General features: G+C 37.1%; 10 protein-coding genes across 17 annotated transcripts in view; 3 read left to right on the top strand and 7 right to left on the bottom strand.

Moving 5' to 3' along the window:
* The window catches only part of LOC132121430 (trinucleotide repeat-containing gene 6B protein-like), a 17,637-nt gene extending 16,325 nt beyond the window's left edge, over positions 1 to 1,312 (bottom strand). The window contains exon 1 of the mRNA XM_059530790.1: positions 1,026 to 1,312. The gene's annotated coding sequence lies outside the window, so the exon portion shown is untranslated. The remainder of the gene's footprint in view (positions 1 to 1,025) is intronic.
* A 15,236-nt stretch (positions 1,313 to 16,548) lies between these two features.
* Positions 16,549 to 23,597, top strand: LOC132121433 (cdc42 effector protein 1-like). Of its 2 annotated transcripts, none has more exons than XM_059530794.1 (3): positions 16,549 to 16,744; positions 20,156 to 20,941; positions 22,814 to 23,597. In XM_059530794.1, the coding sequence occupies exons 2-3, from the start codon at positions 20,491 to 20,493 to the stop codon at positions 23,422 to 23,424; spliced, it is 1,062 nt and encodes a 353-aa protein (XP_059386777.1). In that variant the 5' UTR covers positions 16,549 to 16,744; positions 20,156 to 20,490; the 3' UTR covers positions 23,425 to 23,597. The 2 variants fall into 2 exon arrangements, with proteins under 2 accessions (XP_059386777.1, XP_059386776.1); XM_059530793.1 differs by lacking the exon at positions 16,549 to 16,744 and adding an exon at positions 19,113 to 19,284.
* Positions 23,598 to 24,599: 1,002 nt separating this feature from the next.
* LOC132121432 (SH3 domain-binding protein 1-like) lies at positions 24,600 to 34,292 on the bottom strand. The gene is made up of 18 exons (XM_059530792.1): positions 34,034 to 34,292; positions 31,701 to 31,743; positions 31,487 to 31,591; positions 30,764 to 30,840; positions 30,509 to 30,620; positions 30,345 to 30,421; positions 30,130 to 30,217; positions 29,493 to 29,561; positions 29,013 to 29,103; positions 28,765 to 28,901; positions 28,482 to 28,593; positions 27,971 to 28,052; positions 27,780 to 27,860; positions 27,550 to 27,663; positions 27,370 to 27,467; positions 26,455 to 26,584; positions 26,073 to 26,341; positions 24,600 to 25,997 (listed from the first exon to the last, which is right to left on the bottom strand). Exons 1-18 carry the CDS (start codon positions 34,078 to 34,080, stop codon positions 25,711 to 25,713), a joined length of 2,019 nt encoding a protein of 672 aa, XP_059386775.1. The 5' UTR covers positions 34,081 to 34,292; the 3' UTR covers positions 24,600 to 25,710.
* Positions 34,293 to 35,768: 1,476 nt separating this feature from the next.
* LOC132121434 (28 kDa heat- and acid-stable phosphoprotein-like) lies at positions 35,769 to 42,157 on the bottom strand. The gene is made up of 6 exons (XM_059530795.1): positions 41,917 to 42,157; positions 41,465 to 41,547; positions 41,273 to 41,341; positions 40,360 to 40,484; positions 39,477 to 39,628; positions 35,769 to 36,900 (listed from the first exon to the last, which is right to left on the bottom strand). The coding sequence occupies exons 1-6, from the start codon at positions 41,927 to 41,929 to the stop codon at positions 36,866 to 36,868; spliced, it is 477 nt and encodes a 158-aa protein (XP_059386778.1). The 5' UTR covers positions 41,930 to 42,157; the 3' UTR covers positions 35,769 to 36,865.
* Positions 42,158 to 46,618: 4,461 nt separating this feature from the next.
* Positions 46,619 to 49,228, bottom strand: LOC132121436 (monocarboxylate transporter 3-like). Its single transcript, XM_059530803.1, has 4 exons — positions 49,007 to 49,228; positions 48,774 to 48,917; positions 47,086 to 47,916; positions 46,619 to 46,992 (listed from the first exon to the last, which is right to left on the bottom strand). The coding sequence occupies exons 1-4, from the start codon at positions 49,221 to 49,223 to the stop codon at positions 46,817 to 46,819; spliced, it is 1,368 nt and encodes a 455-aa protein (XP_059386786.1). The 5' UTR covers positions 49,224 to 49,228; the 3' UTR covers positions 46,619 to 46,816.
* On the top strand, positions 47,547 to 73,326 carry LOC132121435 (zinc finger CCCH domain-containing protein 7B-like). 6 transcript variants are annotated; one of them, XM_059530798.1, is made up of 22 exons: positions 47,547 to 47,556; positions 57,076 to 57,138; positions 57,255 to 57,291; positions 57,406 to 57,603; positions 57,770 to 57,928; positions 58,518 to 58,598; positions 58,681 to 58,740; positions 58,871 to 58,913; positions 59,021 to 59,271; positions 59,373 to 59,673; positions 60,294 to 60,352; positions 60,488 to 60,590; positions 60,696 to 60,857; positions 64,507 to 64,712; positions 64,818 to 64,918; positions 65,045 to 65,226; positions 65,911 to 65,987; positions 66,134 to 66,399; positions 66,585 to 66,690; positions 69,913 to 70,021; positions 70,151 to 70,284; positions 70,376 to 73,326. In XM_059530798.1, the coding sequence occupies exons 2-22, from the start codon at positions 57,080 to 57,082 to the stop codon at positions 70,412 to 70,414; spliced, it is 2,733 nt and encodes a 910-aa protein (XP_059386781.1). In that variant the 5' UTR covers positions 47,547 to 47,556; positions 57,076 to 57,079; the 3' UTR covers positions 70,415 to 73,326. The 6 variants fall into 6 exon arrangements, with proteins under 6 accessions (XP_059386781.1, XP_059386780.1, XP_059386785.1 ...); XM_059530797.1 differs by lacking the exon at positions 47,547 to 47,556 and adding an exon at positions 55,786 to 56,038 and having other exon boundaries at positions 57,078 to 57,138; XM_059530799.1 differs by lacking the exon at positions 47,547 to 47,556 and adding an exon at positions 55,787 to 56,038 and having other exon boundaries at positions 57,078 to 57,138; positions 60,491 to 60,590.
* Positions 52,568 to 53,238, bottom strand: LOC132121048 (protein chibby homolog 1-like). The gene is made up of 4 exons (XM_059530234.1): positions 53,161 to 53,238; positions 52,972 to 53,077; positions 52,772 to 52,884; positions 52,568 to 52,651 (listed from the first exon to the last, which is right to left on the bottom strand). Exons 1-4 carry the CDS (start codon positions 53,236 to 53,238, stop codon positions 52,568 to 52,570), a joined length of 381 nt encoding a protein of 126 aa, XP_059386217.1.
* A 1,192-nt stretch (positions 73,327 to 74,518) lies between the features above and the next one.
* Positions 74,519 to 77,895, top strand: LOC132121437 (thyrotroph embryonic factor-like). Its single transcript, XM_059530804.1, has 5 exons — positions 74,519 to 74,926; positions 75,601 to 75,969; positions 76,194 to 76,402; positions 77,029 to 77,240; positions 77,386 to 77,895. The coding sequence occupies exons 1-5, from the start codon at positions 74,806 to 74,808 to the stop codon at positions 77,405 to 77,407; spliced, it is 933 nt and encodes a 310-aa protein (XP_059386787.1). The 5' UTR covers positions 74,519 to 74,805; the 3' UTR covers positions 77,408 to 77,895.
* An 11,673-nt stretch (positions 77,896 to 89,568) lies between these two features.
* On the bottom strand, positions 89,569 to 90,899 carry LOC132121439 (PHD finger-like domain-containing protein 5A). The gene is made up of 4 exons (XM_059530808.1): positions 90,764 to 90,899; positions 90,416 to 90,439; positions 89,920 to 90,086; positions 89,569 to 89,759 (listed from the first exon to the last, which is right to left on the bottom strand). The coding sequence occupies exons 1-4, from the start codon at positions 90,813 to 90,815 to the stop codon at positions 89,670 to 89,672; spliced, it is 333 nt and encodes a 110-aa protein (XP_059386791.1). The 5' UTR covers positions 90,816 to 90,899; the 3' UTR covers positions 89,569 to 89,669.
* Positions 90,900 to 96,881: 5,982 nt separating this feature from the next.
* LOC132121438 (PHD finger-like domain-containing protein 5A) lies at positions 96,882 to 105,232 on the bottom strand. 2 transcript variants are annotated; one of them, XM_059530807.1, is made up of 6 exons: positions 105,075 to 105,232; positions 104,693 to 104,716; positions 103,127 to 103,293; positions 102,881 to 102,966; positions 102,671 to 102,752; positions 96,882 to 97,072 (listed from the first exon to the last, which is right to left on the bottom strand). In XM_059530807.1, exons 1-5 carry the CDS (start codon positions 105,124 to 105,126, stop codon positions 102,749 to 102,751), a joined length of 333 nt encoding a protein of 110 aa, XP_059386790.1. In that variant the 5' UTR covers positions 105,127 to 105,232; the 3' UTR covers positions 96,882 to 97,072; positions 102,671 to 102,748. The 2 variants fall into 2 exon arrangements, with proteins under 2 accessions (XP_059386790.1, XP_059386789.1); XM_059530806.1 differs by lacking the exons at positions 96,882 to 97,072; positions 102,671 to 102,752 and having other exon boundaries at positions 102,775 to 102,966; positions 105,075 to 105,231.
* Between the last annotated feature and the right edge of the window lie 4,194 nt (positions 105,233 to 109,426).

Raw genomic sequence — 109,426 nt, forward strand, 5'->3', positions numbered from 1 at the left:
ACATTACTAAATATATGGGGAAAATACATTTTCGTTGAGTTTCACCTTCATCCAGTTCAGGTAAGAGGTGCTGCCTTGTTACCAAACAAAACGCATAACGGACTGAGGCACAACAGCGGCACCAAACACATGATCATGATATCACAAATCACTGTATATGTAACATCATCGGTATGCACCCGAGTTTGCATATGTAATGCTTTAAAAGGGGTGCCGATTAAAATCATTAATGATCTTCGTTATGGGAGAATCTGTCTGTGAGCCTGCAGTTGGCAGAGCAGCATCGTCGGACAGGGGCTCCGTTCACCCTCCCATTTCCTCCGGTGCAATATATGATATTACATATATTCCAAACGTCTATTCGAACGATTCGTGCAAAATCACATATTCAAACGAGTGTTTTAACGGCAGTAACGTTAACTGAAAAAGTGAGTTAAATCATACGCTTCTGTGGTCCTGCCAAACTCGGATGCATGTTACCGAATCAGCTTGTTTGTTAGCAAGAGAAACTGACACATATGCAACGTAAATCTCAGGTTAGTTCTGTTAGATTCCCCGTGAAGCCGCCGATTATTTGCATATGGATCACGAGAAAAATCAAAAGGGTAACTTAATGTAAGCAACTGTCAACACCAGACATGCACAAATATGTATTTGGTCAAATACTGAAAGCAATAGTGACCCAGGACTATGAGTTGGGATACACTGCACACCAAAACCACAAAGCCGCCACATATTTGATTTAATTTAATGCAAACATTGTCCAGATTAAGTAGCAAGGTATTAAATAAGCACAAGTATGTTTTACGACCAGCGGAAAGCTAAAGTTGCAGCCAGACGGATGCTAACTAGCTGGCTGGCTAATTTAACTAGCAAAACCAAGCTAGTGGCTAGCAGATGTCGACGAGGAAAAACTGAACAACACGTAAATGCTTTCACTCTACTTCGGGTTTTTAAAAGCATGGTATTGTCATTAGTAATAAACAACATTATAAATGATTCGCTCTTTAAAACAAAGCACTTACCTCAGGAATTAATACATACACCGCAGCTAGTCTTCTAGCTACAGCTAAAGTGCTTAAGTGCGAATTTCTGGGTTTTGAGGCAACGTGAAATACAATACTCCATCAAAATCTAATAGCTAGTCGTAGAACCACTCTTTCTATAGTTTTTAAATATGAAATACGATAATGTAAACGAAAGAGGCGGAATCTGTGTTTAAAGCGCTGTGAAGTCAGTCGGTTGACGGTCGACCATTTTACTGCTCGGTGTGTGTGAATGTGTGTGTCTGGACAAATCTGACGGAAGGGGGGCAGCCGAGGGAGATTTTTGACCTTCAATATTAAAAGTCCAATAACTTCTAAATTGGCCGTTTCTATAATAGTAAAAAAATAAATGTTTATTTTGAGGTCTTGTACTTTTTGTGTGGTTGTTCAGATGCGCATACAGTACAACGCTACCTCGGTCTGCAGGATGAAGACTAACGTTACCTCTATCATTTCAAATCTCACGTTATTTTAATATAGATAATGGTTACGTGCAGTGCTTTTTTATTTATTTATTTTTTAAGTACGTTTGCACATTTAAATAATTGTTTTTTATGCTGACATTGTTATAAAGCTATTAAAGACAAAAATGTTATTTGGAAAAAAATACTTATTTAATCTTTCGTCTTACCACTGTATAAAATTGATCGATTAATCAGTTATGTTTTAGAACACAGAATGAAATAATAAGAATGTCATGTATTTTTATTTATTTATTTAATTATTCTATTTTTATTTTTTTTATTCTTTTGGTCCCTTGGGGGTCCCCGGATCCAAGTTCGAAGTCTGTAAACTTGTCTTAGTATCATTTTAAGTATCACATGTTGTTTGAAATATGTGCTTTATGTCAGATCACAAATGTCCTGCCCTTAAATTTAAAGTATTATTAGTGTGTTAGAAAAAAAAAAAAACATTTGCTCACCAGTTTTTGCTTCATCATTAGTAATGTTTTCATAAATACAGATGATCATTAGTGGTGTTTTCATGAGTATAGTTTATTTTTCACGGTGTTGAACAAGAATGTCTAACCACGTGTTTATTCTTGACTCAGAAAAATATGGCCGCACGAAAATAAAAAAAAAGTTTAAAAAAAAGGCGAGAAGAAAAGAAAGACAGATGAGGTAACTGAAACAAAGGAGTTAGAACATTCTGATGCAGAACCATCAGATGGCAGCAACAGAGAAGAAAAAATGGCATGGCGAAGGAAGGAAGATAAAGCCAAAGAAAAAATACATAGGCGCTCATGTCTCAATATCAGGTGATCAAAGATGTTTTATTCTGAATACAGTGTTTGTGCTGAACACATATCAATTTTACAATAATATGTTTAAGGAAGAATATGGAATGCAGTTAAATCAAGTGTGGCCATAGGAGGTCATGCTTTTGCCCTTTTCTTGGGCTCCCAGCACTCCTGGGCGAGACCAGCTCTTGATACAGCAGCTGCAGTTAAATTTCAAGAAGCCTGTGCTCAACATGGCTTTGATCCGATACACATCGTGCCACATGGATCTTATTTGATGAACTGCGGTTCCCCCTGTGGTTCTGTGCATCCACCAAATCCTGCTTATTTAAAGATGAAGCCACAATGTTGGCATATTTAAAAACAGTTCTGTTGATTTCATCGATGCCCAGTCAACAATTAATACTCTGTTTTTTTATATTGTAATCTATTAATCCAGATGTGTTCAGTAAGAGCCAGGCCATGCTTGTGGATGAACTGAGTCGCCTGCAGTGCACTGGGCCTCAGCCAGTTTAACTTTCACCCTGGAGCTTCTATAGACTCCATCCCAGAGAAATGCATGGAGAAAATTGCCCAAGCTATATAACCACGCACACCAGCAAACCCACGCTACGCTTGATTCCTCCTAGATGCTCCACTAATGTTTTAGTGATAGTCCCTTGTTTGTCCTGAACCGTTAAACTGTCCAATGTTCTTCAGAAAAATCATCCAGATCCTGCAAATTCTTTGGTTTTCCAGCATATTTTGCAAATTTGAACCCTTTTCAGCAGTGACTATATGATTTTGAGATCCATTTTCCACAACTGAGGGACTCATACGTAACTATTACAAAAGGTACACACGTTCACCGATGCTCCGGAAGGAAAAAAGATGCATTAAGGGCCAGGGGTGAAAATTTTTGAACATTATGCAGATGTGTAAATTTTCATTATTTTGTTGGAATTATACTTACGTGTTTCCCAAGAAATACAAATTAAGTTTAACCTGATCTTCAAATTCAAAAAGTTTTCACCCCCTCATTAATGCATAATGTTTCCTACTTGAGCATATTTGAATTAGTCCCTCAGTTTTCATCAACGTGACCTAATTAACATTTTGCAGTTTCTCCAAGATATGTATTTGACATTATTCTCTTCAGGGTAGGTTGCGACATTTCACCGTCCAGAGGTGTGAAGAACATGCTTGATGAATTTGACCATGTGGTAGGGCTGCATTATTTGAGAGCCGTTAATTTAAATGGCTCCAAAGGCATGCAACATTAATTTGAACTTATCAATATAGAGTGCTGCAGGAATTTGGAGGCCAAAACCCAGAAACATGTTAGTATTTAGCAGGTCCTCTTCCATTATTTTTAATGCTATTGTTTTTTTGGGGGGTTAAATGCCTGAAATAAGGCTGTGGGTAACCAACCCAGTGCAAGCTCAATACCTTTTGACGTTTCTCCATCTTGAAATACATCACTTATGTGCCCCTATGATTTAAAAAAAAAAAAATCCAATGGAAAAATCCTATTGGTGAAGCTGAATTTTTGGCTGGCCTACAAAAATATGTCATCACTACAGCACTTTATAATTGCTGTAATTGTTTGTGCAATGACTTAATTTATATGCAAAACGCTGACAGTGTGACAGGTTTAGCTTAAATATCACATATTATGTAGCATTGTTACTTCTTTTGAGATTGTGTAATTTTTTTAAATTAGGCTGCCATCTGGAGCGGCATGAAGACATTGGACGTGGCCAAATAGGAATTACTGCTTTCCGAGAAATTGTTAATGAGCCTCGACTGGATAATATCCCTCTGATTCTAGAAACACCTGGTCGGTAAGTTTCAGGTTGGATAAACAACATTTTTTTTGTGAATTAAATGAACAGGCACCACTGACATGCATTTAATCTGAATCCTCTCTCTGTCTAGCCCAGGTTTTGAGTATACTGAACAGATAGAGCTCCTTTGCTTCCTTTGTGAAAAAAGGCAAACAATTAAACATCTGCTTGATGCCAGTTATTATTGATGAAGCATAATAAATATTTCCCTGATTATGACAGCCTGCATCCTGTTAATTGAACATTTAATGAGGTCTTTATTTAATGAGGTCATCTTTATTGCTGTTCTTATTGTTTACAAATACTGTTTGTATTCGTTTTTTGTCACATTATGACAAATTTCCATTTTTTTCCCTTTTAATTAAAAATCGATGCATTTAGTCTTCACACAGATTAAATAGATCAACATTTCATAAGACTCTGCCGATCCTGGTGTTATAAATAGGTATAATGTATTCGACGAAATGTTTGTAAATTGCTGTTTTTGAGTATATTTGCGGATTCTCTGTAATTTTACTGAGTATCAAAGATATTAGCAACTTTTATTCTCTACTTCACTAAATTTTTTTGTAAGTATCTGTACTTTTTACTGTACTGCATTTGTAATGAGTGCTTCAGTTACACATTACATTTTGCATGGCGTCTAGTTTTGACTTTTTAATTTACTTAACATTATTTTATTTATCCATTATACTGAAGATAACTTTTGAATGATATTGTTTTTTGTTTAGTTTTTTTGTGCAATTTTGAGTTGTTCAGTTATATTCTGGGTTAAGAAAATAAACGTGATTGCCCTTCTCAGAAATCAACTCTTTCTTGTTTTTCACTGGCATGTCTCTTTGACTAGTGCATCTTTGAGCCTATATTAAGCATAAGTAAAATACTTAAATACTGTTAAATCAGTTACTCCAAAACATTTACTCAAGTTGTTTTGGAATTGGTGGCTTGTAACTTTTAATGGAGTTATTTTCCCTGTAAGGTATCTGTACTTTTACTGAAGTGTCTTTACACCTCTGGTTATAAACAATATATTGACCATAAGAGGGAATCAGGAACCAGAATATGGACACATATGTCAGAAAAAGCAGCTGTAACCTTGTTCATTGTGTGTCATGTCTTTTCAATGTTGTAAACATGCAGTCTTGCAAAAACACATTTTTAGTATGGCTGCCGTCTGTAAGCATGAAGAGGACATTTACGTGATGAAATTGGAATTTGGGAAGTTTAGCATGTTTTGCCGAGACTCTTAAAGTAACAGTAGGAAGAATGTTTTAAAGTGTGAATTTCATACAGGAAGACCGAAGTGCCTTATACTGGAATCCGCTACTCTTTGCCAGCCAACAGGAAATATAATTCAGGGAGTTAATAAACTAAAGGCCAAACCAGGGATTTTGAAACAATCATAAGAAGTATTTGAATGAATATGTATTCATATCTATTATTTTGCCCCTGATCTGTGTGTTGTTTTGGTTTCTCTTTGTGTCATGCAGGGAATAAAACATTTGGTACACATATGGCCCGAAAATGTTTCCAAGTCTCATTATGATTTACTTGAACTTTACTTGAAATGAAACAACAAAACTTATTTAATAGACCCTGAGGTTTAAAACTCTGAGAGTCTGATATACTTTGTGTAAAATACTCAATTCTAGATAAAAAGGGCTATAATATTGTGTAATCATTTATTTTCAGACATGCACAATTCAGCTTACCTTAAAAACAGCTCAAGGCAAAGAAGAACAAACTCCTGCTAATGCTTGGTTGGGCCTTCACATAATCAGACGTTACTGTTTGACCAGTAGTTTACCCCATGTCGCACATTTGTTGGGATCCATCAGAACAACCTTTTCGGGTTAAAAAAATATTTTAAATCCTTTGAGGTTTTCGTTGGCCAAAAAAAAACGCACAGTTGCTGAGTGTCCTTAAGAACTGCAAATGCCAATGTTTTGGTAAGCGCATGTAACATTAGGCTTAGCAAAGCCTTACATCAACAGACTGAGAACCTTATGAGCCAGATGAGCAAAATCAATGGACCACACAGACTTTTCTACTGCAATTCTCACATATCCCAAACCAACTGTAATAACTCTAATTTAGTTCTAGTGTAATGTTTGTCAGCAAGAAAAGAGCAATGTATTATTTATTTAAAATGTGGAACCACATGAATGTGCATCTTTTTGACTTGCATTCTTCAGCAAACACATTTCACCATTTAACGGTAGTTAGTGAAAAGGCTGTATATGGCTTTGACTGTATCTCCTCTGCTGACCCTTACCGAGGAATTTTCCGGAGTGGTGGCTGGGCAAAGATCCACAGAGTGACATGCCTTCACACACAGCAGCCCAGCGGCCGCAAGCTCCAGCCTGGTCCTCCAAGAGTCCTGTTGCTATGGTAACCATATAACAACCAGATAGTCTTTGCCTGCCAGTGAATATGTACATCCCTGAATTTTAGCTGAAGGATGCAGATGGAAATTTTTGATGGAGTGCTAATGAGACGACAGATCTGAAACTCATGAAAGCATGTCCAGGTCACTTTTTACTCTTTTGTAAAGCACCCAACTAATTGTTATTCCAATAATGCTTCTCCAGTGACCCTCAACCTTCTAGATTCAAATATCTTATATCAATATATATTTCCTCTGGTATTTCTCCTGTACTTATGACAATTATAATTATAAATTATAAAAAAAAAATATTTTTTTTTATTTGATATGTCAAATTCATTAAACGGCTTATTTTGTGATTCTGTAATTCTGGATTTATCAGCATAAATTAAAGGCAGTAACAAATGTTACTATGATGTAAAAAATTCTACTAATTAACACATGCATTTTCCCAATAATGGACATAATGTATTCATATTGATAAATTATATGTAATCCATGCGCTATTCTTAATTCAATAAACCCCTAACTTTCATAAGACGTTTTTTGGGTGTAAATTGGATTAAAATGATTTGAACAGTAAGAAATTATAAAATGACAAAAACATCTATAATATATATCTGTGTATGTGTGTGTGATTTTCATTTATCCACTATAAAATGCTGCTACTGTACGAGAACACAGATTACTTAGAGTGCCATGCATTATGCCCTCAAATTCAAATTTTTATTGTCATATGCACAGGAAACTGTCGTCACACAGTACAATGAAATTCTTATTCTGCGCCTCCTCCTAGCAACATTAAACATCAATTATCAATTAAATTAAAATTAAATCAAACACCCTAAATAGCAAGTGACACCAAAAAAGACAACATCATATATGCCATGTAAACATGCAGAATCAGTGCAAAGTATGCAGAGGTAAGTTGACAGTAATTGTTCGCTTTTATGTCCCTGTATATATGTGCGCACGCGTGTGTGTGTGTGTGTGTGTGTGTGTGTGTGTGTGTGTGTGTGGTAAGGACATGATGGATCATTCATTGCACCTCCCAGGATTAAAGGGCAATCTGCAGTGTTGGGGGGAGGGGCAGAGGGTAAGAACCATTCACAAGCCTGATGGCCTGTGGGTAAAAACTGTCTTTTAGTCTTGTCGTCCTCGCTTTCACACTTCTGTAGCGTCTTCCAGATGGTAGAAGTGTGAATAGGTTATGCTGTGGGTGACTACTGTCCTTAATGATGTTAACTGCCCTCCTGTTGACCCTGATCTGGTAGATCTTCTCCAGCGTTGTTAAAGTTGTTCCAGTGATGGTTTTGGCTGCTCTCACCACCTGTTGCAGAGCCTTACGGTCCCGTGCTGTACAACTGCCGAACCAGACTGTGATAGAGCTTGTGAGGATGCTCTCTATTGTACATCTGTAGAAGCTGTTGAGGATTTTGCCTGGCATGCCAAATTTCCTGAGCCTTCTCAGGAAATACAGCCGCTGTCGTGATTTCCTCACCAGATGTGTGATGTTAAGAGTCCAGGAGAGATCCTCAGATATGTGAACACCGAGAAATTTAAATGCGCTCACTTTCTCCACTACAGTCCCTCCGATATGCAGTGATGGATGCTGCTTCCTCTTCCTCCGTGGATCAACGATCATCTCTTTTGTTTTACTAACATTTAAGGTGAGATTATTATCCTCACACCACTTCACAAGGCCAGCCACCTCCCTTCTGTATGCTGACTCATCACCCCCAGATATCAGTCCAATGACTGTGGTGTCGTCAGCAAATTTGATAATACTGGTGTTAGTCTGTGAGGTCACACAGTCATGGGTATATAGCGTATAAAGCATGGGACTCAAGACACAACCCTGTTTGACACCACAAGGGTAATTACACTGAGATATGTGCACAGACTTCAAATGCACAGGCAAAAGGATCCAAGAGAAACAGACTAGAAACCCCAAGTTTGCTCAGACAGACACAAGCATTTATTTGCAATATACACACGATGCTAACTCTGTAAGAATGACAGGTACGTGAGGATACAATGGTTCATTTGTTTGTTTTAGGAAGTGTACACTTTCATGTGCTTAACTTTGACTATGTGTAAGTCCTTGTCAATGGCCAGCGGGAAAGATTTCAGATCTTTTTAAGCGTGTGTGTGCATGAGTGGACTCACAAACACATAGAAGGGTCAGAGGTCAGACTAGAACATTACTCACAGCTCTGACACACACACACTGTTGACCTGTGTTTTTGTCCTTGGACACGCTCTAAAGACAGGCTAAACAATGTAAACAAACACACAGTTATGTAAGCTGTCCTCCCAAGTGTTATCACACCATGCAACTAGATTCAGGATTAGGGAATGGTACAATATTTTCCATGCGATCCACAGTAGACCCTTCATATCTCATTGGCCACTTTGACTTCAAGGAACTGTTTTAAGTCACAAAAGTTGATTCTGAATTGTGGGCATTTGTGTGTGTGTTGAGTTTCCTGCTAGCTCAGGTCCAGCCTCACAATTGCCTATTGTCTGGGCTGAGTCACACTTCCTGACAGGGCAGAATTCACGGAAGCAGGGACATAGTCCAAACAAATTCTTTCATCGCACCCGCCACTCCAAGGAGCCTTGTGCCAAGAAAAGACATGTTCCCAACAGGAAGTTAATTAGCGTCTGGCTCCTCAGGAAAGCAGGGTGAAGCAGGTGGAGTCGGGAATATGACAGGCTCATCATGTAACCTACTTAGTGAAAAAAATATGGATGTGTTTATCTTAATTATGTGTTCATTTAGTCTGTAAGGTCATAAAAATGCTCTATCTTTAGATTTTAGGTTGATTTTAAATGCTAAAAATTCTCTAATAGCCCGACCCACACATTAAACACCCTATCCTCCATTCAGACCCACACACACAGAGACAAGAAAAAACACTTTCCTTTTCAGACGGCAACATCTGGCTTTCATAACTCAAGTCAATGCTCCTTCCCAGCTACTAATGGACTTTAAATTGGAGATCTGGCCACTGGGCTCTGTGTCTGTGCCTTGGCGCAACAATTAGACAAATATTTGCTTTTAGGGGAAAATTGGAAGGAGCAATATGAGAAAAAATATGTTAGAGTTTGCGAGCATGACACGTATTGGCAGATGCTTGTATAATTGACAGTCTCTGAAACTCTCCATTGTTCTTGTCAGTCACTTAACACACACAAATCCCACAAAGAGTATTCTTCAGAAATGTAAATGATGGAGTAGATCAGGAAATTTACCATTAAAACAAGACAGACGGGATTCTCTGATAGTTGAGTAATGTTTGGCAAGTAAATAATTCACTGAATGATTTACTGCATGAACTCCAAAATCCTAAATTTAAAGTTTCAAAATAGCAAAAAGAAAATGGACACGTTGTTAACTGCTTGAGTACTTAAGAGGTGGAAACTTCTGATCAAGAAAAAATATTTCCACAAGCTCAGTCAACACAAACCTTCCTATGTGGTTTATAGTCAGATTTAAATCTGATTTTTAATCATGCTTTTAAGTCTGGAAGTTAATTTATGTCACATAAAGGGAAAAAAACGAACAAATTATGACATACTAAGTCGTAATTAAGAGATAAAAAGTCAAACTTATGATATACTGAGTTTTACCTATGAGATAAGAAAAACCCTGAACTCATGAGGAAAAAGCCAAAATTATTATCATAATACAACATTGCAATTTTATTATAATTAATGAAGTGACATTCAGCCAAGTATGGTGACCCATACTCAGAATTCATGCTGTGCATTTAACCCATCCAAAGTGCACACACACAGCAGTGAACACACACACACACAAACTCGGAGTGTGTGTCAGCCATTTCTCTCTAACCACTAGGCCACGACTTCCCCTTATGACTTTTCATATCATAATTATGACTTAATATCTCATAATTCTGGAATTTTTTGTGTCAAAAATGGGTTTCCATAGTATGGTAAGGTCAGTTTTTTTTTGTCATTTGTTTTGTGGGTGGTCATTAAGAGGGTTTACTTTTATGAATATATTAAACGTTTTCACATGCAGTCCTTTTCCCATTTTTTCTTTGAATTTGTACTGATTTCAGACTGCCCTTATGAAAAACATAAACAACGGTGAAACATCCATTGCTTAAGTTTCTAAGTTTGTGTTGTTACTATAATAAACAATGACATGCTAGCAAAAACGAATGCTCTGGGCATATATATATATATATAGGCAGTTTAAACAGCTGATCTACATTACAGAACAAAGATTTGTGAACAAAATTATTTGAGGCTTGACACGGACCCAAATTGGAGACTTCTGAAAAGATGAAATGGATCACTCTTTGAAAAGGTTTATATAACTAACCTGCACTGTCAAAAAAAATAGGTAAAAGCTATTACTGGTGTGTAAACCCCTTCAAGCGGTACATTTTTTTACTTTGTCTTCCCCAAAGGGGTGCATATTAGTACTATAAAGGTACATGTTTGTTCTTTTTGAAACGTTATGGGAGTAGTTCCATTGGTTTTCTAAGAGTGCATAGAGTATAGAAAATATTACCAAAAATGATATGATACTTGAGTTGGACTTGTCCTTGAAAGACTTGAACTGGACACTTTAAACATATAAACATGCCTGTTATTGCCTATAACAGCACAGAGAAGAGAAAGAGCATGACTGTGTTGCTTTGTGAATTTAATTCCACACCCAGACAAGAGAAGCCTAACTAAATAGGTCACAATTTTTTTGTTACGTCAAGATGTTACTACATCAAGTTTACTACATGGATTAAACAGTTTAAGCATAAAAAAACATGAAATGCTGACAGAGTTTAAATCCTTGGCAGGCTTTTTAACCTATGCAAAAGTAATTTCCTGAGGAGAAGTCCTTTTTCACCAGGAACATTTTTTATCCTGTTTTACTGTTGCCCTTTCTCCAGCCTCCAGCTCCCTTCCTTAACCCCCACTACTTTAAAGTGCTCTTGATCCTTATCCTTAAACTGCACAATCCACCTGTTTCTTGAAACCTGATAGTGATATCACTGCCTGTCTTGTCTTTCAAATGCATATTTACATGTAGGATTTAACCAAAGCCCTGTCACACTGATCCAGCAAGATATCATTGATATTGACATCTGATGGTATTTTGCTGTAAGCAAGAAACACAGTCCCAGTCACACGGACAAAACACTGGGCAAAAAGATCCATCCAGTGAGAACACAAATATTTTACCCAAAATGTACTCACCCCCTGGCCATCCAAGATGTAGATAGTTTTGTTTCTTCATCGGAATAGATATAGCATTACATTATTACTCACCAATGGATCCTCTGCAGTGAATGGGTGCCGTCCAAATGAGAGTCCAAATATCTGCTAAGAACATTACAGTGACATTACAGCATGACAGAGGATGGACTTTTTTTACTGGATGAAGGGTTTTTATGGATTGGGGATTATAGACACATATTTTGGTCAGAAGCAATGGTTTAAAGTTAAAATATATTAATGATGGATTTGTTTATAACAAACATGCAGATTTCATTTCACAAGATGGTAACTGATTGACTGGAGACATGTTGTGTATCATTGTAATACCAGCTGTTGGGACTCTCATTATGACGGTACCCATTCACTGCAGAGAATCCATTGGTGAGTAAGCAATGTAATGCTAAATTTGTCCAAATCTGTGAAGTAACTAAATCATCTTGAATGGCCTGGGGGCAAGAACATTTTCAGCAAATTTAAATTTGGGGGTAAACTATTCCCTTAAAGACATGCCCTGCAGTTTCTCTGTGGATTGGGGTAATTAGTCTCTCGTCAAGCTATCCTCACGGAAAATACAGGATGATCAGTATCTCTACAAAGAGATGATGGCCTAGACTAAACACAGAGAAGAGTGATATTGGTAAGAGGAGCGGATGCAAGAAGAAACACTTTTAAATCAGTGCAACTCAAGAACAGGATGAGACTGAAGTGAGTTTTGAATACAAAATATGTCTACAGTCAAAAAGGAAATAAACAAAAAGGCCAAAGTACAAAATAAAACTTAAAGCACATGAGGGAGGAAACTGATAAAATTAGACTTGTAGCAATGTGTACTGTACATACACTCAGTTACAAGCTTATCTTGCTTTTTTTAATAATCACCTAACTATCAATAATAAGCATCGAGTGTATAAAAAAAAAGAATCACATTGTTTTCTCAAAGGCATTTGTCATCATCAGATCATGTGTGAACATAGCTTTAAATGTTTAAATGAATTTGTGGCCTGTTTAAAGCTATCAAGCAAAACATGATATTACAAACTTCAACACTTGCTATTTGTTAACCCATAGTTCATTATGAGGAAGCATAGAGGAAAACCAACCCCAGGACATCGCTCAAATCTGAGCTCTGTATACATTGCCATAATCAGCTAAAAATAGTCAGCTGGATCCGTTCCCTTTTTGGCACTGATCTCAAGACAGGAATCACAGTTAATGGGCCTGAACACCAGCAGTTTCTACATCATCATGGGAGACTGTAGGAAGAAAGCAGGAAGACAAAACACATGGATGTGGTAGACACATAGGGTAGCAACTTACAGCTATTTATTTAATTAAGGCCCAAGCCATGGGCGCAAGGCACTATTGTTCTTCTAAAAAAAATATATATTTTTTTTTGGGGTGAATTAATGCATACTCCTTCTAGGAGAATGATGCAATTCACAACAAACTTTGTCAACATGATGCCAAGATACTGAAGATGCTGCATTGTGAACGGATTTTGGATATGTTGAAAGGTGTCACCATGGGTTTTTATAAAATAACAGTAAATAAGATAAGTTATTTTCTTATAACTTTAAAGTGCATTATCCAAACTCTTTAAAAAAATTACATATGGAGAACAAGTAATTCTGAGGAAACATGCTTAGTTTTGTAAATTGTAAATCCTCAGGGGCCAGCTGAAAATTAAAAACTATCAGACATTTCAGCTGACAGATGAAGGCTTTAATACTAAGGATGTCCACTAGATGAAGCCATATGATTAGAAATATTTTAAGCCTAATTTTGTTCAGCTCAATCTCCATCTATTAGTATGACAAATAAATGCATAGTGTAATGATAAAACTCCATAATCATCGGGAAGAAGGAGGCGGGAACCGGCGGACAATCAAAATGAAACTTTAATAATCAAAATAAACACAAAACAGCGCAACAGCCCCTCACGGACGACTGATGCACACATAACACAAATAAAAACCAAAACATAAAATAAAGCCCAGGCCTGGTTCTCTCTCGTCCTTCACTGTCGTCGCTCCTGTTTTATATCCTTCCATCTCCTCCGTGGGACTCAAGGCCGGTGGGTCGAACAAGTGTCGTTCATCTCCAATCACTCCACCGGCCTCGCTCGTTCCCACGTCCCTCGGTCCTGCCCCACTCGTCACACATAGGATCAGTTGATATGTACTGTACTGTCAGTATACTTTTACATAGTTATTTTAGAAATCCTTATAGAGCATTAACTTTTTTTTTTTATCTTTTAGATCAGGGGTAACCAACCCTGCTCCTGGTGATTGACTGTCCTGCAAAGGTCAGCTCCAACCCTAATCAAACACACCTGCCTTTAATTTTTAAGTGATCCTGAAGACCTTAATTAGTTGCTTCAGGTGTGTTTGATTAGGATTGGAGCTGAACTTTGCAGGACAGTCGATCGCCAGGAGCAGGGTTGGTTACCCCTGTTATAGATCATTAAAAGTTTGATATATCCTACCCTCTCTCACACAAAGGATAATACATCTTTAAGCCTGATCGTTTACTTCACAGTTAAATTAGTAAGATAGAAAAATAAATACATAAAATAAGTTAATGTGTACTCGAATGGTAATGTGGTATCATATAATTACTTTACAAATGCTTATAGGTCATTAAAGGGGTCATATGACTTAGCTAAAAATAACATTATTTTGTGTATTTGGTGTAATGCAATGTGTTTATGTGGTTTAAGGTTACAAAACACATTATTTTCCACATAGTGTGCATGATTTGGTTCTCTATGCCCCGCCTTTCTGAAGTGCGTTGATTTTTACAAAGCTCATCGTTCTGAAAAGTGAGGTGTATGCTGATTGGCCAGCTATCCAGTGTTTTGTGATTGGTTAATGCCTCAAGCATATGACGGAAAATTTATGCCCCTTACCATACTGTGATGCGTGACAAGACAAAAACAATTAAACCCATTACAAATGAGGCATTTGTTGCATCCAGTGGGGACATAATTACTGATTATAATGACTTATACTGTCTTTTTATGCGTTGTGTTGTGTATCACACTGCGTAAACATAAAACCATGTCTGGAGAAATGACAAACAACAAGTGCTACTATACAGTACACTGATCAGAACTCATGTTTAAATCATCAGTGGCAAATTCTTTAAATATGAAAACGTACTTACAAACTGTGAGTCAGAAGCTAATATAGTTAATGTTCACAACTGAAACGTATTGTTAAGTGTTACCACAGTTTTATATATTGTTCTGTGTGTGTGTGTGTGTGTGTGTTTAACACTCTTTATGATACAGTGTAACCCTTTCATTTAATTAACCCTTTAAACCAGACTGCCAGAGGGTTACTGTAAATGCATGTCCCTGTTGTGTAGCATTTTCCTGATGCCACTGGGGTGGCGGTTGCACTGGTGGCTTGCGGCCATCATGGGTTTTTGTTTCCTTATTGCATTTGTATTAATATAAAACAATAATAATTAAAAAGACTATAGGCACTGGACTTATGTGAAAGGAAAAGGAGGAAATGGGGGGGAAACAGACTGAGAGAGACAGACTTGGGTGTACAAAGGAAATGATAGACTGTTGTGAAGTCAAAAAGGGGAGAGAAAAATCTAAAATTATATCCCTGCCTCCCTGTTGGAGCCAGCATCTGAAAACTATCCAAAGCTACATGTTATTCACAGCAAATAGTTGGCATGCTTGAGCAGAGGGGATTGTTTACTCTAGGAAGAACAAGATAGAGCAGCTGATGGGACAATAAAGGAGCAGAGAGAAAAACAGAGAATAAAGATGAAAAGATATATGACAGAAAAGATCAGACAAACAGAATGAAATTCTTGTAGCTGTTGATATTAACTGCATTCGATGCAGTTACATCTCTGAAGTCGCTATTTTATAATTCATTTACATTTTACATTTAGCTGACGCTTTTATCCAAAGCGACTTACAATTGCTATATATGTCAGAGGTCGCACGCCTCTGGAGCAACTAGGGGTTAAGTGTCTTGCTCAGGGACACACTGGCAGTTCACAGTGGATTCGAACCCGGGTCTCCCACACCACAGGCATGCGTCTTATCCACTGCGCTAACACCACCCAATAATCCATGATGAAGAAACTTTAGCTCCGCAAATGGCTTTTTTATTATTATTATTATTATTTTTTTACCAATCCATCTCTTATTTCTAACAGCAGCAGTGGTTTTGAATGGATCAGCATGTTCCGGGCTATTTTCCCTCTCAATACATGAGAGGACTGTTCTGCATCACAATCAATGCATCACTTATGCTCAAGCATTGCCCTTGGATACACACTGCAGGGCTTCCATTGATCTACTGATCTGCTTACATCAAAAACACTGCTCTGGGTTATGAATTTTTTTGACCCAGTGGTGACTCCAACACTATAAAGCCATCTAGACTTTGATCACAGGCCTTTTTGCAGTTTATGCAATCCCTGCTGAAAGCAAACATCCTCAAACAGTGATGCATTATCTACATTTGAAAACTGAAGACTTTATAATTACAGTTCCCTGAGCACAGCACATGCTTCGATTAAAATAAATAAATAAAATAAAAACACATGAGGATACTTAAAATTGAATCTTATTGCTGAGATGAGCAATAAACCTTTAAACTGCATAACTATTTAATGTTTTATTATTAAATTAATAATGTATTATTATGATTATAATGTATTAGAAGTTTGAAAAGACATATGACAGGACTGGCGATGGGATTTCAACTCGAGAGATATACAGTCGTAGCACTGAACACACTGGGAACATGGAACTTGTCCAAAGTGTTCGAAACGCCCGCCCCGCGATTCTCGCCTGACCAAACGCGACACGGAGCTCCACACTGACCGTTGCCTCTCAAACTGAAGACTGTACTAAAGAGAAAAGATTTGTGGTGGACTGCAGGATCTTGCTATGTGGAGATACATCTCATTCATCGCTTTTTGAGGCATGATACACTTGTATTCATCAACACACGAGGTGAGTTGTACTGGTTTACTCAATTGTAACATTGATGCCTCAACATTTTGAATTGTGTCGACTTATTTAAGTGCATATTCAGTTTCCTAAATTCGCTTTTTGTTTAGTAGCTTATCCTATGTTAATTTAGTCAACAAGTAGTCTACCCTATGGCATAAATTCAGACTAGTCGTGTGTTATTGAGTGCATGACGGAGGAAACCTAATATATGCTGCTGTAAAATTAGTATGCGCGCTCCACGGCATACTTACAGTTCATGCCCGTTATGAACGGTGGTCATTAATCACTTCATTCTTTATGATAAATTAATTTAATTAGATGTTGGAATTTAAGGTTTACGTACTTGTCCATAAGCTTTATTCAAGATTTGGTTATGGTTACCGATGAGAAAAACATGCACTGTCTTGCAAGTCTACTTTTATGTTAAACTTTTAGGGTACATTTGAAAAGTGAATAAACTAGGATGGCATTTCTGTGTAGCAATGAAATCCAAAGTTCACAAATGACTAGATCAATGGACTGTTACAGCAACATCGATCTGTCCTTGTCCCATATAGCCTATTCATAGAATAATGACATGAGTAAAACAGACAGGGCATGTTACAGTATATTTTCACACAGAACCATTGAGATTTGCATCGGTGCTATTTTCCATAATGGACTCACTCCGCCAGACGGTCATGCTGAGTGCTTTGTAAAAATAGGATATGATCAAATGATGAAATGAGAATATTTGTAATCATGCTTTATGCCTTTGCAGCCTTTTTTCTTCTTCTTCTTCTTTAGACCACACGAGATGAGAGAAAAAATGGGGTGAAAAGGAAAAATGAGGCCTTATCTTGAATGTTTGTTCACCTAGTTAGCTAAGTTATACAGTAATTTAGCCTAGCTGATCAAGAAGTAGTTTCAGGGGAATGGGAGAAATATGTTAGGTACTGTATATTGAACTCCTTTTGAACCCTTTTTCAATGCAAAAGATCAAATGTTCAATGTGACTGATGTTAAATTGTTTACTTAATTATATTATATAAATCTGTATTGGACGGCTGCAAAGAGCAAGTGCTATTAAGATCGGACAGATCAACATTTAAGCCCACATGAAGGAAGTCCGACATGTTTCTAATCTTGAATGTGGGTACTGTACTGGATGTCTGACAGAGATGTATCCCCCAGGAATGCATGCACACACACTGGATCTATTAGACTGGTGTTTAGGGGTTGACATGCACATCTACTTCTCTCAAACAATGCCCAGACATAATTGTATTGTTTGCATTCACTAAAAACAGCTGCAATAATGATGTGTTTTAGTTTACTGCCATTTGTCATGTCAAGAGGCAACAGCAGCTCTGCTGAATGTCAGTGTATTAGTTTGTTAAGTTATGTTTAGCACATTACACAACGACATACCCCACCACCCATTCCTTCTCAGAAGATGTTGGAAAAAAATTGTTAGGACAACGTTCCCAAAATACATTTTTGACCATAAATCTAAATATGGACATTCATGTTTGACCAATACTTATTAAATCCACTTAATGTCAAGACTTATGAACAGAATTTTTGTTATGTAATATTATATACAATATCAGTCAAAAGTTTGGCATAATTAAGATTTATTTAATGTTTTTGCTCGCCAAAGCTGAATTTATTTGATTAAAAATACAGTAAAATTTGTGATACAGTAATAAAATAATAATATTCCACAATAATACTGTATTTCTGATCGAACAAACCCAGCCTCGGTGAGAAAACATGATTATTATTATTATTTTTTTAATTATTCCAAACATTTGACTCGCATTGTAATATTATTTAATATTATATACTATGTAAAACAAAGACATATATAAATAATAACATACTTTAGAAATAAACAATACATAATATTAATAAAAAATAATAAAAGTGAGATTCTATACACTATTTCTAGGTCACTAATAAACAAACTGTACCAAATGCTAAGACATTCTGAAATTCGTGTTATTTTTTAAATTCAACTTTTCACTCAAATTTTTATGCTGATAATATCATTTGTATTGGACTTTTGGTCTGCTTTAATCATGGTCTGTGTTACACATCCACCTGTTTCACTCTCTCATACAGGACTTTGTTGATTTTTACAAGAACCCCTACATACTGGGACGACTGATTGGAATAAGACAGCAGGATTCGGAGTAAAGGAAGGGAAGAGGGATTAGGGGTTTATCCTGAACATGGCCAGTCTTTAAGGAGCCTCCGTCAAGCTGTAGGCTACTATTGCCTAGATTATTACATTTAATTTATTGCCTTTTAAAGACCTTTTATCTCCCCCTGGAGATTCCTGGCAAGTAAGCCATTGGATTTGAGCATCTTTAAAAACAAAGGATCAGGAGCAGAGGCCAGTGGGAGTGGAGGAGCATGAGGAGAGTATACATGCAGGGATAAAGCAACAAGCCTCCCTGCCACCTTACACTTCAGCAGGGTGCAGGTCAAAGGTTACTGAATGAACTTGTATTGGAAAAGCATGTGATCACATTGATTACTCAAGTTGGATTAAGGTATGTGGCCTGTGTAATTTTTAGCAGTATATTTAAACGATATATATTGTAGTGTTTCTCCTAGGTCCAGCAGAATCGATAAGATTTATGACCTAACATTTATCAGGTAACAAGTTTGGCTAAATGACTTGTGCTTATCACAGATGGTGAGTCTTTACTGGTAATTTAGCATGAAATGTGGAACACAGCCAAAGCAAAGCTTGTCGTGGTTTGATGGAATTGCTCCTTTTAAAATGTTTCTCATGACTTTAACTAGTCAAGGACAATTTAAAAGTCTGAGCTGACCCAATGCTAAAAAAAATATAATAATAGTTATTAATAGTAAACAAAATGTTTTATCTATTAAATGTTTTTTATACTGAATTTTTTTTTTGAGAAAATTGTCAAACTTCATGTCATTGTGAAATGTAACCTTAGCGTCTCTTTACAAATTCTCTGGTAAATATGCATACTTTGGTAAAAGGATACCCTTAAAGTGAACGACTGAAATACTGTACAGTGCAAGTGAGTTAAAGCAGAATTTAGGTTTTTAAAGGGCACTGCACTCAATAATTCAACTCAAATTTACTCAAATTTACTCAGTTTTACAAAACATGCAATTTTAAAAATATATACATTTGTACATTAAAATGTGATAATTAGTGTAGCATGTCTGTGCCTATGTCTCATACCATATTATATCACTTTTTTTTAGCAACTGAATTGTTTACAGATATTTTGTTAATATTTGCATCTTCCAGAGCATGTAGCAGCAGACTCTCTGGACCTTACTAAAGAAGGAGCACATGGTTTCAGTCCTAAACCACACATCTTCAGTCTGAGCTAAATTTATTTCTGAACTGATTTTATTTTTCTTCTTTTTTTTCAAAAGCAAAAACCCAGAACAACTGTGAAGCCCAGAATCTTTTACCACATATGCAGCCGAGGTTTTCAGGAATTGGAGTCATGCATATTTTCAGCTCACATTTATCTTCACAGAATCTTTTTGGATATGAACAAAGACCGATGGCCAAAACGGGACATAGCTGAATGCGTCTGCCTTTTGAGAAACTGTGCAAAAAAACTTTCCACTCAACTGCGGTTTTTATTCTAAAGGGGGATACGTGTATAATTTGCTTTCTTACGGTGTTCTCGCCATTTTTTTAAACAAAATTTGTGGATTTTTTTTCTGATTCTGGAAACGTGCTTATTGTACCCGGAGAAGCCATGAACTTGGGCAAGCTCACCGGCCTGAAGGGCCTGGTTTCTCACTCCTCAGGAAAGCGTCGATTTAAAGGTGAACTCACCCCAGACATGATCAGCCCCCCTTTGGGCGACTTCCGCCACACCATGCATGTGGGCCGTGGAGGGGATGTGTTCGGGGACACCTCGTTCCTCAGCAACCATGGTGGAGCAGGAAATAACACAGACGGAGACTCTTGCACTTCAGAGAAGAATGAGGGATTCTTCTCCCGCACGCTTCGCCGTGTCCGCAAGACCCCCGAAAGGCCCCGCGGCAGCTCCAAGGACCTTTCACCCCCACCTCCACCCATTTCTCCAATCATAAAGAATGCCATATCCCTCCCCCGGCTGGACGTGGACTCACCCAACGGCTTTCCTGTCAAAGTGCTTTTCCCTAGTCCACCCAAAACATCAGAGACCTCCACATACTTGTACGGTGAGTTTGTAAGTGTTGTTCACCTTTGACAGACTCAGATTCAAATGCAGAAGTGAAGCCCATAAGTTATGGGCCTTCTGTGTGTGTACATATGTCCCTCCTGATATGATTGAAACCGCATGGCTGATGGAAGGTATGATGGTACAAAATCATGGAATTTTAAATGTGAGATAACTAGGCTTTAGAAGGTCATGAAAATAAACGAAATCCTTATAAAGCTGGATAAAATCATGAACATTACCTTGATGAATATAATCTTGCACATTTTTGTAGCACCACATCTGCATTAACAAAAACATTCAGTTCAGTTCCATACACATTACGTGGATTTAATATACAGTAAATGTGTTGTAGAAAGCACTAAAATGAAATGAAATGTAAAATAAAATAAAACAGAAAAAAAAAATATGAATAACTGAAATGTGTGTACCGAACAGGATTAAGCAATATAAAAATATTTGTATTCAGCACGGACACATTCAATTGATTAAAATTGACTATAACTATTGACTTTAAAAATTGACTATAAAGACATTTACGATGTTACAAAAGATATTCTATTCATCAAAGAATCCTGAAAAAAAGTATTAGCTGTTTTCACAAAAATATTAATCATTGTTAGTATATCAGCATAAATATTAATCATTAACAATGGTAATAAATAAGGAAATTTTACTTGAGCAGCAAATTAGCATATTAGAATGATGTCAGAAAAATCATGTGACTCTGAAGACTGGAGTAGCTGAAAATGGAGCTTTGGCATAACAAAAATAAATCATATTTTTAAATAGAAATGTTGTTATATTTTATAATTTTACTGTTTTATTGTATTTTGGTCAAATAAATGCAACCTTCTTGAGCATAAGAGACCAAATTGTTTGAATGGCAGTGTACGTAGCCACTGTGTCACGTGTATGTTTTGTCTGAATTAAACATGTTTGTTTACTAGCTTTGTGTCCTTGAGGGAAACATGTGTCAGATTAAACAGAAATTGTTTGATAAACCATCTAAACACCTGCGGCAATCCCAGACTCCTTAGACCCAGACATTACAGTTCAGTGATCAGCGTCTGCCTCACCCATTCAAATACCTCAAACATGCCTCACCGGCTGCTCTACAGGAGAGCCTGTTCATAAACAACCCCTTGCATACCAAAAAAAAAAAAAAAAAACATGCACCAAACGCACACCCAAACAGTCTGATGAGTTTAATTATCACTATATGGAAAGTTTTAGTAAGCAAACTAAGTGTTTAATTCAGCTGACTGAATGACTCCCCATCAGACTGTTGTTTTGACCGGGAGCTATGAATGAGATGTTTTAGTGCTGAGCACACATCCCGTCTTAGAGCCCTGTTTTCAATCATGTGAAGAGTTTCTGTATCCAAGATTTTCCTGTAAATTGTAATTGCTGCCCTTTCTGTGCCAAGTGTGCAGTGTTACAGAGTTCAATATGGTCAGAATCACAGATCTTAAAAGGACAGTTCACCTAAAAAGAAAATATTGTTATCATTTACTTACTTCATGTTGTTCCAAACCTGTATGACTTACTTTCTTATAACACATAAGAAGATATTTTGACTGCATTTGTCCATATAATGAAAGTCATTAGGGGCCATAATTGTATGGACCCCATTGACTTTCATTGTATGGACAAAAACACTGAGACATGAGGGTGAGTAAATGATGACAAAATTGTACATTTGGGCTGAACTATCACTTTAAGGCCATTCAACCATATGGCAGAAATTATTTGCTACTCCTGCTGCTTAGGCTGCAGTCTGAAAGTTCTAAATGCAATGTGTTGGTTCTCACTGCCCTCTGTTGGCCGAACTCATAAGAAAGATTAATTTTGTTCTTTCTTTGTTTTGAAGGTTTGGAGTCTGGCTTTGTAACCTTGCCGAGACTGTCCCGCACTGAGCATCCAGCCCAGGGCAGTTCTCCATCAGCCTGCCAGCCTGAAATCCACAGAGGCTCGCTCACAGACACGGGTATCCCGTCCTTCCCCTGTTCAGACTCCATCAGTCCTTCTGACTCCATGAACTCCTTCACTCTTGACCTGGGCCCTTCCCTAATGTCTGAAGTCTTTGCCGTGATTGACAGCCCTGTGTGTGAGAAGACTGATCCCATCAGCGAAAAAACACAGTCCACCAATGAGAACTCTGAGGTGGACTCGGACCCAACCACATCTTTGGTGGACTCTCTCCTGAGAGAAGACTATGACGGTAGGACACGGTTGTATGGAGGAGAGTGGAAGAATTCAGACTTTGTAAATGGTGAGTCACCCAAAAAATCCATGCTGGGGGATCAGATGCGCCCAGTCTTCATTGAGGATCACGGCATGAAGCCGGAGAGTTTCCAGAGGGCTGCTGATGTGCTGGCACGTCATTATGGGAGTGGAGGACTCAGGAATACAAACAACAACAACTCTCATAGGAGAGGACCATACAGCTATCCTGATGAAGAGGAAGAAATCAAAGTCTAACACTACCAGATGCCTAACATCCAAATCGTACAGCAATTTTAAAGGGATACTTTAAAAGTCAAAAATGAACATTCTGTCATAATTGACTCGTGAACCAAATCAATTCTGGTTCAGTTTTCAACGAATCATCCAGACTGGTTTTCTGTATATGATAAACTGATTCATTTAAAAGATTCAATTCAATGTTGTTTGGTTCCCAACATTCTTTAAAATATTTTGAAAGAAATGCTTGGAAGGTTTGGAATGAGATCAGGTCAGATTTTTCTTTTTGGGTGGGTGGGTGGTGGGGGATAACCTTTAATAACAATTAAATAATAAATTGTAAATGTAACAATAATGAAATTTGTTCTGTTCCTCACAGACAGCTATGGTGGGACTCAAGAAAACTACTTACAACCCACAAGTGAACGGGATTACTTTTGTTAAAGTTTTGGTGCTTTTTTTGTCATTTTGGAGTGTACAGTTCTCATTCAGACTCATTATATGGAAAAGAGCACCAAAGATATTCACCTAAAATTTTGGTTCCTCAAAAGGAAGGTCTTACAAGTTCATAATGATATTTTTTTTTGGATGCACTATTCCTTACAATTTTGGGGAAAATGAAAGCGGATTATTTGTTATTTACCCCTTTACATACATAAGAGTAAATCTTTCAGTTTTCTAATATTGGACAAGAACATACATTTTGGCATCTCAAATGTTCACCTATACTTGATCCTACCTTCTCATTCCTAAAATATTAGATTTGATCCAGGTAAATAAAACCTGCCACAGTAGCTTTGTAATGCACAATAAACACAGCTAGCTATACAGTGGTAACAATATACCATTAAAATATGCACAATTTGAGTTTACAGTATTTAGATTTCAAGTAAACCTCAATCGTATGTAATGTAGTGATACCATGTAGAAGTACAGACATATACTTGCTAGCTATCTTGAATCTAATACAAGTGTATCTAACACTTAGCATTTTGCATTCATGTAGTTTTAATAGCTCATATTCCCATTGTGAAGACTGTGTGGCAGTTTAATTTTTAAAAACATTATTTCCTTGGAAACCAGCAATCTTTAAAAGATAAGACGAAGACCCACTGGTCAATGTGATGCACAAAGCTGTGATGTGCTTTAGGTTTTCACATTAGCACATACAAAACAGATAAAACAACCAACCATGACTTTCATTTTTCTCTCATTTATTACATGATAAATATCTTAAGAGCAACACAGTATATAGTAATATTATATGATGCCCAAAAACTTTTATCAATGTATTATGAAATTATGATTAAATATCAATATGAATTTTGTTTGAATTTAAGTTTTATTTTGACAGTTAACCTCTCAATTCCCTTTATCACAATATAATATCTACATACTGTACGTACGAGCGGCTTTGCACAAGAAATTTACAAAACAGCAATGTATGTTACCCTTCAATGACAGCAATAAAGTTTCATTAAAAGAAGCTATGAACAACATCAGCCTTAAAATGCTTTAACAAGTGTGTAGATGATTGTACTGTTATGGCGTTTATAAATGTCATGCTTCTATATTAATATCTAACCTGAAGCTTGTCAGTACGCCTTAAACTAAAACCAAAGGATGTCAGATTGTACTGTGGTATATTTGTTTGACAGTTCTTAAAACCCGTATCTATAAAGCTGATCTAATATACCAAAAGGAAAACCAAAACGACATATACTTTTGTTCAAAGGCTTGGGGTCAAAGCTTTTTTTTGTTTTTTTTTTGAAGGAATGTATTCTTTTATTCAGATTGCATTAAACTGATCAAAACTGAAAGTGAAAGATATTTATAAATTTAGAGGAGTGCGCTGTTCTCTTGAACTTCCGCCCATCAAAGAAACAAATGCATCACGGATTTCAGAATTGATAATAAAAAATGTTTCTTGAGCACCAAATCAAACATATTGAAATGATTTCTGAAGGATCATGTGACACTGAAGACTGGAGTAATGATGAGTAATAGAGTAATGGAAATTCAGCTGTGCCTTCACATGAATAAATTACATTTTGAATATTAAAATAGAAAACAGTTCTTTTAAATTGTAACAATATTTTACAGTATTACGGGTTTTTTTTTTTACTGCATTTTTGGCAAAAACTTTTTTTTTTATCTTACAGACCTCAAACTTTTGAACACTAGTGTATTAAAAAACACTGCAGTTAAAAGCTTAACCAGAAGATACTGCACATGAGAAAGTACAAACTGTTAGATGTCATAGCAAACCAGTGCTTTTTCCCAGTCGACTTTCTTTTCCAAGACTCACTGAGCTGGAGAGGAGAGCTGCTTGATCAGTGCTTGGGGGGGTTGTGGAGGAGGAACTTTAGGTCTTCTGCCTTGGGGTTTCTTTTGTGGTCCTCCTTCAGGCAACGTGGCCAATGAAGCTTGGGTGTTTTCGGGCTTGGGTGAAGGTGGTGGTTTTATTTCAGAGCTTCTCGGCAGAGGAACAGGAAACACTTTCGTCTGGGCTGCTGGGAAAGCACCTGCCTGGTTAATAGGAGGGCCTTTGGCAATGTTTGGTGCCTTGTGCTGAATGAAAGACCTCCTTGCTGCAGAAATCAATTGGAAATTTAGGTTCTACCACAATGAGACAACACAAAAAGCATCTATGATCACCAACATACGTTTAAAAGGAGCAGCGATCTTCAGGGTAGGCTCCTGGGATTGGGAGGGCAGCTCCTGAGTCGGCTCTAATTGGCTGGAGCACGGTGTCTTAGCCTGTGATTGGCTGTGGGCGTGTACCGGAGTGTAACGAGGAAGTGCTGAAGGCATGTGATTGAGTGCAGGTGGCTGAGCAGTTGAATAAGAATCGTTGTTGTCCCACACAACAGCATCACGGTTCACCTGAGATTTCACAACTACTGTCACCCCAAGGTCCTCAGATGATGCCGAGCTGAAATTAGAAGCACACAAAGCCAAAACAAAATAAGACTTTTGTAACTTTATTAAAAACTTTTTGTAACTTTATAAGTTTTGAGCATAAAAATGACAACGTTGGTTGACTACCTGTCAGTTTTCGATAGTGACGATCGAGCAGAGGAGAAAGGGGGAGATGGTAAGATGCTGTCAGAAAGTGGTCTCCGGGATATTTTCGGGATCGGGCTTTCAGGGAGTTCTGGGACCTCAAATTCAACCTCTAAAAAGAATTATATTGAATTTCACAAAATTAAATTCTTTGCACTTCAGTGTTTTAATTATATTTTATATCTGATACATAATATAAAGTATCAGATATATAAATAAAAAGGTAAAACTTCCTAATAACATTAGCAATTCAGCAGTATTCCACCATAATAAGAGCTTGAGCATTTGACATTTTTAAAGCTCGATGGTTTAGACATTTGAAATTTAAAACAATAATAAATATTTATATTGTAACTGAAATTAAAATAAAATTATAATTATTAGCAAATATTAATTTGTATTGTACAGTATAATTGTAAGTTACAAAATAAATATAATTTACAAAAGATAATAAAGTTACAAAAGATATTCAATTTTGTAATTACTCAATTTAATTGGGTCCCTAAAACAGCAGTGTGAATGTAATGTGGACTGAGACCGTATCACAGCTAAAAAGAGATTTGTGTCTACTTTAAAGACAAAATAAGCTCAAAATAAAACGCTTACTAAAAAAAAAAGTAAATTCTTTTATCTTGTTTGTATTGCCATGTGACCTTTAAGCAACATCAGAGAATTATAAACATGCAAAAGTTTGGTAAAATGACTGAAATATTAACTTAAAATACCACGGGGTACTTCAAGTAGATATTTTAATTATATAATTATAATTTAAAATAAGTTTGGCAACCTCTGCATTAAAGAATGAACAGAAATGAAATTCTGGAAGTAATACGATATAAAAGATATTTAATGCTGTTTTTACAACAGTGAACCATGACTTATGTAACATTCCATTACCTTCGGGGAAGAGGCTCTTGGAATACTGTATAAGCGGCTCTATGACAGCCACAACTTGTACTGAAGAGGCAGATGCCATGTCCAGCAATGCTGTCTCACTGAAAAAGAGAAAGCAGAGTGACATTTTAGGAGATTGCATTTTAGATGCATACTTTAGTCTAGACTTGGTGCTATACTGACTCTTCACTGCGAGGCCGCAGAAGATTAGGTCCAAGCACTATGGCTATATTACTGGGTGTCATCTTATTCACCGCTTGCTGTTCTGACAAGTATGACAGGAACTGGACAAGGTATCTGATGGAGAGGGAGAGAAGTCAAAGAAAGATAGACAGAGTGAATGTGAAGTGTGAAAATGTGCATTAATGGTCTGACGTGGAAAGGAGACATTCAGAGTTGAAACTCTGACGTACTTCAGGTTGTCATAGTTTTCTTTAGGAAGTTTTTGCAACACTGTGCGCAACTGCTTTAATTTTTCATCTGTTTCTTTTTCTCTAAAAAAAAAAAAAAAAACACGACAAGACAATTAAAATGCATTCAAACTCAGTATCTAAGGAGTTTTATCACTGATACAGAAATAAACAAGCTGCATGTACAGACTTACGCTGCAGCTTTGAACCATTCATTATATAACTCAAATGTCATGAGCGGTTCAGGCAACTCTCTCAAGTAACACTTGAGAGCCCCTGAAAAGACAGTACAAACAAAATAACATTAAACACCAGTATAGGAATATAGCACACAGAGGTTAAAGCTTCATTTGAGTCATTTTTAGACACCATCAGTCCCTGTTTACTATTAGCATATAAAAAAGAGCAGCATGAACATTTTGCTAAATTTCTCCTATAGTTTTCCACGTAAGAAAATCATACGAGTTTGAAACAACATGAATAAATGATGGTTGAAATGTTACAGTAAGGATCCTAACAACACATCTGTTTGTTTTTTTATATATGCTGCAGTTTGTTACTTTAACCACATATTGTAACCACGTTCGGCGTATCACAAAGCACTTTCCCCATTCTTATCAGTTAAGGCATCAGCTAATACCAAACTCATACAAACAAAGTCAAGCTCACACAAATCACACAAAAAAAGTTACTATGGCCTTTCACCTGCCACAGCATGTGGGTCATAGCTGAACTCTTTCTGGTCGACAGTCCCTGAATCCAGACAGCTTTTCAGTTTTTTTACAACAGATGCAGCAGCTGCTAGCCTGAACAAACCCTAGATGACAGTTGTAAAGATAGATAGTGAGAGATTGTTAAGATGAGAGTGGAGAAGTGAAACACTATGCTCATGATACTGGGCATGCAGTTATGTGGGTGTGCAGTCATCTGTGTGTAGGTGCATTTGTGGCTTTTAAATATGCATGTGTGCGCGTGTGTGTGTGCTAACCTCTTCCCTCAGCCCTGTACATAGCAGCATGCCGACACACTCCTCAATAGGGACAGCAATCTTTCTTCCACAGCTTTGAAGGTGAGACAGCAGAGGCTCTCCGAAAACCTTTTCTTCTGATGAACTCATCTGGGGCTCTTCAATCAGACAGATATACTTTTCAAATAAGTTGTGCTAATGCTGCGGTTTGAACGATTTGAATGTTTAGATGTTTTAATCACTGATAATCAACCTTTTCCTCTGCTCACCTGTGTTGCTGTGACTCTCTTTGAGCTCGGTTATGTTTTTCTCCAGGAATTCGTATGAGGCCTTGTGATATTCAGCTTGCAAATCTAGAAGCTATCAGAAAAGGAGCACAAACAATCTCAAGTATGTTTTTTAACCCCTTGACTGACTGAAAACATTCCAAGGAGTCATCCCAGGACAACTGAATGGCAATGATAAGATAATTATTTATATACAAGCCACAAGTAAATAAATCATTTTATACATATAATACAAATAACGCAAAATGTCAGACAAACACATTTGCTTTTTCCAACTCACTGTATTGACTATTTGTTGATCTGATATCTGTTAATTAACATTTTCATTAGATCAATGATAACTAGTGCAATAAGAGTTCAAAGGAACACAATTCTGACATGGTATCGGTGAAAAAGGGCACTTGAGCATTAATGATGGGTCTGTGGGGAAGTTTGAGAAACACTTAGGACATAGGTACTCACACGGATGAAGTAGCTGGCATACTCATCCTCTTTAGTGGCAAAATGATAGAGGTCTGCAGAGTACTGATCCTGAGAGAAAGAAAATGTGTTGTGTTATTGATTTCCTTGCTGTGGATTCCTTGAAAATACTACAACCTCTTCTGATGAAGCCACACGTTTCATGTCGACTTTGTAAACCTAAAAATATTTGTTTAGCTAACCTTTTTCACAGTTTAAGTAACATGCTTTTCTTGGCCTTCTGACAGTATGAACAGTAGAGGAAGGAAATTAGATAATCAAGTGGTGTAAGTTAGATTTGAACAAGCTGTAAAGTTTCAGTTGGTAGCCAAATTGTATTTTATCAGATCAGATCTAGAGACGCGGGTGTCCAAACTCAGTCCTGAAGGGCTGGTGTCCTGTAGAGCTTAGCTTCAACCCTAATCAAAAAAAAAAAACACATGAACCAGCTAATCGAGCTCTTACTAGGCATACTAGAAAGTACAGACCTTCCAGGCAGGTGTGTTAAAGAAAGTTGGAGCTAAACTCTGCAGGACTGAGATGGGACATCCCTGATCATTACTGAACTAGATATTGAATTGGCCATAATAGCATAATAAATCTGTGATTAGTGAAGAAACCAACTATATCCAAGTTTAACCTTAATAGACTCCAGTCTCTTCCAGGCCTCCTCTACATCCTCTCTTAGTCCATCTTGCTTGGCCTGTGGGCCTGTGCTGGTCTGAGATCTAAAAGTGAGACACATAAAAGTTCATGTCTTCATAAAAGAGGATCGCAGAGTTTTGAAGGTGTGACTTGTGTTTAAAGAGAAGTATTGAGACATATTCTGGTCATAATGTTGAAAATAAAAATCACCTGACGCGAGCATTATTCCAGTCTGTTGTAAGTTTAGCAAACTGTTTCTTGTTTTTCAAGATCTCCGGCAGATCATCCTGCATAGATAACAAGGTTCATGAATGGGTCAAGAATACGGCCTGTTTTGGCTCATATAGTTTGGTAGTAAGAAAGAAAGAAGCTACCTCACTGAGCTTATTCAGAGGCACAAGAACTTCTTTCTCCAGCTTCATCTCAAAGTCAGCCAGAGTCCGTGCCAGGAAATTTTGCATAAAGCAGCACATTTCCAAAACTTTTCTGCAGGAAAGTTCAGGTATGCTTAGAAGCAGACTGTAAAGGGTGCATTTCCAAGGTAACTTTGCAATATTTGCTATAATTTACTCTTACCTCTGCCTGAGGTAAATGAACATTACACAACATTAAAACATTGAAATATTTACCTTATGGAGGAATCGCCATCAAAATCCTTAAAGCTCTCAGCCATACTGACAGACAGCATCATGAGGGGTAACTTTTTCTGTAAACAATGAAAAATTTGAATGAGCGAAGTGATTGAAGAAATCAGGAAGTATTGCGTAGCAAGTTTTTTGATAGTTCTGCTTTAGAACTAGCTACTTATATTAGTTTACATGGGTATCACAGCTAGGGGACAATATAAAATAACAGTGTAAATCCATGACCCAAGGCAATACACAAAAGGAAGAAAAAGAGGGCAAAACTGAACAAAAACCAGAGAAACTGAGCAGATTTTCCACACTAAATCCTGTTTTACAACATTTTTGAGGAAAAAGAAAATAAAGGCCTGTATTTAGCACTTATGAGCAGCTCCCACATGTTCAAAGCATATCCAAAACTTTTTCTCCAGACATAATCATCCACATTTAAAGACAAAACGAAAACCTCAGAAGTGAGATTCAAGGACTCTCCATCAGCAATTAGGGATTAGCTTTTTTTAACAAAATGATAGGCCAAGATATACTATTGAACTATTTCACTGTGATGGTGGTCCATGTAGATGATTTTCACAGCCACGGCATTTCATCATATGACCATTTCATTTGTCTTTTTGAACGCTACTCATTTGTCATATACAGCAACTGCTTAATCTGTGTCAAAATTTCATCCAACACACTTACAAACCACATGATTGAATAGGGGCTTACCATCCGTCTCTCAGAGTCCAGTCCCTGCTGACTCTGCAGGCAGCCTACCAACTTCTTGTAGATGATCTGGGCAGCTTTCTTTGCTGGCTCCACACGTTGTTCCACCTTAAATGAACCAGATGGAGGATTCATTTACAGGGCCCTGTATTCATATTCTGGTAACACAGCTTGTGTGTATATAGGCCTCTCAAGAACTGTGGTGGAAATGCCTCACCATAACAAGATCCTCTGAGAGAAGGTCAGTTGCATCTTGTGACCTACAGTAAAGAAACAAGTGCACTGAACATTACTTTAACACAGATGGTAACCTCCATGATGCTGGACCTATGTTGATTTTCTGACCATCAGCATGCCTGCAAATGTAAAACTGCTTAATAAGCAATAAGTTCAATAAACAAGTAGTTTACTGAGTAAATTTTGAATGGACTTGAATGGAAAGATTCAGTGATGCACTCGTGATGACCTTTTTGTTCCTCAATGAATCAGTGGTTTTTGAACAAATTGGATGGATGAATGATTTAATGACTCACTCATAAAGACAGTGGCTGCGTCTGAATATGTATAGTTCTCTACTATTTAGTAGGTAAAAACAGTATGTAGTATATCCGAATATACAATAATCTACAAATTTTTTCAAATGGTCACAAATTATTTACTTGTGGTTTTTGATGCAGCTAGTGTTCCTGAATGATCAGTGTGTGTATAAACAAATCCACTGAATGAATGATTCAGTGACTAACTTCCCAGAGAGACAATTTTCGCCAGATACTGCTAAAACACAGATGCAAAATTAAAAAAATAAAAAATAAATCCCAGTTTTGTTGGACTATGTACCTATACTCCTGAAACGCTGCTTGGTGATTAAATTTAAGGGCCAAAACTAACTGCTGTATATACTAAACTCATAAAGAGAGTGTTAATGTATTAGTAGCTAATTTTGAAACCTAGTTAGTATTTAAACAGCTGAAAACTCATACGGATTAAGAACTGCATCCTCTACACTTTCACTTTTCCTTATTTCCTCCTTGTTCTAGCTTGTACTTTTCTGAACGATGGCCGAAACATTGTATTACTACTAGTTTTTACATTTACGTTCATTAATTTAGCAGATGCAATATACACGAGAAGTGCTAGTAATTTACTAGCACTTCTCGTGTATATTGCATCTGCACTTCTCGTGTATATTGCATCTGCTAAATTAATGAACGTAAATGTAAAAACTTAAATCAAAAGAAATTCTAAACTTTTACCTAGAAAAAGTTGCCACCCACTGTGACTCAAAGCATCTAAAACTAAGATTAGAGAGCCGAGGCCGCTGTAGAAAACAGGCCAAACAAAGTGGGTAGAGGGGAAGTGGACTGCAAACTGAAGCACAAACCATTTTACTCTCTCGTTTTCAACCACAGTCTGTTGTGTAGCACGTATGATACGAGGAGATACACAGAACATAATTTCAAGCCTGAAATATCATCACAGAGACAGATGAACGGTGTCATTTCTCACTTTTGAAATGTTTCTAAAAGCATCCAAGAACACAAAAATCATGAGAAGCCATTTTTGTGTCGCTTAAGTGGTGATCAGCTTACACTGTGATTGCATCAGATATTCTTATGTGATTTTAAATCTTATCAGTCACTGAAAATGAGATGTTAGTCATCTTTTTTACACTTCAACATTATTAATTTACTATCACGTTTGATCAATTTCAATACATCATTGCTGAATAAAATAATGAATCTTATTGACCCCAAACTTTTGAACACTTCTGTACATTCAATATATTACAAAATAATTGTTTTTTTTTTCGTTTTTTTCCTGGCTTTATTCATTGTCTTGCGGATTGTAAAGACTGTTCCATAGGACCAAAACAAGCACATGCAGTACGTGGTATACATTTTCCGCTTCAAAGGTCACACAAACAATTTTATCAGCGTGGTATTGTCTCTGTTATGAGTCTGGGGTTAAGAAGTTTATTAATATCCTGTTAACGTCATATCAGTGCAGGCTGCAAAACTAGCATCTTTGCAACCTGCAGATGTGCTCTCCACCCTCACAAACTAAAAATTGACACCTTTTATGATGGCCTCTTTCAAGACAATCACCTAATCACCGTCAAGTTATTTAGACTACATGATTACATGTAGAATGAAATCATATTTTACGTACGCACAGAGAGAGGAAATGTCAATTAAAATCCAAAATCTAATGTTGGTACACAATGTTGGTATGACATTTCATTTTCAGGCTTAAACGAGACTTAAACCAAAATGAATTTACCAATCAATGTAAGAAATAAGTGCTAAAGTTCTAGACATATCAATTTTCACAGAATATGAAACAAATCGCCTTCTTCATTTCAAAGCACCTTACACCACAAATGACTCATGCTAGGATAAATAAAACAGCCATCAATAATATTAATATTTTGTTTTTTGATACAAAAGATAGGCTAAAACAGTCACTTGGTCACATGTAGTGACATTCCTGTAACAGAGTCACGTTAAACACCACAAACATAGTCTGAAAGCAACAAATGAAAGTACTTACTTCCCCCCATTTCCAAACTGTTTTAAGATGTTAAACTGCTTTAGCATGATTGTGAAGAATCTGTCGCCTTTAGGTCCTTGTTTCGTACATGCAGGTTAAGAGTATATTAGTTTCATTTGAAGGAGAATATTGCTCTCTGAAGTCAGTAAACAGGCATGTCATTCAGACTCGTGTCAGCAACAGTTTCGACTTGACTGTTTCACATTTGTGCACACACCTCATCGACACGGAGAAAGAGGAAGTTACCAAATGCATAAGAGGAAAGACATTTTCGTATCATGCTGTGAAAGTCATACAGTCCTCTCTGGCCACAGAGAACACTGAAGTAGATTTGGACAACACAGAGCATTCATTTGTCATTCATCTGCCAGGAGTGAGGTCGATGGAGTAAGGGGCTTTATATACTAGAAAGAAAATGAATTAATAATTTAAATATTTACTTATATATACATCAGCGTTAATTGTAAACTGGGAGTTGCTTCACCATAGTTAATTTTGTAGCATTAATAAAGGTTTTCTTACTTTTATTGCTTTTGGCAATCAATTGTCCGTCCCATTACAACCATTAAAAATGCACTGTTTGTGTGTGCAAACAGCAGGATGTGAAAGATAGGTGAAAGGGGAAATCATTTTTTATGTCATATATATATTGTGGTGTCATCAAAAATAATCCTCTTGGGAACACTGTGGTTATGACAATGAACTGAAACCAGTCCCAAGTAAACATGCAATGAGGGGGAGATGGAGCCTCCTACAGGGAGCCCACTGAAACACAGACAAATACAATATCAGTTCTAATGTGAATAAATAAATAATGAATCGTAGATAAATCATGCCATACTGGCGCACGCAAACTATGGTTAGCTATGGTTTTTGTAAGTGACCAGATGAATCCGCATTGGACGTTTTTTTATTTGCCAGTCAGAAACATTGGATAAGAAACGTGTGTTTTAAATATTTACTACTAAGACTACGTCTTGTATAAAAACATTTCTGGAAAATCCTGTCATATGCACACAAACTGACAGTCACCACTTATAAGCTACTACTAAATATTGTAGAAAGTTAATTTTATGTAAAGTTGCTTTGTAATGATTTGTATTGTAAAAGCGCTAAACAAATAAACTTGAATTGTAATATTTTAAATTACACGGATTGATCTATGATATTTACATGAAAAAAAACTAGTGATTAACTTTAGAATAAGAATCTATTCATCAATTATTAAACACTGTATTGAATACTGGAAAACATCTATTTGTGTAACACACAAGCACACAGCCACAGGCCACAAGCCACAAGCACATATAATTGGTCCTTTCACAACAGCGTTGAGAAAAGTAACTGGAACACGTGACACTCGCTGCTCGGCTTCAGGACACGAGGCAGCTTACAGTATTATGCTTCACCGAACAATCAGAGTATTTTATTAATAGCTAAGAATACCTAAATAATCGATTAAAAATGTTATTCGCATGCAGGTCTCATCCTTTTAACCATTTTTCCACCTTCTAGATCCTCAACGTCAAGATTTATCACATCCTTAGATTAAATAAGCTACGAAAAATGAACTTTTCAATGAATCTTAAAAAAATAAATAAATGTAAAAGAAATTAATATTCGATTAGCTTTTATTAAATTAAAGTATTTTTATTGCAAATTTCTACATCAATAATATGAACTAAATATCCCTGTGTTGAAATGCAAAAGTACTGACTGACAAAAGAGAAAACACTTATTCTTTTACCAATTTATTTATTTGCATACAACAAAGTTTCAAATAAGGAATACTACTGATCACTGATTTCATATAAATACCCCAAGTAATTACTTACATCACTACAGGTGAGTGCTTTACAAATGTTAAAATACTTTGTAAATAATTGAGTTTAAGAACTGGAAAAAAAAAGTTGCACCATCATCATCATCGGTAATATTGCTTTCCTTTAACGGTCAAGGCAAGTCAGGTCCCAGCAGTGGGCTAAAGCATAAAACTCTTCAAAATACTATGAGGATACACCAGTGAGTCTAGTAGTGACAAAAAAAAAAAATAGCAATGGTCCCACCTCAAGAGAAATGCAAACCCCTGAGTAAAGGGGCATTATAGAAGATGATGTGGTGAATGTGGAGACAAGCAACAGCTCAATAGGCTGTGACGAAGCAGCTACTTTAATACTGTCCTAGTGATGCCTTTTATTGATATTGCATTATATTGTGTTTAAGCACTTAAAAACAATAACATTTTAAATGAGGATGTTATCTGCAGCATCCTGAATTCACCAGGTAACAACCAAAATACCCTTCTATTAAACTTTAAATGACTACAGATGCATTTTGTACTTAAACAGAATGAGGCCACACAGACAGTACAGTAGAAGGGCTGATGTCGTTCTTTACATAAAATGACAAAATGTCTAGTTAGTGTTTGTTTGTTCCACACAAAAACCTGCTTCATTCTTTCCTATCAGCTCACGTGAGCACACCTGCAACCCTACCTCACTCTTCCATAACATCCCAAACTTAAGTAATGGTGATAGCATCATAGAAATATAGAAACAGAGTAAACTCCAGCAGCTTTAGAGTCTGAGCACAGTGAAGGTGTCAGGGGAGGGATATGGTGAGTGAAGATTGGTGGTATTGAAAATCAAAAACCCAACAAACTCCAACGCCATACACTACCTCCCATTTGACTTCCTACAAATCTCCAAATCCTCCAAACTTGGATGGATGGAAGGATGACATGTATGGATTCCCCTGAGCTGTTTCCTCTAAATAACTTGTCCCCTTCCCTCCCTCCCCAGAAAAGCCCTGTCCTGTGTGATGATGCTTGGACTAGCGTTTCGACTTGGCCTCTTCTGCTTCTTTTTCTGAAAGACATTTTAAAAAGCAGACAATATCAGTGTCAGAATAAGGAGTTTTTTGATGAACTATCCCTTTAACTAGTTCATCAGTATTATCTCAAGGAGACAAACCAAACATACTACTATGAAAATCCATAAGTCAAACTGAAGGACTTTGCCCAAAAGTAAAAGCATTGTCTTCAATTTTATTATATTAAAGTGTACAAAAAAAAAAACAAAAAAAACACAACAACACAAATTCACTTACATTTACAATGTAACAATGAGGTATGCTTCAATGCCTTTTTTTTGTATTGCAGGTCATATCAAAGGTTATAATGGCAAACTTTGGCCCACTGGGCTTGGTTTGGGCATCTCTCAACATGTGCACACCACAAAACAGGAAGATTTGTCCATTACATAGGTGGTCATTAGCGATGTTTCCATTCACGTATTATTATGCACATTTTAGGATATAGCATTCAAAAAAATAAATGCTGAATGGAATGGAAAGATGCGCATAAATTTCTAAAAATGTGCATAAATGCGTTTAAAGGATTTGCAAATTCACGGACTTACATAATCACATTGGAAAGGTCATGCAGACATCATGTAAGTGATTTATTTGAGCACTAGAAAAATACAATAAGAATAATTTGAGTTAGAAAATTAAGAATAATAAGAAAAATAAAAAAAGATTTAACTTTGTTTGCCAATTACAGAAAATCCTGAGACTGCTAGAAATGCAGTATTTACAATGAATTACGATGCAAATAAGTGCTGATGTGCTGATGGCCACTTATACAGATGGTAATAACACAAATGTGCCATAAAGTAAATAATCCACTCTATTCAATTAGACGCGTTCTCTTTGATAGCCGTGATCATACAGTAATAGCGAGCTGATTTGGGCTGATTTGCACTCAAACAGATGGTAATCATGCAGATACATTTACATTCAACATAAAAACACACTCAAATATATAAAAACTGTTGAAAAATAAAACGAAGAAAAAGGCGTTCGCTATAAGTTCCGCCTCCATCAGCTGACAGGTGCGTCAGAGCGCGTCACGAGGGAGCGCCAAAATTTTCAGATGGATCGTCTCATTCTGTTTGTGACACTGTACGCTGCAAAACCATGCCTTTTTTTACTACCAAGATGCAGTTTCTTGGCGTGAGTTATTCCATAACGGAAACAAACAGTTCTGTCACTGAAGAACTGAAACGTAAACAAAGGAATTTGATCCATATTATGTTATTGCTTCGTTGGACTAAACTTGCTTCCCTTACCTTCCTAACTAAACCGGGATTTACAGCTGTGGATATGTTTATGACTCGTTATTACGATGAATCTGGTATGTACAGCCTTTCCATTGTTCATGTTTTATGTGTACTGCTTACACAAATGTAGCACATACAGTCTTTATAAGCTTTCCATTGAAAAACAGGGAACTGTCGTCAATGCTTGAGGCTTAGATCTTTATAATGATACATAGTTTGTCAAGATTAAATTTTTCCTGTTTCATTTAATCTATTCGTAAACACTGACACGTGCGAGTTGAGGGGCGCTGAGTATGCCCGCGTCGGGGTGCTGGCTAACAGGTTAAATAAGTATATCCTTTTTTTTTCTTAGAAAATTACCTATCATTTCACTAGATAAGACCCTTCCTTATTCCTCGGCTGGGATCGTGAAGAGCCCTTTGAAGCTGCATCGAAACTGCAATTTTCACCTTCAGCCCATTGGCCACCATTTAAATCCATTATATGGAGAAAAAAATCCTGAGACGTTTTCATCAAAAAACTTAATTTCTTTGCGACTGAAGAAAGACAGACATGAACATCTTGGATGACATGGGGGTGAGTAAATTATCAGGATATTTTTATTCTGGAAGTGAACCAATCCTTTAACTTAGTCTGACAAGTTTTTTTAACCAATAAAGAAAACGTGCATGAACTATGATGAAAAACAATTACTAAATAAATTCCTCAATGCCCATCAAAAAACATGTGACTTTGCACGATGGGATGGGATGACTAACCAGCAGACCAATCTTGTTAAACAGTTTCTGAAATGTTTGTTATGGCCATTCTAAAATGCCTGAGCCAAAGTTGTTAAGGTGATTTGGTATAATAACATCCCAGAATGCGATTACATGACTGCGCTCCCAAACAACAGGCATCTGCCTCCAAAAGTAAAATAAAACATGACCACATTTAATCTGTGCATTATGATCCACAAGTAATTTATTAAAATACAAAAAAAGAACCAGAGTGGCACCTCCTACTGCAGCAAATTACGTATTTTTCGGACTATAAGTCGCACCAGTCCAAAATTACGTCATGATGAGGAAAAAAACATATATAAGTCACACTGAACTAGAAGTCGCATTTATTTAGAATCAAGCACCAAGAGAAAACCTTTTTCTTAATGATATTTAGTGCCAGTTTTTAAAGAACAACTTTTGTTGGATGGAAACGGTGCTGTATTCATAAATGTTTTATGCGATATTCCAATTTTTGTGCTCAAGTTAAATTTGCAACGCTGGATGGAACCATAGCTATTGATTGATCTCTCATTAGAAGACTTTATGCGATCATCTCACCTTTCCTTAGATCTTCTCTCTTCTTTGCTGCGTCCTCCCTCTGCTTTTTTATAATGGCCAGCCTGGCAAGGTCTGCCCTGGCCTGGTCGGTCTTCCCTTCTAGATGCAGCTTCATGTACCGCTCCTTAGCCTTCTGCTTTTCAATCTCTTCCCTACACAGGGAAGCATATATATATATATATATATATATTAGGGCTGCACGATATTGGGAAAAAATGACATTGCGATATTTTATTTTTCTCCGATATATATTGCAATATTTTTTCTTACAAACAAAAATGGGGTGAGCACACTAACACTCTCATTTTAAATGATTTAAACATCGACACCATCGTGTCAATTGATTAATATGCGCGAGGGAGAGAGAGCAAGACAGCGCTCGTGTTGTTTGAAAATGGCCCGCTCTCGCGCGCTCTCTCTCTCTCTCTCTCTCTCTGTCTGTCTGTCTGTCTGTCTCTCTCGCGTGCTCTCTCTCTGTCACTCTCGCACGCTCTCTCTCTCTCTCACGCGCTCTCTCTCTCTCGGTCTCTCTCGCGCGCGCTCTTTCTCTGCCCTGTTAAACTTGCATATGGTTTTCAGTCCTGTCAATTATAAACTTTCACTCTATGACGGTTAAGCTGTGCAATTAATCCGCAAATCACATTCGTCAAGGGCCGGGGAGCAGCTGGCCCGTACAGTTAATGAAAAACGGATCAACTACGACAGCCTACATCGCACATCCTGCGATGTGACTATCGTGGATTCGTACATCGCGATATCGATGCTTAAACGACACATCGTGCAGCCCTAATATATATATATAAATAATAATAATAATATTGATAAAAAGAAAAAAAAAGTTTATTTTACCCTATGGTTCTCAAGTATATGTTGTCCCCCATACCTTTCGCGACGTGAGAGCTCTTTAGGTGCATCGACATCGACTTCCACAACCTTCTTGCTCTTCTGGGAGACCCTATTCGGATTCTCGATTTCAATTAGTCCTTCTACACCTTTCCTTTTAGGTTGCTTCAAGAGAAAAGAAATCAACATAAAAAATAAATAAAACCCTTCATAAACCATAAAAAGCCTTTGCAGCACCTTCCCCATCTTATATAAAATGGTTTATGTATTAATACAAATAATCATTATATTGTAGGGTTAGTTCACTCAAAAATTTAAATTCTCTCATCAGTTACCCACCTTCATGCCATTCCAAACCACATGACTTATACTCATCTTCAGAACACAAATTAAGATACTTCTAATATTTTTCTCATCATTTTTGTCCATCCACTGAAAGTTCACGCAACCAAATAGCATTTAAATGTAGAAAAGGTTTTCTGACATGATCGCTTAGTATGATGAACAGATATAATTTAGATCTTTATTCATAAATAAACATGCAAAGGCTCAACTGTTCTTGCTGGATTTGCTGGAACAAACCTCTTCAGTTTTCACATCAAGCCTTTTTTGAGTTTATGTTTACCATATTTGTTGTGCTGTATATGTATGTGCGTTGATCAATGTTTATAGGTAAATCAAATTTAAATTGAATCTGTTATTCTTGGAAATAAATTTCAGAACAGCTAGGTTAAACCTAGCTATAAATATAAAGGTATAAATATTTTGAAACATCAAAATGTTGGTTGCGTGGAATTTTAGTGGAGGGACAGAAATGTATTTCTCATGTTTTTCTATACAAAATATCTTCATTTGCATTTCAAAGATTAACTTAATTGTTTCAGGTTTGAAACGAGGGTGAATTAAAAAGACATTGCATTTCTGGATGAACTGTTTAATTTCAAATCTCATACTTCATCATCACTGCTGCTCTCCTCTTCAGATTCTGATGAACTTCCACGTTCAGCCCCTTCATTCGCTTCCTACACCCAAAATAATCACAGTTTCCATTATACAAACTAATGTGGGGCAATCATCACCTCCACTGTGTCAATTTCAGGAGTGTGTAGGTGAAAGAAGATGAACGCTAGTAATGTTACACTCACCATTTCCCTCTGAGCTTTCATCTGCCGATCAATCTCCTCAGGGTTGCTGAACTGCTTCCCACGGCCCTTATGGTTCTTTTTGCCTAAGGTGGTGGGCAAGACAAGATAAAATAAATAATGAACAAATACATACACACAAAACACTAAGAGGCAATGGCAATACATGCAGCTATGTAATACTACAATTAAGCTGAGCATTAATAAGAATCGTCGATGAAACTGTACACTTATCGGTCAGACAATACATGTGGCTGCACTGGTCCAGCATGGCCTGAGTTTGTACTAGAGTAACGTTACATGCACCGTGATTTACCCATTAAAGAAAAGCTCCAACCATTAACAGTACCCTATAAGGCCATACATTTAACTTGAATATATATATATATTATTACACTGCTGTCTCTATCTGTATGTTAAATAGCTCTCAAGCAAGCACACGGTACGTTACTCGCCTCCTCTCGGCATTGTTGAAACACTCTTTTGACGATGAAATACCTTCGGAAAGAAAAATATTATTTCTGATCCTTAAATTAAATATACCCGATAGGAATGAATAACGTTATTGTGTTCTGTGAACCTTTTAAAACGGTCTATTTTAAAGTTTAATACGACGCAACTTGGCCGACTCAAATTGACACCGATGAAAGCACTATTTTGCCGCTTCCTGAGAGTGACGTCAGGCGAACGTACTGTTGATGATTGACTGCTGGGTTGGCCAATAAGAATTCAAAAGAGTTTGTACGACGGAGACAGTTAGCCAATAGAGACAGAGCGTGTTTAGGCCACGCCCACGCCTGGGGTGGGAGAATCCAACACTCTCCATTTACTTTCTATCGCGCTAAACTGCTTCCTTGTCATTTCTGACTCATAACAAAAAAAACAGAGCAATGCCTAAAAGTTGCTATGTGACAAGGTGTACAGCAATCAAGGTGTACAGCAAACAAGCTAAAAAAAAAAAAAAACAGAACTACGTTTTCATAAGCTGTCGACCCAAAAAACGAGCGTTTAGGACACAAAAGTGGTACTGCGCCCACGTACTAGAGGGAAACGTAATCGGCGACAGGAAACATTTATTATTTTTAATCATTTCAAAGGATTATTTCACCACTCTGTGTGAATCTGAGCGGAGGAAATATATTAAGAAACTACATTTTATTGGTTTATATCAGTGTGCCTTTTCCTAACCTTCCTTTTGAAATTTATTACACTATTTGTGACCTTAATGCTCGTGTTTTTGGGGTCGACAGCTTATAAAAACGTAAACCTTTACTGTAAACCTTGTCACATAGCAGCTTTAAGGCATTGCTCTGTATTTTGTTATAAGCCAGAAATGACAAGGAGACATAGAAGGAGAGCGTTGGATTGTTTCCCCCCGGTGGGCGTGGTCTTCAGATTATGACGCTTAGCGCTCAGTCTCTATGCAAAGTCATGCAATTTTCGTATAATTGATCACATTTCTTATTACATTTAGATTTACATTTATTCATTGAGCAGACGCTTTTATACAAATAAAGATTACAAGCAATTCATCATTAAGAGGAAATAAACACAAGAAGCACTATTAATACACCGTTTACATTGTTTAGAATAGTACAAGATAGAACAATGAGGGATTAAAGAATAGTGAAAGGGATGTGCTGACAGAAGAGATGAGTTTTCAGTTGGGTCTTTGATACAGTTATGATTTCTCTATAATTCTGACCTTAGACTTTCCCCCTGGTGAAGAGAACCCAGAGGAGAGAGATCACCAGCACCACATCACTGTGCCCAAACAGCAAAAGGGTCCAGAGTGGTCCACATAGTGTCAACCCAAAGAACACAGCTCATGACAGCATGAGGTATATATGGGTCAATATCACCATAGAGTGCCTTTCAACCCTCACAATACTCACACATTTTGATTATTTTTACCATTCACTTTATGTCATGTCATAATAGTAGACACTCAAATACTATAATAAATATATTGTCTGAGCTCCCACAATGTTTTTTTTTTTAATTATAGGCCATTTTTTAGAGCATAAAGCATAGATATGTCCACCCTGTCGTGGACATATAAATTACAGTTAAATATGTTTTCATTGCACTATTAAGATACAAATGATACTTTCCGGAAGGTATGATGTCCCTTTCCTAAACAGGGTTATTTGTTTGCTTTCAAATTATAAATACATAAAAGATTTTATGTAAACAATGTTTTTTTTAAAGAATCTCATACAATTCGCACATGCATTTTTTCTTATTTGGAGAAATATTTGAATATTTGGATGCAGTTTTTTGTTTGCATGTTATTGCCCCCACACCTAGCACAATGGATTATATAGGTATGATTACATTATTATTTTAAATATGATTTAAAAATACCAAGATGACAGGGTGGACGAGCCCACGACGGAGTGGACACATAAAGCAGAACACAAAAAGCATGACAAAATATGACAATGAAACATTTATTCAACTTAAAAAAATAAATATATAATTACATTCTCAATCACATTGATATTTTTTTTATTACAACTATTATCTACAGCAGATGTTTCTATAAAATGTAATATAACATTTCTATAAATTGCAATATTAACTACAAATGAATGCTATGTCCACCCTGTCATGTGTATGTCCACCCCATTGAGTCTAAGTAGCCGACAGGGTGGACATTTTTTAACAACGACAGGGTGGACATTTTGAGCTTCAATTAGCATATTAGCTTACAAAAAACTGTGACTAGCTAAATAGTTAGTCTGGTTGTTGAAGAGAATTTGGTATATTTAAACTTACATATTTTGAAAATATTGTATTTTAATCACTTCCTGTATATTTTATGGCGACAGGGTGGACATGTTAAGCTTTGGCAAAACAAGTAAGCAAACTTATATGAAGAAAATTTGTCAGTGGAAAAGTCAACTGCTAATCACCTCAGCAGTTGAAATTCTCGCCACTGAAGATATAATAAAAATCTGTTGTAATGATGTCACTAATGGTTTTTTTGTCACTAATGGTAATAATTTTTTTTTTTTTTTTGATTTGACTATTTTACTCTCATTCAAATTTAATGAGCAGTGCCTGGGACATAGCAATGTATGGATTTTCACATCTAGACATGTATCTAGAGAGCCAAGTAATGCTTCTGTTATGAATAAAAAAAACTTAGCCTAATTTAACACACCTTTCATTTAAAGTTATGCATTTAGCAGATGCTTTTATCCAAAGCGACTTACAATGCATTCAGGCTATCAATTTTTAAGTTTTTCTTGCTAACGCAATGCTCTACCACTTGAGCTAAATGAACACTGTATATAGATATATTTATATATCATTATAGAATTTATTAATATTTTGAACTTTAGTATTTTAAATATTTTTGTATTTTCACTTTTCACATTAATTTTTGTTAGTTTTAGTCATGTGCTTTTGTAAAATTCACTTTAAAAAATAGTTTAATAGTTAAACTATTTATCTTTATATTTTTTTTTCCGTTTTAGTTTTACTAAATTAATCTGTAGATTCATCACTAAACCATCCAGGTGTTAAAACATTCTAAACAATTTACATTTTTATTAAAATCAGTTGTAAAAACAGGAAGTAACTCTGGCAAATATATCCATAAATGTCACATGCTCAACAGACCTATAGAGGTCATATGACTACTAGATGTGCACACATGCCAGAGTAGATGGTGTTACTGCTCATGATGGTGCCCCTCCTAGACTCCGGACGGAGCAACCCGATCTCTCCTTGCAGCGTCGTGGCAGTGTTTCCGGCACAGCATCATAGCCGTGGGACAGATGATGTCTCAAACCCCCTTCAAAGAGGGACACTCCACCTTTACATTAATCACTTCCTTTTTACTCCTCTTTCAAACCACCTCTCTTCTCTTTCCAGTATTCTCCCCTCATGGTTGTGAAAATTGTGTTTCTTTTGTTGTAGATGCAGGAAGACTGCTGAATCCTGCCCAGAAGAATGTGCAAGTCTATACTCCGCCATTCGTCGATAAAGTGGCTGTTTTGTTCCTCCTATGTATAAACCCTTAACAGTTAACAGCATATACAACATTACTTCTTTGATGTTTGGGAATCCTGTCCTAGACTAAACGTTGTCTCAAAGTAGTCATTGGTTTGAAATACACAGCAATAAACCCTTCTGAACTTCTCAGATACTCCAGCTACATAAGGGACAACGTTTTTTTCCCCGGAAATTCTTTCTCTTTTGTTCTAACTGTTTCACCTCCCTTTTTCATTTTGTTTGAGTTTTGATAAATGTCCTATTTCATATCCGCATTTCTTTTAATGCTTATTTGATGTGTTTATTCTCTTGTTCTCTGGCCTCTGGAAACGTGTGTATACTCTCCGCTCGATGTTGTAAAGTTTGAATCACACCCAGTTTTTGTTCTAATGGGTTGTGTTAATCAAACATATGATACTGGGCCATATGAGTGGGTTTATGGTACACTTCCACTTGTCATCTCCGGGCATCATCCACTCTTATAGCACAATCCGAGAAAGGAAGTTTATTGTCCCACATCTCCTCTTTATATTTATATCCACTGAATTAATGTGCTCAGAAAATAAATCATTTTCCCTTCTCTTAATCTTTACCCACGTATCGTCCACATATCTGAACCAGTGGCTTGGAACCTCACCACATATACGTGTCCAAAGTTTTTCTTTGCACTTCCTCCATGTACAAATCAGCCACTATAGGAGACACTGGGGAACCATCCATTCTTCTGTCGATAAAACTCATCTTTATACTTGAAATATGTGGTGTTTAAACAATTCCAACGTTTTTATAGTCCAGTGACTTTAATAAACATTTAAATTATTAATATTATAATTTTTTTTACTAAATTAAGTATTTCAACCTAAACTTATTTCAGTTAGTTGCCAAGAAAAAATTTCAAATTTTTGTTTAACATTTTTAAATTTAAGTATTTTTATCCAATATTTCAGCTTAATCTTAAATACAAGAAAAAAAAGATTTTTAATAGTTTCCATTTTAGTTAGCAATAGCAATGATTCTACAGAGTCAATTAAAATGTATAAAAATGATATTTAACGACATTTGTTTTTGTGTACATACTGTATATATAGGCATTTAGCACATTAAATCAAAATGAATAAAAAATATCCTTTCTAAGAACATGGCACTCAAAATCCTTTTTATTGTCTTAGACTTCCTTGACCCACATGATCAAAAAGTGTTTTGCTCATTGTGGCATTGTGTAATTTATATGAAAGAGTTAGAAATTAGGAAAATCTAAACACTAACACACAATATATTAATAACACACATATCTAAACAAAACATAATTAATTGAACATAAGTGTCCCACTTCTCGGCTTGCTCCATTGTTTATCTTTTAGGATTGATTGCCACATCACCATGATGTTTCTGCTGTCTGTCTTTGTGTTTTTTTTGTCTAATAAAGAAGAATGATGCAAGGGCAAGAAATAGTCCAGCAGTGATCAGCTCTCCTCCAGCCATGTAAAAAATCAGTTCGTAGTTCTTGTACTTATCCACCAAATAACCTGTGGAAAAAAAGATTACATTTACCAATTTATCATAAGAATGAATTTCATAATGGACAATTCAATCTAATACAGGTTTTCATCATAACTGACCAGCAGAGGGAGGTCCAATCAGTACAGCCACTGCCTCGACAAGGAGCACTAGGCCAAGTGCGCTGGAAAACCCGCTTTTTCCCACAATACCCATGAGCACTTCGAATTGCAGAGCACCCACCATGCCATAAGACAGCCCGAAGAACACACAGAATATAACCAGCCCCTTATAGTCTGTGCTTGTAGCTGAACAAACATCTGTAAGGCCATTGAAGAGCAAGGCAAGGCTGAAGAAATAAGCCATCTTGGGTCGGATCCATTTTAAACCGGCTACTATGCCACACGTGGGACGAGCAAAGATGTCAACAAATCCTATAATAGACAACAAAAAGGCAGCATCCTGGTCAGGCACTCCTTGGTCCTTAGCGTAGTTGACTAGTAGAATAGTTGGAACAAATAGGCCGAGAACAACTATAAATTTTGCAATAATATAGATAATAAGCCCTAAGTCAGCAAGTACACTGAAGTCTAAAAGCTTCTTTTTACTGGGCTTTTTATCAGTATTGTTTTCACAAACAATATTCTCTTGTCCAGCCTCAGGAGGGAGCATTTCCTTGAGCTCTTGGGAACAGGCTATCACTTTCCTTTCTTTGTATTTTAAGGGTCTCATAACTGCTCCACAGGTGCAACAATTGAGCAGAAGACCACCGGTGATGAGAAAGCCTCCTCTCCATCCATAGCGGTTGAGCAGCAGTTGTCCTAAAGGAGAAAGAGCTGACAGAAATACAGGGCTTCCAGCTGCCGCCAGGCCATTGGCAAGTGGTCTGCGTTTGTCAAAATAAGACCCCAGCATAATCAGTGATGGCTGGAAGTTCAATGCCAGTCCAAGACCTTTAAAGAGACAAAGGCATTATTCATTCAAAATAGGGAATTTTTTTTAATAGTATTTTTTGTTTATAAAACTAAACAAATTTTGAAAAACAAAACATAAATATCAATCTTACAGTCATGCTGTTAGTCGGTACGGAGCTCCGCACATGACATGCAAGAAAAAATAAATAAATTGTGCGCACGATTTACTAATTCGTTCCCTCAATGTACTAAAACGTGCACACGATTACTATTGCGTTCCCTCGATTTGCTAAATCGTGCACACGATTTAGCAAATCGAGGGAACGAATTAGTAAATTGTGCACACAATTTATAAATCGAGTGAACGAAATAGTAAATCTAGGGAACGCAATAGTAATCGTGCTCATAATTTAGCCTGCTATTTTTTCCTGCATGTCATGTGCGGGGCTCCGTAAGTGGGAATATCAGCATTGTGATTTTGTTACATTGTTATGCCAGTAGGTGTATAAGACATAAAATACTTTGAGAAACGTCTCCGAAACGGAAACTTTTTGATGATGTGAATTATTACAAGTTACTAGTAAGAGAATATTTTTATTTGAAATATAAGTCAAAGCAGACTGGATGTCTCCAAGCAATACAGATGTTTAGTTCTCGAATTAATCAGTGTGTTTGAACGAATTGGATGAACGAACGATTAAACGACTCACTAATAAAGGCACTAACACAACACCACCTACTGGCGTGACAATGTAACGTGCTGAAACGTTCCCTGAAAACTCTCCACATTTCATAGCCAGAACGAAACTTCAGTCTACAAACAGTGAAAAGTCAGTTTGAGCACTAAAACTGTTTATGGATTTATACATTTTTGTTATCAAATGTCTTTTAGTTACCAGTAAGGACTCCTGCAGTGAGGTAAAGCTGGATAATGTTAGTAGTGAAAGATGCAATTATCATCCCTCCTGAGGCCAGTAATCCTCCAACCAACATGACTGGCCGGCATCCAAATTTATTAACCATGATGCAGGCGATTGGTCCTGGATTAAATGAATTTGAATATATTGAGCATTCAGGAAAAAAAAAAAAACTTTTCTAAAACATTATAATTCAGTTTACAGCATCTTACCTGAACCATACAGCATTGCTAATATTATAGATGAAATCCAGGCTGTGTCACTGTATCCACAGTCAAAGTCCTTCATTAGTTCTTTGAAATACACACTTACAGCTTTTGGGAAGGCATAAGAGAAGCCAGTGACGACAAAACATCCTAGCAGAACGATCCAGCCCCAGCCACCATCTGGGGCACCTACCATCTCTCGATCCTCTACAGTTATTCCCATATTTGCTCAGGCTTCCAAAAGAGAAGACATTAAAGTTTTTTAGAATAAAGAAAAACTTTTCAGACAAAACAATTTCTTTTCAGTTGATACTGAACATGTGCTGTTGATAGAGCACCTGCATCACATTCACAAATTTAGTTAGTACATGAGCACAAGCTACATGTTTCCCAGGAAGTACAGTCATAGGCCAATTTACTCATTATGTGACTGACACAGACAATATAATCTCATATTAAGTAAATCTTAGAAATTTAGACAAGGAAGTATCTTTATTTTATTTTTTTTTACAAAATTATCAAATGCCTATATCAAATATCCAAAAGTTCCTGTGTGATTCATTTAACAACATGCATTATTTGTACAATGTTGAGGGATTTCCTTTAAAAAAAAAAATATATATATATTTTTATTATATATATATATATATATATATATATAAATGTATATATATATATATATATATATATATATATATATATATATACATTTTCTACTTTGTGCATTACTCTAGTATAACCTGATGTCTGGCTTTGGATGTAATCAAACATCTGACAGATTACAATTGGGACAGACTTTTTAAAATGACAACTAAATTTTACAATTCTGCAATTCATCAATATAATGTTGTAAAATTTGTATTTTAATTGAGAAATTAACCTCTACACAATAAAATGCTTTTTATCAAGCAAATGTGTAGTGCTCACATTATTTAAAATAATTTATTTTAATTTTGTATCAGTGTCCATGACAATACATTGTTGTACAGAATCTCTTCACTCTAAAAAAAAATCCTGTGTTATTTTTTATATTTTTAAAATGTTCAGATAAAAATCTGTATTTGATTATCATACAAATAATGCAGATTATTAAATATTTTTGAACCATTTGTTTTTCATAAATTGTTTTTTAAACTTTTCAAAATAAAAAATGTTGTTTAAATTAGATTTTGAATAACAGATTTTCAGTGTGACCGTACTGTAAATAAAAACAATCTGTAAACTTTTTCAAGCGTTCCACGCGATGGCGACGCCTGCTGGTCAGAACTGTGTAAATACAACAAAAAGTCAGCCCAAAGAAATAATATGCATTAAAATAGTTTTACAAACCCATTGTAAATATTTTATTCAAGTTAATATTTTAAATACAATCAGCAAATCATTAAATACCATTACATATGAGGAATACGAACCATTGAAATTAAACATTTTGAAACAGTTATGACGTTAAAAAGACTTGTTTACTGAAGTGACTTTAGCAGTTTAATACGCTTTCAGAACAATTGGTTCGAAAGAAATGATCCACAAATGTTTCCGATTACCTCAAATGTACTTCAGTATGCAGTTTTCACTGTTGTTCGAAACAACAACAAAAAACCAAGGGGGGCTTATACTTCACCCCCACTGTTGGGGCTTTTTGCATCCTCTTCAGGAGAGAGTGGTTCTCAGCTCTGCCTAAATGGTGCCCTTCTCATTGAAATTAATGTTTGTTTATATCTAATTTCATATATGAAGTCTTCACTGTGCTGTAAATTATTTTATTTCACATAATACAACATACAAACAGAGACGAGATAGTCAGCAGAGGGTGTTTTGCATGATGAAAACGCCTTTTACCTTGCATAACTGATTTTATTCGTTATATTATTGAACTTAATTTATTTTGATGGTAAAAAAATTATGTTATCTAATCTCAGTACTGTTTGTTTATGGGCAGGTTATGGAGTCAGTTAATGCACATTTCAGCTACGAGTTAAACGTTCGGCTCAGATATCTGCGGCAAGAGTATCAGCACTATCTCAGTTAAAAAGGATAACAGAGAACATTTGGATTAAAATTTAAATGTTACTTAAAAAAGAAATCTAAAGTGCTTGTTAAATGAGTTTAAATGTAATATTGTGAACTATGCTGTATTCATCCCATAAATGTATCATATTTTGTCCTTGGTTGTTCACCTTTTGATTATTACTGTTGCTTCTAGTAATAATTCTGTCAGTGATTTCTAATTTCCAAACCATTTTAATACAGCAATATTAGTAATGTTTAAACAATAGTTGAGTTAAATAAAATAACTGATGTGTTCTGTTCGATATTTAACCAGCGAAGGGTTGCCAAATAGCCCAAAAAATGATTGTTTTTAACCCAACATTGAGAGTGTAGATAAAAAAAACATAAAACTCAGCTGGAGAACAACTATTTGATTGTTCTTAAATTGCTTGAAACATAATAAAATGTCTTACCTGGCTTTTGAAATAGTAAAAAATCGCTTCAAAAAGCTGTATGATCTACCTGGCCTTCTTAGTAGACATAATGTATATAATATAGATACATAAGGCACTACGTATTATCATCAAGCCAACCCTATTGCACTGTACATATGAATTAATTACTTTAGAGCATAATCTGCTAAATAAGCTGCTGGTGCACCTCCTTCCTCTCCTTGTACTTCCTGCTAATAATCTGTAATTAATCTGCCCACAAGTCTCTCATTTATATGTAATGAGGTGAAGTGCTATTACAGAATTATTGTTTGGTTGTTTACTTGTTCTGTCAATACGATAACTTGCACAAAGCATTTTAATTCTAAAAAAAACACAGAGTCATTACACCGATGAAAGTAGATTGGATTGGTTTTAAAAACATTTGGAAATATGAAATATAGAGTTAATATGGAGTTTAACAGCAAAATATTAAATGAAATGTTTTGACAGGTCAAACTGCATAATAGGAAAAATTGGAAATAATGCTTTATTTTGCAAATTATACTTTGGCATAAAAATTTGTACAACATTTATTAAAATGTATTCGATTTATTGTTATTGAAAAGAAAAAAAAAGAAGAAGCCAGATCTACAGTTTGCTACCCGAGGCGTGTAATACGTGCCTCACACTCCATATGAAAATCCTCTTAAATCAGCATGTACATGTTTAAACCTTTACAGCTCTTGACTAATCTTACTGTTGAACCAAAGAAAGAGTGCAATTGTTTTCTGTTACTTGAATGCACATTCAGATCTACAGTGCAGACAGGTTTTGGGACCGTCATGTAAAAGCACTTACTGGGGCCAAAGGATTGAAGATTTGTTATAACTGGCTATAAGACAAGTTATTGTATTCTAAACACATTACAAGTGAGCTTTAGCTGATTTTATATAACCTGATGACAATTTGTTCAATTTAGCAGATGATTTAGTCAAAGGTATTTTGTACACAACATGATGTTTTAAGGCAAAATAAACAGAAAATGCCAAAAACAGATCCTTGCGTAAAGATTACCTTAAATTATTCATTGAAACTTTAAAAAAAATCCCTATAGTGTATAAACAAGTAAAAAAGACTTTATTTCCTTTCATAATTTCTTTCTCCTAGAATTACTCCGGAAATCTTCAAGGTCCTTCTGTATTAGATGTGTTTCTGCCGTTGACTCTGAAAGCTTAAGGGAAAAAAGTTCAATCATTTCACAGTCTGCACAATTAAATTTATTAACTGTATAAAAATGTTTGAAATTTTCAAGCTATTGTGGCTTTGAGCATTACATACATTCAACACTCACCATATCAAGAAGAGCCTCAATCTTCAGCCTGAGGAGATTATTCTCTTCTTCTAGCTGTAGATTCCTTTTCTTCAGTCGCTGTACCGCTTTTCCTGCTACATTACCTCCTGACTCTGTGATTGACAAAGACATTCATTACATTCCTCAAACAGGCTAAATACATTACATTTAATTGGTCTTTTTATTGTAGGAGGCCAGACTTGAGATCAACTGGCCATCTTCAAATTTCAAGCTCTGTCCGCCAATATTCATCACCGGAGATCCATATTCCAGGCTTAATTCAATCTCTCGTGTTGACTGATCCAGCTGATAAAAACAATAAATGATTTGGCCTTTAAATACATGTTAAATGATGTGAAATGCACCTCACTAACATAAATTGCACTTACTGTGTGTAGATTAGAAAGGGATGCAGATTTCCGAGGTTGTGTTTTCTTGGGACTGAAAATGTTGCCAAACAAGGGCATTTTGGAGTAAATAGTCTTTAAACTTTATGATGCTGCTGACGTGTGATCTTTGTTATTGGGGGCACCAGAAAACACGTCAGCAGCGTCACTGCAGTGTTGTGAACGCACTCACAACAGACCCGGAAGAGAAGACAGTGGTGAATAAAGTCGTAATTTTTTGTTATTTTTGGACCAAAATGTGTTTTCGATGCTACAACAAATTCTAACGGTCAGTTAAAAAAAACATCTTCAAAGTAGTCCATGTGACATCAGAGGGTCACTCTGATGTCACATGGACTACTTTGAAGATGTTTTTATTACCTCTCTGGACATGGACAGTATACCATACATACGCTTCAATGGAGGGACAGCAAGCTCTTGGACTAAATCTAAAATATCTTAAACTGTGTTACCAAGATGAACGGAGGTCTCACGGGTTTGGAACGACAATGAAGTTGAGTTATTAATGACATAATTTTTATTTTTGGGTGAACTAACCCTTTAAAGCCAAAGACGAGTAAACAAACGGCTGCAGGAGCCTAGCAACGCCCTTTTGTGGATTTATTGGCAGGTTGCATACCAGCTTTTTATGTGTATACCGCCACCCCCTGTGCTGGAGTATGAAGTGATTTTAGATCTAGGCATAAGATTCATATTACATAATTCTTAATGAATTTTAAAACTATCTTTACGATTTTACCAGATCCTTGTTTTGTGTTTAAAATGTTGCAGATTGTAAAGTCATTTCATCCTGTGTTCTGTAGTTCTCTTTCATTCATTTCCTGTTTATACCTAGGACAAAATAACAACACATGATCAACTGATTGCTTCAATTGGCATATTTCACATAATCTTGTACTGTGTTTTCCTATCACGTGAAGTGTAGAGTTAAGTTTTGTATGGCCCATCCTTAGTCTTGTTAAAATGATCTAGTCTTCTATTCTTAAATTTAGTATAATTTTAATATGTCTTATCCTGTTTTGTATATTCTAACAAATTTCTTTCCTGTTTTACAGTCATTCCAATTTCCTTGCCATTTCCGATCGCAATATTCTTTAATTATTGGCTACTTTTTCCCTCGACCCTACTTACTGAAACTGAAATAATAGGAGTGTTCGGTTTGAGTGACCCTTTAGCCATTTTATCAGATTTATGGTTCCTGCATGGTATATCAACATATGCTGGTTCCCAAACAAAATTAACTATTATTCCAGCATGTCTTAAGCTATACAATATATTCATTATTTCTATGAAGATATCATATCTGACTGTTTGAAATGTTTGAAGGCTGGTAAAGTGATGCCATTGCATCTGAACAAATTACAACCTTATTTGGCATCCCTTCTTCTTCCCTACAAAGTGCCATCTGAACTGCCACCATTTCTGCAGTGTATACTGAAGTCCCATGCACTAACTTTCCATAGTTTCCCTTTATAAATTCTGAAACATGGGAATGCAGATCTAGTATGACCTCTCTCTGGGTTCCTTGAGCCATTTGTGTATATTGGAAGAAATGCATAATAAACTGTTCGGATATATTCTAATGTATACTGTAGCTCTTGATATTATTGTCATTCTGTTCTTTTTGAATACATTCATGAATTTGTAAATCAACTTCAAATAGACTGAAAACCCAAGAAGGAATTGAAATTTTTTTAACTGTTGATGAAAATACACCGGAAGTTCAATTTTGATTGTAAGTTAAAAGTACATTTCCAAAAACTACCATAAACTCAAATATGACATATTTTAAGCATATTTCAACTTGAGGGTGAATTGTTAAAAGGAAAGAAAAAAGGAAAAATAATGCACCACTGTTATGATTACTTTATGCTTTGATCTTTCTTGAAAAGGTTTCCATGCATGAGTTTAAAATCTGGACATATTTATGTCAGGGCAGCCCTCTGACACGCTCTAAAATGTCAAATAATAATAACAATAATATTCCTGTGATATTTCTCATATCACATATAAATGCACATCTAGATGTATATAGTGCAGTTGCTTTGTAAAACGTTGTCCTTCTTCCACTGTCATTAAGCTAAAATAATTTTGAATGCGTAATGACATGCTGACAAGCTCCGTTCCGTGAATAATATATTAATACAGGCTCTGTATAGGATATTCAATCATTTTAAATCACTAAACATGATCACTAAAAATATATATTACAAATACTTGGAAAATAACTTAAATCTGATTTAAAGCTATTAGCTTTGATAAACATAAAATCATTATGCTTATTTATTTCCTTATATTGATGTGATACAGTTTCAGCTACTGTTATTATTTAGTATTTAGTCAAAAATATACATAATTTATTTAATTGATTTATGCTTTTCTATGAACTAAAAGCTAAAACAATTCTAATACAGATAAATAATAACGCTATCCATATAAACAATTGTTCTCCAGACCACAGACTGACCTTTGTACCTGTATTAATTTTATTATTATTATTATTATTATTATTAAAGAAAGCTAGAGTTTGGGGTTTGCCTTATGAAAGAGTTGCCAAGTTATTGTAAAGGAAGTCACCCATGCCTCTAGTGGCTGAATGCTCCTCTTGAAAAGCAAAAAAAAGTCTCCATCTCTCTGCCTTTAGGACCTCACAGCCTGGACGCTTTAGTTCAGTTCGAGCTCAACCTGGGGGTAACGATTTAAGTTGCACGTGTTCTGTCCGTTGATTTTGGACAGGCGAATTAATTATTAAAAGTATGATTCTGAAGGAATAAAACACGCAAACATTTTACCTGATAGTTAAAGGGATTTGTTGCATTAACAAACAGTTCCTGGTGGAAGAGAAGATCTAAAGTCTTAGGTGGGTTGAATGTTCTTCTAATACGCTTCTGTTTTAGCTTGACTTATCAACTTATCACTTATAAAAGACTAGCTTTTATATAACATTTTAATAACCATCTCTCTCTAGTGTTTACTTTATCGTCTGGTGTTTCATCCCAGTCTCTAAAGGCGTCCTCGCTGCAGCAGTTCGCGAAATGTAGCTTGCTAATTGGCTACCAAGAGAATTTTCAAGAGATTTTTATACAGTATTTTGTAGAAAAGCTCCGTTAGAATTTAATTATAAAATATTATACTCTAGGTATATGTTTTGGATGTTTGTTGGAACTGTTTTTGTGTCAGCATATAAAACTCATTGATATTTACTGGTGTAAACAAACCTGAAGTTGACAGCATCAGCGGGTTAGCCGACCGCTGGATAGCATTAAAGCTAAAGCTAACCCGAGGCCCGTGCAAGTTAACTTTCTCAATAGTGTGTTTTACTGCTAGCATCTTTCAACGTCAAGTTGGTAAACTGTTATATATTCTAATTTATATTTAGGAGTGTTTCAAGTACGACTAAAGGGTTGCTGCTATTTGATTTTGTTTTCTGAAGTCAGGAGAGAGTTGCATTAGTGGGTGATATTTTTCTATGCAAGCCCGGGGATGTGCTCCGAGTCGCTTATCTCAAAGTTTAGGCCTCAGAAATTATATATATATATATATATATATATATACAATATCAACTGCTTGTGCATATAATTATGTTTTAAATTACTTGTGTGTTCAGTTATGTCTATAAATGTTTGAATCTTTAGTCTTTTCCTGGCTTATTACTGCAACTACATTTACTACTAACGTTACTACATTTTATACAGTAACGTTAGTATATCAGTTTCAAATGTTACTTAGAATGTTAAACACATATAACTGAGATGCTTTCACTTAACATTTTGTGGTTTTATCCTTTGTAAAATCAGTTACAGTTAAGTGTATTTTTATTTTGTTTCATTATACGTTAGGTTTTGTTGAAATGTAGTAAAACGTTTAAAATGTATCTTATTTGTTGTATTATGTTACAGCTATGGATCTGGAACGACAAAAGCGTAAGGATGAAATCCAGAAAGCTTTGGGATTCATTCAGTAAGTGTTTATGTGCTGCTTCTCCATAATTCAGATAAAACATCAACTGCTTCACCTCTACTATGTTGATGTTTATCATCCCAAAATTGCTAAATATATTTTTCTTTTTGCCACAGGTCATCTTTGCCTTTCCCTGAACCTGAAAGTTATGAGGTATGGTTTATATGTGATATCGCTGAAGAAAAATGGCCCCACCTATATAATCCATATTTATTGTATTTCATGAGCTTCGTTTAAATAGAAACTCTCTTGCTTCCTTTCCTTAAGGCATTCCTGACTCAGCTAGTATGTAATTTGCTGGATGAAGGTAACGCAGTGTATCGTAATGGAGAGTGGAGACAGGCAGCCATCCATTACAGCGAGGGTGTGAATGTAGCTCGCTATGCTCAGTCTGAAGCACTGGTCATTCCCCCTGACCTGTTAGAGAGCCTTTATGTGAACCGGGCAGCTGCACATTATAGTCTGGTAAATTAGATTTTTATTGGTCAATTGGTTTCCATTTAAATCTGTCATTGTAAACTGAGGATGTAATGGAATTCAGTATGTGTTCATTCAGTTATGTAGTAATTCAACAGTTAATGTTGCAAAGACAATTTCTTCAAATCTGACTTCTCTTGTATTATATGTTTAGGGGGAGTACGAGCGGGGCGTGCAGGACTGTGATAGTGCACTGTGTGTGTCGGAGGGCAGTCGCAGGGCACTCTACAGGAAGGCACTTTGTTTGAGGGAGCTGGGCAGACTCAGAGAGGCTTATGAGTGTGGCACCGGATGCCTCTTAACTGCTCCTCATGTATGTTTTTATATGCCGAATGAATGGCACTTTAATCTGCAATTTGTATTTCTATTTAGAAAGGATGCATTAATCAAAAGTGACAGTATAGACATTTATAATTTTACAAAAGATTTTATTTTCAAATAAATACTGTTTAATCTAACTTTCTAATCAGAGAATCCTGAATAAAATGTCTTGATTTCCACAAAAATATTAAGCAACACAACTGTTTTCAACATTGATGATAATACAAAATGATTCTTGAGAACCGAATAGGCATATTAGAAGGTTTTCTGAAGGATCGTGTGACACTGAAAGCTTGAGTAATGGCTGCTGGAAATTCAGCTTTAGCATAACAGGAATAAACTATGATGATATTGTGATAATATTTTACAATATTACTGTTTTTACTGTGTTTTTATTAAAAGTAGCTTTTCTGAGCAAGACTTCTCCCAAAAACATAAAAAAAACTTATCGACCCCAAACTTTTGTATGGCAGTGTATATATAATTTGATCTATTATATGCATAGAGATTTGTATGACTTGTCTTGCCAGTTCATGTAATGCTTAACTAACAAAACGTGTTGCTTGATTTATTTTACACAGGACCGGCAAGTCAGTGAGCTTGCTCAGGATCTAGCTAACAAACTTGGTTTAAAAATCCGCAAAGCATACGTCAGCCCTCAGGTTTGTCTTTTAGGTTGTTAGGATAAAATATTCAGTTTATGTAGTTGTACTCAACCCAACATATCACACATTCGTATTTCAGCTTGATTCTACAACAGCTGCGGCAGACAGCAATGGAGAAACTAATTCTCCTACAGGGGAGGCAAGTTTTACAAAAACAGACCTTACCTCTGTTGCTCATATAATTGTTGAATAAAATAAAAGCTTTTTTGTAAATTGAGAATTGCATGGTTTGGATTACATTAACAAACCTTTTTGTTCTTTCTTTTCAGACCTCATCAAATGGCCTTGAGTCTTTGACTGATATTGGATCGGGTATATACATAATAATATTTAAAAATAATAATTCCAATGTACATTATTGATTTTTCATTAAGCCAAAATTAATTGGGTGATTCAGTGTTCTTATCATTATCCCACAGATTTAACAAGTGCCCAGTGCATCCCTGCTCCTCTGGCTACACCGATCCCAGTAAGTGATGACCCACAGATGCCCTCACTGAGCCCAGTTGTGCCCCAAGACATGCCAGAAAGCCCAAGCCTGGAGCCCTCAGCGCGGGTGCCGTACTCTGTGCCTGTATCTGAACACATGGGGGAATGTGTGATGAATGAGGACACCTCATGTCTGGACACCTTGCTGGAAAGTCTTCCTAAAGGAGCTGAGGTCAGTGTGGTGAGTGAAATAGAGAGCTGTAGGGAGGGACAGTGGAACATAGTTGCTCAATACCAGAGTGATCAATGTAGAGGCACTGATTTTCTTCTTTTATTCATCAGAACCCAGTTCAAGGGGCTATTCCTACTAATCTACCAAACACTGCTGTGGGATTGAGGCCTCCATATTCTCCAGGTCTCCCAGCATCCTCTGCTCAGCTAACGACTCCATATTTCAACTCTGATCTCAGTCCACTCCCCCCTCTGGAATCCTCCTCATGTCTAGGTCAAAGCGAAGCCTCTTCTCAGACGATGGACTCCCTCGGCTCCTTTAGCTCTGGAGCTAGAGACGCTGCTGGGAAGGGGGGGTCTGGATCATTAAGCACCGGAGGACTGGATTCCCTCTCCGAGTACACACTTCCTGGTGAGTGTTTTAACTTGGAATGTGATGCACACTACCGTTTAACACACTACCGAGTTTTGGAAAGAAATGAAAACTTTTATTTAGCACAGATAAACTATAAAAATATAAAATATAAGACATTTAAAATGCTACAAATTTCCAATTGGAAGAAATGCTTTTCTTTTGAGCGCTCTATTCATCAAAGAATCCTGAAAAAAAAATAATTAACCACCACAACTGTTTTAATCATTGATGATAATTAGAAATGTTTCTATAGCACTAAATCAACATATAAGAATGATTTCTGAAGGATCATGTGATAGTGAGGATTTGGTTAAAATCCTCAAAAAATAAAATTACCTTTTCTATTATAGGAAGACATTACATTTTTAAGTATATTCATCTAGAAAAAAATTTTTACATTGTAAAAATTTTACAATATTAATACTTTATTGTATTTTGATCAAATAAATACAGCTTTGGTGAGCATGAGAGACTTCTTTGAAAAGTATTAATAAAACCTTACTGACTTCATACCTGTATTTTAAATAATACATCAAATGTCTTGACATGACAATAACTTAATATTGAGAACTCAAGCATTTTTATCCCATGCATTTTCCTTTCTTTTTAAATCTTAGGTGGACGAATCTCTCACAGTTTCATCCCCAGTTTGCGGAATCATAGTGCCTCCAGTGCGGTGAGTTTTAACTGATCTGGACTTATAAACTGCTCAGTTTTAGCTCATAGTCTCAATCCTTATTATATAAATTAAAATGTTTGTAAAAAAAAAAATGGTTTACCCTCACCTAGTCAGAATTCTTCTTGCTTCCAGCAGAACGGACCAGTTGGTACCAACCTTTCTCTGCTGTCACGAAACCCTCTGGCTGCCACGCATGATTTCAGACAGGCCTGTAATGCTTGCTACAGTCGCATAGGTACTGTACCTCTTAACTATGTGATATGAAAAATGAGATGCATATTAGAACTATTCCTAAACATGTTGTACCTGTCTGAAAAAAAGTGAATCTTTTCAAAATTAGGGCCACGGGTCATGGACTACCATTATCAACCTGATGCTGCACATCGCTGTAAGAGAGATGTGCTGCTCTGCCGCCTCAAATCCACAGATGACCTCACCTGGAAGAGGGTGCGACCCCGTCCTGCTCGTAATAACTTTCTTGGGGCGTTTGTTCTTTGCAAAGGTATGGCTCTATATTTATTGAAGAATTGTGGAAACTAAAGAGGTCCCAACATTACGAAAGAGTGGATGAACTTTATTTTTAATGAAGTTACAGACCAAGTCAGTAAGAACTTGATCCTTTGTTCACATCATTACAAATGCCCACCTTTGTAAATCCTTTGAAATGTACTTAGTATTTATGCATTTTTAACCTAAATCATAGCAGCATCCATCTGTGAAGAACGGCAAAACTGTTAACCAGTCATAGCAGTGGGCATTTACTTCCAAGTCTATAATCTGCCACACCTAACAGGACAGAAAAAAGAAAATTACTTCGTAATTCATTTTCTTGATTACAAATCCTACTGATGTATATGCATCAACCATTTTTTTTGTAATCTTAATGTTTTGGATTAGAATCATTTTGTGATATCTGTGAAAGTATTATTCACTATTTTAAATTATAGAAATAATTAATCTATTCACAAATGATTGTAGACTGTAGTGTGGCGTAATTCACGTCTATCCCTCACAGTCATGTGCCACACTCATTTTTTTTGCTTTTCACTGGATTATGCTCCCTTTCCGTTCCATCAATAAATTTCATTGTGAAAGTGACGTGACATTCAGCCAAGTATGGTGACCCATACTCAGAATTCGTGCTCTGCATTTAACCCATCCAAAGTGCATACACACAGAGCAGTGAACACACACACACACACACACACACTGTGAACACACACCCGGAGCAGTGGGCAGCCATTTTATGCTGCGGCGCCCGGGGAGCAGTTGGGGGTTCGATGCCTTGCTCAAGGGCACCTAAAGTCATGTTATTGCCGGCCCGAGATTCAAACCCACAACCCTAGGGTTAGGAGTCAAACTCTCTAACCACTAGGCCACAACTTCCCTGTGACACTTTTTCCATTGACACTTTTTCTGAGCACTTTATGCTTTTATTTCCTCAGGCATGTTACTGGCTATCACATGAGCAGATGACTGCTCTCTGACAAAAGCGCTATGGTCTTGAGTCAGATGTGCACAAACCATTGATAAAAGCCACCAGTTTATTGCGTCGCCACTACTACTAAAAATAAAATGATTTCTTATTATGAAAACCTAAAGTACTGGGCCCGTATTCACAAAACTTTTTATCTTATCACTAAGAGTTCTCCTAAATGGCAGTAAAAGTTTTTAGCTAAGAGTTTTCTCTTAAAATCTATTCACAAAGCCGCCGAGACAAACTTTTACTAAGGAATAGAGAGAAGTCTTAAGCTAAGAGTAAGGGTGGGGTTGACCTGGTTGCTATGGATGATGTCAGCATACTTACTATGCACACAGTTATTGGCTGATAGTTTGTCAAAGATTTATTCATAGAAATATTGTAGAGCGAAATATTAAGCTGCCATATTCAAATAAAGGTTTTAAAATAAAAATGTTAATTGCTACATTCAAATAAAGATTTTAAAATGCAGGCTTAGTGTCACTAATTAAACAAGTAGGCTATATATTCAGCTAATTGTCAGCCTCTTATATGTATGCTTCTCATAAACAAGTAGTCAATATGCATTAGGGCTGCCCTCGACTAAAGATTTTTCTGGTCTGCTAGAAGTCATTCATTTTAAGCATTAGTCGACTAATGACTATTAGTCACACTTTTATTAATAAACCATATAAATCATCATAATGAGCCTTTGCCTACATAAGACATAAGAGTATCCTAATAAGCACTCAAAACAAAAGGCTTGCCACAGCGCACTGGCAAATATAATAATTATGAATTTGTTAGGAAAAACTGCAAGTACACTGAATTAACATTTTAATTTGTTGTAACATCGTAATTTGTTGCACTAGTGCTTACTGAATTTGGTTTAAGAGATGAAGTCTGCGACAGTGACTCATCTCCGCAGGACCTGTATGCATGTTTCATACAGATTACATAATGTGAGAATATTTGTTTTCTGTTTGAATTGGTTCATTAAATATTTCATGTCTGTAATGTAAGCATACACAGATTTTCGAAGTGACATGCTCAAGTTCCAAGTCCAAGATGGCATAATATTTGCTTTTTTTTTTACAAAAGCGCAACATTTAGTTGCTATTTTGAGTGCGCACAAATAAACGTAGAGTCTTTACAGATAAAAAAGATACATTACTCTTATCTGTATGACCAAAAATGACGAAGTATTTTAAAAGCAAATGATCACAGCGGTGCCTCCATCTGTCACGCAGTAGCCCAAGCGCGCTACTGTTCAGCTTCCACACTTCGCACAAACATGCACACTTTTTTCTAGGCTAACATTAGATTGAGCTGCCATCATGTAAAGTTGCTACTACATACATCTCTCAGATGATAAGCCATATTTGTGGTCGATAAATGTTAGGTGAGCATATGGATGTCCTGCCCAATGTAATATATTACCACACAGACCAGCCGTTAATGATTTGTCCATCATGAACTGTGTGATTCTGTCACTTCATGTGGATTTTTTCCCCTGCGACTAATACAATTTTGGTAAAATGCATGTAAACAGCCTTTTAATTAGCAAAATAGTCATGGCTAATAGTAAGACATGCAAACATAAAAGAAAACCAAACTGGACGTGAGAGCAGCTATTTATTAAGGGTATAATCAAACATTTGGAGTTGGGATAACCTCCAAACCAAAGCCTTTTTTAAAAGCTCATTATCGTCATAAAATTTTCTAAAATGTTTATATTCTGAGGTAGATTGCTGGCAACAGCCATTTTAGGATATTTCAGATTTGGTCTTAGTGACTTAGGAGTCCTCCCGCTAATTTTGCGCTAAAACGCTTTGTGAAATACTCTAAGAACGAAAATTTAGGAGACGTAAATTTAGGACTGACACTATTTTTAAGATTTTCTCTTAAATCTGCAAGTTAGGAGCTAATTTTATCCTTAAAGGTCCCATTCTTCGTGATCCCATGTTTCAAACTTTAGTTAGTGTGTAATGTTGTTGTTGGAGTATAAATAATATCTGTAAAATTCTAAAGCTCAATGTTCAATGCGAAGCGAGATATTTTATTTAACAGAATTCGAACATCGAATGACCAGTTTGTACTACATCCCTCTAGTTCCTGCAGTAATTACGTCACTAAAACAGTTTTTTGACTAACCTCCGCCCATAGAAATATACAAAAAAAGGGGGCGTGGTCTTGTTGCGCTCCGACGGAGACGAAGGAAGAGTTGCGTTTGTGTTTGTCGCCATGTCGTGAAAAATACTGTTTTTTTTTTTTTGTTTTTTTTTTTACACGCGAAACATGAACACATGTTATATTGCACACTGTAAACACAATCCAAGCTTCAAAAAAAAAAAACCTGTTGTTTTACTGGTGTAATTGTTTGTATGGGGCAGCAGAAGACATTAAAGGGTCTTTGTATATAAGAAAAAAAAATAGACCATTTTAAAATGGTCTTATCCAGAACCAGAAAACTCATGGAAAGAAAATCTTAGAAAAAAAAATAAAAATATGGAATGCTGGTTTGCTTGGCTCTAAAATATTTTGTCACATTGCACTCTATTATATTCAAAATAGCCTGTGTGTACATGTGTTTAATATTTACTTTATAGTGTAATAATTTTACATAAGTACTTTATAATTTAATAATGAAATAATTGAATAATTAAGCTCATTGGTCATTCTCTCTTTGCAGAGGTACAAGACCGTCAGGAGTGCCAGTATGGTGAAAACTGCACTTTTGCCTATTGCCAGGAGGAGATAGATGTTTGGACACAAGAGAGGAAGGGAGCTCTAAGTCGTGAGCTTCTGTTTGACCCTCTGGGCACCAATGAACGACGCGCCCTCAGTGTCACCCGTCTCCTTCAGCTCCATATGGGCATGTTTATGTTCCTCTGTGAGGTAATGTGCACCTTCATATTTAATGCCAGTCTCACAGCTTGAAATGTTACATTCTTGTTTTGATGTGTTGTCTAATTGGTTATTCTGGCCTCTGGTTTCCTGTAGGAATGTTTTGACAGTAAGCCTCGTATCATTAGCAAACGAAGCAAGGAGAATCTTGCTGTATGTTCCAACCTCACTGCACGACATCCCTTTGATGATAACAAGTGAGTCCCATGCTGCATTGAGACTTGTATCACTAATATGATTTTGCGACACTTGAGCAGCCGTTGCATCATATCACCTCTCATACCTCATACGTTTTTGTCTTATGATGCTGTCTAACCGGACAGGTGCCTGGTGCACGTGGTTCGCTCCGCAAACGTGCGCTACAGTAAAGTACGCCCACTTCACCCACTCTGCCAGTTTGATGTGTGCCGCCATGAGGTGCGGTATGGCTGCCAGCGGGAGGACAGTTGCTCCTTTGCACATTCAGTCATAGAACTCAAGTGTTGGGTGCTTCAGCAGGACACAGGTACATAAGACATGCTATAATAATGTTTGTATGCACACTGCAATCTGTTCTTTTGCTTTATAATCCTGAAATGTGTTCTATTCATTTATTTAAGAAAGCTTTTGAATAATTTGAAAAAAAATAATTATGAAATCAAGTTTATAATTAAGTTTGCACTTCCGTTCCAAACTTGGGGTCAGTAAGAATTTTTTAGTTTTTCCTTTTTCTTTGTTTTTATTTTTTTTTTTTTTTAAGAAAATAATACTCTACATGGATGCATTAAATTGAGCAAAAGTAAATGCATTTATAATACTTCAAATAAATGCTTTTTTTTTATTTCTGTTTATCAAAGAATTCTAAAACAAATTCACAAAAATATTAAGCAAAAAAAATGTTCAACTTGGACAATAAGAAATGTTATGTGGATGATTAAAATACAGCTTTGCTATCACAGGAATAAATAGATGTTTAGTCAGTAATAATAGAAACAATATTAATGTTCAGTTTTTATGAACAGAAGAGACCGGTTTCAAAAATATTAAAAAAAAATCTTACTGACCCCAAATGTTTAAACAGTAGTTATTACTGTCATTTTTATTTATTTTTTTTCTCCACACTCTGGTTCATTACTGTCTTTGACACCGACAATTGAAAGCAACTGATGGTTTAAAAACGAAAATTTTGCTTGTGATTGTGTTGGGGCAGGTATTACCCATGAGGAGATGGTGCAGGAGTCTAAGAGACACTGGCACAGATTGGAACAGAATGCGCAGAGACAGAAGGTGAGGAACACTGTGCTGCATCACAAATGCTCAACTTTGCTGGAATCATGTTCTTTTATTTGATTGGCCCTGCAGCAGATTAAATTGGATGTAAATTCTGTTGTTTTAAGTCTAATAAATATTTCTTTTTCACCCGCCGTCTTCAGCCCATGCTCAGCCCTCACCAGCCCAGCGGGAGCAGCAGCAGTGCTGTCAGCAGTAGTGCAGTGGTCTCTGGAGGAGTTGTCAGTGGAGGAGGAGATGGCATCAGCGGTGGAAGCACCGGAGGAGGTGGAGGAGGACTTGTGGGATGCGGTCGAGGGCGCGGCTTGAATCTGAAGATGAAGTTTGTGTGTGGACAGTGTTGGAGGGAGGGTCAGGTCAACGAGCCAGACAAGTCACTGAAGTACTGCACTGCCAAAGCCAGGCACAGGTTAGCTTCCCTTATTCAAGCAGGCATCATCTCACCACCGGGATGCACAATATGTGCTCATTAAAAATTAACGTACCTGGAATGTTTACTGGAACAGTTGTAATGTGAATTCTTTTATTGGACACAGCAGACAGCAGCTTTGCCTGAGGTCGATAATGATTTGCTTTGTCTATTCTTCTCTCCAGCTGGACAAAAGAGCGCAGGGTGTTGCTAGTGAAATCGTTTGAGAAGAAAAAGTGGGTGGTAGTGCGACCGCTCCCTTTTTCCCGTACCTACCCCCAACAGTATGATGTAAGTCAATCCTTTCTTACAGATTTCATAATTTGATTCTAATTCATAAGTTATTGATTCGATTTGTAGATATTTCAGGTAAAGAGACTCTTCCAACTAATGCTGTTAACTTCAAAACTGTTAAATGAACTGCTGTTCAATTACTTTTTATGTGTAGATATAATCATCAATGCTTGGATGAACCGATTTTACATTTAAATTGCACATAAGGCAGTTAATTTATAAAGTGTAATGATATAATTATATTTCTTTACCCTCTACATTTGTGATTAAATCACTTGTATACGACTAAATCTTCACTCTGGGAGACTAAATGTCTGTTGTTAGCCATTGGCTAATAAATTCTTAGATTTTACTCATTGTTTAGCATGGATATATTTTCACTGGTTGAACACTCTGACTGAGCGCTCACTCTCCATCAAGCGATCTGTACTATTTCAGTTCAGCTCAATGGATGCACAGCGTACCTGTATTTGACGCACCATAAACTCATCGTAAAGTGTGAAGGTGCATGACTCGCCATCGCTTTGCTGAGAGTGCTGTTTCTCTACATGCAAAGAGTCTTGCATGCCACACTGAATTGGCACCCTACATGTTAATTTTATTCTTTGATGTATTTTCCTGTCAAAATAACCGAATTCATTTCAAAGTATTCAGATTTTAGGAACAAACAGAGGATATTGTGGTTTTTCATAAGGGTCCATTTTTAAAAACTGAAATCATCTGAAAGCTGAATAAATAAGCGAAGTAAACATTCCATTGATGTATGGTTTGTTAGGACAATATTTGGCGCAGATACAACTATTTGAAAATCTGCAAGAAAATCGAAATATTAAGAATACTTGTCCAAATGCATATTACTAATGAAAATACATTTTTTTTTTATATTTAAGTTAGGAAATCTGCAAAATATATTAATGGAACATGATCTTTACTTAATATCCTAATGATTTTTGGTATGGAAGAAAAATCTATAATTTTGACCCATTCAATGTATTTTTGGCTGTTGCTGTGTATATACCTATGCTGTTTATGACTGGTTTTATGATCCAGGGTCACATTTAAGAAGCTTTGAAGCTGATTTGGTGGAAACCAAAAAATGTATATGTATGTGTATATCTGTGTGTGTAAAATTGTATAGTAAACTAAAACATTTACTTGCCAATGGCAATTATATTGCCAAGATGTGCCTAGAGGGTTGTTTCTACTCTAATTTGTGTTGAATTATAATTATTTAAACACCTCTCATAACTAGTTTGCACAAGAGATTTCTTCAGACATACAGTAATGTAATGAAATATTATTTAATTTATAGAGTACATGTACTAAGCTAAATGAGATGTGTATATATAAAAAAAATTATATATATAATTTTTTTTTTCTTTAACCTTCATTTAACCAGGAAAGGTCCCATTGAGTTACAGAAACTCTTCCAAGTCCTGGCCAAGACTGGCAAGTTTCAATACATAAAAGACCGGACATAAATTACATAATACACCACAAATCTCTATACAAACTAGAAAACAAGTCAAGTCACCTTTATTTATATAGCGCTTTAAACAAAATACATTGCGTCAAAGGAACTGAACAACATTCATTAGGAAAACAGTGTGTCAATAATGCAAAATTATAGTTAAAGGCAGTTCATCATTGAATTCAGTGATGTCATCTCTGTTCAGTTAAATGGTGTCTGTGCATTCATTTGCAATCAAGTCAACGACATCGCTGCAGATGAAGTGTCCCCAACTAAGCAAGCCAGAAGCGACAGCGGCAAGGAACCGAAACTCCATCGGTGACAGAATGGAAAAAAAAACCTTGGGAGAAACCAGGCTCAGTTGGGGGGCCAGTTCTCCTCTGACCAGACGAAACCAGTAGTTCAATTCCAGGCTGCAGCAAAGTCAGATTGTACAGAAGAATCATCTGTTTCCTGTGGTCTTGTCCTGGTGCTCCTCTGAGACAAGGTCTTTACAGGGGATCTGTATCTGGGGCTCTAGCTGTCCTGGCCTCTGCTGTCTTTCAGGGCTGTAGAGGTCCTTTATAGGTGCTGATCCACCATCTGGTCTGGATGCGTACTGGATCCGGGTGACTTCAGTGACCCTCTGATCTGGATACAGACTGGATCTGGTGGCTACGGTGACCTCGGAATAAGAGAGAAACAGACTAATATTAGCGTATAAGCCATTCTTCTAATGATGTAGCAAGTACATAGGGTGTTATGGGAAGTGTTCCCGGTTCCGGGAGAAGACAAGACTTGTTAACAAGACATTAACGTCAGCAAATACAAACATACAATTGTATAAGATGCCTAATTAAAAACATTTGCACTGTTCAGTCAGAGTTCACTTTAAAAGTTTTTTCAAAGTATTAATAGATAGAAGTGATACTAGATTTAAAGTGTTTTGGAGTTTATTCCAGGCATTTGGTGCAAATGATGAGAGAGCTTTTTTTTACCAATGGCTGTTTTTGTTGTTGGAGTAATTAATAGTATTTTCTTTGACAACCTTGTCCTGTAAACACTATTTTGGTAAATATGTAAATTTGAAATATAGATGGGTAATTTACCCATTAGTGCTCTAGCAATAAAAATCAATAAATGGATTTTCCTTCTGAGGGAGAGGGAGGACCATTGTACAGTTTCATACAGAGTGCATTGGTGATTCCTGCTGCACCTGTAATGAAATGTAAAGCTGAGTGCTATAGTACATTTAGTTTTATTCAATAAAAATGCATATAATTTAGGTCACCATAAATTTGATCCCCTCTAGAGTTTCTGATGTTCATTAATTAGTAGTTAAGTGGAACAGGTGATTGCTTCACTCATTTTCCAAGTTGCCACTTAAACTGAGATGACCTAAGTGATTTGTCACATTAAAGTGTATCAAGTGTGTAGAAATGTTCAACCAGCCCTCTTAATTGATATTATTTATGTAAAATCTTAAGTACATCATGAACCACCAAAGGAACACATCTTTACTAGTTTTAGAATTCATGAACGGGTCTTTTTAAGGGGTTTGAACTAGAAAGAGTTCCTGGCAAACAAATCTCAAAATAATCTGTAAAAGTTTAAATGATGTTTAATAGCCCACAACAGAGGTTTTGTTCATTGTTTCCCATTTAATATGACTTTTAAATGAATTGAGAAATGTGAGTATTGTTACAATTTCTACGCATCTTTTAGCTCATAAGTATTTTTTTTTTTTGACTCTCCGTTTGTGTTTGCAGATGTGTGTTCATGTCATGAAACAGAAGAAGTGCCACTATATTGGGAACTGTTCTTTTGCACACAGTTTGGAGGAGCGGGATGTGTGGACCTATATGAAAAACAACAGCTGTGAGAATCCATTTCCTTCCTTATTTTTTAATGCATTTTTGTGGGTGTGATTCAGTGATGTTTCCTTAATGACCTACTTCCTTAATTAATGCGTTTTAATACAATCTGCGTATCTTTGTGCACTCTAAGTGAGAGACATGCAGCAGATGTACGAGATGTGGCTTTCATTGACCAATCAAAACCGGCGTGCAGAAGACACCCTCATGACTCCACCCCCAGAAGAAAAACAGATCACCACGCCAACTGACTATTCTGAGTCACTGGTGGGTGGCTGCAGAAGAAAGTGATTTGTTTGGATTAAGTGGAAAGCTCTTAGATTTTTTTCAACTGCGTTATCTGTGCTCTTTTTGACAGGTCGGGCGACGGATGTCTGGTGGTGGAGGGGATCTGTGACCTGGGCCTGAAAGTGTGTGGTTACAGGCGGTCTGGATGAGTCTTCCTGTTCAGATGTCAGCTTCTAAGGCGCTTTCTCACTCTTTCAGTGCCACTCCGGGAAGTACCAGACTCTGCTGCCCTTCAGGGCAGAACGCTTGACTATAGGACTAATACAGTGATTGTTACCACATACACACATCCCACATTTGTCCTCTCACTGTCATGACACTTGGCACAGACTTATAGGGTGTATGTGAGTGCGCACTGGTACTGTTACAGCTAACTCAAATAAGGGCAGTTTGTTTTTATGTTCCCTAAACACATTTCTTAGGAGTTTAAGATCTATTCCCACAGTGCTTTTTTAACTCAAAACCAAAACAGACTTGTTGTCTCCGTATCAAATCAAAGCACCTGTCATGAAGGCCACTCGTGATTCAGTCAAGGATGTAGTGGCAGGTGGCAGATTGATGATTTTGTCTGAAGTTGTGAAGCAGTGCTTAACTGTTCCTGTCATATTGGTAGAAGAGTTTGAATGTACAGCCAAAAGTGGCCATTTACAAGAAATTTGAGATTTGTTCAGATGTCGAATGTATTTAATACACCAAGGCAATTAATAACGGACTAACAAAGTAAAAACAATCCCAACTCGCAAAATGCCAGTCACAGATCTTGTACTGATATGCAGTCATTTCAGCATTCTTCCCATTTGCACTGAGTGAGTTCGGCAGTGCTTGATAAAGAAGAGGGTAGAATGCCCACAAGTGCTGTTTGCAGTCTTGAGTGATCTGAGTATGTAGACTGAAAATACACTTTGTATTATTATAATATTATTCTTTGATCGAGTGATTGGCGGTTGGAAGATGCTTCCGTGTTTGTTCATTAAGGCAAATAGATTGGAATTTGAAGTGCATAATCTGTGACACCCATAAACATGCTATTAAGAGACTCTTGTTTGCCACAGTTCAACGTGGGCCAGTAGCTCATTAGTTCTCCATATGTACTGTTTATTGATTTCATATTAAGAGCATGAATGGATATACAAGAATATAAGCAAAAGAGCTGTACTTGCCCTGCCTATTTGTAGTTCTATTCATAATATAATGTCAAGACATGCAGTGCTACCCTTAGTACGCCTTGTCCTTACTTTCAGTGGACATGATATATATATAAATATGTACACAAACACACACACACACACACACACAAAAATATATCTACTATATTGGCATACTAATAAGGATTATTGATAACTTAGCAGTTAAGCTTAAGTATAACCTTACCTTGTATTGATTACATAGAACTTCTTGTTATTGAGCTATGCTATATGACATGTATTGCTGATTAGATGGTTAGTGATTTTTTTTCTTCTTCTTATGAGTCATTCCAGAATTGTCCGTTTTGTGAGGTCTAGATGAGAATTTGCTGCCTCAAACTGCCTATAAATGCTATAGAAAGGTAATCAAATCTCCCTGAGATAGTTTGTCATAGAAAATAGAATCAAGGTTGTAATCTTGCATTGAATTTCAGGGTTTAAATGAGTAGTGAAGGAGCAGATTTGCCCTGGTAACAGATTCCAGCTTGTATGGAGATTGAGAGGGACGTTCTGGAGTGACCTAGTACGCTTTACAGAGGGATCATATTATTATTATTATTATTATTATTACTACTATTATTATGATGATGACAGTGATGATGATTGCCATTATGACTACTTCTATCTTCCTATATGCTATTGATATATGTATATGTTAATTGGTATGTATAACACTTTAAATATATGTATCCATGTATGAATATAATACTTAACTGTGAATTATGTCTGTGTATGCTTAGTGGGCTGTCCAGAATAGAGGAATTGAGATCCTAGGGTAGTTATCTTTCTGTTTTCTTTCAGCCTAAACTCAACGAAAAGCAAGTGACAGCATTAACATTTAGAGTGTCATGCTGTTGTGATGCGTGTTAGTTACTGTCAGTTTTCTGAAACCTGGGATCTCTTTTAAGAGGGTATATAGAGTAGTTGTAGTGAAGAGACATCATGCCTTAGCAAATTCCTTCTGCACCATGCTCATGATTGTTTCGATTCGATCCTCACAGCTCTGTACTGTGACGGAACACAAAGCATGCATGGATATTTATGTTTGTCTGCATAGCGCCTTATACAATACATTTATATACAATTATAAATACCTTAACAAATAATCCTACTCTTTCAGTATAATGATATATACACCTTTAGACAACTTGTTTAAAGAAATAGGGGAGGGAAGTGTATTGTAAACGTTCTCTGGTTGACAATGGAGGCTGGTTTCGTGAACATGATCATTCTGAGATTGTGTGCATAACTGTTGAGATAAAGAGAACACAACCTGAGAGCCGAGAAACTCAGTTAAGAGTCTCTGTTGTTCAGACATGGGGTGGAATTTGCAGTCAATCATATTCATATCAATGGGTTGGTACTGCTGGCCATTGACTGTCTGAAGGCTTCAGTAATGGTCATTTACTCCCATCCTCATTCTTCATTTGTTTATTTTATCACAGAACTGGACAGTTCTGGGCTCTTTGGACTTCAAAACCAAGGTAGTTTTTTTTTTTTTTTAAATGACCTTTTGTGTTGCACACTTTCTGGACGAAGTGTAAAGCAGAAATATGTTCATAAGTCATGTTCAGCCTAAAAAGACAAAGTGGGATTTAGCAAATGTTGGATTATATAGGTTGAGATGGTTTATATTTCACCTGCTTCGATAACCAGTAAAAATCAGGGTTTTGAAAAAATTAAAAGGAAAAACAACAATGCCTCTTTTTGTACTGTATTTTTACATTTGTCTGGTTTGCTTCTCCCTTTTCTCCCTGGTTGGAATTGAAATATTGATCCCAGTGGACCAAATCTCATGAAAGCGTTTAACAATAAATAGACAAAAAGTTTTAGAAAATGTGTCTGCCTTGCTCGAGTACCCTTTCTCTGTCCCTTCGATTGATGACAACGGTAAGAAATTTCACTGTTGGCTCAAAAAGGTTAATTGGAAGAGTCAAATTTACCTGAAATCCCTTTACAGTCTGCACAATTGGTATAATGCAGGATTGTTCTTGTGAAAGTAGATACTACGACATGCAGTAAGTAGATCAAAATTGTTTCTATATATTTACTTAGCAAAATTATACAATGTAATTATCCTATTTATAGTTTCATTGCATGGGCGGCAAAAGTACTTTCGTTATAAAAACGACAAACATTTATTTATTGTTGGACCAAGTAATTGACTAAATCTAGAACTATAACTTTTTATTTCAGTTAAATCAAGTAACTTAAATTATGAAAAATAATATTCTGGGACAGTATGATTCTGTCATTTGTATTAAGTACGTTACAATCGTGAAATTGGGATTTATAATTTCAATGTGATGAAGCAGATCCTCTTAAATGTTAAAGGTGCAATCGTAAATCAAAAATGTGGGCTACATTGCAGTCGCTCATTGCTACATTGATTTGTAATGTATCTTATTGGCTATACGACATAAAAAATATAAGCATTAAACATGACCGAGTAACATAAATTTCGCCTGCCGTAAACAAGGCAAGATTCTACACGTGAAAGGCGCGATATTTTTGCTGCTTCGTGATTGGTCCGTGTGTAAACTGTGCGTGCCATGAGTGCACGTGCGAGGCCATGTGCCAAAACCTAACCATAGACTTAATGCGATACGGGCGGGCGGTTCTCCCGCGAGACATGAGCTAATTAGGTACAATGACTAGGCATTTTTTTGGTTGTTATACCTGATACTGTTTTATTAATAATACTGACTAAGTTAAGGTTTAAAAAAGTGGCCTTTATGGTCACTCGTACTAATAAAGCGGTTTTATTTGGAATGAATTTGTAAAAGTGCAAAAGGCATGCGATTTTAAAGTTTTAAATGAAATGTATGCCCACACTTAAAAGCCCCACCGTGTCAGTGTAATGAATGTATCTATTTGGGTCTCTTGATACATTTTTCTAATATATTTGTGAAAAAACCCCGTTTTGACCGACAACAAATGTGGAGTCGACGAGCCCTTGCTGTACTACTGACCATAGAGTTACACGCCTCTGTGTCGTCATCCCTAATTAATTATTCATGGAGGACATCGCAACCAACCTATCAGCATTTAAAAAACGTTTCTTTCCACCCCCTACAAAGGGGCACGGTTTACATGCATATTAAAACACTTCTGCAGCTAACTGGAAAATCGGGTCAAACACAGAAAGTCTGAATGGAGAGTTGTCAACCGGCGAGGTCATTTCAGATTAGATTTTTTTTTTTTGAGTACACGAGAAACTGAAAACATTAACATCTATTTCTAGGTTTAACTGGGGATTTCAGGTTGTCTTTAAAGTTACGCTATTCTTACGCGCGGCACGAAAGCGTCGGTCAAAATGGACGTGGGCCCAGTTTCCGTAACGTTGGACGTAGGCACTGATACCCCGGCTGCTTTTCCAGTAGTTTTAAAGAATATAATGGAAATTCCGCCACCGAATCTTCTAGAAGGCGACGACGGTAAGTGCCCCTGCAGCAGTCGCGCGCTCGCGCAGGAGCTCGCCGTCGCGGCTCGCTGTACTGCTGAATTATTGTCAAATGCATCATGTATGTTAATATAACAACAGACCAGTAAGCTTTTCTCGTTATGTAAATAGAGATCGTGTTATTTATAACATGGTTCGGGGAACTTAATATCTCACTGTTACATTCTCGAAAACTGTGGAACTCCGTGAATGAATAATTTTTTAACGCAAGATCTTTCCATGAGTTAGTAGAACCGATTCACAATAAAAAAAAATATTTTATCACAGTTTAATGTACATGCACAAAATTAGCTCCGCCCCTCATGTGTGAACAGCTTCTGAAGGCTGCGCGCTTGTTTGTCTGGTGCATTAAATGTTTGGCTCACAAATGTTTGTTTTTGTATGCTGAATCTTTTCTGTCACAAACTGAACTGTAACATTTGAAATAAAAAACATTCACGTTTAATAATGAATCTCTTCGCAAGAACCGATCTTTGATACAGTGTGTCTTATTTTCCAAATCTGCAGTTTGTTCTGCCTAGTAACATAACTTTAACACTTTCTTGCACTTTTTCTAATTTTTTTCTGATGCATATTACGTTTAGATGCTTAGACTTGCGATTGCAAAAAAAATCTGTTATAATTTATAACTGTGTTTTTAAATGGCAGAAAATGATAAAGAGAAGCTCTTCGAGGATGTTGACTCTGAAGGGGTCAGTGGAATGGGACCATCAGCTGCCTTAACCCCTGCCATCTGGGAAAAGACCATTCCCTATGATGGCGAGACCTTCCACCTGGAATACATGGATCTGGAGGAGTTTCTCATGGAGAATGGCATTCCTGTCACAGGAGATGAGGGTCAGAAAAAGGATCCAGAGGAAGAAAACTTACAGCTGACAACTGAAAGATCATCCACGACATCTGCAAGCAAGACCGCCGCAGAAATCTCTCTTATGCCAGTCATGGAACTGGATCAGTGTGAGGAGGAAGTGGTCACAATTACGGCATCCAGCTCAAGCTCAACAGACAGCAAATCAGGTCAGCAGAGAAAACAGAACACCATGTACTTTCAGTCACAACACACTTAACCATTACACAGTCACGCTGTTTTTCATGAAGATCTGACTTAAAGACTCAACAGTAATTCAGTGATGTTTAAACCTATTGAATTGAAATAGCTATAAAGTATCAAAGCAATGAATACAAACTATATTTTGGTTTTATTTCATTATTGCAATTTACTAATTCACTTCTCACCACAGATGAGGACCGTGTGACGCCAGAGCCCATTAATCCAGACGATATTGTGGTAGACATTAACTTCGAGCCGGATCACACAGATCTTGTGCTTTCCAGTATACCTGGAGGTGAACTGTTCGACCCTCGCAAACATCGCTTCTCCGAGGAGGAGCTGAAGCCTCAGCCTATGATCAAGAAGGCAAAGAAAGTGCTTGTACCTGAGGAACAGAAGGTAAACACACAGTCGCACCTTCCTCAGGGTTATTATAATTAACTAAAACCATTCAATCAAAAAACTGTTACTTGAAATAAAGTAAACTTTTCCTGAAATATCCTTAAATCTATTTTATTTTAGCTATTTGCTAAGGCATTATATTAACTTAATGAACTCAAATAAATAAAAAATGAAGAATACTATATAGACATTTCAAAAAGAACTGATATGACAAAACACAACAGAATTCTAAAACTTTAGAATAAAATATAAAACTGAAAATCGATAAGTAAAAACTAATTCAAAATATGAATACTAACTATATTAATATCTCAGTGACACTAAAATAACATAGTCTGAAATAGTACCTTAATATCGTGTAACAGTATACTTGACTCTAATCGATAACGGCAAGCAAGTATTTGTGCCTGAGGTCCAAAACCTGATTATACGGTTACACCCTGAATGTAAAGTCAGAATGAGATGTTCTGAAATCTTTGTCAAAAAATATGTGAACGTGTTATATAAGAAGATATTAACAATTGTGTTTAATAAAAACTGCCATTCTCAAAATAGAGAAGAAATCTTGTTCCCCAACATTTGATTTGATGTTATTGTTGTTTTTTTTCTTCTCACTATTTCAGGACGAGAAATACTGGCATCGGAGGAAGAAGAACAACATTGCAGCCAAGCGTTCACGAGAAGCCCGGCGGCTAAAAGAGAATCAGATCACAGTACGAGCAGCCTTTCTGGAGCGAGAGAACTCTGCTCTGAGGCAGGAAGTGGCAGAGTTGCGCAAGGACTTTGGGCGCTGCAAGAACGTTGTGGCACGCTATGAAGCCACATATGGACCGCTGTAAGGGACAAACAGGCATACAAACAATTTGCATATAAACACATAATCAAAATAACCCCACAGAGTTAAAACACTGCAACACCTATAGGTGAATTCGTACTTTTACCAATATGATGATTAACAACCTTCTCTCTTCTTTTTCAAGTGCATCGACTGAAGACATCTAAACAATTATTGATTTATTTGCATTTTTGAAAGGCAAAAAATTAATAATGGTGTGGAATGAAGAGGAGGAAACTGGAGAAAAGTGAATATGTGATTAAAACTGTACAGTTAAGTGATGGTCTTAAATCTTTATCAGTCACTCATATCAGCATATCCCTTTCAGTGCAATCTTACTTCATTGCAAAAGCACTGAAAGAGCAACAGCTTTTAAAAGTTTGTTTTGTTGTTGTAATGCACCGGTGTAGAAGAGGCCTTTCCTTACCTGTTCTTGTTTTATTACAAGTTTTATAATATCCAAATAGTTTTAGAGTGTGAAATAATGTGCATTGGAAGTCTCTGGTCTTTATTCATAAAGAATCACTGGCATTGACTTCAATTTACTTTCTTATGTATCTTCAGTTTGTATATCTTCGAATTCTTTGAAAAATTACATCAATTCAAAAAATTTCCTTTGGCAAATTTGGTACAGGGTACCAAGTGGTGCATTTTGCCTGCAAAAGTAGAAATAAAAGGCTATTATTGAAATAAGGGGAGAATGTATCACATTAAAACTAAAAATGAAAACAAAACTGTAAAAAGGAATTGTAAATGTTTTGTCATTACTGTCAGTAAGTGCTAGAATTCGGCAGAACCTGTACTGAAAATATTTGCTCTGTATATTTGCAAAATCTACAAATATTTCGATAGTGTCTTTCATAATAGATCTTCTAAAATCAAAACTTGTTTACTTCATCGTGGTAGTTCGCCATTTCTGGGACTCGTGCAGGTCAGTTTATGTACGGTAATAACGAACTGTACATGTGACGGATCTTGTATCTGCTTAGAACTTAGCAAAACGAATGAAGTGGTGATATAGGAGTTTTTTCATATGTATCATATGATATATATTTTTTCAGATAACTTCAAATATTTTACAAAAATGGCTTTGCAGTGTGAACCACACCATTCATAGTTTAATATGAACCCATAAGTGTCCTCAGAAGAGTGCTTGTTTATAAAGGACGCTAGTGTTACATATCAGAAACTAAACTCAAACCTCTCGGAAGGGCATCAGCTTTCCTGCATTTCAGGCACATATTTTGTGCAACTTGTCTCTGTCATTTTGAAACCTATCATCTTGTGCCCTCCGTTCATGGTTGTTAAGAGAAAGTTTGGCTGGCGTTTATTACCAGGGTTTAATTATGCAAAACTCACATGTGTCCTTTTTCATGTGTTTTGTGGAAAGTGAATCTGAAATGTAACAATCTTGACCAAAGCTAACTTTGATCGAACACTGAAGAATGCTGTTTTCTTTAGCTAGCACAGAAGGACTCCACTCTAAATCAGGTGTTTAATCAAATTTGTGGTCTGTAGAGACTTCCCCCTGGTTTGCTCTATGGTTTGTTGTCATTTCTCCTCGAGCTTCCTTTCTGAAAAGTGAAATGTGAGATGAGGGACAAGACAATAAAATGCATTGGAGCTTGAAGACTGTTCTGAAAGGAATAGTGACTGTTCCTGACAAGACGTGTTTCTTCTGTTGAACTAGGAGAAAACTCAGTTGCATATATGAGATGTCAACTTTGTTGCAGTAAAGCTTTGTTTTGTTACTGTTACTGTTCTTTTGCGAGGATTTTAGTCTTATCAAGCATTTCTTGACTTGTAAATGTTGTCGGTGTCTTGCTGTTTTGTGTTGTACATATTAAAGAATTAAAAAAAATGTGTCTTGCTGACATGTCATTTTTTTTATAAGTAACAGTGCATTTGATAAAAAAAAATTATTTGATGCTTAAGAGAATTATGAGTTACAGAATCTCAAATTTCAGATGGGAGAGGAGTGTTGTCTAACAGACAGATGCCAAAAAAGTTGCATAACACAAAGAGGGCGTGGCTAAAGAAGGCGGTGAGATATGCAGATATACTGAGCTGACCCAAATAAACTTTTGTCAGAAAAAGAATGCTGCCGTTCTTGGTGCTGTCCACTCGGTGTAGATCTTATTCAGGAGCGATCACATTTCAGTCAAGATTACCTAACATTTAGATGCAACTCCTAAAGGGTTCTGAACAGCATATGACTAGCAGGCCTGTACAATCTCCAATCACTTATTGCTGATTATTTTTCTCAGGGCCGTACCCACCATTGAGGTCCCCGATGTCTGGACCTCGGTATTTTTCCAGAAGTTGTAAATTAATTAAAGGCAGGGTAGGTAAAAAAATGTATAAAAAACTTTTTTTCCAAATTTGTTTAAACTTTATTTATATATCAATACATAATTAAAATGTAAGTACTCTGAAAAAGAAAGTATAAAAATCGAGTGTCTGTAGACCTCTCACGACTGTTTTAAAGACAGCTCATTATTTCCATTCACTCCACCCCCTCCTTTCTGGGCTCCTTCCAAAGCCTCTACTACTGCTCGCTAAGTAATGTTATGTTAGCTATATTACGCAGCTACGTGTGCTAATGACACATGCTTCATGAAAAAATAAACAAAAAAATATGTATGATCAAAATACAAAAAGAAAGATTTACCTGTCCAGCAGAAATAAAGCCATCAAGGAGTCACTTTTCAGCCCCTTGAGTTCCCTCAGTTCTCGCCATCGCTGGAAAGCCACGCCGATTTTAACTCGCGTTTTATTTCTTTGTTTATCCAAAGACTTTTTGTTCATTCCCATTTCTTGTACTGTTACTGTCTTCCTTTTTTGCCTGGTTTGCCTTCACTAACTGCATAGGCTGGTACTGTGAATTTTGCTTGCTGTTTCTCTGCCATTGTTTTGGTATTCCTAGGATCCGTGCCTGTTGAATCTTTCTTCTTCTTCTTCTTTGTTTCGTTTAATGGCGGGTGGCAACCAGCATTATGGTGCATTACCGCCACCTACTATGTTGGAGTGTGGGTCAGAGTTTTCCTTCCCTTGAGTAAAAAAATTAATAAATAATAATAAATACAGCTACTACTAGTAATAATACTAAAAATATTTCCTGTCCCTAAATTCTATTTATCAACCCAGTTTCTCTCAAGTAACAGAATAACTTCCCTACTTCAATATCAAAAACATTTTTTAAACTTAATTCTTCCTGGTCAAACTTTCTACTTTCCTCCCTTAATACTTCCCGCTCTCTATAGAATTTTTGACAATGAAGAATTACATGCTCAACTGACTCCTCTATTTGGCAGTGATCACACACTCCTGAAGGGTGCTTATTTATTAAGTACAAGGTTTTATTAAGCCTAGTATGTCCTACCCTTAGCCTTGTCAAAATGTTCTCCTCTTTATTGTTTCTTCTGGTTATCCTTCCTGTTCCCACATTTTGCTGTAATATATAGAGATGTCGCCCTGTGTTTCCTGTATCCCAACTGTTCTGCCATTCCTTAATGATGTTTCGTTTAATTATTCCTTTTGCTTCAGACTTACTGAGTGGAACGCACAAGACCTCCTCCTGCATCAGCGCCTGTTTTGCTAATGCATCCACATCTTCATTTCCTTTAATCCCTCTGTGTGCCGGAATCCACATAAATGTTACCTGCATGTTCATATTTTTAATTCTATACAATATTTCATAGATCTCATTGTGACGAGTGGGGCGGGGCCGAGGGACATGGGAGCGAGGCCGGGGGAGTGATTGGAGATGAACTACACTTGTTCGACCCACCGGTCTCGAGGCCCATGGAGGAGATGGAAGGATATAAAACTGGAGTGACGACAGTGAAGGACGAGAGAGGACCAGGCCTGGGCTTTTAGTTGTGTTTTGGGTTTTATTTGCGCGCACCAGTCGTCCATGAGGGGCTGGTGCCCTGTTTTTGTGTTTATTTTGTTATTAAAATGTTTTTGATTGTCCGCCGGTTCCCGCCTCCTTCTTCCGGATGAATATGAAGGTTAAATCATTACAGTGGTGCCGAAACCCGGGAGAAGGAGGGACGCGCTGCTGAAGATCCCTGGCCGCTGTGGTGAATCCGCGGTGCCATCGAGCTGGCGAGGAGTGTGCCGCCATGGACGCTCGAGGCGGTGGGCTGGAGCGAGTTGCCGGGGACGGGCGAGCTCGCTACCGGCCGCCCACGATGTGGAGAGACGGCTGCCGTCCGTGAGGGAGCGGAGGAGTCGGCGCCGTTCGCCAGGTGGCCGGAGCCTGCTGCCATCCGCCAGAACGGGGAGGAGCAGGGAACGGGGGACTCCTGCCGGCTGCCCAAAACCGGAGGAGCCGTTGCCGTCCACCAGGCGGCGGAGGAGTGTCGTGCCGTCCGCCGAGGGCCATCCAGTGCCACCGCCAGGCACCGCGGAGGAGATCGCCCAGCTGGTGGAGGGCCGAGCAGCGGTGCGTCTGGGAACCGGAATTTTTTTTTTTTTTTCCTCTCTCCCCTCTCTCGTTTCTGTCGCTCCTCCTTCCATCTCCTTTTCTCTCGCCTCGTCTGTCCTACCTCCAGGTTCCCGCAGGTCCCCGTGAGCGGCCCCCCCGGAGGGAGGGGGGGGGGGAGTAGAGCGCAGTCTCGGGAGTACCCCCCGGCCTGCGAGGGGCGATGGGGGTATGTGACGAGTGGGGCGGGGCCGAGGGACATGGGAGCGAGGCCGGGGGAGTGATTGGAGATGAACTACACCTGTTCGACCCACCGGTCTCGAGGCCCATGGAGGAGATGGAAGGATATAAAACTGGAGCGACGACAGTGAAGGACGAGAGAGGACCAGGCCTGGGCTTTTAGTTGTGTTTTGGGTTTTATTTGCGCGCACCAGTCGTCCGTGAGGGGCTGGTGCGCTGTTTTTGTGTTTATTTTGTTATTAAAATATTTTTGATTGTCCCCCGGTTCCCGCCTCCTTCGTCCGGATGAATATGAAGGTTAAATCATTACACTCATTTACTATATCTTGTCTGCTGTTAGATGTAAATGACTGCAGTGACATTAATGCAGAGCATGAATCAGTACATATAATAACTTTTTTAATTTGTAATTCTTCTACCTTCTCTAATGCTATTACGATTGCCACCATCTCAACTGTATACACTGATAGATGATCTAAAGTCCTTCTCTTACCAGAAACATGTAATGTAGGAATACTAAAACCAAAACCTGCTTTCCCTGTATTAGGATCCTTGGATCCATCAGTATATATTTGAACATATGTTTGATATAGAGTTTGTATTCTATCTTCCACCAGTACTGCTATATTTCCAAATCCTTTTTCACCCTGCATTTTTTCCAGGAAATATAAATCTACTGACACTGAAGGAAACAACCAAGGTGGTGTCACTGATAATGGCACTGTCGGGATATATCCACCTTGATTTAATGTCATGTCTTCGGCTATTTCTTCACATCTCCATGCAAAGCTTCCCCGTTTAGCCCTTTCACTCTCCCAACATGGGAGAAGTATCTTAGTTGTAGGATGTCGATCCCCAGAATGCCCTTGTAAATTTATCCAGTAGTGCATCATTAACTGCTTACGTCTAATGTGCAATGGCATTTCCCCCATCTCAACCTGAAGAGCAGCCACAGGAGTTGTTTTCATAGCCCCACAGCATAGTCTTAGAGCTTGAGCTTGCACCACATCCAACTTTTTTAATGCCGTTTTTGCTGCCGATCCATAAGCAATGCACCCGTAATCTAATACTGATCTTATCAATGCTATATACACATTTTTACTAGCAGGCCTACTTGCCCCCCATTCTGACTCTGTTAAGCATCTCATCACATTTAGTATCTTTTTACACTTGGTATTTACCCTTCTGATATGTTCATTCCATGTTAACTTATCATCAAACCACATACCCAAAAACCTAAAAACTTTTACTTGCTCTATTTCTTGCCCATACATCTTTACCTTAGCTTCAACCCCTGTCTTTCTAGTGAAAAACACTGTCTTGGTTTTCCCAATTGCAAACTTAAATCCCCATGCAATTGACCATCTCTCCACCACATTAATTGCCTCTTGTATTTTACCTTTAATATGATTAATGTTCCTTCCCCTTTTCCATAAGGCTCCATCATCAGCAAACAGTGACTGTCCGATATCCCCCTGTACTTGTGAAAAAACATCATTAATCATTATGGAAAAGAGTATAGGGCTAATTACACTGCCCTGAGGAGTACCATTCTCTACCATGTATCTTCTTGAAACAGCTGTCCCTATTCTTACTTGTATACTTCTTTCATCCAAGAATCCCTTAATCCACTTATATGTTCTACCTCCTATTCCTATCATTTTTAATTTTATCATTACTCCCTCCTTCCAAACCATATCGTAGGCTTTTTCTACATCAAAGAACACTGCCATTACAGACTCTTTATTAACTTGAGCTTTCCTGATCTCGGTTTCCAAACACATAACAGGATCCATCGTTCCTCTACCCCTCCTAAATCCACTCTGATGAGGTGATAAAATTCCTCTACTTTCCATATAAAAAGATAATCTATCTGTAATGATCCTTTCCATTATCTTTCCTACATGTGATGTAAGTGCTATTGGTCTATAATTCATTGGGCTTGACAAATCTTTCCCTGATTTCCTGATTGGAATAATTACTGCTTCTTTCCACCCAGCTGGCAATTTCCCTAAATCCCATACTTTATTATAAAACCCCAGCAATTTTTTAGATGCTAAAACACCTAAATGTTCTAACATTACATAGCAGATATCATCTTTACCCGGAGATGTTAATCCAGATCTTTTTATTGCCCTTCTCATTTCTTCCATTGTAATTGGTGCATCCATTATACTGTTACTATCCTCCCTTCTTTCAAGTAAATCTCCATATGCTAATCTTGTCATTGTCCTTCCTCTCTTGCCCTCCTCCGTTAAGTTATCGGAACTATGAATAAGAGTAAATGCCTTCGCTATCATCTCTGCCTTCTCCTGGTCAGAAACTGCTGCTTCCTCCCCCATCTTCAATATTGGATACTTCCATTCCCTTCGAATTCCTCGCATACTCTTAATCATGTTCCACACATCTCCAACAGGTGTTGCTCTACCAATTTTGTTACAGAAAGTCTGCCAGCTTTGCTTTTTTGCTTTTCGTATAATTTTCCTAACCTTTGCTTGTGTTTCTTTATATTTAATCAAATTATGAAAATTATGTGTTTTTCTTAATAATCTGAGTGCTTTATTCCTTTCTTTCACTATTTTCCCACACTCCTCTGTCCACCAGGGAACTGCCTTTCTTTTCATTTTCCCTTTGCTTTTAGATATCGATTCTTTAGCAACTTGTAGTATTGTTGTTCTAATATTTTTATCAATGTCCTCTATTTCCTCATTTAGATCTATTTTGTCCATTTCTAGCTCACACATATATTTATATCTTTCCCATTTTGCACTACTAAATATCCATTTCCCCACTAATTCCCTTTGATCCTTATTCATTTCCAATAAAACACTACACCATATTGGAAAATGATCACTACCTACCAATGATTCTTCAGCTAGACCCCACTCACATATTCCCGCTAAATTTCTAGAAACTAAGTTAAATCTAATGCTGAGATGTTCCCTGTATGTACATCTATTCTAGTCCCTCTCCCATCATTTAAACACACCATGTTTCTCTCTTCTAACAATTCTTCTATAACCACACCATTTACATCTGTTTTTACTCCTCCCCATAACGTACTATGTGCATTAAAGTCACCACATACCACCACCTTATTACCATCCAACCCTACTATTTGTGTTATCTGCTCCAACTCTAATTTCCTACATGGATTATAATAATTTATAATTACACACTCTCCCTCATTTGTCCATATCACTACACTAACATACTAACATATATTCTCTGAATGAAATATCATTTCCAATAAATGTAGCACATCCTCCCCCTACTCCATCCCCCCTATCACACCTTACAGAAGCATATCCATCTAATCTGAATTCTAAATTTGGTCTCAACCAAGTTTCCTGTACACAAATAATGTCTGGTTTATTGGGAAGATCATCAATGTACTTTTTAAATTCCTGTCCGTTGGCCATCAAGCTCTTAGCATTCCATTGTAGCAAGAGGACCATTATTAATACTATCCAGTCCCTACTTGCTCCTGGCTTGCTTGGCTGTTTAGCTCATTCCTCACCTCCTCCCATGTCAGCTCCCTGATATCTAGGTGATGAATTGCTGCTTTTACAATTATTTGTATTCTCTCAGTTTTAGATTTAACCTCCATAGTTGCATTTATCACCCCTGCTATGAAAGTGACTAACTTCTTTAGATCAACCGTTACTATCTCTTCCTTATCCTGGTCTGGTACTCTTGTATTTTGTCTTTCCTCTCTGTTTCTTTCATCACTCTTACTAACCATTTTCACAGCTTCTGCATATGAGATCTTATTTTGAATTTTAGCTCGTTGTACTTCCATTTCCCTTCTCATCACCTCACATCCACCGTAAGCCACACTATGACTACCCCCACAATTACAACACTTTGGTTGTTCGTGATTACAATGACCATACTCATGATCATCTCCACATCTTGCACACCTTCTTCTGCCTTTACATGTTATTGCTGTATGTCCAAACCTTTGACAGTTATAACACCTCATTGGCTTTGGAACATACTCTCTTACACTATAACTCAAAAAACCTAGTGTTACATTCTTTGGGAGTACTTCCTCCTCAAACTCCAGAATCACAAGCTCACTGTCCTTCCTCACTCCCTCCCGAGTTATCTGCATCCTTCGGACACCTTTTAGATGTCCTCCTTTAAGATTTGCTTTGATTTCCTCCATTGTAACCCCGACTGGTACCCCCCATATCACTCCCTTACTCCACATGTTTCCTCTTTCAATTTGACTTGTACTTATTACTTTAAACCTCCCAATTTCTTTAATCCTTCCAGCCCGCTCTCTCTGTTCTTCATTTTTACAACCGATCATTAGATTACCATCTCTCAACACCTTGGCTACTATAATATCTCCGACCTGGTTTCTCAATACAGTTGTTAATTTCACCGGACTTATTGACGAAATTCCCCTCTCCTCACCAAATCTCAATATGATTTTAAACTCTAGTCCTTTCATACCATTATCTTTTATTACTTTCCCATAATCCTCATTACTCCTTGCCCTTTTTGTACTGATCCCAGCAAAAGTGTTTCCTCTTTTGTCCCTCTTTTTTTTATCTTCTTGACTTATATCCATACCCCCCTGACTATCATCCATATCGGTGTCCTTCCACTCTGACCCATTCTCAACATAGTTGTGCCTACCCGCTGCCTTCTCCCTCTTCTCCATTTTAGTTGACCTCTTTCCAAACTCCCACTTCCATACGCTCCTTTCTCCGAGAGACTCGTCTCTGCTCGTTATTCACGGGTTTCACCAACAAAACACAAAGTTGCTGAAGTTCCTCGCGCTCCCGAGGACCAAACGCTGCTTGTCTCGTGCGTCGACCGGCGCCTGTTGAATCAAACTGCTGTTTCCTCAAATCAAACGTGCACGCGAAAGTGGGCAGGTCATGTGTGGCAAAAGGGTGGTTGCCATGGTTGCGAGAGAGTGACAGTCGCCTAAGCCAATCCTATGTTTCGTCCCGAAATGGAAATAATGAACTGTGTTTAATACAGATTAAACGGTCTAGAGTCACTCGATTTTTATACTCTTTTTATCAGAGTACATGCATTTTAATTATGCATTGATATATATAGAAAGTTTAAACAAATTTGGAAGAAAGTTGTTTATACATGTATTACCTACCCTGCCTTTAACGTTAACTGATATTAATCTGCTTTTGGTACTGTAAGATAACGGATCTTCTCATCTGAGATGCATCAGCGGTAGGAGTGTGCGATATATATCGTCTGCGATGAAATCATAATTGTTTTAACGATGTGCGATTTGACATGATCAAATATTTCGCAAAAACCATTCAAAACACCCCTAGAGAGCGCACGCACGCATTACGTGAAATATAGAAAGGTGCGCGTGCGCATTTAGAGTGCGTTCCTTCACTGCATGATTCAGTTTATTAAAATGCGTTTAGAATGATGCAAAATGCAAGACATGGAAATGTCTAAATGTAATTCAAGAAAATGTACATATTTATACCACTTCATATATCAATTTCACACGAAGAGTGCCATTGTGATCATTTTTTTTTAAAGCTCAATAAACAAAAAGTTAATTAAAAGACTTCTCAACGTTTTTTTAAAGAAATTTTAGACCATACTGCCTGCCATGGCTGGACTGGCCATTGGGAATACCGGGCATTTGCCCGGTGGGCCGACGTGCTTTTTGGGCCGATATCTCATACTTATACTTTTTTTTTTTTTTAAACGGCCCATAAAAGTTGTACATCGGCGGTCCATTCGTTTTGTTTTGTTTTGCTTAATTGGCGGCGCTGGGTTTGTGCCGGTGTAATGCATTGGTCAAAGTCAGTGTTAGTTTTTTTTTCTGACAGACCAGCCCATGAAACACGTAGATCAGCGGCCCATTGGCTCTTTTCTTGATTGACACTGGTTTGGCCCAATCACAACTTTAAACGAGTGAGCGAGCGGCAGCAGTGTCAGTGTGTATCTGTAAAAAAAGATGGAGAAGAAACGCAAGGAATGTGCAGATAAAATAATGGAAAAAATAGAACCAGGCCCTTAAAGCAGACACTGTAAACTGTGTCAAAATATATGTTTTCTGGCCTTCATCAGCTCCTGTGGCAGATGATGATAGTGAGGACGGAGGATCAGGAGAGAGATGAGAAAGTGTAGAGCCTGCGGTAAGCATAACTACTTTCAAAACACTTAGGCCATGTCATGAGTGTAGATTATTTCCACATCTGCATAGTTGACGATTACCGCAATTCACTAGAAATTTAATAAGAGGCGTTTGTAAACCATGTTTTCCGCCAAAATAAAAGCTTGATGCAGTTTGCGTCAAAATAAAAGATCATGTGCTTATCTCTTTCAAGTATAGAAATTGGTACAACTAATTAAGAAAGTTTCCTTTATTTTTTTGTGCATTTGTTTTACAAAATATGGCTATTACTGTCATTGGATTAATATTACAACTATTATTATTTATAGGTGTAATGTAAATAGACACTGTAACTAAAAGAGGTTTGAATTTTTCTTTGTTTAATTTGCACACTGAATATGGGTTGGAGCTTTTAATTTTGAACTCTCAAAGTGCACCAGATTAATGAATTAAACATTAAAATGCACAAAATTTTCTCACGGGAAGGACAGAGGACACACCACCATAGTTTTAACAAAAATCCTGTAAATCCGATTTTTTGTCCCAGTCCAGCCCTGCTGCCTGCCACTATTTTGCCAACATAATTCATTCCAAGCACAACCAGCTGTATTGCGTGTGCAACATGACGGTGTTTCTTTCCTGAATGAATAATTCGTTTAAATAATTTGGTTCAATCGAAATCAACTCGCTTAATAACAGTGATTTGCTGGCGGTTACTGGCGGTTTTAATTTCACATTTCAATTTTTATAACGTTTTGCTTTTAATATCAAAACAATAAACAAATTCATAAACTATATCTTCTCTATTTCTAGTTTGTAGCGTGGAACATTCATTGCAACATTTAATCTGAATCTCATGTTTAATCATCTGTTATTTTGAAAAATAATTTTTGCTACTACTGCCCACTGACTTGGTTTTAAACCTATATTATTATCCAATTTTAACAATTTAAAATGCACACGTTTAAGTCAGGAAAATCAAACCCCCTACCAATCTCGATTCTGGGACCTCAGTATTGATAAAAACCTGTGTACAGCCCTGCTTTTATTTAAATGGACCAGGGCTGATCCAAGTTAAAAACTGGTTTTATTTAATATATTTACACGTTGTAGCTGGTTTATGTTGATATATTTTGATACATACAATTTGACAACTGATTCAATGTTGGATTTTGCTGATACAATAATGTGTTTAAAGAAAAGCAATAAGAAGATTGTGCTTATACTAGTAAAATCTGTATCTTTTCTTCCTGTGACGAAGCCACAACAGTTACATCAACTTAAATACCAGAGTTTATTGTGTAGCAAAATTACCAATAATCAGAAAGATTTTATGCATAAATGCTGGACTTTTAATCATAAATAAGCTCACCAGGTCTCTCATTTTGAAATCTCTATACAACTTCCAGCTGCTGAGTCCAAAGGTTGGTAGACATAAAATATTAATCCTTACAACCATCTAATTATTTGAAAGTGTAGTCAAAAGGCAGGTAAATACTATAAGTCTGCAGATGAATCAAATCAAACAGAACAAAATATTCATCACAAATGAAAAGAATTTATTGTAACAGCAAGTCTGATAACAAAATGGAAAACTCTTGCATGGAAAAAATAGTGACAAAAACATCCCTCTGTTTCTTCACCTCTTCTTGAAGCCGTATTTCTTTCTCTCATAGAAAAGATCAGTCTTCGAGCTGCCGAGGTTCACGATCTTGGGGCAGCCATCCCTCTGTGTAACAATAAAACAGTTAGACATTTTATTCAGTATGAGATTAAACAGCTGTCCAAGGGAATAAGAACTGAATATAGTATTACAAATCCTGATACTGGGCAATATAGACAAAAATATATATATACTTAAGTACCAAATGTAGAGCAGATTTACTCACGTCTTTCTCCTGGATGGTGCACTCTTTGCAGTAATATGCATCAGATACTCCAGGACCTCCACAAATAACACAGCGCCCTTGGTAAGAGCCATAGTTGCATTCATCACAAATACGAACTAGTGTACAGGGCCTGACATAAGAGTCACAGATAACGCATTTGCCATCACCTTAAAAAGAAAAGAATTAGACATCTGTTGAGTTAAAGAGCACAACACTGTAGAACTTGTGTCATATTTGTCTCACTTAACAGCCTCGGAGCTCATGTTAGTTCGGTTTTCAAATGTTTTTATGACACTGTTAACAATCAATTTCTACACCTGGACGCCATTTATTTAGTATGCACATAAAAGAGTGATTTATTTTCTTTTATCCACATCTGTAAAACAAATACATATAAAAATGAACTGAATATTTGGAGAAAAATAAACGAGAAAAAAAAAAATGAAAACAAATATATATAAAAAACAAAAGTTAAAGATTTAAGTAAAAAACTTACATTTTTCACATAGTCTTCCAATGGCTGCAAAGAAAGGAAAGATCAAATTAGATTCAATGTAATTCACAGTTGATCAAACTGAAAACGTGCAACAAAACAGCAAAAGGATAAAAATGATAACAATACTGCCACTATCTGGTAAAGCCGTTAACACCTATCTAAACCAATAAATGTATTGCCTACAACTTTCTTTTTAAATTCTAATATTCACATGATTTTAGCGCTAACTTAGCAAACATTCTCACTGTATTGTTAGCTTCACATTTGTTCCTTAAACAAATAAATTAAATAGGTATTAAACTAATGTATTAACCCTTAAAATCTAGATGTAAGAAACAGAAACATTACCAACTCCAGCCTGTTTCCTGCAAAAAATCAAATCAGGGTGATGTTTTGCCATTTTGAAAGAACGAGCGCAGAATGCTAGCCACACACTAGCAGCGATGACCTCTGACCTCCCTTCTTCTGATGATTCGGACTGAAGGCTCCTCAGCGTCTTAGTGCCACCTACTGGACACAGGACAATACTTGTATTACATTTTTAAGGAAGACGACGAAAAATCATCATCATGTGTCATCTGTTCGTCTCTTTTGTCCATGGCAGACAGAAATACAAGCTCATCTGCACACGGGACTGCACTCCAAGGCGCCTATGCTCCATTGCAACCAACCTTCTTCATCCTGTGACTCTCTCTGTCAAACTGTGGGTCAGTAGTCAAGAAAGTGACTGGTGACTTCACTTCACGTTGACTAAAACATGGATCTCAGCACACAACACTGCTTCTCCATCAGCCGTCTCCGCTGACTTCACTTTCTCCCACATACCTTGTCCAACTTGGGGTGGGGGGGTGTCTATTTACTTTCAACACCTGGAAATTCACTTTTCTCTGCAATTACACTTCCTTTGAAGGCCACATGCACCATCACTGCAAATATGGAGCTCCTGGTAATCTCTGTCAAACCATCAGTTGACCACAACATCTCTGTGAAACTGAGGTCCACAAAGACAGCTAACGTAAAGGTAATGTTTAGCGACCAACTGCTAACCACACCATACTCTTACACACACACACACACTCTCTCTCTCGCTCTCTTTTCTAGCTGCTTGCTTTTTTCCATCTAGTTATCTAATAAACCTGGCATTGTGCATTATGAATATTGTTGGCTCAATGATGACTTGCTTTGCTCCTCTTCTGTAAGTCACTTTGGATATAAGTATCTGCTAAATACATAAATGAAATGTAAATGTGTTAAAGATCACAACATGCAGTAGATCACACAGAATTGTGGCTTCTACAGTTGTGACACATATTACAAACTTGGAGTTACAGTATATCTTCAAATGTTTGTTACTGTTACCAATCAATTTTCTCTATGTTAAAAAATATGCAGATAAAAGAGTGATTATTTATTTTTAGTGAAATATCTGTAAAGTGAACATGTATAAATATTTATGTAATATTTAAAAAATAAATGCCTGAGAAGAAATGAAAATTGTTGGGATAAATGTATTAAATGTAACATTGTTAAAGTATCAAAATAACACAATAAAATCCAAAAATTATATTTTTCACACTGTCTTCCAACGGCTGCGAAAAAAAAAAAAAAAAGGAAAGATAAAATTAAATTCAACACAATTTACACTTGATCAAACTGAACCAATGCCAAATTCAGCTGTAAGCATGTGTGGGGTCAAGCACAGAAGACACAACAAATACAGCAATTACAGTATATACAGCATACACAACGAGCACAAGAGTTTACAAGGAATCAATAGTCACCAAGATCATGATTTTCTGACAAACACTTCAAAAGTTATTTCCGTTATTTGGATCTCATGACCCATGGGGTGCACTGTTCCCGAATTTGGCTTATCCTCAGATAATGGTGCTGATTAACTGGACCAAGTTTTGTTCAGATAAAACAAAGTACTGCTGAGATATAGCTTCTAATCTAATTTTGGGTCAACATGGTTAAATTCACATCATCACAACTTTTGAACAAGGATTAATAAAATGTTACTTTTTGGACAAAATTAGAAAAGTCCGAGAGCTCTCAGTCCCTCCAAACATCTTCAAAGTACTCCATGTGACATCAGAGGGTCAGTTAGAATTTGTTGAAGCATCGAAAATACATTTTGGTCCAAGAATAGCAAAAACTACAACTTTATTCAGCATTGTCTTCTCTTCCGTGTCTGTTGTGAGTGCGTTCACTGCAGTGTGTATGATATCCGGTTCGCGAACGAATCAATCGATGTAACCGGATCTTCTTGAACCAGTTCACCAAATCTAACTGAATCGTTTGAAACGGTTCGCAGCTACTGGCGGTTTTAATTTCACATTTCGATTTTTTTTTTCATGTTAGTAATCATTACAAATACTAGTTTTTCACATTTTATGTTTAATATATCAAAACATTATTTATGCATTTGTAATTGCACTTAAATGCATTCATGTCTTGCATTAACCAGCGTGTAAACATCTAAATGCAACTTCAGATGCAGCTTCTGAGTTGATTTCATTTGCTTTGTAACAGCCCAAATGTTCAGAAGCCTGCATCTCTGATGGCATGGGGTTGCATGAGTGTGTGTGGCATGGGCAGCTTACACATCTGGAAGGCACCATCAATTCTGAAAGGTATATCCAAGTTCTAGAACAACATATGCTCCCATACAGACGTCGTCTCTTTCAGGGAAGACCTACATTTTCCAACATGACAATGCCAGACCACATACTGCATCAATTACAACATCATTGCTGCGTAGAAGAAGGATCCAGGTACTGAAATGTCCAGCCTGCAGTCCAGGGGTCTCATTTATAAAACTATGCGTAGGATCTTTACTAAAAGTTTACGTGCGCCCAAAAGCCAAAAATGGCGTACGCCAAAAAATATTCCGATTTATAAAACCGTGCGTACGCACACCTGTAAGCAATGTTCCCTTTATAAATCACAGATCACCCGCAGATGTGCGTACGTGAACCAGCCTCATATCCCGCCCTGTACACGCCCATTTTTAACCATAAATAGTCAATGCAAATCACCTCATGATTGCTGATCAGCATGTAAATGAGAGTGGAATCCCATATATACCTGGAAAACTGGCATGCGACCCGCCAATTAATTAATCCAAGAAAGTGAAAACGTGCATTTCTGTTAGCCTACTTTTAATAATGGCGACAGGTGAGAAAAGAGGAAAAAAACGTAATTTCTCAGATACTGAGATTGAAACACTTGTAGGGGAGGTGGAGGCTCGGAAAACTGTGTTATTTGGTGGCCACAGCAGTGGGGTCACTAATAAAAAGAAGCAGTGCGAGTGGCAAAGTATTGCTTCTGCCGTCAATTGTGTCAGTGGGACAGAACGGACAGTTGCAGAATTAAAGAAAAAATGGTCCGACCTGAAGGTATACAAATTTTTTTTTTACCAACATATTACATTTGTGTTTTATTAGGCTATATACCTATATAAATAGCAATATTGATTTTCAAACAGTTTTATTTACATGTGCTTACAGTATGCAAAATATGTGAAATAAAGATTCTCATTCATTCAAGGTGGAGGCAAAGAGAAAACTGTCCTCCCACCGCCAGAGCGTGGCTGCAACTGGTGGGGGCCCATGTACAGCTGATCTCACATCAGTGGACAGCAAAATCGCGGCTATAATTGGGGAGGTCAGCGTGTGTGGTATTGTGTCGGAAAAGGAGGGAGACACTGACGTGACTGAAACCACAGAGGAGCAAGGTTAAACCGATTTTTAATCATTAACGCTGTACATTTGAGTGTGTGGGGTGATAAATGGATAAATGTTGCCAATTGTTTGTCCTCCAGTCCTTCCGGAGTCTGAAGCTGTAAATGAACAGGAGGTTCAGGGTGAGGGGTTCTCAGATGCAGATGCACAGCGTCCGGCTCAAAGCAGTGCCCCTTCTGCGTCTGGCACGTCCAAAAGTGGTCGGGTACTCACTGACGCAGTCCTGCAGTTACAGCGAGAGACAATAAACGCTGTCAACAGGGTTGCAGATGAGCTACGGCAGATGAGAGAAGTGATGCAAGAAATTGCACAATCATTAAAAGATGCAGTTAAAACATGAACCTTGAGTTTTGTCTTTCTTTACAAACGCCGCATGACATCCTCACGGATTCTTGCACCTCGTTGATATCCCTCTTGTCGGCCAGGGGGCTGTGGCTCGGGGTCGTAATGCTGGGGTAGAGGGAGATCAGGAGGGAGAGGAATACCGTTTCTCAGTGCTATATTGTGCAAAACACCACACGCCCTGACAATCTTGCACACTTTTGCTGGATGGTATAAAAGTCTGCCACCCGAGGCATCCAGAGCACGCCATCTGCATTTCAGGATGCCGATGGCACGCTCCACAACTGCGCGGGCACGAGAGTGGACCTCGTTATAATGAGTTTCCTCTGCGCTCTGCGGGTTTAAAAATGGGGTGAGGAGCCAGCGTCTCAGGGGGTAGCCACTGTCGCCTGCAGGTTATAATTATATTAAAAACAAAATTGTTACAGTTTCTACTTTTTAATATTGTTAAACTCACCAAGAAGCCAGCCATCACGTACTGCGCCTGCATTTAGTCTGTTCCCTACACTGCTATGTGTCAAGATAAAGGAATCATGTGTTGAACCAGGCCAGCGTGCCACAATGTTTGTGAGGGTCATGTTGGAGTCACATATGATTTGCACATTAATAGAATGCACATGCTTTCTATTAACATAAGCAAATTCATTTTCAGATGGTGCCCTTATAGCAACATGAGTGCAGTCAATTGCGCCGATTACATTTGGGAAACCAGACATTGCTGCAAATTGCGTTTTAATTTCGGCCTGTTCTCTCACAGTGTAGGGGAACCTGATGTATCGACTAACCATATTAAGTATACCATTTAAAACGACAGATATTATGGCACTCAGGGACGGCTGTGATATACCAGACCTATAGGGTGAGATGATAGATTCCAATAGAATTATTTCATATACAAAAAGGTCTTAGAGACAAATTTGAGGATTACTTATTGTTTTTTTATATTATTAATTTACCTGTCTGCCAATTCCCGCTGGAAACAGCCGGTTGCCAAGAACCCCAGAGTGGTGAGGACTTGTATTTGGACTGGGATGGCATGGTTCCGGCGTGTTGCCCTCTCTAATACTGGACCCAATTCAGCACATAGATCCAAGAGCACAGCTCTAGGGAATCTAAATCGGCTTATTAGCCAGTCATCATCATGGGCCAGGAAATCATCATGGTCCCTGAAAACTCGTTCTCTCCTTATTCTGCCATTAGCGTAATCCTCCAACAGTGCCAGGAGTGCCATCATGAAGCATTACATACCCGGGTCACCGGAGAATTTATATGTTTCTAGCAAATAGACTGATCGTTAACACCTTGACAAAATCACTTAATTAATTTGTGGGCGAAAATTTAAGACGAAAATGTTATAGTGAACACATGCTTCTTGACGGTTTTGTAATGAACACCGTAATAGTTAGGACCGATGATGAGTAGCGATTGTGCTTCATGACTGTATTTGCAGACTTTGACATTTTATGATATAGGCTATGTACATTAAGGAAAATATTTCCTTTTTACACTGTGTTCTGCAGTTCTCTAATAAAAGGGTATTTCATGCTATTCTGTAGGCTATCACATGTATCGCGCCATGTCCTCCTGTGCTCCCGTTGTGGACAATGTGACTGTAAGGCAGCGCTGATTATTATTTTATTTTACTTTTAATACATTTTGAATTACGTTTGGATTTTACTAGATGTATATAGCCTAAAACAATCGGCACAAATAACACTGTTGGATTTAATCTTCATGATAATGTGGATATAACGTATGAAATGGAGTGAAAATTAAATGTCATTCATTCTTATAATCGTTCTTCTCACATTTATTTTCTACAATCTAACTTCAGTTCACGACCTCACCATCGGTGTCGCCAATTCCCTTTGTCTCCAGAATGTGCGTACGCACGGCTCAAAGTTTGCTTAAAGGTGCGCACATTCTCCCGTCAAGTTTGTTTTTTATAGATCACAACCTTTGCGTGGGAACTGGCGTACGTACGTTTCCAGCCCCGTTTTGTGCGTACGCACGCTTTATAAATGAGGCCCCAGATCTTTCACACATAGAAAACATTTGGCTCATCATAAAAGGAAGATGGGACAAAGAAGACCTAAGACATTTGAGCAACTAGAAGCCTGTATTAGACAAGAATGGGACAATATTTCTATTCTTAAACTTGAGCAACTTGTCTCCTCAGTCCCCAGACGTTTGCAGACTGTTATAAAAAGAAGATAGGATGCCACACAGTGGTAAACATGGCCTTGTCCCAACTTTTTTGAGATGTGTTGATGCCATGAAATTTAAAATCAACTTAATGATACATTTTCTCAGTTTAAAAATTTGATATGTCATCTATTTTGTAATCTGAATAAAATATTGAAATTTGAAACTTCCACATCATTGCATTGTTTTTATTCACAATTTGTACAGTGTCCCAACATTTCTGGAATCGGGTTTGTACTAAAATCTGTATCTTTCTTCCTGTGATGAATTAAATACCAGAGAGTTTATTGTGTAGCAAAATCAACAATAATAAGGAAGATTTTATGCATAAATGCTGGACTTTTAATCATAAACTCAAAATACACCAGGGGTCTCATTTATAAAACTATGCGTAGGATCTTTACTAAAAGTTTACGTGCGCCCAAAAGCCAAAAATGGCGTACGCCAAAAAATATTCCGATTTATAAAACCGTGCGTACGCACACCTGTAAGCAATGTTCCCTTTATAAATCACAGATCACCCGCAGATGTGCGTACGTGAACCAGCCTCATATCCCGCCCTGTACACGCCCATTTTTAACCATAAATAGTCAATGCAAATCACCTCATGATTGCTGATCAGCATGTAAATGAGAGTGGAATCCCATATATACCTGGAAAACTGGCATGCGACCCGCCAATTAATTAATCCAAGAAAGTGAAAACGTGCATTTCTGTTAGCCTAATTTTAATAATGGCGACAGGTGAGAAAAGAGGAAAAAAACGTAATTTCTCAGATACTGAGATTGAAACACTTGTAGGGGAGGTGGAGGCTCGGAAAACTGTGTTATTTGGTGGCCACAGCAGTGGGGTCACTAATAAAAAGAAGCAGTGCGAGTGGCAAAGTATTGCTTCTGCCGTCAATTGTGTCAGTGGGACAGAACGGACAGTTGCAGAATTAAAGAAAAAAAGGTCCGACCTGAAGGTATACAAATTTTTTTTTTACCAACATATTACATTTGTGTTTTATTAGGCTATATACCTATATAAATAGCAATATTGATTTTCAAAAAGTTTTATTTACATGTGCTTACAGTATGCAAAATATGTGAAATAAAGATTCTCATTCATTCAAGGTGGAGGCAAAGAGAAGACTGTCCTCCCACCGCCAGAGCGTGGCTGCAACTGGTGGGGGCCCATGTACAGCTGATCTCACATCAGTGGACAGCAAAATCGCGGCTATAATTGGGGAGGTCAGCGTGTGTGGTATTGTGTCGGAAAAGGAGGGAGACACTGACGTGACTGAAACCACAGAGGAGCAAGGTTAAACCGATTTTTAATCATTAACGCTGTACATTTGAGTGTGTGGGGTGATGAATGGATAAATGTTGCCAATTGTTTGTCCTCCAGTCAGGGGCGTAGCACCAAATTTTGGGCCCTGGGTACAAACCATCTTGCTGGGCCCCCAATACCATAGTGATACCAATGGGTAAGGTATTGCATTTTTATCATAAAAACACTTAAAATGTAAACAAAATAGGCCACACTCTGATTAATATATTTTTGTTTTATTGTCGAAAGTACTACTTACTGAGATGACAAAAGGTCTAGCAGGTCCAAACCTGGACTAAATCAAATATACTGTAAAGCAGTTCTGAAAATTACCATACCAAATGAGAAAAACTTTGGTCTGAAACACAAACTAAATAATGTCAGTTTTTACTAAATGCCCATTGACGGGTCTTTGCATGCGCAAATTTGCTGATCAGGTCTTTAAAGTCCAGTTTTTTGCTAGCATTTGAACAATAGTTTTCCTGTGCTTATCAGTAAGAGTTGTTGGCCATAATCCTGGGTCCTCTGCCAATCCCTCTCCAGTATCCCCTAAGTCTCTCATTCTCTTCTCTTTCCTCTTCAGCTCTGTCCTCCTGCTCCTGACTACCTTCATCACATTCTTCACTTTCCCTCTGATCACTTATATGAATATCAACCTCATCTTCTATTTCTGCCTCTGCTACAAGAGGAAATAAGCAAAATGGGTACATTGTTATTGTACACATTTAAACTTTAAACTGTAATTAGGAATTACACTTTAAAGTTTAAATGTGTACAATAACAATGTACTAATTTTGCTTATTTCCTCTTAACACTTAATTACTAATTACTAAGTGTTAAAAAGCTCACCTTGTCTCACTGTCACACTCACATCCACCTCACTGTCACTGCTTTCACCTAGCCATGATGAGGGGCCTGCTGCTGCAGGGTCTGACTCTGAAACTGAAATATATGGCTTCAAATGGTTGCTAAAATATCCTTTATTGTCACAATACCTTTTTTTTAAAGTGTAGGCTAAGTACAAGATAATTGATGATTATTTGTCTGTTTAAAATAAATGCAGACTAGACTATAGAATCACAGGGTAAACTAATCGCCAAACTAGAGATTCAGTCTTTGAATTATGTTTTAAAATAAGTCATTTTTCAATCATTAAGATGTGCATTATTATACTGAGAACAATCCTGTACTTAATGTAAGAGCGTGTGCGAGCTAATTTGCATAACAATGCGGTAAAATAGGCGCTAACGATCGGTGTTTTCGCGGGTGTTAGATTTTGACAATGGAGGGAAATATACAGTGTTTTCATGTAAACTTCTGACTCTGAGAGTGGGGAGAACTGCAGCAGAAGAGGAGACAAGCGTTTAGGCAGCTGCCTGGAGTGGCAGTGTGTTGAGCTCCGTCTGCTTCTCACTCCCTGTTATTTACGTAAGGGATAATGTATAATGTTAGATTTACATTATCCTCCGCTTCGTGTCGGGGTCCTGTTCAGCCTGTCGGGGTTGTTATTCGCTATAACGACCGCCTCTCTATACATTATCCCGCTTATTACATGGCTACCCACAAAATAAATAAATAATTTGCCACGAATTATTGATTTAAAAAGGAGTTTATTGATTTAAAAACGATTGTATTGCTTCCGCCAAAGAAAATAGTCCGTTCCGCGTCCATAGCAACGCGCTGTTTTTCATGGCAACGGTCTGTTATACTTCGCAGCGGTCTGTTATCAAGAAATAACAGACCGCATTCTACATTGGAATTCAGCCAAGCCATGTAATAATCAGAAACATTGTTTGCTCGCTATGAAGGGTGTGATACTATAAAGTATTGGTATATTATTCATAAATGCAAACATAAATGTATGCTATTCTACCGGGAGTAGATATTTATGTTAAAACAATGTCAATGCTTGATGATGCATTTGGAGCTCACCTCTCTTTTCAAAAAAATTTGTGAGCAACTGCTTGCCCTCATTTGCCCTTCTCTCTTTATTCTGCTTCTCTTTTCGTTTTTGAGCAGCCCCTGATATTCCTTTCTTAAGGAGAGACATGACTCTTCACGGCTCACTCCAGCTCCTGTCTCATCAACTGATTCAATCCCTGCGGGTCGTACCATTTGCATTGATTCGAGAGGGGTGTGGGGCCCTGCACAGCATGAAAATGACTTTTTTATACCAAACCAGCGCCTAACTACAAGTTTAGTTTTGCACAGGAACTTTTTTAGTTGTACATAAATGCTATACAAATGTTAGTGCATGTATATGTATGTATAGAAAACTGACTTCTAAGGGCCCCCCCCCTGCCTCGGGCCCTGGGTACTCGGTACCCTTTACCCCCCCAGTCCGACGCCCCTGCCTCCAGTCCTTCCGGAGTCTGAAGCTGTAAATGAACAGGAGGTTCAGGGTGAGGGGTTCTCAGATGCAGATGCACAGCGTCCGGCTCAAAGCAGTGCCCCTTCTGCGTCTGGCACGTCCAAAAGTGGTCGGGTACTCACTGACGCAGTCCTGCAGTTACAGCGAGAGACAATAAACGCTGTCAACAGGGTCGCAGATGCGCTACGGCAGATGAGAGAAGTGATGCAAGAAATTGCACAATCATTAAAAGATGCAGTTAAAACATGAACCTTGAGTTTTGTCTTTCTTTACAAACGCCGCATGACATCCTCACGGATTCTTGCACCTCGTTGATATCCCTCTTGTCGGCCAGGGGGCTGTGGCTCGGGGTCGTAATGCTGGGGTAGAGGGAGATCAGGAGGGAGAGGAATACCGTTTCTCAGTGCTATATTGTGCAAAACACCACACGCCCTGACAATCTTGCACACTTTTGCTGGATGGTATAAAAGTCTGCCACCCGAGGCATCCAGAGCACGCCATCTGCATTTCAGGATGCCGATGGCACGCTCCACAACTGCGCGGGCACGAGAGTGGACCTCGTTATAATGAGTTTCCTCTGCGCTCTGCGGGTTTAAAAATGGGGTGAGGAGCCAGCGTCTCAGGGGGTAGCCACTGTCGCCTGCAGGTTATAATTATATTAAAAACAAAATTGTTACAGTTTCTACTTTTTAATATTGTTAAACTCACCAAGAAGCCAGCCATCACGTACTGCGCCTGCATTTAGTCTGTTCCCTACACTGCTATGTGTCAAGATAAAGGAATCATGTGTTGAACCAGGCCAGCGTGCCACAATGTTTGTGAGGGTCATGTTGGAGTCACATATGATTTGCACATTAATAGAATGCACATGCTTTCTATTAACATAAGCAAATTCATTTTCAGATGGTGCCCTTATAGCAACATGAGTGCAGTCAATTGCGCCGATTACATTTGGGAAACCAGACATTGCTGCAAATTGCGTTTTAATTTCGGCCTGTTCTCGCACAGTGTAGGGGAACCTGATGTATCGACTAACCATATTAAGTATACCATTTAAAACGACAGATATTATGGCACTCAGGGACGGCTGTGATATACCAGACCTATAGGGTGAGATGATAGATTCCAATAGAATCATTTCATATACAAAAAGGTCTTAGAGACAAATTTGAGGATTACTTATTGTTTTTTTATATTATTAATTTACCTGTCTGCCAATTCCCGCTGGAAACAGCCGGTTGCCAAGAACCCCAGAGTGGTGAGGACTTGTATTTGGACTGGGATGGCATGGTTCCGGCGTGTTGCCCTCTCTAATACTGGACCCAATTCAGCACATAGATCCAAGAGCACAGCTCTAGGGAATCTAAATCGGCTTATTAGCCAGTCATCATCATGGGCCAGGAAATCATCATGGTCCCTGAAAACTCGTTCTCTCCTTATTCTGCCATTAGCGTAATCCTCCAACAGTGCCAGGAGTGCCATCATGAAGCATTACATACCCGGGTCACCGGAGAATTTATATGTTTCTAGCAAATAGACTGATCGTTAACACCTTGACAAAATCACTTAATTAATTTGTGGGCGAAAATTTAAGACGAAAATGTTATAGTGAACACATGCTTCTTGACGGTTTTGTAATGAACACCGTAATAGTTAGGACCGATGATGAGTAGCGATTGTGCTTCATGACTGTATTTGCAGACTTTGACATTTTATGATATAGGCTATGTACATTAAGGAAAATATTTCCTTTTTACACTGTGTTCTGCAGTTCTCTAATAAAAGGGTATTTCATGCTATTCTGTAGGCTATCACATGTATCGCGCCATGTCCTCCTGTGCTCCCGTTGTGGACAATGTGACTGTAAGGCAGCGCTGATTATTATTTTATTTTACTTTTAATACATTTTGAATTACGTTTGGATTTTACTAGATGTATATAGCCTAAAACAATCGGCACAAATAACACTGTTGGATTTAATCTTCATGATAATGTGGATATAACGTATGAAATGGAGTGAAAATTAAATGTCATTCATTCTTATAATCGTTCTTCTCACATTTATTTTCTACAATCTAACTTCAGTTCACGACCTCACCATCGGTGTCGCCAATTCCCTTTGTCTCCAGAATGTGCGTACGCACGGCTCAAAGTTTGCTTAAAGGTGCGCACATTCTCCCGTCAAGTTTGTTTTTTATAGATCACAACCTTTGCGTGGGAACTGGCGTACGTACCTTTCCAGCCCCGTTTTGTGCGTACGCACGCTTTATAAATGAGGCCCCAGGTCTCTCATTTTGAAATCTCTATACTACTTCCAGCTGCTGCGGCCAAAGGTTGGTAGATAAAGTATTCATCTAATCATCTAAAAACAAAAAAAAACAATATTCATCACAAAATTAAAAGAATTTATTGTAACAGCAAGTCTGATAACAAAATGGAAAAATCTTGCATGGAAAAAATAGTGACAAAAACATCCCTCTGTTTCTTCACCTCTTTTTGAAGCCGTATTTCTTTCTCTCATAGAAAAGATCAGTCTTCGAGCTGCCGAGGTTCACGATCTTGGGGCAGCCATCCCTCTGTGTAACAATAAAACAGTTAGACATTTTATTCAGTAGGAGATTAAACAGCTGTCCAAGGGAATAAGAACTGAATATAGTATTACAAATCCTGATACTGGGCAATATAGACAAAAATATATATATACTTAAGTACCAAATGTAGAGCAGATTTACTCACGTCTTTCTCCTGGATGGTGCACTCTTTGCAGTAATATGCATCAGATACTCCAGGACCTCCACAAATAACACAGCGCCCTTGGTAAGAGCCATAGTTGCATTCATCACAAATACGAACTAGTGTACAGGGCCTGACATAAGAGTCACAGATAACGCATTTGCCATCACCTTAAAAAGAAAAGAATTAGACATCTGTTGAGTTAAAGAGCACAACACTGTAGATCTTGTGTTATATACACAGTGTTCCAAATTATTCTGCAAGTGACATATCAATAGGATTTTGGTACAATAAAGAGTCAGATTTTTGTTTGTGTTGTTTTTCACATAATTTCAGGTAACTAGTATCAATCTCAGACTGGTTTGGTCAATAGTTTGCCAAGTCTTCTTTGGTAAATTGAAACCCTACTTAAAGAGGTGGTTCCACATTAAGCAAGTCACACAGTTCTCATGAAATATGGTGAGGAAGAAAGATCTTTCTGAAGATGAAAAATATGAAACAATGCAATGTCTTGCAAAAGTAAATGGTAAAATTTACAAACAATATTTTGCCAAAGTAAACAGAGATTATTGAACCGTCAAAAGATTTGTGAGTGACTTACTGTAGAGCATATAAGATCTTGGTCAGATGAAGATTTATTAAGTAAAGTTTCTGGCAAACAAATGAACTGTATTGTAATGCCAGCTGTAAAAATACCACTGCTGAGCAGCAGACAGGTGTTTGAAGCTCCTGGAGTCTCAAGATCCTCTCCATGCAGACTGACAGTCGTGTTAAAGCTGCGTTTCAGTCACTGCTAACCAAACCTCACAAAGAGAAACATGCACAGTGGCTGTAGAAACACATGAAGACTTGTTTTTAAAGAGTTTTATTCACTTACGAATGCTTCAGTACAATGGATGGTCCAGATAAATGGATTTCTGATGTGGTATAAATTGAAGAATAGTGTTCTCGGAAATAAAAGGATTTTCATGCAGGATGGCACACTATCCCATGCTGCATAAATACCATGGTGCTAAACAGTTTGAAAATGCATTTCTACAGCCACTGTGAGGTTTGGTTACCCGTGACTGAAATGCAGCTTTACACACAATAACAATCTCTATTTGCTTTAGCAAAATATTGTTTGTTTTGATGCCTTTTGCAAGACATTGCATTGTTTCATACTTTTCATCTTCAGAAAGCTCTTTCTTCCTCACCATATTTCATGAGGACTGTGACTTGCTTAATAATGTGGAACCACCTCTTTAAGTAGGGTTTCCATTTACCTAAGAAGACTGGCAAAAATCTGACTCTTTATTGTACCAAAATCCCATTGATATGTCACTTGCAGAATAATTTGGAACACAGTGTACATCTCACTTAACAGTCTCGGACCTCATCTTAGTTTAGTTTTTAAATGTTTTTTATGACACCGTTAATAATCAATTTCTGCTCCTGAACGCTATTTATCTAACTTAGTATGCACATAAAAGAGTGCTTCATTTTCTTTTATCCACATCTGTAAAACAAATAATTTTAGAAATCAACTGAAAATGAAAAAAAAGGTAAAGACTTAAGACAAAAACTTACATTTTTCACATAGTCTTCCAATGGCTGCAAAGAAAGGAAATATCAAATTAGATTCAATGTAATTTACACTTGATCAAACTGAAAACTTGCAACAAAACAGCAAAAGGATAATCTATATATATATATATATATATATATATATATATATATATATATATATATATATAACAATACTGAAAATATCTGGTGAAGCCGTAACTACGATCTAAACCAATAAATGAATCGCCTCCAACATTCTTTTTAAATTCTAATATTCATTCACATAATTTTAGTGCTAGCAAACATTCTCAATGTATTGTTAGCTTTACATTTGTTCGTGAACGAATATATTAAACTAAGGTATTAACCCTTAAAATCTAGATGTAAGAAACAGAAACATTACCAACTCCAGCCTGTTTCCTGCAAAAAATCAAATCAGGGTGATGTTTTGCCATTTTGAAAGAACGAGCGCAGAATGCTAGCCACACACTAGCAGCGATGACCTCTGACCTCCCTTCTTCTGATGATTCGGACTGAAGGCTCCTCAGCGTCTTAGTGCCACCTACTGGACACATGACAATACTTGTATTACATTTTTAAGGTAGACGACGAAAAATCATCATCTTGTGTCATCTGTTCGTCTCTTTTGTCCATGGCAGACAGAAATACAAGCTCATCTGCACACGGGACTGCACTCCAAGGCGCCTATGCTCCATTGCAACCAACCTTCTTCATCCTGTGACTCTCTCTGTCAAACTGTGGGTCAGTAGTCAAGAAAGTGACTGGCGACTTCACTTCACTTTGACTAAAACATGGATCTCAGCACACAACACTGCTTCTCCATTGTTGACTTCACTTTCACTTCACTTTCAGCGTGAGATTGATGCTGAAAGCATGAGTGTCACGTCAGATGCGTGAGAGTTGGCAACCCTACACACACACACACACACACAGTCTTTTCTAGCTGCTTGCTTTCTTCCATCTAGTTATCTAATAAACCTGGCATTGTGCATTATGAATATTGTTGGCTCAATGATGACTTGCTTTGTTCCTCTTCTGTAAGTCACTTTGGATATAAGTATCTGCTAAATACATAAAAGAAATGTAAATGTGTTAAGGATCACAACATTGTAGCAGTAGATCACACAGAATTGTGACACATATTACAAACTTGGAGTTATATCTCGAAATGTTTATATGTTAGTGTTAACAATCAATTGTATCTATGTAGAAAAAAATATAATAAAAATTAATGCAGATAAAAGAGTGATAATTTCCTTTAGTCAAATATCTGTAAAGTGAAATATCTGTTAAAATCTGTAAAATTGTTGAAATAAATGTATTAAATGTAACATTGGTAAAGCATCAAAATAAAACATTAAAATCCAAAACTTATATTTTTCACACTGTCTTCCAATGGCTGCAAAAAAAAAGGAAAGATAAAATCAGATTCAACACAATTTACACTTGATCAAACTTAACCAATGCCAAATTCATCTGTAAGCAGCGATGTGGGGCCAAGCACAGAACAAGTACAGTATACACAACAAGCACAAGAATCTACAAGTGAAGTGACATACGCGCACACACACACACAAACAAACCAGTGGGCAGCCTTTATTCTGCAGCGACCGGGGAGCAGTTGTGGGTTTGGTGCCTTGCTTAAGTGTGTTTCCATCTGTTGTTACAACATTTCACCAGGATTTTCTCAGAATAAATATTAACTGTACTATATGATGACTATACATTTACAACCCGAATTCCGGAAAAGTTGGGACGTTTTTTAAATTTTAATAAAATGAAAACTAAAAGACATTCAAATCACATGAGCCAATATTTTATTCACAATAGAACATAGATAACATAACAAATGTTTAAACTGAGAAAGTTTACAATTTTATGCACAAAATGAGCTCATTTCAATTTTGATTTCTGCTACAGGTCTCAAAATAGTTGGGACGGGGCATGTTTACCATGGTGTAGCATCTCCTTTTCTTTTCAAAACAGTTTGAAGACGTCTGGGCATTGAGGCTATGAGTTGCTGGAGTTTTGCTGTTGGAATTTGGTCCCATTCTTGCCTTATATAGATTTCCAGCTGCTGAAGAGTTCGTGGTCGTCTTTGACGTATTTTTCGTTTAATGATGCACCAAATGTTCTCTATAGGTGAAAGATCTGGACTGCAGGCAGGCCAGGTTAGCACCCGGACTCTTCTACGACGAAGCCATGCTGTTGTTATAGCTGCAGTATGTGGTTTTGCATTGTCCTGCTGAAATAAACAAGGCCTTCCCTGAAATAGACGTTGTTTGGAGGGAAGCATATGTTGCTCTAAAACTTTTATATACCTTTCAGCATTCACAGAGCCTTCCAAAACATGCAAGCTGCCCATACCGTATGCACTTATGCACCCCCATACCATCAGAGATGCTGGCTTTTGAACTGAACGCTGATAACATGCTGGAAGGTCTCCCTCCTCTTTAGCCCGGAGGACACGGCGTCCGTGATTTCCAACAAGAATGTCAAATTTGGACTCGTCTGACCATAAAACACTATTCCACTTTGAAATAGTCCATTTTAAATGAGCCTTGGCCCACAGGACACGACGGCGCTTCTGGACCATGTTCACATATGGCTTCCTTTTTGCATGATAGAGCTTTAGTTGGCATCTGCTGATGGCACGGCGGATTGTGTTTACCGACAGTGGTTTCTGAAAGTATTCCTGGGCCCATTTAGTAATGTCATTGACACAATCATGCCGATGAGTGATGCAGTGTCGCCTGAGAGCCCGAAGACCACGGGCATCCAATAAAGGTCTCCGGCCTTGTCCCTTACGCACAGAGATTTCTCCAGTTTCTCTGAATCTTTTGATGATGTTATGCACTGTAGATGATGAGATTTGCAAAGCCTTTGCAATTTGACGTTGAGGAACATTGTTTTTAAAGTTTTCCACAATTTTTTTACGCAGTCTTTCACAGATTGGAGAGCCTCTGCCCATCTTTACTTCTGAGAAACTCTGCTTCTCTAAGACAAAGGTTTTATAGCTAATCATGTTACAGACCTGATATCAATTAACTTAATTAATCACTAGATGTTCTCCCAGCTGAATCTTTTCAAAACTGCTTGTTTTTTTAGCCATTTGTTGCCCCCGTGCCAACTTTTCTGAGACCTGTAGCAGGCATTAAATTTTAAATGAGCTAATTAAGTGGATAAAAGTGTAAAATTTCTCAGTTTAAACATTTGCTACGTTATCTATGTTCTATTGTGAATAAAATATTGGCTCATGTGATTTGAAATTCCTTTAGTTTTCATTTTATTAAAATTTAAAAAACGTCCCAACTTTTCCGGAATTCGGGTTGTATTTGTTAAACAAATGTATCAAATAGGTATTAAACTTAGATCTATATTTAGAGTTTAATACCTAATAGATAATAATAGAAAATCTTACCAACTCCAGCCTGTTTCCTGCAAAAAAATCTGATCTGGGTGATGTTTTGTCATTATGAAAGAACAAACCCATCCAGTTAGCAAGACACTGGGCAATTTCCAAACAAACAATCCAGTCATAAAGATGTCATGTGTGTCATAAAGAAGACGTTTGTCAGTCAAAGACAACATAGTTTTAACAAATGTTCTCCCATAGGCCTACAGTAAATGCAACCATTAGTAGAAATGGTATATTCATACTGTTTGTGATACATGTACTTTTTGCAACATATAAGAAGATATTGAAAAATTAAATGTTCTATTTAATTGTGGATTGATTCTATAATGGCCATGACTAAAAAAATAACAAAACTCTAAATGTAGAACCTTATGACATTTTTCTTTATTTTCAAAACCCACATTTTTTCCTGAAGAACAAAACCATGTTCTTTTGATTATTTAGTTTTTTTTAGTCTTGAATAACTCAGAGGAAATCCTAATAATCTGTAATACTGATCTCACAGTATAGCTACTTTAAAACTCTTTCAAACAAGACAACATAAAAGAAAAAATTCATAAAAGCAATAGAAACTCGAAAGCGTTTCAGATTTATGAAACTACCCACATTTTACACAATAGGCTACTTTTTTTTAATTTGATTTAGTTGATTAAGCCAATAAAATTACTCAATTAAATAATTTGGAAAAGATATGGAAACCTTTATATTTTATGCAATTGTATAAAATCTCTAGAAACAGAGTGCAAATTTTTGTCTGTGAAAAATAATCTAGGTATAATGTTGACTTTGCAAATTAAAAAATAACATATAGGAATATAAAACACTTTCTATATTAGGCCATTTTAACGAGTTTAATACAGTTTCTTAAAGTAATCATATATTTACATTTATTCATTTAGCAGATAATTTATATATAGGGCCTATTATCATATAATATTTTTCAGTATGGCAACAGTTTACATTAAGGTAACATTAGTAAATATTAACTAACATTATAATGAGCAACGCATTTGTTACGGTATTTATTCATCTTTCTTAATGTTATTTAATAAAAATTCAAATTATCATTATTAGACGACGGTCCATTAAATAATTTTAATAAATTAAAAACGAATCAGTAAATTTAGAAATTAACATTTTAATCAATTAAGATTAATTAATGCTTTAAAGTGTTACATAAAACATTATGAATCTATGTTTGGCGTTATATTTTTAAAAATAATTTTAAAGAAGTGTTTGTATATTATATAAAGCTGTCGTATGTTATTGTATTGCTTTATGGTTATGTTAAATAAACGAATAAGTTGGCACATAAA

The sequence above is a fragment of the Carassius carassius genome, chromosome 39 (genome assembly GCF_963082965.1).
Source record: "Carassius carassius chromosome 39, fCarCar2.1, whole genome shotgun sequence".
NCBI classification, from domain to species: Eukaryota; Metazoa; Chordata; class Actinopteri; order Cypriniformes; family Cyprinidae; genus Carassius; species Carassius carassius.

What these genes read in the sequence shown, in the direction of transcription:
- LOC132121432 (XM_059530792.1), bottom strand. Translation starts at nt 34,080, where the DNA reads ATGCTAAAGCAGTTTAACATCTTAAAACAGTTTGGAAATGGGGGGAA. An exon ending in TGACCCACATGCTGTGGCAG is followed by an intron (nt 28,053 to 28,481) that starts GTGAAAGGCCAT and finishes CTGTCTTTTCAG; the next exon opens with GGGCTCTCAAGTGTTACTTG. An exon ending in CAAGAGCCTCTTCCCCGAAG is followed by an intron (nt 26,585 to 27,369) that starts GTAATGGAATGT and finishes AATTCTTTTTAG; the next exon opens with AGGTTGAATTTGAGGTCCCA.
- LOC132121434 (XM_059530795.1), bottom strand. An exon ending in TGAAAGCTCAGAGGGAAATG is followed by an intron (nt 41,342 to 41,464) that starts GTGAGTGTAACA and finishes TTTTGGGTGTAG; the next exon opens with GAAGCGAATGAAGGGGCTGA. An exon ending in AGAGCAGCAGTGATGATGAA is followed by an intron (nt 40,485 to 41,272) that starts GTATGAGATTTG and finishes TTTCTCTTGAAG; the next exon opens with CAACCTAAAAGGAAAGGTGT.
- LOC132121048 (XM_059530234.1), bottom strand. Translation starts at nt 53,238, where the DNA reads ATGCCCTTGTTTGGCAACATTTTCAGTCCCAAGAAAACACAACCTCGG. An exon ending in CCCTTTCTAATCTACACACA is followed by an intron (nt 53,078 to 53,160) that starts GTAAGTGCAATT and finishes TGTTTTTATCAG; the next exon opens with CTGGATCAGTCAACACGAGA. An exon ending in AGATGGCCAGTTGATCTCAA is followed by an intron (nt 52,885 to 52,971) that starts GTCTGGCCTCCT and finishes TGTCAATCACAG; the next exon opens with AGTCAGGAGGTAATGTAGCA.
- LOC132121438 (XM_059530807.1), bottom strand. Translation starts at nt 105,126, where the DNA reads ATGGCAAAACATCACCCTGATTTGATTTTTTGCAGGAAACAGGCTGGA. An exon ending in CAGGAAACAGGCTGGAGTTG is followed by an intron (nt 104,717 to 105,074) that starts GTAATGTTTCTG and finishes CTTTCTTTGCAG; the next exon opens with CCATTGGAAGACTATGTGAA. An exon ending in GCACCATCCAGGAGAAAGAC is followed by an intron (nt 102,967 to 103,126) that starts GTGAGTAAATCT and finishes ATTGTTACACAG; the next exon opens with AGGGATGGCTGCCCCAAGAT.
- LOC132121439 (XM_059530808.1), bottom strand. Translation starts at nt 90,815, where the DNA reads ATGGCAAAACATCACCCTGATTTGATTTTTTGCAGGAAACAGGCTGGA. An exon ending in CAGGAAACAGGCTGGAGTTG is followed by an intron (nt 90,440 to 90,763) that starts GTAATGTTTCTG and finishes CTTTCTTTGCAG; the next exon opens with CCATTGGAAGACTATGTGAA. An exon ending in GCACCATCCAGGAGAAAGAC is followed by an intron (nt 89,760 to 89,919) that starts GTGAGTAAATCT and finishes ATTGTTACACAG; the next exon opens with AGGGATGGCTGCCCCAAGAT.
- LOC132121437 (XM_059530804.1), top strand. Translation starts at nt 74,806, where the DNA reads ATGGACGTGGGCCCAGTTTCCGTAACGTTGGACGTAGGCACTGATACC. An exon ending in TTGTACCTGAGGAACAGAAG is followed by an intron (nt 76,403 to 77,028) that starts GTAAACACACAG and finishes TCACTATTTCAG; the next exon opens with GACGAGAAATACTGGCATCG. An exon ending in GAAGCCACATATGGACCGCT is followed by an intron (nt 77,241 to 77,385) that starts GTAAGGGACAAA and finishes TTCTTTTTCAAG; the next exon opens with TGCATCGACTGAAGACATCT.
- LOC132121436 (XM_059530803.1), bottom strand. Translation starts at nt 49,223, where the DNA reads ATGGGAATAACTGTAGAGGATCGAGAGATGGTAGGTGCCCCAGATGGT. An exon ending in AGCAATGCTGTATGGTTCAG is followed by an intron (nt 48,918 to 49,006) that starts GTAAGATGCTGT and finishes CATTTAATCCAG; the next exon opens with GACCAATCGCCTGCATCATG. An exon ending in GATTGGACCTCCCTCTGCTG is followed by an intron (nt 46,993 to 47,085) that starts GTCAGTTATGAT and finishes TTTTTTCCACAG; the next exon opens with GTTATTTGGTGGATAAGTAC.
- LOC132121435 (XM_059530798.1), top strand. Translation starts at nt 57,080, where the DNA reads ATGGATCTGGAACGACAAAAGCGTAAGGATGAAATCCAGAAAGCTTTG. An exon ending in AAGGAGCTGAGGTCAGTGTG is followed by an intron (nt 59,272 to 59,372) that starts GTGAGTGAAATA and finishes TTTATTCATCAG; the next exon opens with AACCCAGTTCAAGGGGCTAT. An exon ending in ACTGCCAAAGCCAGGCACAG is followed by an intron (nt 66,400 to 66,584) that starts GTTAGCTTCCCT and finishes TCTTCTCTCCAG; the next exon opens with CTGGACAAAAGAGCGCAGGG.
- LOC132121433 (XM_059530794.1), top strand. Translation starts at nt 20,491, where the DNA reads ATGAACTTGGGCAAGCTCACCGGCCTGAAGGGCCTGGTTTCTCACTCC. An exon ending in GACCTCCACATACTTGTACG is followed by an intron (nt 20,942 to 22,813) that starts GTGAGTTTGTAA and finishes TTTGTTTTGAAG; the next exon opens with GTTTGGAGTCTGGCTTTGTA.